A 116,233-nucleotide genomic window follows, 5' to 3' on the forward strand; every position below is an offset into this window, starting at 1 on the left:
CAAAACCTGCAGACAAATCTGTACTATCATTTCATAGCTAACAGCTATGAATGAATGAACTATTTGAATCATACTACAAGTGCTGCCACAGCAGGGATAACTTTGTGGAAGAAAAGTAATTCATTGTTTTACTTGCAAGTATTTTATTGAAGACAGAACAAGAGACAACTAGGAAATAATATACTGGAAGTTCTGTTTCTTAAAGTTCCTGCAAGTATTGATCAAAGCCACGCATTTTAAGCTAGGGCTATCTTAAATTTCATTGCTAGTTTTCTTCACTGGGTGATACTAGATGTACAAATTCAGTTGATGAGTTCATCACACAATAAACTTTAAAAAAACACCTCTAGTTCATTTTAAAGGCACAGTTAGTTAAAAATGTCAAGTTTCCATCACATGAAGTGTTGATGAGAGATGAAATCTTGAGTGTATATTTGTTACAATTACATTAGTGCATACAAAATCTTTTAAAACCTTGTCAGTCAAATGGTTCACTGAACTCCTGAGAAACTTTAGTGAGGATGTGGCAGGTGAAGAATAATTCTCATTATAAATGCTGACAGTTATTTACTGCTTGTATGACAGAGGGTGACAGCAAATATCTGAAACAACTTTTGAACTCTCATGCAGAACCCTGCTTCTTGCTAGCTGCAACTAGCAATGGGCTAGTTGTAAACCTGGTTAACACCTGGATTAAAAAAAGTGGTACTTACTGGATCCTCCAATTAAAGAGACAAGAGAAAGCCACCAATTGAAAGGCAGATCATGGCATTTCTGCATAGAGGCTATTTAGACAGGAAACAGGACTGGATTGGGAAGAACCTGGAAGTGAAGAACAGCCTGGAAACAGGGGAGACCTATAGCAACATTACCTAAGGACTGGCCAGGCATCTTGGCCAGTGACCCCCCTAAGCCTGCATGCAACATGCAAGCAGCTATGTGCCATAAAACCAACACCTTCCTGCTAATCTTCCCCAGACAAGCAGTGATCTCCCCAGTGAAAGGTTAAGATAGAATGGATACAACTCTGCAAAATTGGGTATTGCAGCCCAATCTTACACCCAGAAAGATTAACAAATAAATCTGTACATGATACAGCCAAAGAAGGAAGTGACAATTATCATTGGTTAAAGCTGAAGATGAAATATGAACAAAATCCACAAAAAAGAAAAACATCTGAGCAGTTAACTTTAAATTAGCTCATGTAATTTTTCCACCAGGACATCCAAAGAAGTATACTGTAACTTCTTGATATCCTCTGGATGCAGCTTCCAGACAGCCAACATCAGGTTCCACCTTCCATTTGAGTTACTTGAACTTCTTATAAATAATTCCTTGCAAGTTTCCCCAAGGGTCATGTTTAAATAGTGTTCAGCTAATTCTAGTCAAAGAGAGCTCAGAAGACTGCCTAGTCAAGTTTCAGTACCTACTATCAGTAGTTGAATACATTTCTGTCCTTTCAGATGTTTCTTTGGTAGCAAACAGATTGACTGCTATTAGTTGAGCGGACTTAATTGTATTTGCAGCTTATGATCAAGCTACAACATCAGACATTCTTCCAGGCTGCCACATAAACATGTATATTATTGGAGTAGTTGGCACAGAATGCTTGTTAAAATACTTCTGTTTTGTTTGTTCCTGTAAGAGTCCAAACATCAGTTCCCTGTGTTCATGCATTAACTAAGCAACTCACCTAAGACTTCTTGAAATACTGAAACTGAATTAAAATTCAGAAGTTCCTGAGACCCTGCTGTTCTGAAATACTGCAGGAAGAGGCAGACTGTTTTTGAAATAACTGAAGAGAAACCTGTCAGTTTTAAGGGTTTGCAAACAAGTGAGCCGGACATTATATTAATAATTCCCCTACATTTAAATAGTTATTTAACAATTAGCCTTATAAAAAGATTACCTAAGTTACATCTCCATGTGCTTGCATGGACTATAATTTCCCTCAGGTAGCATTACAAGTTTAAAAACCTGTACTTGTAAACATTTTCTCTTTCAGAGTTTGTCAAAGGATATCTGAAGTTATTTTTCAGCCTTAGAAATATAGCTCAATACCTATATAGCTAAAATAACATTACTTTACAAAGACAACATGAATGACAAAAATATTTATGAACTGTGTTTATATAAACATATTGGCTTGTAAACAAGTTGACAACATTTACATTAAATATTGAAAGAAAACTTCAAACTAGACGATTTGCATTTAAGAGAAAAATAAGTTAAAAATTAATCACATCTTAATTATTCCATTGGTTATTACTGAGTCAGGCACCTGGCAGTTTCAGAACTGAACTGTACTAAAACACTGCAACAATGCTGAATATTGTCATTTACACTAATGATTTCCTTTGATAGAGCCAAAGCCACCTCATAGTTACCTGAGGATTCCCATGGTAACTCAGTGGGGATAACAGTATGAAAAGGACTGATTCTTCACAGACTGGGAACTCACCACTTAAGCAGATGTTTTTGGCATACTTCAAGGACAGTCTCTTGTTAGCTATAGTTTTTACATGGGAATCCCAGAAATGCCAGCAAAACTAATGCAAAAGTTAAGTCACATCCTTCTGAAAGTGTAAACCTCATCCAAATCTCTTGCAATGTTTACACTAGCTGTTTTGCAGGATTTTAGCTAGTTTTATGAGCTTGAATAAAAAAAAAGTCCTGTAAGTTAGGCATGAAAGTATTTAAGAAACCCTAAGCTAACAGAAGCATAATGAATTATGAAAGTTACAATAGTTCATCAAATTATACATCAGAAAGTTACATATATCTGTTTAATCATAAAACAATATTTTCTATATATTATTCAAACCCAGCTTCAGTATTTGTTCTGATATTACAGTGATACTCAAAGTTTAATTCAGTTTTTTTACCCCTTTAGATGAGTACACTTATTTCCTCTATTTTTACAGGTGCAAGGATGCTTATTTGGATACCAGTTCCACATGGGTACGACTTTCAACATAACTTTAAATTAGCCTTTTGCCTTCAAGATGGAAAAATGTATCAACGGTAATAAACAGACAGTTCATCATCACTCATGTCTGAATCATCTTCATCCACTTCACCTTCAATGACTGATTTCTTGCCTTTGCAGCATGAAACAATTAATCCAATTAAAAAGACCTGCAAATTTAAAATATGTAGTAGAAGTTATTATTATTCAATTAAGGGGCATACAAGGTCAATATATGTAAAACTGAATGGCAGTATGGTGATGCAAATGATTCAGTGATATCTACTGTAAATTATCCAACTTGATTCAGCAATTTCTATAATCAAAGTACTTACCGCAATGAATGCCCAGTTCCCAAAGTAATAGGCAGCACTGAAGAACCAAAATTTATGAAGAAAGAGGTACGTCCGAGTAACAATACACTGATCTAAAAGGAAAGCAGGTAGTACTGATTAACATAGAACAAATAGAAATCAGCTAATTCTAATTTATAGGGTAATAATTCAACAGTTTTGGAGAGTATTCAGCTCTGAAGAACAACTATACTCCGTTGTCCATGAGTGCTGGTCAGTTTGTAAGAACCACCTTTTAGAAGCACAGGAGCAGGCAATTCACTGTGTCGTAAGTCAAGCAAGCAGGGTGGAAGACCAGCTTGGCTGAACAGGGAACCCCTCTTGGAGCTCAAGAGGAAGAAGAAATTGTATGATCTCTGGAAGCAAGGTCAGGCTCTGCAGGAAGATTACAAAGCTGCGGTTCATATATGCAGGAAGAAGACACAGAAGGCCAAAGCTCAATTAGAGTTGAAACTGGCCAGTGTTGTGTCAGACAAGGGCTTTTTTGAGTATGTTAATAGCAAGAAGAGGTCTAAAGAAAACATTAGACCAATACTTGTTGAAGATAGTCATCTGACTAACAGGGATGAAGAAAAAGCAGGGGCATTCAATGCTTTTTTTTTGCCTCAGTCTTTGGTAATACTGATAGACCTTGGGCTGCCCAGTCCCCTGTGTTGGGAGGACCATGAGTGTGGGAACAGTGACTTTCTCTTTGTGGACATTGAAATTGTAAGGGACCAGATGTATCAGCTGAACATTCACAAGTCCATGAGGCCTGATGGGATTCATCCCAGAGTACTGAAGGAGCTAGTGGATGTTACAGCAGGACCCCCCTCTATCATCTGCCAAAGATCTTGGGAGTCTGGGGAGGTCCCTGCTGACTGGAAGCTAGCCAATGTTATTCCAATCTACAAAAAGGGTGTGAGGGAAGACCCAGGGAACTACAGACCTGTTAGTCTAACCTCAGTTCCTGGAAAAATCACAGAAAAGATTATACTGCATACTATTGAAAGGCATTTAAATAATAATGCAGTGATCAGGCACAGTCGACATGGGTTCACAAAAGGAAAGCTCTGTTTAACTAATTTGATATCCTTCTATGATAAGGTCACCTGCCTAGTGGATGAAGGGAAGGTGGTGGATGTAGTTTTTCTGGATTTTAGTAAGGCTTTTGATACTGTCCCTCACAGCACCCTTCTGGACAAGTTGTCCAGCTGTGGGATAAGCAGGTTCAGGATGCACCGGATGAAGAACTGGCTGAAGGGCAGAGCTCAAAGGGTTGTAGTGAATGGGGCTACACCTGGCTGGTGAACAGTCACCAGTGTTCCTCAGGGTTCAGTTCTAGGGCCAGTCCTGTGCAATATATTTATCAATGATCTGGATGCAGGAGTTGAATGCACCATTAGCAAGTTTGCTGATGAACTGGGAGATGCTGTTGACTCTCTCGAGGGACAAGAGGCCTTGCAGAGGGATCTAGATAGATTGGAGCATTGGGCAATCATTAATGGGATGAAATTTAACAAGACCAAATGCCAGATTCTGCACCTAGGATGGAGTAACACTGGGCACGAGTATAAATTGGGAGAGGAGAACAGCCCTGCAGAAAGGGATCTAGGGGAGCTGCTTGCCAGCAGGCTCAATGAGTCAGCAGCATGCCCTGGAAGCCAAGAAGGCAAACCGCTTCCTGGGGTGCATCAAACAGCATAACCCGCCGGTCAAAAGAGGTGATTATCCCGCTGTATTCAGTGTTAGTGCGGCCTCACCTTGAGTACTGTGTGCACTTCTGGGCCCCACAATTTAAGAAGGATGTGAAGGTTCTTGAATGTGTCCAGAAGAGGGCAACAAAGCTGGTGACAGGGCTGGAAGGCATGTCCTGTGAGGAGTGACTAAGGACTTTGGGCTTGTCTAGTTTGGGGAAAAGGAGGCTGAGGGGCAACCTCATTGCTCTCTACAGCCTCCTGAGGAGGGGAAGTGGAGAGGGAAGTGCTGATCTCTTCTCCCTGGTATCTAGTGATAGGATGCATGGCAATGGTTCAAAGCTGCACCAGGGGAGGTTTAGACTGGACATTAGGAAGCATTTCTTTACCAAGAGGGTGGCTAAACACTGGAACAGGCTTCCTAGAAGTGGTTGATGCCCTATGCCTGTCAGTGTTTAAGAGGCATTTAGACAATGTCCTTCATAACATGCTTTAACTTTTGGTCAGCCCTGAAGTGGTCAGGCAGTTGGACTAGATGATCATTGTAGGTCCCTTCCAACTGAAATAGTCTATTCTATATCAAATTTACTCTCCTCTACCAAAAAGGTATACAGTTGAACTAGATGAGGAATATTTGTTATTATGGTAGAGTGAATGTGAAAACAGGTGATGCTAAGCTAAGAGTTACACAGGTAACCCCATTACTATTGGGTACAATTTCTCCTACAAGTGTCAATTATTGCCTGTTCTGACACAGATCCTAATTACCCACCTCCCATTTTAGACAAACTGTAGCTATAAGAAGGAGATAAAAAGCAGCTTCTGTACTAAAAAACACTTCAGTACTTTGAAAAAATGTCTCTACCAGGATTGTATAAGTTTTGTAAAAATCGAAGTCAACTACAATGTTGAGTTGCGTAGGCAAAAAGCCCACCACATACTGGGCCTTTTGTGACCCAGACAGAGGGTTTATTTGTACCCTGACAGTACTGGTTAAATCTTACTCCCTGTCTAACACCATAAATATAGCCACATCTAAAAATACTTAGTATTCTTCTCCATTACAAAGTGGCAGATTTTAACAGAATTAAGAATCAAATTGTCAAGGCATTTAAGACTGCAGACAGCATAAAGGCTTGTATGGGACACTGAGCCTGTACAATTCAAGAGGTCATGTCAGAGGGCAGCCAGCAGGACATGTGAGCCAGCTGACAGAATCTCTTCAGTGCAAGGAGGGATACACTGAGTTCATGCTAACATATAACATGATCTCCTGTTTTTCTCATTTACTATGCTTCAAACCCCACCTAAAGCCCATTTCAGAGCAGAAATTGGTATCTAAACAATTTGAACACTAGAGAAAGCAAGCAACCCAGAATTGGCCTGTTTGTCCCTCAGTTCTGACCCCAGGTTTGGAAATACCCTCTAGGTGCAGCTGAAGTACAGAATTCCCACCTCCTAAAGCTGAGAGTGATATGCTGCTACTTATATAGTTTAACTTTTAGCAGCCATCTAGCAAGCTAACAAGCTGACAATCATCAGTTTCTGAAAGTAAGTATTTTATTTAAAGATTTAACTTCCACATTAGATAACTGCTGCTTTAACAATACCACATACTATAGCTCACTACTTCCTGGGGAGAGAAAACTTAGGAGTTAGGGATAGGTCTTTTTCAGGATGGTCTGCTGCTTGACCTTGCCGAGATGATCGCCCACAAACTAAATTGCTACAGTGTCTAGAATGAATGTATCTAAATAAACAAACAACTCCATTCCTTCAACAGTTCTCCAATGACTTAGTTGATAAAACTAATGGAACAATTTAAAATACTAAGTTAAATACTACTTTATGCAGCAGACTGATTTCTGGAATCTATTACACAGCATCAGCAGACAAAAAAGTTAAACTGGGATTTCACAACTACTAGACACAAGGGATACAACACACAACTAGGCACATTCTGCAGATAATTAAAGTGCAAAACAGCTTAATTAGAGAAAGCATGCTTCTCCACTAACACATACAGAATGAAAGCACAGGGAAGGAATTTGGCTGAACTAATCCTTCCTGGTTTTCCAGACTAGATCAGTTATGCAGTGAAAACTGTCCCACTTCCCCCTCCCTCATTAACACTAGTCAATAGTACTTACCCTACAAAAGAGGAAAAAAGATTGTAAAGTAGCACACCACTAATAACATTCCATGCTAGCATGACATGTCCACAGAAAAGGTGAAGTTTCCGATAAAGTAAGAAATGCCAGTAAAGTGAATATGCTTCATAATTGCAGATAGTACTGTCAACACCATCTGCAGCTCTCCAGCTGGTTACTTGAATTAAAAAACAGCTAAAAGACTTTCAGATGGCTCTCTATAGTAATTGGATTAAATAGATGATGGTAAATATTTTACAACAGTTTGACCTTGAGAAAACATTTCTATGGAATATGTCACAAGTTCAGCTAACTAAATTTTAGTTATTCTTTCTGAACTAAGATATTAGTAAATAGGCTGACATAACACGACATTTTTAGTCAACTTATTCATCCACATGACAATTTAGAATCAGTTATAATGAATAACATGAATTAAGGTAACTAGTTGTTATCCAGAATGATCATTGTTAATATTACTGACATAGCTTGATCATTTGGAACAAAAGTATACATGGAAAGCTAGCAAGCCTCCAATACATAACTGCCACCACTTTAAGAATAGAGCATATTATATAGCGCTGACCAAGCAAAGCGAAACAGCCAGGATTGAAGACAAAACAATTTTTTAAACAAAGGATAAGTGCTAATAGCCATGACTACCTGAAGAGTCAACTATCTTTTACTTCAAGTCCACTGATGAAGTTTTTCATTCTGGTGAATTAGAAAACCCTTAGGCTTAATGTACTAATATTTTCAAACAAAGGCTTCTTCGAGAAGTGAATTAGTTTAAGATGAATCACAAGGATAAATAAATCTGTTGATAAATAAATCTTAAAGCCTAAAAAGTCATTTCATGCACTGAAAACTCAAATTATGAGAACTTGTTTACAAATAATGCAGTCTGCCTTTTCTGCATCTGAAAATACAGTGAGCTTTCACAAAAGCATATAGAAGGAAATAGTTTTAGGGAGGAGTTACAAATTGTTGTGAACAATGTAATTTAAAAACACTGGCATTCTTTGGGAGTCAATACTGAGGTGCACACTTGTTGGAGTAAAGGTGCTTGCAGGCGTGTCTTACTGCTGCCTCTGCTAGCTAGCGGGGGCCTACAAAATACAGGGCAAAATTCTTCCTAGACCTGCACAACAAAAGGACAACAGGTGACAGTTTCAGCAAGAAATATTCCTATTAGATAATAGGAGAAGCTTCACCATCAGCATAGTTAAACATTGAAGCAGGCTACCCAAAGAGGTTTCACAATCTACATCTGTGGAGACACTCACAAGTGGATGGACCTGAGCAACCTGCTCTCCTTGACCCTGCTGGGGGGTTGGACCAGACCACCTCTTGAGGTCCTGTGTGTGATCAAAATCATTACAATTCACATGACACAAAGGTAGATAGAGACAACACAGGTAGATCTAATACTAAACATGGTATTTTGGATAGAAAACCCAATCTGAGAATGTCATCCACAGACAGATGAAGTTTACATGCCTAATTTCCAGCAGAACCTAATTTTGCTTAAAATACACTCAAAACTACTTCTAAAGAAAAGTCTGCAGCTTTACTGTGCTAGAATGCATAAACACTGCATATTCCAAATCCTAAAAGCACTGAAGGCATGGCTTCAGGTATCCAAGAACATGTAGTGTTTCATATGCTGCCAATCATTCAAAAGCTGTGTTGCAAAAAGCAGCTGCTGCTTGCAGTCCAACTTTCAACTTAACTTCAAGAAAGGGTTTGATATGTTTCTAAACTTAAATTATACATCAGGTTCCAAGAGGTTTGAGATTTCACCTGGGAAAGTGTAGTTAAGGGGACACTTGCATTTCTTCCTTACAGGCATTACTTATGGGCCTGCATTTGGCCTGTGCCCCTACTCACAGTTTAATCTAACTTGGATAGGAACATTTCTATGGGATGATCATTAATGCACATCTCTGGTACCTCAAATACAGCAGCACTTCAACAGCTGTGACACCTTAAGCACATTCTTTCTAGGCTTTTGTTGATTTCCAGATGTTATTTCTCATTGTGCTACAAAGATACGATGACACACCTATTTTACTATGTACTGCCATTCCTGTATGCTTCACTTGGGTTACATGACTTAAGACAAGCAGCACGTTATATCACAGAATGAACATTTCTACAGGCCACATCAGTTCTACATTACAATAAAACGAGTCAACTGCCTCTAAATTGTTTTTAAAGATGCTCACATTTTCTTACTATGGCTTTCCTGCAAAGCTAAAATGCATTTTGACAAATAGAGTAAACTAGAGCAAGAACAGTTGGCTTTGGATGCTGTAACCTGTGAAACACAGCTGGATAGACCACTCCTAAACACATTCTAAAATGTTATCTGGCACCTGCAAGTAGTATCAATATTAATGTTTTTCTCTGCCACAGTCTGAGTATTTTAAACAACGTGAGAAAAACACTAGGATTCCTATGAACTGAGCAGGTACAGGGCATAGATTTCAGGCTTGAAAAAGGCCTCAGAGAAACATGCCTTTACTTACCAGAAACTAAGCAACAGCAGAAGATGAAGCAGCCTTTGGATTATTTTACTTGAAAGATCTATGATAGCAAATGTTTTACTGGATGGTAGAATGATTCCGATAGGTATGCCCCTTAAGCAACTCACTAAGGTAAACTAAGGGCTCTGACAAAATCTTGTTATAATGGCAACATTTTCTTTGCAGCAATATATGTAATGCTTTCGCAAACTTCAAAATAAAAGGAACTTAATTGGATATCTCATCTTGGAGAAGAAAAGTGTGTTGTAACTCAGACCAGTTATGAAAGACTAAGGAAGTGTGTAAGACCCATAGATTGGCTACATGTGGCTATAGAGTACACAAAATAAGTCCTATTATTTAATTTTGTCTTGCAATTCAACATTTCGCTAGTAAAGTCATGCAAACAGTTATAGTCAATTCATAGTAATCAAACTGACCAAAAAAGTAACTTTGCCTTTGCCTGTACAAAGAAACTGCACAAGTTAATGGCTCACAAAAAACCATGACACTTCAACTAGGTAAGAAACCAAGTGACACCTAATGTAAGACCCATAAGCTGTATTCATCACTGCATAATGACTACTTAATTTCTCTCAAGAAGCAGCAACACTTCCACTTCCAGCATAAATACTCATTGAATGATCAGAATCCCTTTTGACCATTGGAGGGAAGGAGTGCTACAGTACTGTAAGCAATCCTGAGATGTGTACTGATTTTCCCATTTATTAATAAAAATTCAGACACAAAATAGTGGAAATAAGCAGCAAGTAATAAAATTCAGAAAGAAACACTCTGCTAAAGATTGAAACCTTGAGACAGGACATAGACTTGTTTCTGGTTCTGGCTTTGGTCACAGCCCAAAGTGTTCAGATGGACAAGACAAAGGAAGCTTCAGGAATCTCCAGATATTAGCAGGTATATCAAAAGTTTTGTAATTATATGTTTCCCCTTTGATCTTGTACCTATCATCTTGCAACTTAACAGCTTCATCCATATTTCTTTAAGTGTAAAGGTCACTCCAGGACTTCCAATGTCTGCAGAAGTTTAAGATTGTATTTCACATACCACTCTCACAGGTTTCTCTGGAAACAGATTCATGGAGTGGCAGTAACAGCTGCCCCCAGCCATGAACACAGTATTTCTTTTCTTGTTGGCTAAACAGGGAAAAAAATGACTATGTTCTTAGTTGCCTGTTACTCAGCAGTTTCTACAAAAGTGGGGTTTTTTCATATTATTTGAGCACATGCCCACTTGTTCCATATTCTTTTCTGCTGTGATATATATACACACACAAAATTAATACTAGCTTCATTCAGCTGTTGAGCTGGTCTTTGCACTTCACAATCCAGCCCCTCTGCTGCTGCTTCTCTGGTTTCACTAGCTAAAAAATCAACCTGCTATACAAAGCTTTTACAACTTTTCGTTTGTGGCATCCCATACCAGTTCTCTCCCTCAGCTAACTTTTTCCAGAAATTGCTTAAACCTTCAAGTTGTCACTCTTTCAGCTTTCACAATAATGCAAGTATTACAGAGCTTCCCCATCGCTTGCCTCAAGGTTAACTTTGCAACAAATTTACACCTTTGATCCCTTATCAGACTGAAAAGCATGTTGGAAAACATACTACTGGAATTGCTTCATTCACATATAACAAGGATCTAAAAACATTTCCCAACTGGTTGTATGTAGCTACAATATCTCCCAATTTAAAGAGATGTGAATCACTAAGCTTCCAACATTTCAAGCTGAGAGCAAGCTGAGAGCCAAGTACTACAGTGCACTACAGAAGCATAAGTATCAAATCACTCAGATGTTAAACAATAGTTTGCAGCTATCTACAATCTTTTTAAATATAGGTCTAACATACAAGCACAAAAAGCTGCCTGCTTTTTCATCCCAGTTGTTTTTGGTCTGGGTTTTTTTGCTTAGCTGGAAGTGTTAGTGAGATGGCACCTAAGAGACCTCTCAAAACCAGAAGTCTAGCTGGATGAAGTCAAGTCCAAAAACCTACCTATTCAACAAGAGCTGCTCAGTAGGTTTGGAATCAAATCCTGCCAAAGCAAAAGATTTAGCAGGCTAAGGAGGAGCCAGGAACTTGGAAACCATGGACTAATGAGGAACCTGGAAAAACTATTTGGGACAAGCTATCATTTAGAAAGCAAACTGCTTTTTTCAGTGACTCAAGCTACGGGTAAGTTGCATTTGATACCTCATATTGCATATCTGCAAATCAAACCCAGCCTGATATAAACCTAGACAGACAGAAAAGGATGTAATCAATGTGAATCAGTCTGGTTTTGTAACAAAAAAGTCAGATCTGATTTTGTAACAAAAGTTACAAGTCTGGATGACCAATAGCTATTTGCAGTTCATTAACTATTGCAGCAGTCATACAACTTCCTGATGATAATTACACACTATGAATATTTACATTAAATAGCTCAAGAACCTCCAAGTCCCTTCAGTGCTAGCAGGACTTCATAGCATAAGGAGGCTTCCAGTAAGATCCTCCAAAATTTTGTGCTGAAAAGAGAAGAAAAGTCACTAGTCAACAAAGTTTCTGAAAGCTAAATAATGAGAACAAAGTCCTATTGAGCAATCTGGGTCTCCTAACCATTTTTTCCAACAGTCAAATTTAAACAAAGTGGTATGTATGAACAGGAAATGTGGTATTTAGTTGGAGAAAAAGGGTACTAGATCTTACAAACAAGCAAGCACAAACAAGCTTCAGCTAAACATAGGCAAGAGTTCTCACCACTTCCCTCTATACATTCAAAGAGCCTATCAGTCCTCTCTTTGCCATTTTAGATTTGGAGTTCATCCTAGCACAGCTATGGCATTACAATGGAAAATTGCATCCAGCTATAAGGTTTCTATTTTAGTTTGGTTACAGAGAATCTGAGGGGGTGCCAAGATTTGCATGTATTAACAGACTAGAGAAAAACCATTCAATGAGATTCAAAGAGCTAAACCTGTTAATCTAATTTTTCATAAGTTTAAAGGATGACAGTTTTTGTTTACTAAATACCTTCAAGTAAAGGAAATACTAATGCTACAAGGCCATGTGTATAGTGAAAAGGTACAGCATTAACCAATGACTAAAATCTGAAGCCATGCTAATTCCAAACAGAGGTACTGTCCTTTTTCTACAGGGAAGCAATAAACCATTGGATCTACCCGCAGAGGGAAAAAGTGTTCTCTTTCTGTTGAAACTAGGTACCTTTTGAAACACTAGATACAATTTAGGTTAATTACAAACACTGGCCAGATGTATTTGTACACAAGCCATATAATTGCTATTTCTTGCCTTTAAACCACTGACTTCAAATTTGAAGTTCTGCAAGAGATGTTTTCTAAGTCTCCCTTGAACATCTTATTTTTAAGTAACTAAAGGCAACAATTCTTATTTTAAAGACATAGCTATTGATAAACTTTGAAGGCAATACCCTAGGGATGAACATGGATGCAAGATTCCAGAAGGCAAGCAATCAATGGACAGCATAACCTGTCATTTTCATTCTAATCAAAACACTTTCCATTAGCTACCTACCACACTTTCCAGCATCACCTTGGTACAAGCTTTAACTTTCAAGGAGAAGTCTAAACTAGTGTAACTACATTACACCACTTGACCTTCAATGTTAACTTCTTTTCTGTCATGTCCTTTCTACTTGCCTCATACTGTCTTTAGCTTACCACTTAAGAAGGATGTCTGTCCTGTGTGAGAAGGATTCATTGTTTTCTTCATCCTGAGATCATGCTACATGGAAGAGAATTTGCAGGATGGGGAGAAAGATATTTTAACAGATTTATCTTGACCTCTTAATATCCTTACACAGAGTACCTCATATTCCGTCCTTAGACAGAAGTATTTATAGCCAGCTAACACTCAAAGAAGCATTTGACTAAGTAGGGCAACTTTCAGTGCTGGAATGCCTTACTTATTCTCTGTAGAACAAAACCAGTTATGAATATCATTAAAGAGTCAAACTGAAAGGACCCAATGCCAAATTCTTTTAAATAAGAAGTTGGATGCAAATTAGTGATGTTCTCATTAATAATGCTCTGAAAACAATGGCTTCCTTCCCATCCTTTCCCATCTTCTGCCTCCTTCAGATACATGATTTGTGATACAATTGACTAATCCAGTCAGGTTTCTCTCACAGTTCAGACAGGATTTGCCCAGTCCAATATCATTCATCCAACCTAGCTGCAGAATGTGTCCTAGGCAATGAAAGAGACCATCTTCATGAACTGATCCTTTCTAATTCTATTGGGCAAGCCATATTTGAAGATGGACAGGAAACATCTGTATGCAGCTTCACCAGCTGTAGTTACAGGCTGCTGTCTAAGTTTTCTGCATGGCTGTTCTTGAGCATGTTGCGTAGTAAATTCATCAGCTGTTTGTACCAAGATAGAAAGATGATTTGATTACCCCAGCAGAAGCAGCTCCCAACATTTCATTTTAAATATTTCCAATACCTGTTGTAATTCGTGTTTCTCAGTGATGAAAAGATTTGGTAGCATTGCTATTTATAGAGACCAAATATGATGCCTTCTTTTGGTAAGAGAACTGCCTTTATTAAAAGGCATTTTGTAGACAAAGTGTTGATAGGTTTCTTACTCAAAGGGGTTCTTACACTGGGTTCATTACTTCCTTTTAAGAATGGATGCATACCCCTCTATCCTTTGTAAGGAGCTTCAACTCTTATTCCAAAGTACTGATAATATCAGAGCATCACTTTACTGTTGGGCTTAAATCCAACAGAAAATAGAACTAGGATGCTGATCCAAGAAAAGAATATGCAATTGCTTTACTGCTAAACTTTACTCGCCTTTGACACGGTTTCCCACAGCATTCTCCTGGAGAAACTGGCTGCTCATGGCTTGGACGGGTGTACTCTTCGCTGGGTTAAGAACTGGCTGGATGGCTGGGCCCAAAGACTGGTGGTGAATGGAGTTTACTCCAGTTGGCGGCAGGTCACAAGTGGTGTTCCCCAGGGCTCTGTGTTGGGGCCAGTTCTGTTAATATATTTATCAGTTATCTGGATGAGGGGATCAAGTGCACCCTCAGTAAGTTTGCAGATGACACCAAGTTGTGCGGGAGTGTTGATCTGCTTGAGGGTAGGAAGGTTCTACAGAGGGACCTGGACAGGCTGGATCGATGGGCCGAGGTCAATTGTATGAGGTTCAACAAGGCTGAGTGCCAGGTCCTGCACTTGGGCCACAGCAACCCCATGCAACGCTACAGGCTTGGGGCAGAGTGCCTGGAAAGCTGCCTGGCAGAAAAGGACCTGGGGGTCTTGGTTGACAGCCACCTGAATGTGAGCCAGCAGTGTGCCCAGGTGGCCAAGAAAGCCAATGGCATCCTGGCTTGTATCAACAATAGTGTGGCCAGCAGGACTAGGGAAGTGATCATGCCCCTGTACTCGGCACGGGTGAGGCTGCACCTCGACTACTGTGTTCAGTTTTGGGCCCCTCACTACAAGACAGACATTGAGGTGCTGGAGCGTGTCCAGAGAAGGGCAACAAAACTGGTGAAGGGTCTAGAGCACAAGTCTGATGGGGAGCAGCTGAGGGAACTGGGGTTGTTTAGCCTGGAGAAAAGGAGGCTGAGGGGAGACCTTATTGTTCTCTACAACTACCTGAAAGGAGGTTGTAGAGAGGTGGGTGTCAGTCTCTTCTCCCAGGCAACAAGTGATAGGACAAGAGGAAATGGCCTCAAGTTGCACCAGGGGAGGTTTAGACTGGATATTAGGAAATTTTACTTCACTGAAAGGGTTATGAAGCATTGGAACAGGCTGCCCAGGGAAGTGGTTGAGTCCCCATCCCTGGAAGTATTTAAAAGATGTTTGGATGAGGTGCTTAGGGACACGGTATAGTGGTGATCTTGGTAGTGTTAGGTTTACGGTTGGACTTGATCTTAAAGGTCTTTTCCAACCTATACGATTCTGTGATTCTGTAAACTCCTTTTAACATTTTGTAGTGTTTAGTAAATGCAGCCTCTTCTCTCTCCAGTTATGATCTCTTTGTGGGAGAAGAGGGGTAGTTCAGAGCAACTCATATCTGTCCACAGTGGTGGGGTGCAAAAAAGAGTGTAGGAATTGATGTTTCTTCAACTGCGCATCCATTAACAAAATACTGCAGAAAGATTTACGGCACTCTTAGCTATTCATACTATTTACAGCTGCCAAACAGGGCTTTCTGCAGTCAAACACATACTATTGTGCTTATTTATATTGAGTTCTCATGATTATAGAGGACTTTAGTAGTGTTATAGGTATAAGTACTGAAAAAGTATATTCAGGGTAAAGGTAAGGTCATTCAGTAAAATAACCAGAAAATAGATAAAATCCATGCTAAAATCCTCATTTAGGCTCTTTGTGAAACATTTCAACTTTGCAAATTAATTCATTTAAAACCACCATTTGGGAGTGGTGACCTATGGTCATAAAATACTCAATACAAAATTACTAATACTGAAGGTTCTGAGCAACTTGCTTGTGCTTTCACTTTGCATGCCTCCTGGATTTCTCTGAAGGAGAAACAAATATGCTCCTGTTTTGGCATTCATATCTGGGGTTCCTTTCCAGCTTGAACATCTACATCTAATCTTTATTCAGGCTAAAATAAAGCCTGAGGTCTTGCACTTGTTGATTTCCAGCTGACAAGAGTCCTACAAGAAGGCACAGATGTAATTAGCACAGTAAGTCCTGCTCAGTTCAAAGCCTTAGAAATGGAGATAACCTTTTTTCTTCCCACTTCACATGCAGTTGGAGTCAGCACAGGTCTATGCAAGAGGCCCAGGAGATAGACTGTACCCAGCATTTAGCAGGCCTTCGGTAAGGCTCATTTCCCCAGTTAAGGAAATGAAAGAATCCAAGTCAAGGGGGATTCATAGCATGTTCTGCACTTAAAGTGAATGATGCTTAAAAAACCCAACTTTCATGGTTTTCTGGTCTAGAAAGAGGCAGAGAGTGTTTATCAGATCTCATAATTAAGGTTGGGAAAAGTCTTGTATACAGGCTTGCAACTGAGTCATTGCTCATTTACATTAAGTCTCATTAACCCGTTTAGCTAAACCTATACCAAGTTTTCAATGCATTAGTCCAGCTGCAAGAGTCTTAATCACATAACTGAACTCCTTTGCTTGACCTTATGCTCAACTGAACTGGGGACCCAACAGTTCAGTGGGCACTAGTCCTTAAAAACAATGATCACATGAGGTCTTTGCCTGACCGTACCAAACACTGAAAACTAATGCTTGCTTTGTCTACAACAAATATATTAAATTTGCTGCTCCAAAAGACCATTTAAAAAGCTTTTAAAAAGTCTATGTTAACCAGAACAAGACTTTTGTGTAAGATGTTTAAATGTAACTAAGAAAAGGTACTTTGAGTTACAAGATGTAGCCTGCTCTATTACTTTTGGGCTTCTGTTCTGGTTCATGTAGTTATACTATCATGGTCTCTGGCATTCAGTATAAAGCAGATTCACCTCCTGCATACTAGGAGTAAATACAGACAAGCTTTGCTGCAGGAAAGCAGACAATACAATGCTAAAATGCCATGAATTATGTATTTAACCATAAATAGTTAAGAGTGTGGTTTTTATAAGATTGTATTTTAACTGCCTTATGTTTCTTCAGAAAGTGTAATTGTCCTTTTCATCAAGTCAAACACAGGTTTGAAACATATATAGAAAACACTGCCCATTAAAGCCTGAAGTTTTAACAATATTGAAGTTACTGAGAGTATTAGTTGCTACAACAAGATCAGATCAGGTCTCTTCTACCATCTCAGAAAGAAAAAAATATCCTTAGAGTAAGTAGAGATCGTATATACAACATCTGAGTATTCAATAAAACAGAGCAGATTGCTATAAGCTTATCTATCAGCACAGCCATTAAAAGGTCATAGTTTGTTTTATGTTTAAGGAAAAGCACCTGCTGAATTAATTCGTTTTAAATAAAACAAAATAAAGTAAGTGCTGAGAAGACAGATCAGTATTTGCATTTAGTTGCAGTTCAGTGGTTTAGGATAAAATCATAGTACCAGAGAAGTTAATAAAAAAAATACAAGTGCTTGGCCAACCTTTATCTTAACTTGACGTTAGTTGCATCTATTTTTGCTCTGTGTCTAGTATCCTTAAAAACAGGATAAATTGTATTTAAAAATCTAGTTCCTACCTTCAAAATAAATTTCACTTGTCAGTATATTCTATCTGATCACGGAGCAGCATCTACAACATTTATTTTCATTACTTTTCATTACCAGGTATTAAAAGTGGCAGGTATTCCAAGGCAAGCATTACATTTCCACTTTCTACAATTGACTGGATGAAACAGTGAATAAAGTGTTTTCATTAATGCAGCTTTAAGTTTTAAGCATCACAAAATAAACTTTTCTTTCATTTATAAAAACACTTTAATGGCCTGACTGTATTTGTAGTTAATAGAACTCCACTATAGCCTTTTGATCACATTAACCTTCACATTTAAGAAATATCCATCCATCTTCTACTTACACTAGGCTAGCATAGGACAGCATATCAATACCTTCTCTGTCTCTTTCCTATTAAGAAATGAGAACATGACTCAGATACCCAGCGCAACAACACATTAATGATGGCAAACCAAAGCCATCATTTACACAGGCTGACTCTTGTGTTCAACACATCAGAACACTAGTTTTAAGCATCAGCTATATTGTTTCCATTGATCAAAGCAAATTAGGAAAAAAATCATGCAAAGTATTCAAAGTACTCAAAAATATCACCAAGCATAGGTGGGATTTAGGAAGTTTATTTCAGTCCAACCCCAGTTCCTACAATTAAGCAACAAAGTCTGAGGAAATCAGACTATTTGAATTTCTCCCAGAAAAGTCAAGACTAATGAGCTTATCGATGCCAGTGAGTATATTCTTCTCCCAGCAAATACTAGCCAAGCCAAGAAGCTGTTTACAAGAAACAAAGATCTGTACAACCTGCTCAAAGTGATGTCATTTTGAAAGATGACAGATTTTGCTCTTCTAAACTCTGCCACAGAACAGTTTCTATTTTTAATCACAAAAAATATGGCAGCTTAAATATGAATTGAATAATTACATTTGTCAAAATATCAAAACACTTAAAAGTGCATTAAGTCTAAAAATAGCCATCAAAAATAAGTGTGGCTAAATAATTTACCTGAAGTATGGAGAAGACAGAAGAAAAATCAATCCCCCTTGGAAAATTACATGAACCACCAGGAATAAGACTAACACCTACATACTAAATTTGAAGATAAGTTCAAATACAAGGGGACCACCTTGCAAAAGAGACCACAGCCTCACAGATCGGCAACAACTAACTAATGGTCCAGTTATCTCCACTAGAACAAAAATTGTTTAAAATTAAATATTATCTTTCCCAGTAACATAAGTAGGAAGAAAACCTGAGGAGCTGCTAAGATCTTCTAGAAGCGTAGTCAGAATTCAGTAGTTACAGACTACTGATAAGATGAGAATACAGGACAACTATTTATCTTTTCTACCAATTAACAAACACTGTCAAGCCTTTCTATAAGTATATAAATGCATATATAATTCAACTCCTTTTTATACAGAGGAGCTGAAAGTTTGCCAGAGTGAGAACAATTGAGAGCTTCAGCCTGAAAAAATCTGGAACATTTTAAAGGCCATAAATCTTTTGCTGAGATCAATTTTTTAAACAAGACACCAAAGCAATCAATAAAATTGATGGTGACCTTAAACAGCAGTATTGGTATTGCAATGGCTAGTGCAATTCAAACTGCAAAAAATGTTTGTATGCAGAGGGAAAGGAAGGGGAAAGGCAGCATTGTAAAAAAACAAATCCAGCATGATTTAGATTAGCTTGTTTTTTTAATGAAATCAGGCTAAAACTCATTCCCAGTTTTACCCAACTTTTATTTAATCTTTATTCCTCTATGAAATGTTACCCTTCTCAAAAAAATTCAACAGTAAGGTCTGCATAGATGGGAAGTCAAGGAAAGCTCCACAATTAGCCATCTGCTTGCTAGTCACTATTCACAGCTCCAGAATATCCACAATACATCTTCTGCCCAAATAACTGGTCAAAAAGGGATGGTTAACACAGATGAGCAAGAGGTGTTATACTGGGTGTTATAGGGAATAATAAATTAAGAGTAAGAGGATTACAGGAAAATAGCTTAACATGCCAAGTTACACTGGTATTGTTGCTCATGGAACTGCTCATATTCACATCTTAATAAAAATTGCAGAATTCTCTTATCTGTAAAGTTGCACTGAGAAATTCAGAACTTAGCTTTCCTGAGTACATTGTGAAATTTAATAGAATACTTCTCTGTATGTTTGTATGATGAACATATACACTGAAGTGACACTTCAGATGCTAAACTATTCACCAGCTAGGGTTTATTTTTAAGGTCTTCTACATACATGTTAAAGCAAGTGGAAGATTTTAAAGTTAACTGGAATGCATTGTTACACATGGTTTCTACTAAAAATAGTCATTTTTGCAAATGAATTAAATAAGCTGTAGCCAAGCTGTTTTCTGGGTATAGCTATACATCAAAGCTTCATATTAGACCAAAGCAAGTTAAAGCCATGAAGAGACTGAGCTGCTTATTGCAGCTGAGCATGCACATGCAACATAGGAAATACAAGAAAAATTAATCTATCTTACCTTCAGGTGCATCTGCATCACAGTCTTTAGATACAAATGTTGTCACATTCCTTGGCTGGCCATCAGTTGTCTTATTACTCTGTGTTATAAGTAAAGAAAATTAGTACACTAGTCTACCAGCAATGGCCTTCCATACACAATGATAGTCCCTGAAAGAAACATCTCCCAGTAAATTAATTTTATAAAAAAAGACTGACAAACCTCTTATAATATTCAAAATTATTAAGATTGTTTTTGAACAGTATATGCAGAGTAAGCTGTAAGTGGCACAACATGAACATTTTAATATGCTTTCATTTAGTAAAAATTAATAGCTTGTGTTCTTTTTGAAGACTCATGAAAAATAAAAACTTCTTCTCTGAAATTAAATGTTTTAACTGTGCATAAAATGATTTTGGAGTTTGACTCTGGTGATGAAGATATCATGGAAGTGTTAGGCTTGCATGATGATACCGAATACAGTTTACTTCTGGTCTAAAAGCCAGATGATAGTATCCAATATACTTAGGTAGCCAGAGTGGAGGAAGACAAATTATGCTGAAGTGAACTATTGAAAACCTAGATATTCCTGTTTAAATGTCTCAAATCTTCACAAAACTGACCCTTTCAGAGACCACATGAGCTCTTATGTACCACACTTACTTTTGAATAATCAGTGAATAATTTTAGCAAAGTCCAATGCAAATCCTTTGTACTACATTGATTTCTCTATAGACTAACTCACTTCAAAGGGTCTCACATCTATTGTACTTACTTTCACCCCCATGACTTCCTAAACAGGAAGCTCTCTAAAGAAATCAGTAAGGGTCAACACCTTTTCTCCTTCAGGCTGAAGAAAACATGTCCCTTAAAACCTACCAGAAATCGGTACAGACTGGCACACAAAACTAAATGATTCTCTTGACAACTTAATTGACAGAGTTTATCAATATTAAGTAAATTCAGCTTCCACTCCAAACATTCAAGAAAAAACAATGAAGTGTCTACCCTAAAAAGCATCAGTTTGTATGAACAGTTAACTTAATTTCATGCAAACACATGGAAGCGTGGAGATCACTACTGCTTAGAAGAAACTGATCCAAAATGAGTATGATTAGGCACAGGAACCAGAAATTAAAGTGGAACCAAAAGTAAGAGGACAATGTGTAGATAGAAACAATAGAATAAGAACAGAAGAATGAAATTTCAATTACTCAGTGTACATTTAGCAGTGGTCCAGCTCCAGGAGGTATTCCAGCTGGCTGTCACCACTACAGCTTACACTGCTCATAGAGAGTGCTTCTTTCAAAAGAACAGCATTATACATTGTACAATTACACAGGGGCATACAAAAAGCACAGAACAATCAGAATCTTGCCGTTTCAAAATTTTGTCTTCCTTATCTTTATTCATTTTCATTTTAAAGTAGTACGAATTTAAAATACAACGTGCAACAATAGCTAGACCTGGGGGTTTCCTTTGATAACATCTATGCTTTTTTTCCAGGTCTGATATCATTCTTGTTCTCCATGAACACTCCTGTAATTTAAGACTTCTGACATATCTGGATTCAACTCTAAATGCTTTCCACAAACTCAAGGCACTGGGGTTTACCTTCAAGTCATAAAACCAGCCTCTCTTTCCCTAGCAATCCTTTCTTTCCTCCTGCACAAGGCAAAACCTTGTAAAGGTCCACTGAAAGTTTCCTACCTTTTCACAAAACAGACATGGAAAAAAATGAAATTTATTCCAAAACAGAGATACAAAGTAAAGCATTTCATGGTATTAACCCTTCCTAATAAAAGTTAGGAGCCACATTTGCCATGCTAAGAGGAACGGTAATCTCATCAGCTGAACAGAATCTTCATTTTTACATAGCTAGGATTTCTAACATTCAAATTTTAAGATTCTTTAATATATAAGTAGCACTACACAAAGCAAATACAGAAGTATTAAAAAAGCAAAAGTAGTCTCATACAAAGCTAACTCACACAGAAAATTAAGTTGGAAGTTATTACTTGTATTAAAGGATTAACTAAAAACTAACAATATTTATGGTAAGACTCAGCAAGAGTTCAGTATCACTTCATCCAGTGCAAGAAATTAAAGAGAAAACCCCCACACCTTTGCCAGCACAAAATTGGTTTCCACATACTAGAACTCTTCCAAGCAGGTCCCTGAACAGGCCAAAACCTGCTCTCCTGAGTCCAGGGTTGTGATCCTACTATTTGCCCTGTTCTCTCCTCTTCAGATCCTGAACTTTCACCATCTCACTTGGCTCACTGCAGCCAAGACTGCCCTTGATCACTTCTTCCTTGTTTTCAGCACAAAGTCCAAGACAGCATCTCCCTACTTCAGCTCCTCAATTGCCTGTGTCAGGAAGTTGTCATCAGTGCACTCCAGAAGCCTCCTGGATTGCTTGTGCTTGATCAACTGTGTTGCTTTTCCAGCAGATACCTGGGTGGCTCAAGCCTCCTATGAGGACCAGGGACTGTGAACATGAAGTTACTTACAGGCGTCTTATGGGATCATCTGCTACTTCCTCCTGATCAGGCAGCCTGTAGCAGACAATATCACTCATGCTGATCTGCCCTCTAATCCTAACCGATAAGCACTTAGCTGGCTTATCCATCCCAAGGCAAAATTCTACACATTCCCACTGCTCTCTCACATAAAGGTCAACTCTCCCTACTGGCCATCCCAGCCTGTCTCTCAGAGCCCACACCTATCCATGGCAACATTCCAGTTGTGTGAGCTATTTACCACATCTCTAATCCCAGTGAGACTGTAGATCTGCAACTGCATGCAAACTCCTCCTTTGTTTCCCCTGCTGCGTGCATTAGTATTCAGGCACTTCAGAGGCACCCGAGTTGTGCTGATTTCCCAGAAAAGGTTGAGACCTTTGCTTTTAATGCTGTCATCTCAGCACTTTTGTATTAGCAGAGAGCCCCTTTTGCTCTGCAGGGCATGGAGAAAATGACTGGACATGGAAAGATGCATAAGTGACAGCAGAGATATGTCTACAGAACAATTCCTCAAAATAATTTACTTCGCATTACGCAGTAGAGCAGTCAAGTCTCAGACATTTTTAGTATGAGCATTGTCAGAGTAACTCTAGTGTTCCAGTTACCACATCCAGTCCAAAGCTGAAAGCAGGATGTCTCAAGGACAAAGCAGGAGACAAAACCAAGTACAGTAACTCAGTATGTGTGCTTCAAGAGCTGACATTTTGGACACTTAAGGAAATAGCAAGCTACCATATAAAAGGTTAGGTTACAGCCTGTTACACTTACATAATTTGCTCCTGCTTATGTTCAAGATCAAGAACTTAAAGATCTGTTTGTGCACTTGGCCATCTAAGGGATACTTCTGGATTTCTGCTGATGACAACGGAGACACTCAGTGTCCTGCAGCTTAGCTCCACTCCCCTGAATTATCTATGTGAAGGCTGAGGAAGGAAAGTGACTGCTGCTGCTCTGGCCCTCAACCAGGGAAAAGTATCAGTGTCACCTATGGCAAATGCTGGCCTTTTAATTCCTGTCTGGACCAGTCAAATCTTACAGGTCCACCAGGTAGGAACACCAGCAAGCAGCAGTCAGTCTTTCAGATAAATGGAAAAAACTTGGCCTCATTGAATAGAAATAGAAGTTACACTTCAAGTATGGGCAAAGTTACATTTTTCCTACAAAGCAGAGATGAAGGCCTGGACAGAACTCTACCTTTGTGAAAGGCTATGAAAACACTCATGGCTGTTTAGCAGATGTTGCAAAGGTTGTCTTAAGAGATGAAACCAAGCATTCCTTAGTGTTTGAAGAGCTATGAAAATTGACCAAAGCCCTACACTGGGCCTGAGTTGGTAAGGGCACTCTATCCAAGAGAAACTTAACAGAAGTTTCCTACAGATATCATAACTGAAGACACTTTCAATTAACTGGGGACACATGCTTTGAACATCCCAATGGTCAAAGAGTTAAATCAAGTAGCCCAGGTCTAGCTAACGTTAATTGCTTCACAAGACCTCCATTTCTCTACACAGATTCAATTATCAGGAAAAGTCAACAGCACTTCAAAGTAAGTCTTGTCAAGAGTAACAGCCTCCAAAGGAAACAGTTCAAGATTCAAACAGGACTCTAACCTGTCTAATGCATCACTAGATATTTTGGTTACAGATTAGTTTGACAGGTTACTAGATTGGGAATTACTGTAGAGAAAAGAAAAGGGGGGGAAGTGCTCCTCCTACACACTGTCTTTCTGTGAGCCATCAGATTGACATACATGTTTATCAGCCCAATCATCCACTAAGCTGACTTGGAATATTGCTTCTTTATGACTTGGTTCTGTGCAGTGTTGGTTACCAGTGGTGTTACTTTAAATGATGAAATTGACTGTTGTGTGTGAGAAATGAAAATCTAGACTGTCCAAGCAAACTGGTGCACACAACTTCAATCATCAGGAAGCTTGCCATATGCACAAAGTATATGTCCCTTGCCCAGTTCCTGTGTATGTTCCTGGCCACTCCTCGGTTCCATAACAACCAATTCATAACTCTTAAGAACCTCCTCATTGGTAACATCCACAGAAAAAATCTGTTGGTCCTCTTCATTTCTGGAAACCATCTCTCCATTTCAAAATACAAAAGCTTAGCATCCAGTTATCAGGGTAGTCATACACAAAAAATATCTGGTACATTCTGAAAGATTCTTTGAGAGGATGTTGTCCAAAACCCTTGTATTTACTTGGTATGCCAGAGAGGTCCAGATGTAATTTACCAGCATACTCTTTATGCTTCATGTTATTTTAACAATAAAAACAGTTTCTACCCAAGTTACTTTATACACTTTAAACACAGCTCTTTGAAATGGGACCTAAGAAGCTAAAGACCCAGGCTGGCTATCTTTACCATAACATTTTTTTTAATCCTTTAAATTAAAAGCTGTAGCTCTACTCAACCATTCCAGCTAATCCTTCTTGCAGTGCTGACCAGGATTGTATTTCAATAGCTGTTTGAATGACATAAGCACTTCCCTACTGCTATGCTCCATTCTCTTGGCCCTTTTCATTACAAACTACGTATCTATGTTCAGATACTATTTGTCATAACAAACACTTGCAGGTCAGCTGTTTAAGTCCCAATGCCCCTGCCCCCCTCAATATACACACATCTTATTTTACTGAAACATTATCATTTTACTCAAACCAAAACAAACTGCTAGCTACAGCCTTTATTATTTGCTTTCTCTTCAATCTTCCATGTTACCTGCAAGCTTTATCATAAAGCATTCTTTTCTCAGGTCACTGAAAGGCCTAAAGACTAGCTTGGTAGGATCCTTAATGAAATTGTCCTTCCCACCCTTCCACCCACAATGGTTCTGCATTGTAGAGACATACAATCAGTCTACAATATTAAAACAACCAAACAAACAAACCGCCTTTTGCAGGGACTTAAGCTCATAACTAATTCAGATACAGCTATATGATGTTCTAGGCTACATACACAGTAAGTAAATCATGCCAGGAGTTCTACGTAAACTCACCACAGAAGCAAATCGCTTTCCTAAACTGATTTTCAGCTTAGTTTCTTGCTGTTACTACCCTAATTCTGACAAGTTGAGTCAATTTATAGATGCCTAAGCATGTTTATTTTGTATTAGTTATATCTAGCATAAAATCTAATAAAAATGCATTAAACTTCCTAAGTATCAAATATTCAAATCCCCTACAGTGATTCTGTTATTGTGCTTGAACTGATGTAAGGATGACCAGCTTCCCATTACCAGACACAATTTAGATGTCAAGATAGCAGAAAAGTAGCATTTATTGAATGCTTCACTTCCTGCAGTGACAATTCTACCACATCCAAGCAGCACATTTAAGTTGAACAGGTTCCTCTTCTCTAGCATGTTTAACACTACTTCAATTTCTCCTTCTAATCCTTTTGCTCAAAGTATTCTTTGTCTATTCTGTTTAAAGTGAAAGAATTGACAGTGATAAGTTACACATTTTACTAAACATTTTCAGTCGAAGAAGGTTGGTGGGTGATTGTTTTTTTTAAAGCAATGTGTTCTCCTCCCAGAGGCACAGCCTTCTGGAAAACTAACAGAAGTATTCCAAATGCTCAAAGCAGCACCCAATTACTTCAGTCTCATTTAAGTCCCTTCTCCCATCCACTCTGGTGCAATTGTTTTCTTTGTGAAACTTATACTTGAACCCCAAACAGCACACCAAGAAATCTGGACTTCATTGTGCCTGAACATGAGCAACCAGTTCATTATCGGGTTAGTTGTCTACATTTGCAAGATCAGATCTAACAAAGCCTACCCCTGTAGGATACCAGATCTTGGTAAACAGCTGTCCATAAAACCCCTCAAGATGCTTATGATGTGTAACTCTGAACTTCCCCATAAATATACAGGCCTCCACTCAAACTAAGATGAAATACAAGAATTAAAGCCTTCAGGTACAGAAGATGAAAGATTTAAAAAACAAAACCCTGAAGTGCAGAAAAGTGCAATAACAAAAGCAGAGACTGATGTTAACTACTTAATTCTGTAGATTATTTTATAGAACAAGAACTGCAATGAGTTTCACTAAGTTGGACAGTCCAAAGTGTCCGAAGTGTGATCAGTCAGCACATATTCAGCTTCATTCTGATTATCTTCTCCTGTACCAAGTTGTCTTTTTGATTTCTCACAAAATATGCACATAAAAACTATCAACTGCAGAACAACAAAATTGCTTTCAGTCTACAGGCAGCCTTACACACTAAAACTAACCCTCATTGCAGTCACTCAACAACCTAAGCATACCCAGTACAAAATCCAGTGGAAGCTACCAGCTAAGTAGTAAAGCAACATTCAACGTTTTACACTGTCTGAAGATGATCTAGGAATTAAGTTGTGTTATATATAGTACAACCAGTTTCTGGTTTGTGTATTATATCAAGAGACCTACTAGTAGTTAAAAAACCTGGCTACAAAAGAGTCTTCAAAACTGAGAATGGGCCTGGCTTTAAAAATCACTGTAAACAGTACATTTTTGATACAGAAGGCAAGATCTTTTTTTTCTTTTTAAGAATAACTATTACATCTCACCTGTACCAGGTATTTTTGGCTTCCATACATTACATACTGAGGGGCAAGACTGTAGATCATATAACTTGTATGAAGAACTATCAATAGAAGTATCATACAGAGAAACAAGAGGGCTTGAGGTCGAGTTTTTCCTCGTCTGATTTTATAAAGCTAAAAACAGAAAACATACAAATATTAACATAATGAATTTTTTTTTTCTGAAGACATTTAAAATCCTCTTGAATTCAAGTAACAGCTTTAATTCTAATAACAGAAGTGGGAGGCTGCTAAAATTATCCTCTGGCAACTTAATTCCAATGACTCAAAGCAGGTTTTCAGGTGTATTTACCTAAATTTCAAAGCACAGCTATTTAACCAAAGTAGTTGTTGCTTGTATTAATTACCCAGAACATTTATAAACCAGCATTTATTAGCAAGATTTAAATGATGTTGCCTATCACTGATAACAAACTGTGCCTTGGTTTGTCAAAGAATATTGTGTCCTTCAGTCAAGGTTAGGTGTCATCTATCGCTACACCTCTAATCAGATCTAGAAACAGAGGAGAGAGTATTCTCAGGCTCTGAGAAAACTTGCATGCCATATGGTGGCATCTTTTCCACTTTACACTGCGGAGAACAATATAAGCCCTCCTTGTTACCCTGTAGATACCACTCTATTCTGTAATCCCCAAAGGCTCAACCCGAGTACCATATTAGGGTAAAGAAGCTGGCAGCTGAGGGGTAAACGATGGAAGACAAAACCAACATCCAAACTCACAACTCACTGCAAGGACTCAGGGTCACTGTTCACAAGTTTGGGGTGTCACCACATGAAGTGGTGACAGTATTAAACAGAAAGTAAGCACAGAAACAGGGAAATATTTAACCAAGCATGATAGGCATGAATGGCATACTGTTGAATACAAAGTTGCTTTTTCCAATACAGTAATATATTATTTGCATCCTACTTAGATATGCCATATCATTACTGTACTGTTTTATCTCTTATCAAGCTAGATAAACTTGCTTGCCATCTAAAAGGCAAGTCAAGCACGACTGACTGCATGTACATTTCAGATTTTGATCATAAAATTCACTAATACTTCCAGTATATCGGAATCCTATGGCTTTCACTCAGAAAAGTCAGAAGCCAAAGTGCCACTGATTAAACACTTCAGTCAGCTGACTGTATTGCTTAGACTAAAACATCAGTTTATCTGATAACTTAGCAAAATGGAACACCTTTCTAAAGCAGTGAAGATTGTACAATAGGCTTCTAAAACTCATTAGACATACAGACAATGCTATTTGCAACACCCAGTATTTATGAAGCAGTACATAAATAATGACTTTAAATATATTGAATATCACATATGTTAAACATCTTAAGAGTTTAGTTTATAATAGTAAGTCATATTTACCCTTATCCAGAAGAACCATATACCCATATTTCGAATCCCTGCCATTGAAGTGAAGATAAAATACATAACAATAGTTGTAATAAGAATATAATCAAGTGGAAACACCTAAAAACAAACACACATACAGTTAAAAAGACAAGAAAACATTCAAACTAGAAAACAAGCTCTTCCCCCACTTAAAGCTAAATAAGTAGAAACTACTTATAGCATCTGAGGTAGTAAGAGTCCTTCCATTTAAAAGTTTTACACAGCTGGCTCCAAATAGAGCTAATACAGCTTGCTGCTAATAGAGCTTATACAATTAGTTTGGGAAAGCAACTGAGCATTCTTCTTAATTCAAAACTTGCCTTAATTTTGAAGTGTTACACATTTTTAGGCCAAGAAATACTTAATTCTGTTCTGAGAATACATTTAAAAGAAAGTCCACAGTGGCAACAACCATTTTAGGACTGTATAGGCATTCTATTTGTGAATATTTCCGAACATATTTACAGACAAAAACTTGATTTTTACATTTACATTAATAACAGCTTGAGATAATACTGCTGCTGAACATTACTTTTCTCAGTAAACTGCAAGCTTAGGTGTTCAATAATTTTAGAAACCACAGGGAAGCAATGCATTGTGCCAACCCATTATACCAAGAATGTGGAAAGAACTCAAATAGGGGAGAGTAAAGCACTAGCTTACGTTAAGGCTTTTATTTTTCTTAGCGTACCCATGACTGATTGCCAGATTTGTATGTGGCCTTGTTGCCTTCCAACCCTACTGAAGTTAATAGATGTTTGTTCTTATGTAGGGTTTGTTTCAAAGACTAATGCATTACTATAACATATATAACTGCAGAGAGTGTAATATATCTTTCAAGGTGCAATAAATGTATTAAAAAGCAAAAAAGTGCATTCACTTCACTTAAGGGGTATAACCTATCAAGTACACAAGCAACTAGAATGTAAGTAGGGCATGGGAGAAAATTGCTTTTATTCTGTGCATGACAACTACAAGTGATGTCATTCTTCATTGCCACTATGTTCTCATCAGATAAGAGTTAGTTTCAAGCACCACCTTCCTCCAGCAACTGGCTTCCATCCACCCAAGATTTTCATATCAGTATCTAATAACTACAAGATTAACAAGGAAGTTGCCTTGCTTTTACAGAACACACATTTAGACAATTTTGTTTTAATGAATTAGTTGGGGGGAAGTGTAGTTTGCCTGCTGACAGCTTACCAGAAAACAGAAAGGAGCATCCTTACATATGTATATCACCAATTTTTTACTTACTGTTTGAAGAACAGGTAACAGCATATTCAATGGATTGGTCAGATTAGTTCCTAAAATTATAAATCCCGAGTCGAAGCCAGCTGAATGCAGAGCTTTGTCCAAACTGCAGTAATTAAGAAAAATTGGGTAAGTACTATGGTTCTCCCAGAGCTTTGTCTTCAGTTTAATTTAAAAGGGCAGCTAAAAAAAGCTGAACTAAGCCCAGACACTGACAGCTTTTTCATATCTATAGACACATGCTTTGTTTTACCACACTCATTGCACTTGTCCTTTGAAAAGGTATATTGATTTCTGCATCTCCTTGGCATTTTAGCTTTTTCTTAGTTTGGGTCATAGAGCTTATTGGCCCAGTCTAAAAAATTAAAAATGCCAACATTTGAGACCTCCGGTTAGTGTCAATCTTCATTGAAATCCATCACATTTGCAGCTGTCTATATTGCTTTCAACACCATGAAAGAATTACAATGTAATGCACATCAGAATGATTATACATGTCATTTACTGCAATAATTTAAGCACCTGTTACCCAGCCCAAGAAGTACCTACATGCATTAAGATTTATTCAAGCAATCAGAATACTTCTGTAGCCAGAATTAAACTTCCTTAATATATATGCTTAATTTCTCTGCTGAATCAGAACTGTTTTCAGCAGCATACAGTCAATCAAGCTGAACCATGTCCTTTTTTCAATCTGTTCTAGCACATTTTGCTCAGTTTCAAGATATACTATTATAATGATAAACGCAGCTCTAGTTACAGAAATGTAGCATAGAAGGGAAGTGGGCTGACTCTTGAAGCAAGCCACCCCTGATTTTAGTGTTAGAGCAGAAACTATGTAGTTTAAGTGGTTAAGAAAAATGATGAAATGTACTTACTTTGACAGGAACAGAGAGACAGTGAAGAGCAGCGCCACGATGATGAAAAACACTCCCCACACAATCTAGAAATAATATTTATTACAATTAAACTGAAAGTGCTTGCAGTTGATACAAAAAGTGAAGACTTGTCTAAGTTTCAATAAAGGACTAATGATCTTGGACCACCTCAGAGCTCAAACACACTTGAAACAGTAACTTTTTGGTAAATACTTGAGAGCACTGCTAACAAAATATTTACTCTGTTAAACAGGGTTTATGTCAAGCATTTAAAAAGTTGATCATCCAGGATGAGAACCACCTCTTCGCCTGGTGGATACGCTAAGCTCAGAATCAAGCGTTGAAGTACATCATGCTATATAGTGCAATATGGAAGTCTACCCATAAGTTAAAAGTGTCATTAAGAACACAGATGAGGTGTTATATTAAATGAACACAGCAGTTAGCAGAATACACAACCTGTACTTGCTATATTATATGGAAAACCTTAACTATATACATGCATTTGGGTTTAATTAAGGGAAATTGTTTCCCTTGGCCACCACACCTCTGTGCTCACCTTCCAATAGGAGGCAACCTGTGCACAGCTTACAAGGAACATCTCACCTTTCCCAAGTGAAAGCTCCCTTCTGTAGCACTACTCAGAAATGCCCAGTGACTAAATCACTTGGAGGGAGTGATGTAAAACTCCAGTAACAAAGCCCATATCCCAGGTCTGCTTTTTTCTTGCTTCTGCCTGCAAGTGCTCTCAGTTACTCATCAGTATTGAGTATTTCAAAGCAATTTTCAAGGTTCAAGTTACAGAAATCATCAACTTTACAAAGTATTTTGACTCAAAGGTTTAAGTCACCTAGAAATTTAACTTTGAAGTGATGCGAAGACTTGAGAATGGACTAGAAAAAGAAAAGATGCTTATAAATACCAAGGTAGTAGGAAAAATACTTGAGTTTCAAGGAAATCTAGGTAAGTGCTACTTAAATACTATTATTCTAAAACACTATCTATCCACAAGTGATTAAAATAAGGTAAGTTTACTACAACCACATCACAACTGCCCAATAAAGGCCTCTCTTCCAGAGAATGTCCTAGAAGAGCTTCCATACCCCTTTAGCTGCACTAGGGGAGTCATTTGCCCCACAATCTTCCTTTGGAGTGCATACCCTATTCAAGAATTTGAAACCAAAAGAGTGTAACAGCTGCAGTTATTTATTCAGCAAGTCATAAGCATAGATAAGTACAGGTAAAAATTTTTTAAGGACCACTACAATAATCAGATACTGCTATTGTTTTTAAAATCAGCTATACCAGGCTTTTTTGGTAAGCTTTTGCACACTAATACGGAACAGCCTGACATACAAAATGAGAACAGAATTTCTTGGCTAAGCCAAGGTGGCATATGAAACACTAAACTAAGTTTACCAGGAGTATATGAAGATTTTGTAGACCAACCATATCAGCAGTTAAGCTGGGTTTGTGCATTCAGATTTTTCAGGTTTTAAGGGCTAGATTAAAATAAGCAAACAGCTTAAGCTAGACGATTTAGTCCCTGAATATAGTCAAAGTACAAAAAGTTTGAGTTTAAACAGGAAGAATTCAGGCAATTTAGCAGTAAGTTCAAAGAACTGAAAGTAATATTCTGATACCCGCACATTGTTTTCCTCGTTCCCGTCATTTTTATCCTTAGAGGAAGAAGCCACCTTCTTTCAAACGTGGCTTCATTTTTTTCAGTTCTTCTATGAATGAATGGTCTGAATAAAGTAGATTCAAAGAAATAAGGTTGTTCCTTAAGATCTTAATTAAAACACAGGAAAGTGTTTTTATTATGCCTACCAAATACAGCACTCAAGCCAGGGATGTCATTCTCCAAGCTGTCCTCAACAAGAACACCTCCTATTTTTTTTCCTAGGCTACAAGCCAGTTCAGGAAGTAATTCTCCACTTTGGCAGGTTTTCTCCCTCACAATCTTTTATTTGGGGGGGTTAGGGGATGGTGCACAAAAGTGAGCCCAGATAACAAACCCATTCAGTTACAGCTCCAACAGGTTCACTGCATTTTTCTAGAAACCCTAGTCACGGAATATGGTCAGATAAGCATGCTGAACTTCCCAAAACAAGAATGTTTTCAGATTGCTAGACCTGAGACAACCTAGACAGATTTATATCCAAATTCTATATGCAGGAACACAATGCATGTCTTCCACATGAATGAGGGAGTTTCACAGTTTAAATTATTTTATTAACCTTAAAACTTGGCACACAGCCATCATGAAAAAGGTTAAGAACTTTATTACAGCTGCTCGATATTCAGAGTTACAATGCTATTATTGTTCATTAAATTCTGAAGATAAGCTTCCATCTGTAATCTCAAACACAGTATTAGAACATTGCTTATAAAACAACTCAAATTATGTAGGCCTTACTAGGTATAGATTTAGATACTAATATCAAGGTAAGTATTAACTTGCACATTTCCACATATTTAAGTGTACTAAGATTTTACCTCTCCACAGCAAACTCCCACTAGGCATTAGCCATACAGGAAATAGATGTTTAAAAATAATTAAGAACGAGAGTCTGAAGCTTGCATTACTTCATTACCTTCTACCAACTATGGCCAGTAGACAAGTATCTGTATCTCCTCTGGAACATGTCTGTCTTCTGAAGTGGTGCATAACACTTACAAGTAGATAAGTGGTTGAAAAAGCACTCCTTTTCCCATTTTAACCTCAACTCCAGTCCCATTAAATATGAGATTGAAAAGGCTAATATTAGAGACCTTCATTCTACCTTACTTCATCCTGTATTTCCACAGTGCTATTAAGACTACTGAACCATAAATGATTTGCAATTAACATCAACCTACATTTACACAATTTCAGAGCATCAGTTGACTTAGGCCTTCCACAGAAGGGATCCTTGTGTTATTACCTAGATTTTCCTCATACCTCAACTGATTACAGACCAATCAATGCCTCATTTCTAGTCTATTAACCAGCACTTGGCCAACAATTAAGAGAATACCAACACTCAGACTAGTGCTTGCAACTTACACAGTCCAGCTGAGCCCTAGTATCAACCTGACTTAAAATTAAAAGCATGCTTCCAGTTGGGTATCATTTAGTATCTGGGTAAGGGAAAAAAGTACTTCCTTTCCTTCCCCCCCCGCATAAAGCTTAGGATAGGCTAGAAAAACATTGCAGCAGGAGCTATACGCTCACTGTTGCTTTTTACTTGTCATCTATAGCAAAGGACAAATCTGTCATCCACAATCTTACTGGGACACTACTGTACTGCTGTTTACTAGCTTTAAACCAACTAGCATAGCTTCAAAGATTCTAGGTACACTTAGCCATGAAAATTTACAAAATAATTTTGCTTTGTGTCACAGCATAAATGAGAAGGAATCCAAGCCCCTGAAAACATGAGTACATGTTCAACTTCAAAGGACAAAGGACAGCACTTAATCAAAACCTCTTCTTCTCATAGCAGCACCATTTATCAACTGATGCTGAAAAGCTTTTAGTGCTACAACAGGTGAAAACGAAAAGCCTGTGTTTCAGCCAAACAACACACAGAGGAATTTAGTAAGGTCATTACACACACAAAAAAGAAAGCAACCCTTGATCTATATTAAGAGAAGTCTAACTTTCAATGCAAGACAATCTTATTTCCTAGTCCTTTTGAAAGCAGTACCTCGCTGCAACCATACATCAAGCCATGTTACCTCCTCCACTGCAATCAGTTTGAACTGCTCCATTGCCAGGCCACTTCCTCATATCCCTCAGCTACAAGACACAGACCCCATACCCACCTGTACTCAATCATTTGCTATAGAACAGGTTTTAGAGCTGCTGCCTTGCACTTACACCACTTTGATCACCTCTAAGTGTCTGCTTGGGTTTTCTAATCTATAATCTGTTGTACAAGCTAGTATACATACAAGGAACCGCCAAAAAAACAGTGAACCATGTTTTTATGAAAGACTGCAGATACTACAAAAACAAGGAGTTGAAATAATACCTACCAATACAATTTACACTGCTACCTGAAGTGAGCTCCTTTAGCATCTTAACAGAAAGCCTCTACACAGGCAAGTAAGGAAGCAGCTAAAGCAGAAGACAGTTAAGAACTGATTTACTTAAAACCTTGTTTTACATTTGAACATACGGGATTAAAAGACATGGCTAAGCACAGCTAAGCAAAAACCAAGACAAATGTAAATATAGGCATTTCTCAATAGTAAAAATGGAAGCATGCTACTTCTGGGTCATAGTGGAAAGTTGAATTGCATTTCAGTTTATTAAGTCAGGCCAAATAATTTAGAAATACTCAATGGATTAGTGCATTCTTCCACTGCTACCGCACACAATCAAGTCACAAGCTGGTAAGTTTTTTCTGACATTATTCATGTTCTGCTTACATCGTTTTCCCTGGTACCTCCCTTCAACTTCCTAAATGTTCCCCTGACCCTTGCATCATCCTTGTTTGAGTTATTCAGAGAGCTCTTTGCATCCTATCCCTGCTCCCAGTCAAGCTAAGTTGTTTCATCTATGGATAATTCCAAGGTGTTACTAAGATAATAATGGAATTTAGGACTTTATTTATTCTGAGCAGGAATGACCACGTGATCCACAAACTTAGGTGGTACTTCTTTAAAAAGCCTCAAAATTAAATTCCAAAAATTGTTAATATTCACCCCTCCAAAAAGCTAAAAGATACTCACCTACCCAATTGTTTCCTACAGTGGTACTCATGTACCAACAAAAAAAATAAACTGTGAATCTGCTTAGGACAGCTATTCCATGACTTTGAACCAACATTGAAGCAACACAAAAATTTAAAGGGGCACTCATCCTCTCAGGGCTGGTATCCATTAACAAGAGTAAAGAAAACCGGCGGCACATTATTGAACAGTTATACTGACCAAGAAGCAAAACTGGATTCCTTATGGGAAACACTTACTATTTGTATTGGGTTCACATGGCAAGGTTTTGGCAGTAGGGCACTGTAGGGGTGTCCTCTCAGAGGAGGGGCCAGAGGCTGCCCTGTGCTAGTCACAGCCATTTCCAGTTGGCTCCAACTGACCCACTGCTGGCCAAAGCTGAGCCCAGCAGCCAAGCTGGTGGCCTCTCTGGAAAAACATATCTAAGAAAGGGGTAAATATCAGACAGTAGAGAGGAGAGAGGAAAAGTGAGAAACAGCCCTGTAGACACCAAGGTCAGAGAAGGAGGAGGTGCTACTCCAGGCAATGGAGCCCACTAAGACGGCCATGCTGGAGCAGATAACCCCACTCAGCCCATGGAGGACCCCACACCAGAACAAGTGGATATTTTCTGAAGGAAGCTGCAGCCTATAGAGATCCCACATGCTGAAGCAGGTTCTTCTGACAGGAACTACAGCCTATGGAGTAGACCCGTGCTGGAACAGGGACAAAGTGTAAGGAAGAAGCAGCAGCTTCTCTGCTGTTGCAGCAGAGACTAACTCTGAGGTGTCATGGACTGATGGCAACTCCCTATTCTCCATCTCCACTGTGCCACTCCAGAGTCTGGACTAAAGGAGTGAAGTTGAGCCTGGGAAAGAGCAGGGGTGGGCAGGAAGGTGTTTTAAATGGTCTTTATTTTTTACTATTCAAATCAATTTTAATTGGCAATTTTCCTCAACCCTGTTTTGCCCATGATAGTAACTGGTAAGTGATTGCCCTGTCTATTTCAACCCACACATTCTTCCATCTTATTTCTTCCCCCATGCTGTTGATGGGGAGTGAGAAAGCAGCTGGGTGGGCATTTGGCAGCCAGCCAAGTCAGCCCACCGCACTATTGCATGACATGACCTACTTTCCAGGAAGTTTCAGGTAACCTGTCAAACATGGGTTAAAAGTGTTTTAGATGAAGCAAAACACTTAATACTAAGTTCTCACTATGTAAACTTAGGACATAAAATATTCACACCTCTTGCTTGTCATGCTCCCAACCTCCCTGATGTAGAAGATGCAGCTGTGAATGCAGGAAGAAAGCCTGTCAGTTTAGCCACACCACCTCTGAGGGAACTAAACTGACTCCTGACAGCACCTACAGTCTGCACTAACACTCTGCCAGCATGACTATTATTCAAGCAATTGCCTACAGTTTCCTGTCTTTCAGCTCTCATCAGAGAAGGGGGGGAGGAAATCAAACACCCATTAAAAAAAAAAAGGAATACTCTAGCCCTCCATCCTCAAGACAGCATGAACTGTACCTATGCTTCTCTGAAAGCCTTCAGCAGAGACTGACACATCTATACAGAGTCCTCATTATCCTTAAGATTAGATAGGAGAACAGTTTCTCTCTCCCTTGCTAGAGTTCAAGTGTACCACTCTCCATTTATCAAGAGAACAGTTCCCTTTGTAGTAGCCTCCATATACTTCAACTGATGTCAATGCCTTTAAGTCCCCACTTAAGCTAAGCCAGTGTGCTCTGTTTACACAAGTCTCAATCTTCAAAATGGAGCACTTAATTTTCTTATATTACTCAACTTAGGCATCTCTTCAGTTGTTTCACAACTGTTTTGAAGTATCCCATGAAAACCTGATGCCATACTCCCAACTTACCACTGTTTAGTAGATTTCCATGTTTCACAACCTATAGTCTTGTTCATATATTGATCAAACATAACTATGTGCTCTAGAGTTTTTTTCCCTGAACAGTTTTTATACCTATCCCTAGAGCACACAACATTTCTCTTGCTGCTGAGAGTATCAGATGAAAGTATGAGAAACCATAATAAAGAAAGGAGAAGCAGTAGATTTGCTATCTACAGGAAAGGTTACATTTTGTAGAAAGAAATTAGACTAGTTTGACATTACCTGACAACCCCATGCCGACCATTACTCATTTCCTTGGGATCTTCTTGATGTGTTAATTTTTCAGTTTAGTCAAAAGCAACAGCTTCATCTTTGAGTTTGATTTAGCTTTGAGTAAAACAATTGTTTTCAAAATTTACTTTATGTCAAAGAAAGCTTACTCTTCAGAGAAAAAAGTTTTCGCTTTGTTTAACAACAAATCACATGCTAATAGATATTTTGCTGTAACAAAACAATTAAAGCAAGAACATAGGAGGACACTAGGCAAAGACAATATTATTATAGAAGTCTGAATGTAGACACTAAGTTAACACTGTAAAAGACCTCCAAGGCTAAGTGCTATTCCTTAACATGTTATTCTGTTGTGTCAGTGCCAGTAAGAGTCTGCAACTCCCATAAACCTGACCATCCCAAACAAAGCAGAAATAGCATTCTCCATATCTAGTACTTGCCTCACAACAAATAGAATTTCTCTTGAAGTCTGAGAAATGGCCACAGTCTTGAACAATAATATACAAGTTGCACTAAAGATAGAAGTGTTGTAAAGCAATAAGCAAAGCTCCAATATATTTTCTGCACTTCTACATTGATCAGAAGTATTATATATGGATATTAAAAGATTTACTTGTTTTCATGAAAGCCACTAATTGAATGACTGACAAGTTATATATGTGCAAAGACAACTCAAATGCTATTAAATGTAACAGTAAAACAGTCCTGTAACAGTTAAGAAGTTATGGATATTATCACCTTCACAGGACAGCTCAAGGAAAAGTCAAAGTAAACAAGTTTTGTAACATGCTTCATAGCACAATCCTATGAAAATAGGGTGAAATAGAGTGAAAATTTGTCAGGAAGTTATCTACCTGCAACTCCCCTTTAGTCTGCGATTCTTAAGTCAACAATTCACAGTTACTGAGAGAATAAAAAGCATTCAAACCACAAGAACAAAGAGACACTGGAATACCATCCTGACCATAAGTGATAATCTTTAAGTAACTAATGATATTGTACACTATCTCATGAGAACACAATGAACTATTAAAGTCCTACAGACAATAGATATGGCCAATGCAATTCTCAAATTTCAGGTTAATGTGAAGAGTTAGAGAAACTACACAAGCTATTTTGAATCAAAGGAAGCACCCAAACTGTTAAAGTGAATAGTTAGGGATATTTGTCCTTTAAATGAAAGGGCTAAGTCTAGATTTCTAATGTATCATAGAAAGATAACTCCACTAAAAATTTCACACTGAAAGCTTTTGTTCAACTGCAATTTCAGCCCATTTCCATTGGTACTCAGCATTAACAGTAGCAATGACATTAGAGGAAATTGCTTATAGTCCCCCCCCAGCTTTTCAAAAGTGCAACCTACAGTTCAAAGTAATGCTAAAATTTCTTCCTACATCTAGCTGGCAAAAAATACTTTATACAGCAATACTGTTCCATGAAAGTACTGTTTTTTTAAAACCAGGTATCTACTAAAATCAAAGTCCTAAGATCAAAAAGAGACCAAGATCAAAGCTTTGCCCCAGTAACAGTCTCCTTTGCACTGGTTAAGTATCAAGACATAAGTTCTATGCAGCTAGCTTACTACTGATCAAGTAATTACTGGCAAGATGCTCATTCCAAATGCATATATTCTCAAAGTATCTCTCACTTCTGCTGGCTACATGTAATTTAGATTAGCCTAAGCTACCTGACAACTATAGAATTCTTCCTTCTCTTCTTCCCATTTTCACATGCCTGAAAGATAAGATACTCAGATTTTCTATGGCAGTGGCACTATAGTAGATTGGCACTATAGTAGGTCAGCTAGGAGTTGCTCCTTTTCAATCTTAATCATATTTTAGGAAAAGTAAAAGGTTTTCCAAGAGCTCAAACAGAGCTTGCTATAGGGCTGTCATTGTGTAGTATAATAGTAATTAAAAAAATAAGCAGTTGATATTCAGGATGGTAATTGATAAACTTGACCTACGATTTATATGGGAAGAAAAAAGCTGGAAGTTATTCCAATTTAAGTCTCAAAAAGTAAGAAAAAGTTTTACCTTTAGAGGTCGGATAGCTTCACAGAACTTTGTCCACCAGCTTTTCTCAATAGACTCCAGATGCCTCTCTCTTCTTCGAAGTGTCCTTAGCCTCTCTTCTAGTTGTCGTACAGTCCGTCTATCCCTTGATGACAGAGGTCGACCATCTCTGCACTGGTTACCAAAAAATAGTGCAAGAAATGAAGGGACATTGAATCAAGAAAATAGACTTGACACCTAGCTTAAGTGAGTTACAACAACTCTAATGACTTTGTGGTATTTAATTCACACTGTTTCTATGCATAGCAATAGGATGAAGTGCAAGAGTCAAGCTGCAACAAGGGGAATTCCTATTAGGTGGTAGAGAACACTCTTCACAATGAGGATGTTCAAAAATTTTAACAGGGTGGACAGTCTCCATGGCAAGAAATGCTTAAAATGCTCAGATGTGATCTGAATAACCTGATCTAACCTGAAAGGGATCCTTGCTTTGTGTAGAGGGTTGAACCTGATGACTTTGAGGTCCCTTCCAATCAAATTCCATGACTAAGCCAATATATTAAGCTTGTCATCTGTATTTTCTTTCCAGCATTCCACTACAGATACTCAGCTACGTTTCTTGTACTTGCAAGAGCAAGATGACTTGCTGTTCCAAAAATTAACCTTACATAAATTCAAACAAGAGGCACCATTACCCCAAGAATTACTTGAGTGTACCAGATAATTGTTTGTTTGATGATTATGTTTTAAGAGTGTACTTTAATTCTGAGCCTCTAAATACTGAGCAGGCACCACTGCACGCTGTTGTAAATTGAGTAGCACATCCTTAAATCTCAGTTACACACTAATAAGCAAAAGCGACAAAATAGCCATTAGGTAGCTGAACCAAAATTGTTTCTAACATTGATGCTACTGTATAACAAACTGATCCTTATGTAAAAAAAGATTTATAGTTTTAGTACATCTCATACTATATATTTTTAAATTTTGAAATACCCTATTCCATTTTTTTCTTATTTAAAAGCCTTCCTGCAAATAGTGAAACACTTTGTACCCAGTGAAGTGAAAGTTAATCTACTCTAGATAAATTTCTCAAAAAGGTTACAAGACTAAGACCACATCCTAGGCACATGTAACACTTAAATTGGAGGTCACAATGTACTTTTAACAGGCAGACATATTCTCCATACCCTGTATAGTACCTCAGTGACTTGATAAAGAGTTTTTGAAAACAGTCCAAGCTCCCAAGCTGCAAGTCCAAGCTTCAATTGTTTAAGACTAATGAAATAAAGCTACCAGGTGTACTAATAGCAGAAGACCATACTACATAGTGAATCTTTTCATTAGATTAAGTAGCATTCTTTCATACTTCTAGTTTTCACTGTATATTACTCTCAGTAACACTCACTTCCTTCATGACTTCATGCAAATGTAACTGAGTAACTAAGATTTCAATTAGACTGAGGCAGAATCCTGACCATAATCTAGAAACCAAGGAAAATTAGTTTATACTAATTGTCACATTAAGATATAGACATAAAGACTTTCTACTTTTTGATCCTATTTGTTAGCTAGATCAAACAAGATCAGTTGCTTACAAACTCTCATAATCTAACATAGTCTTCTGTAATAAGTAATGCTTCATTTTTCAGGGGTTTCTCATTTTTCTCATATTGATTTCAGTAATACAGATGCCTTTGTTGTAGTAGTACTCTGTACAAAACCAAGACTTTACAATTTAAACTGGGGGAGACTACTTTTTAGGTTTCATTATGCAACAAGATTTCTAGAACACTGAAGGTGCCCACACTGTGTAGAGATAGTCAAGTATCAAGGGAAGACTGTTGGAACTGTTTCAACACTACTGAGGTCTACTATCACAGAGCACACAACAGCACAGATGGACTGCCAGGATGAAAGCAATACATCTTAACACCCCTTCCCCCCCATTCAGGGCTGCAAAAACACTGGTCAAACCATTATCTGAAATAGGCTGGGAAAAGGGTGGGAGATTATCCCTAGCATCTTGTATGTAAAGGAGAAATCTTATCGTCCTTTAGCTTGCACTCTCAGGTTGTTAAAAGCGTCCTGCTTACATTAGGCACAGCATTTCAGGGAGCTGCAAAGCCATCATGGGTTTACAAATGGTGTTAACATCCTAGGGATGTTTAGGATTCAGAACAGAGATTTCCATATGTATGCTTTTCATAAAGAAGTGATTTATAACAGCAAGGTACATTAACTGGGAAGCAAGAATATCTGGGGCTGTTATTTATTCATAAAGATGATTAATAGTTTGATGAATCTAACTCATGACAGCTCCATGTGGCAAGTACCCAGTGTTGATAACTACATTGAGTAAGTATCAACAAATTGGATGCCATATCTGGTAGCAGACTGAGGTTAATACTTTTAACTTCTACAAAGTATCTCTTCCATATATCCAAGCAGGACTGGAGAAGTTCAAGTTCAGCTCATCAGCACCATTATTAGCTAGACAGAAATAACTACTGCTGCAGGACTGATAAAGAAAACCTGATGACTACTACACAAGTGACCACATTTGTTTCCAAATAACTCAAATGAAAGCTAGTCACTTCTGACTTATTATTCTTTCTGGAACAAAACAATCCCTACAGCATGACCATAAACTAGTAAGCAAGCAAGAAAAAAAATTCATTAAGAAAGTGAGAACAGTGAAGACCATACCTTTGATTTAATTCTTAATAAATGTTGCTCCACTTCTTCAATATCTTCAGTGTTCTCTAAACGTTCATAAGCCGCACTGGTTGTTCCCTTAATCAAGTTTAGAGGCAAAGCTGACATACCATAAGCCTAAAGTAAAAAGGAAACATACATACTCAAATTTTCTGCCATACATTTTAATCTGATAAGGTTGCTGTATGTTGTAGCTATAAGGTAACACTGCTGGTTTTTTCCCCCCCCACCCTCCTTCTACAGACTCTAAGGCAATCAGTTCTTTTCCTTTTTTTGAGCAAAACAAACATGCTACACAGATTCCAGCGTCCCGCATTATTCCAACAGTACTTAAGTGTCTCATGATTGCTGAGACAACAGCATGGGTTAAGACTTCATATAAGCACAGCCCACTGATGATTTATCAAGCTAGCCCTTGGGGTTGGGTTGGTTTTTTTTGTCAAATCATTTAGCTTCCCAAAACCTTAACTTTCCCACTTTAGTTCATAATCAAAACATTGTGTAATACAGGAATTTCTAGGTATTGAACTTAAGTAGTTTTATAAGCAAAGTATACACAATTTCTTTGTAGCCAGTAGTCTTCAACTTACTTTTAAAATGAAATTATGTAGAAAGCACCTGATTTACTAAAAAGAAATTCTGCAGTAAAAAGACACAGCAGAAGCCAGCTGAACCCTAAACTCAGTTACATTCCAAGACTGCTTAGATACCCATTCATATTCATAAATTTTGTTGGCATTTACTCCTAATTATAAATCCTATACTATTCAAAATGTTTGCCAGCTTCTACATCAACACTATGCCCAGATTTTTTCAGTGCAAAGTCTGTAAGCTTTCCACTAACATAAGAAACAGATATTTGAGGCAAGGTAAACAAGAAGAAAATGCCACTATTTCCTCTCTGCTACCCTATGAGTCTTATAGATCTAGGCCAAAGTCAGAAGTTTCTCCAAGCAGTTTAGAGACATTAGCCATAAGCTTTTTATTTGTTTTACTGTGGGTGGGAGGCTGTTGGTGATAGGTTGTTCTTGGTGCAGAGCTCAGCAGGAAGGTTTTTCTTTTCTTTCTCTTAATCACAATAATAAAAAACTACATCTGTTAAGAGTGCTTGATATCTGAATATTTGCTAACTTCAGAAATGAACAGTGTTCTAGATTTTCACAGGAATACCACTCCTTCCTTCAAGCACAGCTTTACCTTTCATACTGAGAACAGATTTAACACAAATGCTAGTGTGTTATAAATGTCACCACGCATGCTGTCAGATCACATGAGCTTTCTGTACACAAGACTTGTTTTGACCTGCTTAAGAACCTACTTAGACATACTAATGTCTAATGCATTGTACTCAAAGCAAGACACTGTCCATTTTTTTGGGTGTATTTTTCAACAAGCTGTATACCCTGCTACCAACACCCAATTCTAAGCCTGTTTAACAAAGGGGTCTTATTTACTATTATTGTAGCTCAAAACCACATTAGCTATTTAAATTAATAACCATTTCCATATAAATACCTGACACTGAGCCCACAAACTTCAGTTTCACTCTACAAGCAACAATATCCCATAATTTGAAGAAACATTCCTCCAAGTATTAGGCTATTAAAGCATGAAACAGAAGTTCAGCAGTCTGACAGCCTTGTTCACTTACAGTGGAATTAGGCTTCTTACGTTCAGAGTGACAATTACCAGTGAATTGTTGGAACAGTGTCAGTTAAGTTCAACAAGCAGACAGCATATGTGTCTCAACAGACTTCAAACCCAAGGAAACAGTGGTACCTGTTAAATCACTTCAGAGCATTTAAGTAAGTGTAGGAGAAAAGTAGTTTCCTTCAAATATTTCTTGAAATATATATTAGCAAAGAACACATTCAGCCAGATCTTTGACAACTTGCACTACATGACTTTTTCTGGGTAGCTATAAAGTATTAGAGTTGGTCTTACCATAGACTCCTACAGAATCAGGCAGGCTATTAGCTATCTGCTCAGCATTTCAGGACTTCACAGCTGACAGCCTCATTTGTCACCCAAAAATACAGCTAAAAAAAGTATTTGCAGCACTGTTTACAGACTGTTCCAAGTAAAGTTTAACTCTTTTTTTTTTAGCCAAAAGGTGACTGGCAATTTCAGTCCCTATGTTAGAGCTTTTTGCTGTAAAAGCTATACTAGGAAAAGTCATCTCTTACCACAGGCTAGTGATGGCAACAAAATTTCATGCTTTCCAGACATTCTAGAAGTTCTGTTTTGAACACAGCTATATAACCACAGAAAGGCCTACCTACAAGATTAAATATTTTAGATAAGGAAAAGAATTTGACTTGAGCTGGACTTTACAACTCTGTCCATAGATGTGGCTCAGTTCTTCCTTTGGAGTATCTCCTTTGAAGCATTAAGCTGCTTCGCTATTTACAGGAGCTAAAAAGCAGTCTCCCCCAATCCTCTTCTGTAGGCTGAAGAAAGAATTCCTTCAACCGTTCTTTATAGGTTGCTTTCTCCAACTCTCTAGTCATTTTCACAAGCCTCTACTGGAGCCTCTACAGTCTTCCAGTTTCTTAAACTAGGGGACCAAAACCAGACACAGTATTCCCAGGTGTGGCTTTGGAAGGGCCAAGTACAGTGGAATAATCATGTCCCTTAATCTACTGGCTATGCTCTTGCTGATGCAAGCCCAGGATACTGTTTGCCTTTCTGCTACAGGGCACATTGCTGGCTCATGCTCAGCTTGCTGTCCCCTAGGACTTCCAGGTCCTTTTCAGCAGAGCCATCCCCCAGCCAGTCAGACGCCAGCATGAACTGTTGCTTGGAATTAATCCATTCCAAGAGAAGGCCTTAACATCTGCTAAACCTGATGCCATTCTTGTTGGCTCAATCTTCCCACCTGTCAATGTCTCTATGGTGGCTCCTCATTCTGTTGAATCTACTTCTCCTAGTTTGATATCATTGTCAAACTTGATGATTATATACTCAACCCCATCATCCAGATCATTTATGAAGACTGAATAGTGTTGGGCCCATATTGACCCTGAAAAGCTCACTCAGGTCTAGCTGCTAGTAGCCTAACTCCAGAATTTACATGAAAGTATAAACACCATTCTATTTCATAACTAGAATGCAGGTTGCAATCTAACCAAGGCCGCTCTGTGGAACCCAAAACATTTCCAGCCAGAGCCAAAGACATTCAGTATGTAGAAACACATATAATAATGAGAGATTGCTATGACAGTATGCCTACACAATTTTACAAACCTAAGCTTAGAAGCAATTTGATTTCATCATTAAGCAGAGGCTTCCACCTGTTCTTCAAACAGCTACCATCAACTAACAGATATCAAGTATTTACTCAGAAATAGTTAAGGAATAAAATTCAGAGTTCTAAACCTTCTAAATCTAAGCTTCTACAAAGCAAACTGCAACTCTTAAAGTGATGCATTGTTTTGCTGTTTCTGCAGATGTGAATTTCATACTTGAACGTCAAGCTTGCTCTAGTGATAAAGGCAGCCTAAGTTCCTTCCCTGAATACAAAAGATGCTAATAGCAAGATGATTATCCAAGTAAGCCTCCCATCAGTAGGGGAAAAAGCCACATAGGTCCTTCAAGACATCAATATACAAAATGAAGGACAGAAAGATGAGTCACCTGACATAATGTATCACAGGTCTGAAGAGAAACTGTATTAGCTCAGTTTCAGGGCTGCATTTCCCTTCAGGCTGATGTAGAAGTTCAAGGCTGCCCTGAACAAAGTTTTAATCCCCTAGGTTAGTGCTAGTGTTCAATTATTCATAGACTATTATGTTGGGCATCTGCAACTCAACAAGCAAGCAACGTATCAAAGATAGGACAGAAAAACCAAAGCTGTAGACTAAAGCCAGGGGAGGGCTCAGTCCTGAAACAACTTGTTGGATCAAAGTTTGGAATATTACTAAAAACACATCAGAAGAACCTTTAAAGTAGTTAAGACAAGTTAGTTTATATACATGAATTTTGATAAAAGTAATTAAGTCTTGACATACTTACATCACTGAAACAACAGTTTCCAGGACTTATTTTTAGATAACCTTTGCCTAGAAGTGTTAAGTCAGAGAAGAAGCACTGCCCTGAAGAGTAACAACAGTCATCCAAGTGTAATAAGCAATTACAGCATACATGGCTGTTTTTTCCACATAGGTTCTTCAAAATGAACTGAATCTAGCACTAAACACTAACTGTTCAGGCTGGTATCTGATAATACATGCTGCAAGGTTAGGTCTTTAAAGTCTCAGGCTGTTATCTCTGCTGTTACTGAATGCCTGATCAGCTTCATTGAAACCCCATTTTACAGTAGAAAAAATTAAATCTAAATTTATAGTTAAAACAACTTATTTTAGAGAACATTCCCTTCCCAAATCCCCACAAGTGATCAATATAAGAGATCACCCCCTATCAGTTACCTTAAGGGCTGGAAAGTCAAACCCTGAGAGCTCACTACCTAGTAAGTACAAGTCAAAGGCATCATCCATGAGCAGCTGTCTCATTCCGATTTGAGAGTCTGCCCACAGACAATAGAGAATCTATGGATGGATGAAATTCATATTTATACTTCATAGATGACCTGAAGTACGTGGCCTTCTGCTCTAAAGGAGAAGAGAAAAAAACAGAACAACTTAAGCAAAGCAACAGAAAACCCTGCTTACCTATCCTATAAAAAGAACAGTCTAAACAAAACTCTTAAGACTTCTTCCTTATTTGTTTTTCACAGAAGTGGTAGCTAGGCCTGAGACAGGAATTTGCAAAGAAATCTGTCATCAGTAAAGCAGGAGCCTGTAATTCACATGACAGCAACAATTAGTTCAATACTATTTATGCAGTATCAGTAGGCATTGAAGAACAGTAAGCAGCATACTCTAGCTGTTCTCTAAGCATGCTGTTGAGCCCAAATATACTCTGTGCTCCAGACAGAGCACTGAAATACCTCAGTAGAGATTACACAAGCATTGCTTCCAGTTTGCTTAATCTTCACTTCCCCTGTGTCCCTTTCCTTCCCATCCTGTCTGCAGCAGATCCAGCTATTCTTCTGCCACTCCACAGTTAAGATTTAGAAGGAAGAGTTGCTGTTCTGATCCTTTGGTCTCTTGCAGACTCAGCATCTTACAACACTTTAGACTTGCCAAACTCACATAGTTCATGGCTAGATAAGGGAATAGTCTTTCTTATTAGTTGCCTGGCATGTTAATAGTCACTCATAAGCAGAAGATAGAAAACAAGTGAAGTTGAGACAAGTTGTAAAATCAAGTTTTACAGAAGTTGCAGCAAGCAACTACATCAGGGATAAGCCCTGGAGTATTAAAAAGATACAGAGAGGTTTTCCACTGTGAACTATAACCGCTAGCTTAACATCTTTAAATTGCACAAGCTACCGAAGAGTTCCACTGAAAAGGGTGTATTAAGGTGGGAACACCTAATAATCCACCAGATCAGCCATAAACACACAGATCAGTCATGAGGAGCACAGAAAAAAACCGCATTGAAATTAATATAGCAAATGCCTTTAGGAAAGAGTTCAATGAGTTAAAACTAACTTTAACCTCCTCCTGCAGAAAGCCTGAAGCCGTCAGGCATTATAGTTTAACTGAAGTTGATTATGTTTCACTTTCTACATCTGCTATGTTCAGCTAATAAGATAAGGTCTAACGATTAACTTGTGGCCAAACAGGATAATCTCTCCTTGTCAGAGATCAAACAGAACAGACAAGTTGTTTCTGATCAGTTTGGTACACAACAAGCACTGTAACTGAAGGTAGTTTACCAACTTTTTCTGGTTAAAGATATTTAAGAATTAAACTCGTGACTTCAAGAAATTATCAGAAAGTACTTGTGTAGCATAGCAGAAAGATTCCCCATTCCATTTATTTTTAGAGGTCCATATATCAAGCAGATGTGGCTTTTAAGTGCTATCACTGAGATGTTTTAAAAGGTGTATATATAATCTTGTGCAAAAAGTGAAGAAATTAATACTGACAAACATTTCTTGCATAGCACTGCCCTCTAGTGAAGTCACATGAAACAGCCAAATTAAAAGAAAAGAGAGAACTATTACATCACTATATAAAAGGCATACGAAGAAATGCTCACAACTTTGAATATTTGTATATTTAAACTCCTGTTTTCTTACAACAGCTTGTTTCAAGACTTCACCTGAAAGTATGACTATGAAAGACAAACTGTTCAATTCTACCAACTAGACTGTGATCAAAAATGCATCTGCTCAACAGATAAACTCTAGTTTAGGATATGCAGTGCTTTAAAGAAATACAAGTCAAATACAAGTTAGTTTGTTTCAATATGAATGTCCCACAAAAAAAATTTCAAGAATACTTTTGTATAGATGGGACTTTCTGTATTCACAGCCTAATTAGCTTTTTATTTAAATTATGTTAAGCATGAGGGAAGTCACATTATGATACCTTTTATCCCTCATAGCAATTGATATAGTTCAGTTGCCTATACTGAATGCTATTTCATATGGATTCAATGCACCCTTATCAGCATTGCTTCTGACAGAGCAGGTAAGCTAGTCCAATTAAGCAGTCTCAAGTGTGGTGCACTTTTATATGTCCTACCAATACAGGCAACGGTTCTGAGCTTGTGTAAGAGGAACTAGGACTCTACCTTTCTTGAAACTGTACCTTTCTTCTCTGTGCACCTAGACTGCACAGTTTTCTTCAAAAGTGATCTGAGTCTACAAGTCAGTCATCTGCTTTCTCACATTAAAGAAATCTGTCTCTATCTTTGGCTCGCTACACATACTACCATTCTAAAGATAAAAACTGGAATTCAAGAATCTTGTTTCCAGAACACCACTAAGCATGGCAAACACTGACAGTGGTTCACACATCCTCCCTAAGTTGTGAAGAGTAAAGGAGAAAGCCTCCTAAATGCTTCTTAAGATGGTAGACCATCTCATGGACAGTTGGTTTTGGTTTTTTGTTTTGTTTGTTTTTTTTTTTTTAAAAAAAAAGCTCATGCCATACAGCTTGGAAAGTCATTCAATGTGTTAACTAGTGAAATCTCAGTTCTTTCATGGGAAGTTTTAGTACCCAATCTTCAGTTGCTATAAGAGCACATAAATTTAATAACATTGCTGTAAAAAAAATCTCAAAGCATGGAATAGACTGACCAAACTGAACTGCCATGTTCAGTATGGCATTTCTTGCACGATCTGTTGTACATAACTTGAACAGTGCATTGAGTACTTGTTTATCCATTTCTCTAACATTCATCACTACAGTATCTTGCTACACATTCACCTTCAATTTTCATACTAATGTTTTCTCTCCACCATAGAGATTCAAAGATTGTCTTGCTTATTTGTCAATGTTTAAGTGGACAAAAAAATGCAGTCAAGGTTTGTAAGATGCAGAAACCAAGTATGACAGCCTCTACACTACAGTTGTTCTACTATGCACAGTGAACTTGTGCTTGCTGGACATATCTGTAAAAATGTTAACTGACTCAGTTGTAATACTGAACGTAACTATTTTGCCCAGTTGCCATCTTCTGCATTGTTCCATCAGGCTTAGAAGAGCATTAACCACCAAAAGATTAACCACCTTTCAAGCTGCAACTCTAAAGTCTCAAAAGTACAAAACTATCATTGATCCAGCAGTTTAATATCTACAGTTCTCCAAGAGCGTAGTAGGAATCAGGCTGTTAAAACAAAGAACACTCAAATCAGTTTGCTATTTCAGTTATTTACTGCTTCATGGAGAAGTGAACATAATCAAGTTAACTACATTTCTTTTATATTTAAGTATTGACATTGAAGTGATTAAGTGGTAACGATGATGAATGCTACTAACTTTTGGATTTCTCAATAACTGATGTCTACTTAAAAGAAAGTCAGTAGTATACAAGTACTTTTAAGGTTAGACAGATTATAAAAGGTTAAGCTTTTTGGCTGTTAAGAAAAGTAAGTCAACTGCAAGAAAAGTAAATCATACTATGGACAAAAATTAGGTGTGAAAAGGTAGTTAAATTTGTCAGTAGACAAACTAAGCTTTGTAACATTCCTTCTTTCAGGATGGAGGAAAAAGGATCACTTTACAATTTCATAAGAAATAGAGTAATGCTTATTAAATGTTTTGGGAAAATTAGAGCCAATTATAATCATCCTCCAAGGACATGCTAAATGAGATGCACAAGATCACTCAAGAATTAATCTGCCTATCATTGTGTGAGTAATATGTTATTCTGCCTTGAATTCAAATAGCAATCTGGAGCTGACAACTATTGTATTAATACCTAAGGCAATGTAAAACCATTTCAATGGAAAACACATTAATGAAAGAATAGATGCAAACTACATCATCTGTGAAACTGTTTCAAACAAAGCACTGCAGCCCTAATTTATCATTTTCTTGTTATATTCCACGTTTATAGACATGGAAAGCTGTCAGTATAAATCACCAAGGTCATGGATTCGCAGAGCCCCCTTGAGGATCACTTGTTCACATTTCTTACAAACACAATTTTAAATATCAAGTGCTGTATTTCAGTATTATGCATTACATAATGCCAAAAAAGTAGACTTCGTGTTATTAAAGCTTTAAAACAGGAAAGCAGCTACCAATCCAAGATTATGTTGAAAATTGAGCCATACCAAGAAATAAGTTTAAACAATGTTATTCATTTAAACATTGCATGTACATGAGAAAAGTGACATCTATGTTTATGCTCTTGTCAGTAATAACGTATCAATTGTGAACATTTGTAAACTTCATCTACACTTTTGATAAACCACTAATTTATTATTTCCCTTTAAAAAGTTAAAAATTCAGAATACATATCTTCCCTAGCTGCATCTTTGTCTCCCCTTCCCAGTCTTCCAAAGCATCAATTAATGTCAAGAAAAGACTATTCTGCAGTGTATTCAGCAAGGAAATGCAACATGAAGTGTGAGTTTTATTATATTCTAGAAGACCATGCTAATAAGGATCAGCTCAAAGTTAGTCACAAGAAACATAACTGCAGCTTCCGTGGCTAAAAAATACTTTTTTTACATTCATTTGCAAAAGCATGCAAGTTTGCGTCTTGTATAACCAAATTTTTAAAGTTACAAAGTGACAGAAAGAGTAATTTGTATTGCTTAGATTAAAAGTATTAAATGTTCAGGAGTTTTTTTTCCCCCCAGAACAGGCATATTGTCCTTTCCACTTACACAAGGAGCTTCTGAAAACTGACACCTATCAAGCTATTTAAAAGTTATTACTATCCTCTGACATAGAATAGTCTTACAAGAGTTAGTAGTTACTAAAACATAGAATTACCTACTTATCTGAAGATATTGCATACTGTTTTTCAACAAAGTGCCCACTGTACTTTTTTGAACATTAGTTGTACTGAGGTGAATAAATAACAGTAAGGATCTCTAATAAATCATTTTCTCACAAAACAACTGAGAGAACAAAAAGTTGTCCAACATGAGTTAAATGAGGTTATAATAGTAAAACCAGTGTTGTGGAATTAAATTAATCCAATAAAGAACCAATCTTATTGTCAATCACTGTCCCCTCGAGCTTTTCATAGGCTAGAGCCAAGCTTAAACAGAGAAGACCTCTCACACCATAAGGTACAACACAGTAAGTGCCACCCATCAGTACCACTACTAAATCCTGCAGGTCCACATAGCAGACAGACTGCAGAACCCCTGAGGCTGGAAGGGACCTCTGGAGGTCCTCTGGTCTAACACCTCTGCTCAAGCAGGGTCACCTAGAGCTGCTTGCTCAGGACTGTGTCCATATGGCTCTGAATATCTCCAAGGAGGGAAACTCCACAGTCTCTGAGCAACCTGTTCCAGTTGATCAGTCACCCTCCCAGTGAAAAAGTTTCCTGATGTCCAGAGGAAACCTCCTGTGTTTCAGTTTGTGCCCTTTGCCTTTGGCCCTGTCACTGGGCACCACTGAAAAAAGCCTGGCTCCATACCCTTTGCACTTTCCCTTCAGATATTTGTACACATTGATATGATTTCCCCTGAGCCTTCCTCTTCTCTAGGCTAAACAGTGCTAGCTCTCAGCCTTTCCTCATAGGAGGAAAGTCCCTTAATCATCTTTGTGGCCCTTCACTGGGCCCCTTCCTGTAGGTCCATATCACTCTTGCACTGAGGAGCCCAGCACTGGACACAGCACTCCAGGTGTGTCCTCACCAGTGCTGAGCAGAGGGGAAGGATCACCTCCAACAACCTGCTGGCAATACTCCTAATGCAACCCAGGATACCATTAGTCTTCTTTGCAGCAAGGGTATGTTGCTGGCTCATGGTTAACTCCGTGTCCACCAGGATCCTCAAGTCCTTCTCTTCAAAGATGCTTTCCTGCTGGGTGGTCCCCTGCATATATTGGTGCCTGGGTTTGTTTCTCTGCAGCTGTGGGACTTTGCACGTCCTCTTGCTGAACTTCACAAGATTCCTGTCAGCTCATTTCTCCAGCCTGTCAAGGTCCCTCTGGATGGCAGCACAACCCTCTGGAGTATCAGCCACTCCTCCCAGTTTTGTGTCACCTGCAAGCTTGCCAAGGGTACACTCTGCCCAATCATCCCAGTCATTAATGAAGATATTGAAGAGGATTGCACCCAGTATTGACCTCTGGCATATGTCACTGAGGTACACTAAAACTAACCCAAATAAGGGACAAGCTCAAACAACTTTATTTCACACAACAGCCAAAACCACACAACAGAAACCAATGAGAAACAGGGGTAAACCGAAACCAATCAACACTGGGATAACATTTAACACATAACAGGTTCAAGGGGTCAGTCGGGGTATTGTTACTACACATCAATACACACAAGAATGATGATCCACAGTGGGCACACGCACTCACTCACCAAGGGGGAAACTCTCTCTCTCGCAGGTACCCAGAAGATACAATCACTCACCCAGGGCAGGGGGGTGGGGGTCAGGGCTCACTCAAGGATACATCCAGGAGAAATCACTCAAAGGAGGTTGAGGGCACTCAGTCCTGGAAAGTTTCCTCAAGTGGCATCCCAGCCCACAGGGAGAGGTCCCAAACACAGGCCCACTGCTCCAAGAAGACCACACTCAAAGGGGGTCTCCAGCAGTGCCCCATTTATACCCTGGGTCGGATCAGAGCTGTGGTCATAATTGGCTCAGAGAAGCTTCTAGACCACCAAGGTACCTCACTGGCTGTGGACCCTGTCTGGTGACCAAGGAGTCCCATGCCTCTCCTGCTCCCCTCTGCTGAGGGGTGTATGTGCAGAGCACAAAAGGCAGGAAATTCAGCTGGCAATCACCATGCCAAAAGCCCCCCAACCTTTATCAGAAAGAGGGGGGGGGGGTGAAGCATACCCATCACAGCATACACCACTAATGACTGGTCTCCAACTTCATGCCAGACTTCATGCCACTGATCACCATCTGCTGGGCCCAGCCATTCAGCTGGTTTTCAATCCACCTCACTGTCTTCTCATCCAGCCCATACTTCATAAGCCTTTCTATGAGGATCTTATGGGAGACCCTCAATGTGGGCTAGGTTTGGCTTCCCAATGGGAATTTGGAAAATGCACATCTCTGACAAGGGATGTTAGCATGTTGTAATATAGTGTGTCAAGAGCTGAAGGCTGAAGTGGGAAGCATTACTCTGAAAACAATTTAGTTCAAAAGTGTTCTTCACAATACAACTTTTGAAGCTTCAAGAGTTAAGTGCTATGCATATATGTCCATAAACTTGCTTTCAGAATTTTGATTTACTTTTTAAAAAATGGTACTGTGGCAATATGAATAAGGTATAGAAACAGTACTCACCTGAACTGTTGTTATACTCTATTTCAAACAAATAATGCTGTTAAAACAGTAGTATTCTGCTTTACCACACATCTAATTGATTTTTTTTTTGGTCCTAACCTGTAAGTTTGCTACATTCCTTAAAAAGTCTTAAATTTTTTGAAAATTTAGACCATTCAGTTCTGTGCCCACCTCCTGTTGAAACAAGCACCTTAGGAAGAAAAACTGCTCATTGGAATGGCTATAGTAAAAAACCAGAAACAGAGCTAATTAAACAAAAGTTTATAGGGCAAGTGTAAGACAATTTACAGTTATGGTCTTTTTAATAAGGCAAGATACTTGTCAAATACAACTAAGACGTCTGCTCTAGCTTACCCTTATACACTACCTTCAAAATGTTTAGCCTTGTGCTAGACACATTTCATCTCCCTTTGCAATCAAGTGTTAGAGAAGCTCTGTTTTTCCTATAGAAGGCTTACACTACTGAAAAAGGCTCAGACTCGAGAACCACACAGCCCGCAGCCAGACACTGTTATAGGTCCAGATTAGCCACAGTCGCCACATTCTGCACGACTGTCCCAAATGTCATCACATGGAAAACTAAACAGAACAAGCCAATTTCTTTTCCACTTAAAGTATGGAGTTAAGATCCTCTCTCTAAACATTCCTTTTACTCCTCCTCAGTCATCTTCCTTGCATCTAATTTCTATTCTTATTTGAATGACATGGTGTTAAGAAGTGCCATAAAATATTTAATTTGCTCCTTTATTCAAATATTAGCTCTTGAATCCTGAAGATACTTCATAGCAAGCATAAAATTGAATTCAAACCTGATTCTTACAATAACTCTTGCTTTTAACCAAGAGCATCTGCAAAAACATACACCATTTTCTGTATTAAGTCATCACTGAAACTAGTTTTGAGGAAGTCCTGACCTTCCCTGGGAGAAGCAACTTTAACATTAACTCCTTAAGCTGGTAATTTCTGTTAGTACCCTCCCAGTGATTAGTACCCTCCCTTCAGGAATGAGATGCTTTCAGGTTCAATATGTATTATTAATCCCTCCCCAAATTCATAACTAGTATTTCACAGAAATTGAGGACCTCAGGAATTTTTCATACCAAATAAGTTTTATTTCTTTAGCATCTTCAGCTTTAACAGTGTATTTCATGGTACCCTATTCAGAAGTTAGGGAGAAACTCACAACTCAACAGCTAAATTCCGCACTTTCCCCTCAAACTATGAGAAAAGCTCTTCTCCATATGTATCACTAGGTCAAATTTAGTGAACTGATTTTGATGTTTGAAGCCACAGAAAATGAAAACCAGCAAGCTAATATAATGGCAACCACAAACTGTAGTATTATCTACTTTTCTATCATACTCAGTAACACAAGTCCTCAGTTGTCAGCAACCCTGGTCCAGCACAATGCTTCCATTTGTGTTGTCCCCCATCTGCCCTCTCCCCCCCAAAAAAACCCCCATACCAAATGTTACAATATTGTGAGTCTGATAAGTCTGTTCTTTGTTGCACTGAATAGCTTACCATGTACTTCAGAGTAATACATTAAATCAATCTGGGCCTTGAGAGGCCCAGAAAACTGGATTGATGCTGACGGTACTCCTTAAAAAATAGATTTTAACTAGGTTAGTCATTGGGGTAAATTTGTTAGTTCTATAATTTAAATTGTAGCCATTTACAATCTAAAGACCACCATCCCCCCACATCCTTCCTCCTGTGGAAGAAGCAGAATATACTTTCATAGAGAAAGCCTAGGAGCATACACATGCAGAAGTAAGCTTTTGCTCTCAGTATCTATCCAAATTCAAGGCTGCCTGCTGCCAGTGCCAAAGCCTCTTTTTCCCAACTTCTCACAGTATTGTATGTTACCACAATGCAGAAGTGCAATTTTAGAACAGCCATAATCTGCTTTGTGTGGCCTTCAGTGTGAAGAATTAGTACTGTTAATATACATTTGACTAATTGTAGTATGGATAAATTTTGAGCAACTTAAATAGAATCACTTGATTCATCTGTTTCATGGTACTCTTCCACAAATAAGATTTTGAAATCAGTCAACTGCAGTCAGTGCAGGCACAGCATTCCTATTTACTTTTAGTATTAGTGTTAAATTAGTAGGCATTCAATTTAAAACTATTCTTAATTAGGTATGAAAGTATTCGCTAACATACCATTTATTACAATACACCTTCTTTAGATGTTCATTTAGAATAGATTTTTTCTTTAGAGTAAAAAGGTGAATATGAATATACAGAAGACCAGGTACACCTGTTCTTAGCTTCCCTTTAACAATACAATTGCAACACTGGCAATGGAACAGGCTGAGGATATTCAGAAGTCAGGGGAACATCAAAAAAATTCAGTTATATCTGCACTACAAATCCTCAACTCTTAACTAGTATAAACCAAGGATCTGAGATCACCTCTGTTCAGAGACAAGGGAACTCAGATACTACACATTGTGTCCCCATCTATTCTCTCTACCCTTTTTTCCATCATCTGCTAAGCATTTGCAGAAAATTCTGAAGTAGGTGTCTTTGTTCTTGTGTTCACCCTTATATAAAGGTATTCTCATTGTGCTCAAAAAAAAACCCACTGATTATCAAACAGTGGTTTGATGACTAAGTACAAAGGCCTCCCACCTTTAGAAACTGGGACAAACAATTTGATAGGCATGCAGAAGGCTGGCTGAAAAACACAGGAGCCTAACTACTTACTTGTCAGATATCTAAAGTCACAGGCAAGAAGTATTACAGACAATGCCTCACAGACTTGCCTGCACAGTAATGCCTTTGTCTTATTTAGAGGTGATTTTTTTTTTTTAAGACTAACACAGCAAAAAAATCCACAGCGTAAAGAAGTGGAAAGTTACAAAGAGAAAAATAGTTACTCTTTCCAGAATCATGCTCCTCCTGGAAGCATGGCATGGAAGGAGTGGAATAAACCAAACCAGTAGAGACTGAGAGGCTATACTCTGGACCAACCTCTCCCTGAGGCTTAGGGAAGTGTGACAGCCCAGGAACTTTTCACTACTGAAGTAACTTCTGCATTAAGTCATACCACTGGGAAAGGCCCAGCCCACAATATAAACTGGAATGCAGGTACATGGCATCCACATGCTGTCGAGGTCACACTCACAATTCACTCTTCAGACCATGGGAACAGCACTGCTCATGCTGTCATAGGTAGAAATTGCTTACATATGGAAGCCTGACCTTCACTGGCAGTGGGCAAAGTGTTATGAAAGCACTAGAGCATAAACTAAAAGTCTATTCCTGCTCCAACTTTGAGAACACAGACCTTCTAATAAGTGGTTTTCACTGTCCGTGACATGTTTGTACCTTAGACCAGCTATGTATCAAAGCCAGCTCACTGTTTCAGCCTAAGATTCTACGATCGCCTGCAAACAATAACAAAAACTGCTCTCCTATTAGGTGTGGACAACAAACACCTCCTGTGTGAGCTCATCCCTAAAACTTCTGTGAAATATCTCCTCTATTTCTCCCACCCTGCCTTAACACCTACTGTAAGAACAGAAGGGACAGTTTCAGAAGGATCAAATACAGCAGTTAAAACCGAAGTAAATAGTAATTCCATGCTCCAGGCATTTGCATGGACAGCTCAGATGAAGTTTTCAAAGCAACAAATTAGCCTAAAAAATCTTAAGGCATTCAGAGAAGACTATTCTAGTTCTCATGCTTGGTATTTCACCTCATTTACCACCCAGTATCTGTACAAGTCCTAAATAAAGTAAGACTAAGCCAACAACATTGAGGACAGGTATTGCCTTCATCTGAGAAACCACACAGAAAACACAGCATGCTGAAGTTATTGAACATTAAATGGAAGTCACATATTTCCAGGGTCAACTAGTTTTGAGGACAGAAGCTTATTGTGATACTCAGCTGAATGGTGCCTACAACCAATCTGTGCTGAAAAATAAGTAGGGAAATAACATTGGAAATAGGGAATATTAGTAATAAATCAAGAACTTCTAAACAGTACTTTAAAAACATTGTTTACATTTCACTCAGCAATAAATTTGTGCAAAATAAAACATAATCTTGCATTTTAAATGCTTATAGATGTTTACTAACAGTTATAAAAACCATACTTAGGTAGCTGTTTGAAAAAAAAACACTGAGGATATTCTCCCAGCTAATGAGTTTGTTCTTAATGTTAGTCTCATGGAGGTTAAAAAACACACTACATGTTCAATTACATTACTGCAGAGCACAAGAGATTAATCTTTCCTTCTATAATTAAGGGAAACAAATTTAAAAGCTGACACGTTATTACAGGCTAAACGAAGGTCTGGATCTTTTTTGACCAGCACATGATCTAGATGTCAGCAATATGGCCTGAACTATTTAGTGATCCGTGTCAGTCAGAAAAGACTTAAAGTAATAAAATTTATTATTTGGGTGAAGTTAAACCACTTAATCAATGGGGCTGAGAGCAATTCAGCTCACTTGAGATACCTACTAGCTGATCCACAAATTGCTCTCCTACCAACTGCAGAGCCTGATGACCATCGAGCTGTCAGTGTTCTGACACTTACATCTAAGAACCTGTACTGAATTGCCTCCCATAATCCTGCTGTAACTTACACCAGCTGAAGTCACTAGTATAAAGATACAGAAAATCATTACCTATGCTTGTTTCTCAATTTAGATTTAAGAGTCTAAAGGTAGTATTTAGCAGGTTCTTTAGCCCTTTACCCAGTTATGACTAAAACACTCTTCTCTTTCTTACATCCTTGTTCTATAATAACTTTATCCATTTATCCTTTGCCTGACAACAAGCTATCAGAAAACATCTCCTTGGCTAGCAATGCTTCAAAATAACTTATTGCATGAGCTATTGTTACAGAGCCACTTAGAATTCACCAGCAAAGCAACATGGGGACAACTTTACTATGTTAGAGCCAGGCTGCAATGGAAGAGAAAGTTATTTTAGCAAGAACATGAACTTAAAGATAAAACCCATCAGGAAAACAGTGACTTCTAAGAATTTTTAGAGCTTTGTCTGCAGTTATCATAAGCTTTAAAGCTTCATCTTTGTTGCAAAATTTTACCTTGATGGCAAGTTAATACATGTAGCATTACAAAGAAGCTGATTATTCAGTGACAGAAGAAATAGAACAGATTGGAAAAGCAAGGGACCACATGAACATCAGATGTTGGCCAAAGCTAATAAATTAAAATGGTTCCTTTCTTTGCACATAAAAGCAAGAGTCAAGCAGTTGAACCAACACAGCCTTAATCATATGATTTACAATCAGTTACAGAATGAACACTTTGGAATCCTTCTAAGCTACAGAAAGAACTGCAGTAGTTTAGTTGCATGCCTAGGACTAACAAGAATATTCCCAAGGCTTTAGAAAACAAGCCTCTAAACACTTTCAAACTCTACTTGCTTTTAACTTTAGCTATTCTTGATTTAAGGCACATATCACAGAAGATGCTGCAGATTCTTCATACCTAAAACTGAATCCTGAAATGCATAGATGTTTACCCTTACTCAAATTCTAGCAATACAGAACTGTGAAGCAATGCTCTTAAAAACATTGCTTTTTCATTTATTGAATGAAGAATAGCCTTTTACAAAAAGGGACAGTTATGATGGAGAACATTTTGCATACTTGTTTGCAAAGCAAGTTGTTCTGCCAGACTTTTTGTGGTAAAGCTCTGTAAAGATAAAAACATCAATGTAGAAGAGTTATAGTAAAGGTCATATTCAGTATTATAGACTGACCAGACCAAGTCTAGGTTACGCCATAGTTCAATTAATTAAAAAAAGCAATATTTAGTTCTCTGCTGCTGGACAGAGAAAGAGACAGAGGCTTAAAAACAGGAGGAGCCAGTGAACGTGTGTTACAAGCGATAAGGAATAATGTGACCTCCCCTTGCAGAAACACATTGAAATTAAGTCTGATCTGTGCTCAAGTACTGAAAGAGTAGTTCTTAAACTTGCAGTAAAAATGTTATTCCTCTCATTCCAAGAACTTAGTAGTGTTTCAAATCATGAAAATCCAGAGCTAGAAGACACTGTTGAAGCTATTTAGCATGATAGTTTTCCATACAGGTATAGCCCATGATAACTACAACTATCATGAACATAAAGAGCTGAAAAATTTGCATAACAACTTACTGTGTAAGTGATAGCTGCCAACATTCCAATCACAGTCAAGGAACTAATGGAAAATGACAGAGCAGTCAAGCCATCTGCAAAAAAAAGAAAAGCCTGTTGAAAATTCCTACAGTAGAGGTATAAGAACATTTCCTCCTGAATGGGTTTCCTGAAGATATTTAAGTTCATTAGATTCAAGAAAAAAAAAATCAAGACATAGCTACCAGCCATAACAACTCAGGTGAAAACTTCACCTAGCACAGGTTTGTCAGCAGTAGATCCTCCTCCAATACTGCAAGAAGCAGGACAGCCATCCCACCTTTGCTACAACATCACAGATGTTGTATTCAGTCAAATGGTTGAAATAGCCACTAATGAACTTGCTCCCATAGCTGCCTAATGCCTCTTCAAGAATTACTTCTGGCCTCCACAGCATGCTGTGGTAATTTTCACCATTTACACATGCATTCTTGATGGTTCCTTTGTTTTGTTTGTTATCACCTGATTTCTCATAATAAAGCACTATCCAGAGAATCAGGCAAGCATGGATCCTTAAAACAACTAAACAAGCCAGATTGCAGACCTCAGCTTCACTCAGACCACACACATCCAGATGTACAGACTGGAAAAAGGTCAGGGAACTAAGGAGTTACTGCAGGTTTACTATCACTCTAGAAATGAAAAGGGATGGTAGGAGAAAAGTGTTACCAAACTCATCCCCAAAGGCATCAAACTTCCTGAATCCTCCTGCATTATTTTCCCAACAACCCCGTCCCTAACCTCCCTGTACAGGACACAACATGCCAAGCTTTTTTGGTTAAATAGTAGCATGGAAACCTATAGCAGCTATTATAGAAATTAACTTTAAGCAATCAATTTCATGTTTGCACCCAGTCATGATAACTGAGCTACTCTTTAGTGTTCTGCCCCATGTCCTCCCCTCCCCTCTCGTTAATTCAATAATTTAGAACACAATAACTTTTATTCCTATTTGCACAGAATTATTAGCCAGTTTCCATTCTTTTTTCCTGAACATAGCGTCAGGCATTCACAAACTGAGAAGTCCTGTTATAGTTATCCTCTATGAGAAGCTGCATCTTTCTTCTGACCAACCCTACAGGCCTCCTTCCAGAAATGCCAAAAAAATAATAGAACAGCACAACCAAATCCAACTTCACAGCTCAAATCTTTCCTTTGGTATTTTTGCTAGATAATACCAAACAACTTTCCCAAAGCTAACAGCAACATGTTCATAAGTTTCAAATACTACAGCTATGTTTAAAACTGAAAAGAGAACCCCAGCACTATTCCCCCCTTTAGTACTTGTGAAAATTTTACCTATGTTCTGAAGTTTGGGGGGAAAGAGAACCCCACACATAAGTGACTCCCATTTCTAACATATCACGCAATGTACTTAAACACCATATTTGATGATCCTCCTGTACATGTATTTGAAACCAACATTTAATATCCATTTAAAAAGTTTAAACTATGTTCAAAGGAACATTAAGAAACTAACTGGCTGAAAAATTGATAATTGTATACCAGAAGTATATTACCAGGCTCTGCCTCAGTGGATGAGTTTGCATTCCTTTTATAATCCCACTACGAACTGAATGGACATAGAACAAACATCCCAAATTAAGATCTTTGTAATTCTTGGGTTAACTGCACAAAGACAAAGGAAAAGAATAAGCTAATATAAAAACAGGACAACAGGTACAAGTAAAGACAACAGACAAAAGTTTTGTCCTCATTTCTCCAGCATGTGGAACATGAAAGAACCTTTTGCAACAGTACTGACTGGGGACTTGCTGGCTGTGGAGTAGCTCTACAAAAACCCTGGGGGGTCTTGGCAGACAGCAAGCTGAAGATAAGCCAGCAGCGTGCCCTGGCAGCACGGAAGTCCAACAGCATCCTGGGCTGTATCAACAGGAGCATGCCCATCTATTAAGGGAAGGGACCACACAGGGAATACCACAACCAGCTTTGAGGCTCCCACTACAGGCAAGATCAGTAAATCTGAGTGAGTTAAGGAGAGAGCTAAGTTCAGAGTTTGGAGCACATGCTGTGCAGAGAAGTTGAGGGAGCCAAGCTTGTTCAGACTGGAACAGAGACAGCTTTGGAGAGACCTAATATTGCCTGCCTGCTTAAAGAGCTAGAGCCCAGGCTCTTCAGTGGTGCATAGTAGTTGAGTGAGACAATGGGTGACTGTGTATATCCATACTAGATAAGAGGCGAAATTGTTTTCCCCACTATGAGATGGAGTCTCCATCCTTAGGGGTTTTTCAAGAGCTAGCTGATAAAGCCCTGAGCAACCTGGTCTGACCTTATGGCTTCCTTCTTCGTGCAGGAGATTGGACTAGATGACCTGAGGTCTCTTCAGTCTGAACTATCCTATAAAATTAAAAGTCACAAGAGAATGCTGGTAGAGTCAGAAATCAAAACCAGACTTCCACATCCCATTCCAGCATCTTAATGATTAAACCTTCCTAGAAATAAACCGTAGCTCTACTATACTTTCATAGCAAGTACATGTACAGAGCTGAATATTTGACAGCCATATTGACATAGCCTAGAAAAATTAGCTTACAACTCAGCTCATCCACTGTTACTACCTGTATAAACAGTTTAAGAAGCATTTTATTCTATGCTGTCATTTAGAATCTTTGTGAACCAAGAGAAACACAAACAAGCAGACAGCCAAAAGTATGAAAAAGCTACAGACTTGTCCTCCCTATCTCCTATGCCTGCAAGCACAGCTTACAGCACAGCGTGTATTATGATGAAAGACTCTGCAAGGAGATGTCAAAGGCAACAAGAAGGGCTTGGTGACCCTGGTGACACAGGACATGAAGTCTGAGGTACTGAATGCCGCCTTTGACTCAGTCTTCACTAGCAAGACTTCAGGAAACCCAGGCCCAAAAGACCAGGGGGAAAGGCTGGAAGGAAGATGTACCATTGGTGGAAGAGGATCAGGTTAGAGAATACTTAAGCAAACTGGACATACAAAGTTGATGGGCCCTGAAGGGGTACACCAAGTGCTGACAGAGCTGGCAAATGTCATTGCAGGGAATGTTTAGTCAGTGCAAAATTCCTAGAATCATGCAGAATATGGACTTGACCGAGGCTCATAGCATTATATTCTAAAACATTCACACAGAAGCCAATGCTCTGATAAATAGCAAGAATGAGGTGCAAATATTAGAGTACTTATGCATTTGGATTAACATTTGTTAGATAACCTTTAGTTACCATTTGTCTGGATGCATTTTGAAAGTGACATCAGGTCTGTCTTGCTCACCTATAAAACACTTTCTTCACACCTTTGCTCTGAAAACACACTCTGGCTAAATACATGAACTGCAGAAGCTAAAGGTTAAATACAACTTCATGGAGTTTGGTCTTCACAATAGTTCTTTATAGCCCTAGCATAAACAAGTATAACAAATGCAAACAAAACAATTTTAGAAAAGGTCAATACTAGGAGGACAAAGGGAAAAAAAAATCATAACACCCATAGGATTTTCTTGTCTAAACAAAGCCACTTATGAAATAGTCTCATTCTTACAGTGAACAGCAGTGTCACATTTAATTAGGTAAGCACTCAAACTGTCATATGACAAGATACACACTCACCATACTGAAGTTCACTGATTTTCAGTGAACTTAAATTCACTCAGTTCAGTGATTGAAGTTCACTGATTTTAAAAGCTGTGTTAAGTGAAGACTCCATGGAAGAAAGTACCTTCCCCTCCTCACCGTTAATATCATAGGACACAACATTGGAATCCTTACTGTCAAGTGGGGACTGTACTGAAAGCAGACACTGCCAGTGTCTCCCCTCTGTACTTTGAAGACAGTTCTGATTTTTTTTTTGTCTGAACAAAGGGAAAAATCTTACTGCAAAGATTTAATGTAGGGGAGCAGTTAGAAAACTGTCACCAAGAAGGTTAGTTTTCTTGTTCAGTCAGTGATGAATATGCCAAAGTAAGTTAGTAGCATCTTATGCAAAGCTCAGAACAAATCTCAAACTTACGACTACTTCCAAATTCTTCAAACAGGAGCTTCACTTTCTCCCACTCTGTGGAATTCTTCTTGTTGGGAATATCCAAAGGGACAAAAGCACTGTAATAAAGCAAAAAAATTAATCTCATTTACCCAAATTAGTCAAATATCAAAAGAATTCTACTTCCAGGTTAATAGAAATCCATTTATTCCTGAAAAAAATTGTATGATGTTAGGTTTAAAAAATTCTGAAGGCAATGTTTCATTTTATTCACATTCCCCTCAAATGCTGTATTTAGATCAGCAGAGCACATGTGTGAGTGTGTGAGAGTCAGGTCTGAGGTCAATGAACAAGTGATTATCTATTTACCAGTACTAACAGAGGTAAGGGCCCTACACTCAAGCGTCATTAAAAGATGTATTAATCTGACTTACTAGCCTGGTTTGACTCCTGTGCAGAGGAGCAAAAAGAATTTAAACATTGGATTTATAAGAGAATTTGTCTCACACTTCTAGAAGCTAGAATAACACAATTAATGATTCCCACACCAAGTATTAAAGTTTAAATGGACATGTTTATCTTCCATTATTACAACTAAAATAATGGATCTGCTGCATTCCATTCCTTGTTCTGTAGTTGGCCCAGAGAACTGAACTGCAGAGAAGTTGATTAAATATTTTTGACCTTCCAATAAGCAGAGACTAGCAAAGAGTGCTCAGAAGAATGTCAGGTAGAACAGTCCCCTAGCTGAAAGCCTCCTGCTGTCAGTCTCCCCATCTAAAGTCAAATAATAAGAGTAACTCTTCAGCATGTCCATAGACAAAACAGCTAGTTTTGTAACAGCTGGAAAACCAGTACCTCCATACCAATCTGAAACCATTGCTTCCAGACATAAAACAGAATGCCTACAAGTCACAAGGAAGTCAGATTTGGAGGGAAACTTTAGGTAAAGAATGTGAGAACGCAAACCAAAGTCCATAAAGAATGCTCACAAGTATCTTTTGGACTTTTGTAAGAAAGAGTACATAATTAGATCCCTGCTTCAAGTCCTAATAAACAAATATGCATCTTCCAGAAGTATGCCTCAAACTTCAAGTACAGAACATAAGCATGTGTTTCAAAGATTAGTGCTAAACTGTGTGCACTTATAGTCACATCAAAACCAAACTGGTATGCTGCAAACGAAGTTAAAATTAACACTTAAAATCTTAACTTTTAAAAAATGTTTGATTTTTAGGTTCTTGACTGTGCAAGAGGTAGATTAAGGCTAGCATTTACTTAAGTTGATGCATGCTTGCTGACTTTTGATTTTGCCTGGATGCTATTTAGGGAAAGAATTACTACTAGAGGCAGATACAAGAACAAAAAATCTAGACACAGGTATTATAAAACAAAGTTCAGTAAAATTTCTACTTATAAGAGATAGCAACACAAATAACTGCAGTTTATTTGCTAAAAAGGGTTAAAATAGGAGACTCTGGGAAACTAAGTGAGCTCAAAGCCTTTTATTTTAGCATCAGTAGGAATTTATGTGGACCACATGCAGTGAACAAGTGAGATGGAAGAACATCTTAGGATATTTATAACTTGCTTGCCTTTCTCTCCCTCCAAGAGCCATAGGGTTAGGGTTTTTTTTGCTGAGGCTACCTACAACCAGCATGTCAAAGGACACTAATCAGATCAGAAGCCACAGTACCCATTATACACTCTCCAATTAGTACTCAGCTAAATCTTGATTGAAGGAGATGGGCATCTGATTCTGCTCCTGCTCAAGTTCCATGCACCAGAAAGGAATGCAGGAGCTATAAATTCACACGCTTTAGTCCCAAGCAAACAGGAATCTTATTTCCCCTCCTGAACAGGGTCCCTCAACTAGTAGCAAACTAGCCAGAAGGCTAACTAGCCCACTTGAACAAACTTCTGGCCTCTAGCTTAACAGGCCACAAGAAGAACAAAACAGAGTTAGCATGCCTAGCCATCTACAGACCTGCATCCAGTCCACACTCCCAAAGGATCTCTAAAACACAACCCATCCATTGCACCAGCACAGCACACAGCAGTTTAGGCCTATTCTTCATGCATGCTAAGCAAGAAGAAATTTGACAAGAGTCTTGGCTATTTTATGTTGATTAAATGGTTAACACAGCCTGAGGGTTATAGTAGCCATCAACAGAATGAGAAGTTTCCATGCTGAATAACTCATTTCACCTGTCATCACTATGATGCAATACAAGTCAGTCCATTGACAGTGAGTGAATAGAGTGCAAGTGCCAGTGCAGGGTTTTACAGGTGTAGCTGAGAGTTCAGTTAAAGCAAGCAAACAGAGCAACTCAACTGTGATGCGATATCTTACACTTGGAGTTCTGGACACAAATTAAATTATTAACTGCAGTAATTTTAAGAATAGAAGCAAACTGCTATGCTGTTTAAAACATCCTGGGAATATTTTGATTAAGATCTAGATCAATATCTAGGCTGCAGAACAAGGAAAGTAAATGCAAGACAAGAAGTTTAAAACTGTTAACTTTTGGCAGGGCTAATAACACAGGTGTAGATGAGTCAAGTTTGATCCTTAAATCAAAGAGTGCCATTAACTGTCATCCTTAAGAAAATAATTTCTAACACACTAGCTTTAAACTCATTTCCTTAAAGTGAGTTCTGCTATAATATAATTTGTGTAATTATTTATAGGCTAATTAAACATATATTCATAGCTTTTTAAGAGCAAGTGGTTCTAGAAAATTTAAGGTAACCAGTTTACTTTCAAACACTGACCATCAGGGAAACATTCCGTTTAGAACCAACCATTCATTAGCCTCAAAAGCAAATATTTTAGTTCAAACCAGACTGCTGTATAAGGGTGCTTTTATGTAGATTGTAGTATCTCAAGCCCCTTGGCTCCAGCACATGACATTTAGATTAAATAAACTATATTAAAGGAAAGTAGATAATTTCTAAGAAGGGAAAGGCATTACAAGTAAATATTAGTTCTGAGTATCCCAGTATAAATTTGTCCTATACGTTGCTTTTAATGATACTCAGCATCAAGTTATTTGTGTGCAGAGCATTTAAGTGATTAGACATGCAGATTTTTGCCACAGCAAGCAGCTTTGTAACAGACAACTAGAGTAAGAGGTACAAATACTACTCCTGCTAACAATTAGACAATGGAATCCTGCTCATTGAGCTGTGTTATCAACAGAAAAAACCTCCAAGATCATCTGGCACAAAACAGATTGTTTCCCAAAATAGTCACATAGATCTCTAATGGACCAAGGTAAACATCCAGGTAAGAATAAGAGATTCTTAAATTTCAAGCTTAATCCAGCTTTTATGGTTTCTTTTAGGACTGCTGACCAGGAAAGAGGTAGGGACTCCTTGTGTAGACCTATCTTTAAAACAGGTCAATAAATAGCTTGGTTCCTTTAACTACACAGATTACTTGCTAAATCAACCAGAACAGAGGTTGTCTTGATATGAGACACTAGTCATGTAAGCACAAGACAGACTATTTGCTAGGCACTTAACAGGAAATATTACAACCCCTCTTGCTCTTGTAACCTGTATGCATGAGTATTCTAGTCTATTACGCCTAGCCTCCTAAAATTAAATCTAGTACATAAAATTCCTGTGTTTTAATGTTGGTCTGATCCTGACCACCAGTGAGAAAAATTGCCTGCTACTGTCAGGTATAGGCAGTACTGCAAGACTGGTCGCCACCACCACTTACAGTTGAACCCCTCATGTAGAAGCTTCAGCTCCAACACTTATCTGTTTCCTATCATAGTGGTACTTCTGAAGCTGCTCTTTGCCCTTGCTGTGCAGACAGTTGACTAACTGCAAGACAGATAACTTCTCCGTAACAAACATGCACATAAACACTGAGACACCTGGGGTTTTTTTTATATATAACTATACTGGAACCAAAGTTCACAGTTTTCTTCAGCACAATCACTTTATTTGCTTCCTAAACTGAGCTGTTCAGTCTTGTAGTTTCCCTTAAAGGAGACAGACAAGAATTATATTCTTCTGCAGCAGCATCTTAAATAGCAAGGATGCTTTTCCATTCTGAGGGTATTAGGATGATGCTACTATTTAATCATTACCAACTTAAAAGAAAGCAAGCAACCTCATACATACAATAGCAGAAAAATTGTTCCAGTTAGAACCCAGAAATACCAAAATCCCTATCAGTGTCTAAAGGAGTCCTGCCTCCCTGCAACAGATACTCCTGCTGCTTAGATCAGTGGGTTTCAAGTCTGTACCTATGGAGAAGCACTGTTCAGTAACTAACTTAGTCCCAGGCCAAGTACTACACCTGGTTTGCAAGTCAATCTCACCATCATATGGCCCATCTCATATGGTCTAGTTAGAGGAGATCATGGAAGCTGCTGTAATTTACAAGTTGTGAAGACTTTAAAGAACAAGCCTAAGAGCACAGAGGACAATTAGGAAGTCAAGAACCAAGTTCCATCTTACTGGAAGAGAGGAACATGCTTACAGCTACTGAGGATTCAGCTGACACCTACTAGAGATACTGCAAAATTTTCTAAACTGGATATACTATACAGTATAAAATATGTATGCCTATGGTGTGAGCCAACAGTCAGAGAAGCAGCTTTTGTCAGAAGCTTTAGTAATATTTCTAGACCATGATTAAGCTAGCTCAAACTCCTTTAGTCTCTCATAATAGCAAATACGTTACCTTTAATTGAAAGGACAACAGACTTCTTAGAAGTGTACCTTAAGTGTTTATCAAAACTTAACCATTACTACAATAAGGTGGTACACAATTAGAAGCATTAATTTCACTCTAGTTTCTGCTTCACACTCTAGTACTTCGATATGGATAATTTTAACATACATTTTGTAAGTTTTACCAACTTCATTGCTGCTGTCAAAATGCTAAAAAGCTTATGACACAGCATACCTTAGAAACTAATATTGGTGTGCATGTCATGCTTAATTGAGATCTTCAATTGAATTTGTAATACTTCTTGGAGTTTCAGAATAACAGCACTTGCTGCAAACAAGTTACCCACTTCAGTAATGTCTGCCTTTCAAACAAATGCCAGCAAAAACTTTATCATAGAAGGCACAACTGTGTCAAGTGTAATCCTACACTATACTTATGCTCTTCACAGAACACTTCTATTTAGGAAAGTACTAAGCACATAACACCAACTCATATTCGTAAAAGCTGTTCTGGGATGTCCATGAAAGCATTTCATAGAGGCAGAAAAACAGGAAGAGCACAAATATTTTACTCCCTGTTGTACACTGACATATCAATACAGTTGTAAATGTCATAGCGATCACGTCCTTGATTGATGTTCATACTGCACAGTCAGAACTTGGAAGCACAAGTATCTCCACAATTAAGAAAACTGTTTTAGCTTGCAGTTAAACTCTTACTTTTCAGGTACCTAATTCTCAGGATATTTAAGTCCTATTAGAGATTAAGCTAGATATTCATTATATGGATTGAGTGCACCATAATCTACATTTTTAATCTTGCACAGAACAAAGTTCTGTTTGGGATTCTGTTTTGTATATCTCCTGTTAATGTTGAACACAAATACTTACCCAATTAAGAGAAGAACTGCACAAATTGTGATGAATCCCAGAGTATATTTGAGTGCAGTTTTAACCTGCTGTATATTAAAGAGAAAGTTAATATATTAACATCAAATAAATCCAAAGGGATTTGTCCAATAAGTTATGGCAAAGCATACTTAGCATAACAGGTATTCTATAAAAGGACCTCCACAGAAAACATGAGTAGTTTTAGATACAAGTCAGAAGTATACATTCTTGAAGAGTCTCATAGCTTGAACTATGAACAATGACATTGAATTATGCTTCCATCATAAACTATGCACTTGAGCAGCTGTGGCCAGAAGTCAGGGTACATTCATTCAATGCAAATATACTCAAAGAAAATTCTTATTATCAATGCTTTATATTATAGCTATGATTAGAAGTCTTTTTTCTCATATTAAGGTTACAATTGAATAGAGGGGAAAGTGATTATGACCAATGATTAAAAGATTCTTTAAGAAAAGTATTTTCATTTGAGAAGTTAGCACCTTACTGGCACAAATTTATTGTATTCCCTGGAATGTCACAAGTCAAAAATCTTCAGTGCATTACAAAAATAGCCAAGTGCTAGCTTCAGGTAAGTTACTACTGCCTACTTCAAGAAAAAAATGCAAACGCTACAAGAAGGAAGGTACTCAAATTAAGTCTCTGTCTGAATCAGTATAATCTTCCCGCCTTCTACTTTTAAACCTGTTCATACATGTTTTCTTTTCTAAGGAAAATCTCATGTAAGAAATTTTAACTTTTCTGTATATGAAATCAGGCTTAAAGGAATTTGCAAGAAGCTTAAAGAATTCGTGGCAATACAGATGTTAATTACTTATCTCACTAAAGTTTCATTTCATGTGAGACCACAGTGCTTAGAGTAAACTATGTCAAACTGTTACTGAGCTGCCTCTTAAAAAGAGTATTTCAAAGGAACTGTAGTAATAGATTTAGAAATGCTATTAACATAGTAGTACTCAAGTTAGACAATCATTCTTGCTTTCATTTTTGCCTGTATTCATTTGTCTTCACTGCTTGGTGCATTTGCTAGGGTGAACTTACTGAGCATGTGTTGCCATCATCTTCTTCCTTCTCCTCATAATAGAAATAGACAAAGGGAATCCACAGAAAGACGCAGAACAGTATGATGGAGTACAGAGCTAGGAGAAAGAATTTAATTAAGTGAAGAGATAAAGTTACATTGGCACTTCATTTACTGCATAGTAATTCAAAAGAAAGAATCAAACATTAGTTTCCTCTCATTCTAGCTCTTACTAATTTCAAGCATTGAAAAGTTAATAAAATTTACTAGCCAGCATATGAACTATTACTTTTTTGTAAACTCCAAAGGACTTACAGAATTAACCCTTTCAGACTAAGGATTTTAGATCCACCTTCAATTCAGCAATGATAAAAAGACTAAAAGTAATCATCTGCATACAGGAGATATACAGGACTAGCACACTGGGGAAGAGGTAGCACGGAGGATAGTGAATAAAAGCAAGCTATGCCACCTAATAACAGAAGTTGTTCATAGAAGAGGTATATAAAAGAATAACAAATTCAAAACTATTTTGATCACTGGACTCCATTTCAGGAGATGGTCTACTATTAATGTAAGTACATTATAGATGGAAGGCATGGTTCTGTTATTGATGACCTCAATTCACAAAATAGAACAAGCCGTAGCAATATAGTATCATTGCTTAACATACCTTTTTTAAAGGAGGGACTAATTGGAGATTGCGACAGACATTTATCTGAGTAGCCACTAAATCAAAACAGTCATACTGTCATATTACTTTGATGCACAGGTGATCTTAACAGACTTTAAACCAGCTAGTTTAACATAAGTGAAGGGTTAAACTAACACAAGTCTTCACAAATACTAACTGGCAAGTCTGAAGACATTAAGAAAGCTAGTGAAAATCAATTGGACTGATTAGCCAAGTGACATGAAGGGAGGAGACCAGTTTCAGATCAAGAATTTCAAGGTTAAGTCTTTGGCCCTCTGTATTGTAAGAAGTTACATCCTTTTTAGGACATCATTATTTAGCAAAATCCTTCAATACTTCAAAATATCTTGTACTACGAACATTTCAGAAGTCTATTAGGAAACTAAAAACTGTCAAGCAGTATATTACAGTATTTGCACCCCACAAGAAAGGTATCCTAGAATAGTTAACCAAGCCCTCAAAAATGTTTTGAGTACCACACAACCAAGACTGCCTGTGCAAGCACAAAATCACCCCTTTTGAGTAGGTAAGTAAAGATACCCAGGACCAAACAAATCCTGTGATCTTTGGCTATTTTTAATCTTTGCCTCATTTTGCATAACTAATTAGTGCCTTCCCACCACTGACCAATATAATCATCCCTAACTTGTTTGTGGCCTCTCATCTTAGCTAGTGCACTCCTTACAAGTATCCATGTGCTTCAAAGAAATCTACTTCACATTTCTACTGAAGGTAGAGCAGAAGCCAAATAAAGTACCAACACCTAGAACCTAAATATGAATGAGAAATTATTTCTAAACAGAATTCATTCTTTGGAAAAATATTTCAAGGTGTTAGAATTATCTACTGTTTAGAGTGCTGAGTTAGTATGGCAGTGTAACAAACTGAACAAGTTCTTGGTTCAGTCAAACTTTCTCACATTTGCCCAGAGCATAAAATTCAGGGCTCTAAGGCACCTTAAAACTTCAAACTCTGAGATGTAGCATTCTTTGAGTACTGCTCTAGAAGGTCTAACTGCTTCAATATTGTGAATGCTTTCAGAAATCAAGCCTCTCTAAAATCTAAAATCTGCTTTTTTTTTTAGACTAGTCCTAAACCCACATTGCACTGTACCAGAAAATTAGGCAAAATTAGGCAATCAAAGATCAGAATAATCAGCCCATAGAGGTCGCTGCAAGCACAGAAAACATCCTTGCTTCCAAGTTTTACTATATTAACTTCAGCATACCTTACTCATAGGAGGTACACCCATAGCTCATTAGATAATGGGACTGATCCATGTTTCTTCCAAGGGGATAAAGGAAGAGATACCTCAGATTCAAGAGAATATCTATGAACTGTGTGAAATAAGGCTACCATTTACCACTACACCAATCAAACATTGGTACTACCTAAATGCTGTTGCTGCAGTAACTTAATTCCATTTTAAGATAACAGGTCAGGCTTCTGACACTAAACTTAGCTTTTTGAATTTAAGCTGCTGGTGTTCAGTTACCAAATACCTAGCTAATCTATATCTTGAATTTGTTTTATCATCATATTATAAAACTATAAATCCTTTCCTTTCTAAAAACTGTTTCCTGACACTATCCTATAGTTCTTCATACTAGTGTCCAGTTTAAGTTTTTCTGATCTGCAACAGTGTATTAGCAATGGACTACTCTCAATGGCTACACTTATCAGAACTTTTTGTTGAATTGTCTTATTTAACTGGATTGAGGCTGTTGAATTGATGTATAGTTTGTCCAGCCTTCACCAGGTTTTGAAAAAGCCATTCATAGTACAAGCATCTGAACAGCACACAGTAAGTCAAGTAAGCAAAGTTTTCAACTCTGTTCAAGAAACACTACCAAAAATATTATTTTTACATACTGCTATTAACATCACTGTCTTCAGCTTTTAAAGGACTGTCACAAGTGTTTGGCAACTGACTGTCAAAAAGTTTTGGAAATATATCTTATTATCCTTAAGTCATCCGTTCCAAGCTTCCAGGCTAAGTGCTGCCTCTCACCTCATGTGGTGAATTAACAAGCTTAAACCATTGCAGTAAAGCTTAAGTCAGAGGCAATTCTATAAAACAAAACCTTTACAGAAGTTGTAACAGTTTAATATCATGACCATGTGAACACCTAGAGGAGTTTGTGTGCCAAATAAGTGGCTGAATTTAAGTATTTTTACATACCAGATCTGACTTCCACAGTAAAGGTAGTCAGAAAAACAACTATACTAGTTCCCCAAACCCATCATTCCAGTAATACGTTGCAATATGCAAAGACTTCATGTAAAACCAAAGACACATCAAAACAAAGTGTTTTCAGTAAGAATTAACTTCTATTGAACTAGGCATTGTTACCAACAGTTCTATTCCAATTTCTTCAAACTCATTTGCTTTTCCACATCCAATGGCTCACAGGTAAACAATATTTAGGATATCATTTGCATTTTGGAGTATTTAAATCAAGTTCAGATGCAAGTCTAAGCAGCTCTAAATAGAATACTGCATAAAGCTCGTGACATTCTCCCTAAGTTTCATACCTTTGAAGTTAACATCTATAAGCTTCTCGTCATTGTCAGTGTAAACAAAGCAAATTACTATCCAGATTAGCCTTACCAAAAGGTTAAATAACTGTACTTTCTGTGAAGTCATAATTAATCCAATCCCCAAGTTCTTGCCAGGAATTTATCAAATTAAAAAAATCCACACTGGTTTAACAATATATCTTGTCAGCAGGAAAACAATACGTAAGAGTTTAGCCTAGATTTTTTGCAACTCAATGTAGTATTGTGTTGAATCCTCTAGAAAATGGAGTAAAGCAGGGCATGATGAAGGATCAAACCTTTTAAAGGTCCCACTAAGCCCTCTTATGTCAAGCCAGCTCCTTAGTAATTTGAAGCTAAATATTACCCACCTCCTTTTGTATACTCTTCCCTCAACTATCAAGCCAAAATGCTTCAACTCACTGAAAGCTTACTTGGTAGCAATTGAGCTATTTTTCAGAAATTACTTGAGTAGCCAAAATCAACTCTGAAGCAAAGTAAAGTCAGTCAAGTATTAGAAAGTGACTCAACTTCTTGAAGAGAGCAAGAGGTAGCTTCTGGTCTTTATTTTGACAAGTCAAGCCACATCTGACCAAAGATATATTTATTTTCAAATTAGCAAGATAAGGTAAAAAAGTTAGTTTCAGATACTGTTAAACTAATTAAAACTTACCTAAGAGCTGATTAGCAAGCTACAAGAAATACCTACCTAGCCAGTCCCACACTATCTATAGAAGCATGTTAAAAATATTGACTCCCATGATTTAGTCTCATTCCAGATCATATCAAATTAATACCTTTCACATAGAACTCCATCAGCTCAAGCCCTACACCTTCTTAAAAAAAGACCATATTGGATATTAAACTAGTGGAGGAATCTAATAAGCTATATTTCTGCAAGCCTTTGCTAATAAAAGATCCTTCCATTTCTGCAATTCTCAATACAAATTTGTAAAAACATAACAATTCTGTAAAAATCAGTGCGGAATGCAAAAGTGGAGTTAGACCAATGGTTCATCAAGCCCAGTACTGTCCTCTCAATGGTGGCACAAGGAGGAGATCTTTAGATAACTCATGTGAGCCTGGTCACTTCCTGCAGTTTCAGCCTTTGGGACTCCCAGACAGCCATCACTGGAGCATCCTGGCCTATTCCCTTTTCCTACTCAAAATTCCCTTTTCCTACAGTACACTTAGAGCAGTAGTTAAGTTTAACTGGATATTTAAGACTCATCTGATATTGCTTTGCCAGTTATTTCTGTGGAAAAGCTTTCAATTTTCACCCTCATCTAAGAAATATTATGTCAGATTTTTCTTTACCACATTTGGCTTGGTCTTTAGCTAAACTAAATCCCTCAAGCTGAAACTCAGTATGTGAAGTATACCACAAGAGTTGCTTCTAGATTCAAGTCCTCTACCCCACGATCCATTCTTGACTCTTAAGGCATAGGCAAAAGCTACACTACAGAGCTAGATCGTTTTTCCAAGTTAAAGACTAAATACATGGTTTTTACCTGTGAGTTCAACACTGCATAAGTGTAGTAAAATATTTAGACATAACCATTTACTTCTAACCATAAGCACCTGAGAAGCAGACTATAAAGCACATCAGCATTCCACACCAATAACAAAGAAAAACAGGAATCTTATTTACTTGACCACAGCAGTCATATCTGATCCAAGGAAGGGTCCCACTTCCCCCTCTCCACCATCCACCTGTCATATTAAAAGTCATCTTTGCACCAGCTCCAGTGTTTGCTAGACCTTGTGCTGGGTCACCTTAACTTGTCACACTGGTAGAAGAGTGCCACAAATCTAGTGATCTTGCAGCACAGGTGGCCAACAGCACCTTGGGCTGCATTAGGAAGTCTGTCACCACCAGACAGAGGAAGGTAATTATTCCCCTTGATTCAATATGGTCTCACCAGCACTTCAGAACTGGAGTGCCATGTTCAGTTCTAGGCTCCCCAGTACAAGACACACACATACTGGAGAGTCCAGCAAAGAGCAACAATGATTAAGGGCTTGAGCATGAGAGAGCTGGGACTGTTCAGCCTGGAGAACAGAAGGCTTTGGGAGGGATCTTACCCATGTGGATAAATACTTGTGTGGGACTGAAGACTGTGGCAGACTTCTCAGTGGTGCCCAGGGAAAGGATAAAAAGAGAACAAGCCCAAACTGAAATATAGGAATTACCATTTAAACAAGAAGTTTTATTCTGCCTGCAGTCAGAAACTGGAACAGGCCAGGCTACTCAAAGACATAGTAGAGTCTCCATTCTTGGAGATATTCAGAATCCAACTGGAGACTGGCATAAATGAGCTGCTGTGAATAGGGAGTATATTGAACTAGATTACTTCCAGAGTTCCCTTTCCAACCTCAGCACTTCTATGAGTCAAAGTGAATTTCTACCAATTTTGAAATTTGGGTTTGCACCCCACAAGCATCCACCAAATGCCAACAATGGCTCAAGCAGGGCAGAAAAAACACACACTAGCATGCTGCTGGAAACAGGACCCCTTCTAGCACAAACAGTGCACTTCCATTTCAAGAGAGCATCTAGCTTTAATACTTACGTGATACTTCTCACACTATTTAAGCTATTGACTACAAAAATTGAGCCAAGTTAATTCCAGGTGCAGCTAAAGCTTTGTTCCTGCCAACTCAATTGCAGAAGTCAGCAGACCTGTAGAGCTGTAATAGTTCTCCTTGGGGGTTCTTCAGTAACAACCCTGGGAAATCCCTGAGTACAGACTGATACCTTCAGGCAGCCTGTCAGGTAGTCACCTCCACCTAAAATGAGGTGGAATCAACTTCAGTTGCAGTTTTCTGTCCCACAGACATTATTTGACGCTATTAAACACTCACAATTCCTTCAAATTTATGCTTTACTAGAAGAACTGAACTTCTCAGCCAATGCTGACTTGTAACAGATGTTTTGTATTAAAAACCTTAAGGTCTAATAGCATACTCTGTATCAACTCTGAGTTGCATACACAACAAGATTCAGCATGAGACTCATTCCAGAATTTTCCATCCATCATGAATGCTCTGCTAGCACTTAGCCCTTAAGTTCACCTTAAATGTGCTCTCTAGAAGTTATGGGCTTTCAATGCATTTCAAGACAAGATTTAATATTACAACTTGAGGGTAACTTCACATGTAGCAACATAAACTCCAACTTACACTTACTGTTGCAACAGCTCTGCTATTTGCTCTGTTGAAAAACCTTGTTACCATAGTAATTTTATAGGACTGTAACACAGAAAAAAAGAGAACTTAAAAGCAGCTTTGCATTTGGTTTTCCCAAGCAAAATAATGCCAAGACAGATGTTTTTCTTCATCCATCAGGTGAAGTCTTAAAACTGCCTGTGAGAATTTTTTAATTAGAACAGAAAATTAAGTTTATAGCTCACATAGTTAAAGCAGTAAAACATTGTTCTTCCTATTATACTACAAAGGAAGCTTTAAAAGATTTGGCAAGGTTCCTATCAACAAGACAGGAGACTGATCATCTGGTTTTTTAATTTTATTTTTCAGAATTTATGAAAAAGGAAAAGCAGCACCTTTCATCAGCTCATTCAAGTTAGTTACCCAAGGGCAAGCATCTAATTGGCTGTTGGTCTGCCCACTAAGAGAGCTGTTTATTCCCTGGAAAGCTCACCTTCAAACTCAAAGGTCTTGCAGCAGCAGCCAGTCAACAAAGTGACAAAGATACTCCCTTCCCCCTAAGTCCCCTGTGACCTTGTGGCATGACAGACTGTCTCAGCTTTCATTACTGCACTTCTGTGGACTTTAGTTTTAAATCAGGGACTACTCTTTGCTCTGATTCAGATACAACCCAGATCAGATCAACTTCTGATACAACCCAGAAAAATGTTTTGAAACATAAGTTTGAAGCACTACCACTAGAAGAGTGCTTCACTGCATAGCCAGTACAACAATGGTTCCTGCCACAGAGTCTAAGCAGTCTTCCGCAAGAATTCCTTGGTAAGGTTTGTTTTAAAGATGTTTCTCAGAGCAATTCTTATCTCAAGTCAAAATGACTCATCTTCTGCTGTTTTGCACCATATCAATACAAAAACACCTTAACTATGAGAAAGTTGGACCTGGTAGTAGTCTTCAAGTAAATTATAGCAATGGTCCCTTAATTATGTTTTGACTTTTTTTCTTCCTAGTAGTATGCAAAAGCAACTAGGAACAACACTAGGAACAACAAATAGCAAAATGCAGTAGGGAGAAGGAACCAAAATATCTTCAAGAACTGGGAAGATTTCAAGGAGAGTATCTGAGATCAATATAGTGCCTCAAATCCCTTTGAGAGACTACAGGAAGCTGAAGAATATTATATGATCAGAAGTCTCTTCCACCACACACAACTTCTGCTCTTCCAGATGATATCATATACTGGTGCATTGCATAACATCAATACTACTAAGTTGCTTAAAACAATGCTTTGTTATACACTCCCACACTTCCCCTGTTGAGAAGTTACAAGCTACTTCAGAAAACCTAAGATGAGTGTTTCTTCCCAAATATATTATTCTCACATCTAATAAAAAAATTCTTAAAACAATTTTTCATCAAGACCACAAAAACAGACATCTTGTTTTTCCCAGTGAAACTTAAGGAATACAAAACAGTAGTGAATTTCAAGTCATCATCAGACACTTGCTTAAAGCAGGGCAGTTAAAGCAGTTCACTACACTGTCAATACTGTAACAGACTTCCAATTTATGTGACAACATATTGCTTCTCAAAAATCACACTTATTAGGAGAGCATTTCTATAGACCTAACTCCACAATATTTGTCAAGTATAGCTATGCAAGTCTTCCACAGTATTTAGTATGTCTTCTCCTAGGACCAGACCATGAAAACATGTAGCTGCATTTGACTTGCACCTACTAATTCCCAGAAGCCCAAATCATTGTGTCAATGAATCAGTATCAAACACTTGCAGTAAGCAGACAAAACTCTGTGCAAAAACCATCCAAGTTATATCAAGTACTGTTTTGGATAAAACCTTACTCAATAACTTTAACCTAGGAACTACCATACAATAACTATTGCTGACTTAAGAAAATACTTCTACTTAAGAAAAAAAGAAATGGAAAATCAGAAGTTTAGCATAGACTTTAAAGCACACCCAAAGAGATCCTCATAGAATTTAGCAGACAGTCCTTGCCACACTATAGCTGGGAGACAACACATGCAGGTCAAGAGATCTCGGTCTACCTCACAGGAAGACTGGGATCTACCAATGGCATCCTTTCACCATTCACAAAACTTTATCAAAGGACACTGAACATCAAGCCAACTCCAACGGGTAGGATTTACTTACTAGAGGAAGAGCTACAGAACACAGCTCCAGGTTACTGTCAATTGTTTCAGCCTGATTCTTTCTGGTACAGAGTAAACTGCTGTTGGACAGCTTCCAATTATAACCCTTTCTGAAAAGGGTTTTCCTTCCAAACACAAGCTGACATGCTGTTTTAGAGCATCTGCCAACCACTGATCATTCTTCAATCACTCAAGTACTGGCAGACACATTCTACTACAACTGCTTTTATGAGAAGTAACACATTAAGCCACTATAGCTTCAAAGCAATCAGTACACTGGTTTCTTAAGTAAAGCTTTTAACACTACTGAAGTCCCACTTCAAGATACAGTTATTTCAAGCTTCATTCTGAAAGTTACCTCATTCATCATTCTACCAGTACAAAGCCATTCTACTTTTCTATCAGTCTAGCCAAGAAACTAGCTGGGTATGAGAGAGAGAACATTGTGGGGACTAACAACTTTGTAAAAAGAAAAAAGCTTTTCTACATTTAGTGACAGCTTTCTTAGTAAATTGCAATACAGGTAGTAATCCTTAATATTCTAAAACATCAGTTAACCACAGCCTCCCAATTCTTGCTACAATTAGAAGTGACTTGGATTGAAGGGCAGTGACCTAAGTGTACCAATTATTCATACTATAAGTTGCCAGTATAGCTACAGGAGGCAAGTAAGATCTACATAGTTATCACTGCATTTTCAGGAGAGAGAAGAAAGTACTGGTATTCATGTCCTTAAGTACAAAAGGAGATTTCAGTTTTGCTCATCCTGTTTTTTTTTTAAAATAAAACACATGCCAAGACCAAGTACTTTTATAAGAGGATACGAGTAGAAAGAAATGGAATAGTATTACAAGACTGGAAGAGTTGTTTAACGTATTCCTTCTCAGCTTTCATGTCACTATGCTGTGCAGCAGCAGCAGGGGACTAGACCTAATGATGCAGGAGAGGCATCAAGTTGTGTTTTTATATAGGAATGATGGAGACTTCTGAAAAATGTTACCTATTACTGTTCAATGTAGCTCCAGTTACAAAAAATGTGCATCAATTCCTCAAATTAAGATCAGAAAATAAAAATACTTTTAAAACCATCTTTAAATCTCTACCACCATCTGGAGGATATACTACAAAATAAAATATCAGACCTACAATATTTCAAGTAGACCTGTCCAGATAGGCCAAAAACAAAAGCAGTTTGAGGTTTAAGTTCAAATCTATTCCAAAAATTAGTTCAGAATTTACCAAGAGACATCTTGCTTTAAAAATAGACTCAGTTAGCCCAAAATATCATATGGAAATTCATTCATCAGTCTCACAAATCTACAGAAAATGGTCCACAGAAGAGTTTGAAGACTGTTCCACATTAGTTGTGAAATGCTTGGGCTGTTAAACAAGACTTTAGCAACCTAACAAGAGCAGAAAGCAAATACAAAGCAATTCCACTGTTCTATAGTGAAGAATCTTTGTTGAAGATAAACTAGTATTTAAAAAGTTCCTTTTTGAAAAGAGAGAAGTTTCTTACTACTTGTGGCTTTAGGCTTCACTCAGCATGAAACTGCACATTCTAGTTTCTGTCACTATCACTGGCAGGCAATAAGTATTCTATAACTAAACAAAAAAGTCCATTATTTACAACCAATTATTTTCCAATCTAAAAAATTATATTCAAAAGAACCAACCTTTGGTCTTCCAAGAGAAAAAACTTCAAGTCTTAGGAAATGTGACCAAAAGCAGGCAACTACCTCTGAGTTCATATCATTGACTGAGGCAGGCATTCCACTCTGTGATAAGCATCACTTTTCTATAGCTACCTCTTAGATATATTCATTAGTAGTAGAACTTTTCATAAGTTTCATAAGGACAACTAAAATAAACTGATCTAAAATTACACAAAGGTTTGGTGAACAGTTATTTTATTAGAGTTTCAGTTAATTTCTTCCTTCTGTTTTGTTTCAGATTACTACTCTTGAATCAACTCCTTCATGCTCCTTTACATTATCTCTTACTTTGAATATGGTAGTTGCTCAATCTGAACACTTAAAACACAAGTGTTACACCAACAGTTGCACGAACTTAATACACAGTAGGCAAGTTTCACACTGCTGCATATGTTAAGTGCCACAAGTTATAGCAAAACCATGCATTCCCTTAATGGGCCTCTAAATACATGCACAGAAAACATGTTAACAGTAGATTACAACAGAAGCCATTAGCCTTTTTATGGGTTGGCCTTCAGTATATTTGCATTTTTAGGGGGCTCTGGAATGTAAAAAAATTCACTGAAGGGCACCAAGTATAAGACTATGTTTAACTAAAAAGGGATAATCTAGTATGACCCTTAAAAGCTTCATGCCTTCCCTTAAAGGTCCTATTAATTGAAAAAAAAAGTTAGATGTTTAATACTTACTGTAGTATCCATAAAGTACAGTATCTTCAATTTGTCTTGAAACATTAGCATCAGCCCAGTCCTAGTAATAAAGGATAGAAGCATTTAACATCAAATGAAATAAAACAACACTTCATTCAATAGCATTCTTACAGAACTGAAAAAACTGCTCATATCAAATGCCTAAGGAAAAGCATTAAGCACCCAGTTTGAGATTTTAAATGTTGGAATTTAAGTTAGAGCTAATTCACCTAACGAAGTGTGCTGCATTTCAGGGGACAGACACTGCAGTAGTATCTCCACTGCTTATACTCACTTTGGCTGTTAGCTTCATACTTAAAGCTCTATTGGGTTTTTTTCAGATTAAAAATCTTTAGTTACTATACATTATACTGTCAACACACAATTGAAATAAAATTATTAGTGAATATTATTTTTAGCAGCAGCATACAATTTACTTTTGTATTTAAGTGGCATTCTAAATATCTATTTTAGAGACTGATTTTTGTTTTTACATATCAGACAATGCAGCTACTAAGTTTGAAGCTCAATCTGAACAGTTTTTCAACATGGTTTGTAAGAGACAACTGGAGGTATGGTTATTTGCAGTTCTAGCCCTTTTTTTTTTCTCGACTCTGAGCACTGCAGTAGACTCTAAGCTTCAAAGTCAAGTCCTTGCAGGGACAAAGCTGTCCTCTGGATGAGTTTTCTACAAAACTCAACATATGATAGGCATGGAAGCAGCATGGTACCTTAGAAAAGACTGCACAGACAGCTAAGCTGTTTGAGTTGCCCAGCCCAGTAGATGGATGCATTGAATGTAATTTTATAATTGGACACATTTACATCTGCTTTGCAACTCTTCAGAAAATATGCATATGCAAAGCATTAATAGAGGGACCCAATCAAGTCAAGGATCCACTCATTTAAGTCAATACCTCTCAAAAAAACCCCAAACATTAGTTTTATATCAGTAAGGCTGACACTGGGAATATCTAAATGAGCAGCCCCAAAGTCCCACTTGAGGTTGATATCCACAGTACTGAATTTCAGTCACAGAAATGGCACCACAAAGTAGAATTTGGGAACACCTAGAAAGAAAAGTCAGATTAAGATAAAAACGTTTTCTAGACACAAATCAATAGAAAGGGCAGAGTCAAATTTGATAAGCAGAGTTTGCTTTGTTAGGACTTCAAATTAGGAAGAAAAATTAATTCTGTACAGACGGCCCTTTCTAAGGTATCAAAGATCTTTTTTCAGGCACGTAATTCTAGATATGAATAGTATATAAAGACCCATGTTCTTCTGAGAATCTCTACAGTACTTCACTTCCTGTTACTACTGTATTCAACAACACTATAAGAGAATCACTCATTAAAGAACCTAAATACATAGAGAAATAGATATAAAAATGCTACTTCTAAAAAATTACTGGCTACAGAGTGCTAGCAAAGGTGCAAATGACTGGGCATACAGGAATACGCATAGGACAGTTTCATAAAGGGAATATTTTACAGACCAGAAAGAACAACAAGCAGTTTTGGCAACTCAAGGGTGTTGTGCTAATTCCCACAGTACCTTGATAACAGGGCCTCTTAAGGCTGTCATAGAATGGTTTGGGTTGGGAAGGACTTTTACAGGTCAGCTATTCTAACCCCCCCTGCCATGGGCAGGGACACCTTCCACTAGATCAGGTTGCTCAAAGCCCCATCCAACCTGACCTTGAACACTTCCAGTGATGAGGCATCCACAACTCGTCTGCGTAACCTGTTCCAGAGTCTCACCACCCTCAACTTAAAGAAAAAATTTATGTGCAATCTAAACCTACCCTCTTTCAGTTTAAAACCATTGTCCCTTGTCCTGTCACTACAGGCCTTGGTCAAAAGTGTTTCTCCATCTTTCTTATAAGCCCCCTTTAAGTACTGAAAGGCTGTAATAAGGTCTTCCTGAAGCCTTCTCTTCTCTAGGCTGAACAACCCCAACTCTCAGCCTTTCTTCATAGGAGAGATGTTGCAGCCCTCTGATCATTTTTGTGGCCCTGCTCTAACAGTTCCATGTCTTGTACTGTGGGCCACAGAGCTGGACGCATTATGCAGTGCACACCATGCACACAGCATTTCTATCACAGAATAGCTATGACTAAAACTTATATATACAGGTGCAGCAGTACTTCAACATAAGAATGGCAAATAGCTTTTTATTATGCTCAGTTGTAGCTTACAACCTTTTAGTTATCCACCCAGCCATCATCTCATTTTTCAGAAGTATGAGCCTTTAGTTTGACCAAGACTTGAATTACATGAATATTCAAGTTGCTTCAGAAAATAGTACCCTAAACCAGGTATTAGAAAAAAGTTATTGGATTACTTGATACTATGCACACTAGCAGAGCTTAGACACTAACTGTATGTCAGTCTTGAGTTTCTGGCCTAAGCACTGAAGCTCTTTACATAACACCAAAGGGCAGACTGTTTTCCTGACATTCCTATCCAAAAAGTCTCATGCTGATCAAGAAGCCATAATTCTTAACAGAAATTTGTAGAGTAATACATTTCAAATCTTACCACAGAACTGCAAGAGACTCATCCATGCATGTTAGGATTTAGATCCTACAACTCCCCAAATGTAACAGCATTGATATCCCTTATTTGAACACAAGCAAAAGTTGATTTTATTTTTTTTTTGTTTTAGAACTGCATTACTCAGTCCTGGGGAACTGTTCACAGAACAGAAGCGAAAAATACAACTCTAGCTACAGTGGTAACTGCACCCAGCCAGAGCGCTGAAGTCAAGTTCTTGCCCACATCCCTTTTTTCTTCTCCTCGAGAGGAACTTCTGGTTTAAGGAAGCTGAATGTTTTGTACCATGATCATTAGCAGCCAAACTCAAGGACTGAATCCAGGTCCAAGCCTGCCTGTTCAGCTTAAACATATTCCAGAATTGTTCAAGTCTTGTGGGATCTGAAGTCTTGTCTTGTTCAAGTCTTGTGTAGTCAAGATCAAGAAAGTTGTTATCCAGAAGCAAAATTCTTCAAAAGCTAACAATTTGAGACATACCAACATTATTGAATTGGTGAGAAAAGAAAAGATCCAGGACTGTCAAAGCTCCTTTCAGTTTCTATGCATAGGCTTTTTTCAAACTGCTAAGATCAAGCCCTTTCAGTTGTAAAGATGCATGCACTAATACAGAGCATATGAAAAAATGCAAGTGAGCTTACTCCTTAAAAACTGCACACAATAAGATTTAAAGAAGTTTAACACTTGTTTTATAAGTTCTCTCAGAACTGCCTAAACTCTCATGGAATATGGCCTTGACGACATACCACAAACACTTCATTTTTCTGTTATCTTAGAAAGTCAGCACCACCTTCCTTCATGTTACTATATTAAGACTTCCAGTAGGCCACTTTACATTAAGCTTTTAAAGTTCACTGTCTGAAATAAATTAGATAATCATCCAACTGGAATTTGAGTAGCAAAGTATACATGCATTTTGTCATCTAATCAGCAAAAAGACAGGATGAAAAAATATTTTAGCAGAAGGGACAGAAGCAACACCTTAAGTTAAGTGTCTGTCAGGTACACAATAAGCCCAATCTTTGAAGACTGTCAGGCTCAAGTCCAACAGCATTTCAGCTGAAAAATTTCTAGGTATTTGTATAAAAATACACCACAAAAGAATTTGATCATTGTAAGTTAATACACACAAAAAATATTAAAGTGTTTAAATTGTGTTAAATAGTGTTAAAAAATAAGGAAATGCATTGCTTTAGTTATGCCTAAGGGAAAAGCAAGACTGAACTGAACAGGTGGCACTCTATTTCCAAGTATTTGAAAAAGGTCTCTCCTATGAGCAATGGTGACATTTAAAACCCACACCAACCAAGAATAAGAAAAGCAACAGTAAGACCCAAAGTTTAACTGGCACCGCCACTTTACAGGAAGAGGTAGCTAGTAATTGAAATACAGCAGGGCTTAGCTGCCAAAAATCTGCTTCTCTTCCAACTCCAGAAAAGCATTAACATTTATAGCAGGATACAAATGTAGAACTTTAAAACGTTGTAATTGCTTTTCATTTTGTTGCTCAAATTAAGCAATGTGCAGGGCCAGAGTAATATACTAGGAAACTTACATTACAGCATATTAAAGTATTGAGATGTTATCTTACATTAAAAGATGTAAAGATGCAAAGATGTGCGCATTTCACCATTGTGTGTATGTGCCTGAACTTATAAACTTTGCATTACTCTGGACAAGAAGAATCTGTAATGCAAGCCAATTTAATAGTATATCATATCTATTATGTCAGCTTGCAGTCAGCTGCTGAAGCCCCACATTTACACAAACTAAGGAGGTAAAAATCCTTATTCTTACTGGCAAATTATCCATATGCACACACCATCAGCCACTCAAAAACAGTCACCAGTTCATCTGAGCCATTTCAAAAGGTAGTGACAGCAGCGCTGCCTTGTCAAAAGCAAGAACCACTGCTACCTAGTGAGTGTCAGAGCTCTGACATTATCAGCAGCAGTGCTGATCTATCAAGTTGATAGGTATATGAATTTACTGGACAAGCACATCCAGGACTCAGTTGAGAACTCATCTGGACAGTCTCAGATCTAGTCTGTTTTCTCCATCCATCATGGCCCAAGCTTACAATATATACAGCAAATACCTTAGAAGCACAATAGATTAGGAAGGTGAGAATTCACTACTGCCTTCAACAGCAGTTTAAGATGTGAAAACATGACCACAAATTCTCTTAAGATCTGCAGAATTCAGGCACTCTGCACTGTTCTGCTGTACTTCATTCTGTTCCATGAGGATAGCAAGCATACATGATATCACCTTTAAAATACCTGTAACAGTGCATTGTATTGATAAATAAGGGAATCACAAATTGCAAGGATATGTGCAACAAGTATGATAGCCTACATTAAGCCATCACTCTTAAGTATTCCTTAACACAAGCCATGTTGAAGCATTCAGGAAATTTAAATACAGTTACAAGTGTAAAAAAGTAAATAGATTAGTAAAATGTTGCTAGGTAAATAAGGATATAATAAAGGCAGTTTAAGACACTTCCAGTTTACCTAAATGCTAAAAACAAAGCAAAGCTTCCTCAAAAGATTCATTTTATAATTACATTCATAGAAAATCAGTTATGAAGAACACTTGCTTCCCCCAGTAATCATTGAGCAGAGTCTTCCTTCTCCCAGCTACTGTGTCCAGCTAGTGACTTATGTTAACATATTTCAGCAGAACAGTACTATTCAAACTGTACAGATAACTTCCCCAAATGAAAGCAGTACAAGCTAATGTGACATTTTTGACCTTACCCACTTTTTGGTCAGGGAATGGCCATGAATTTCATTCTTTTGTCCCTGTTAAAGGGCACATGTCTACTGTCACTGCTGGACCCTGCAAGAATTTCATGAGTACCCAGTGAAGATAGCTCCCATTCTCTGCAAATGTACCTTAATAGAGCTTAAAGTGGTATAACATTCCAGGTTTCAGTATTTGTGATGTTTCATCAAGTGTAGACAAAGCCATCATTCTGCTGAGTAGCCTCTCCCAAAGCTTAGCCAACAAAAGGAAGATACAATACCAAAGACTGGAGAGTGGGTCATAGCATGGTTAGATATAAAGAAATTTCATATCCAGGTCTCAGATCTTCCAGTCTGTTATCTCCAAAATGGGAGAGAGCCAGGATTTTAACTGACAGGTGGAGAGTAACATCCAGAAACATGCATATCTCAGCCACATCTAGCTACCATAAATATTTAGGCCAAGTATTGTTACTTCACAAGTAGTAATTCCTACTCAGGACAGAAAGCATGGTCTCAGTTGATAATGATTTCTCAGCTAATGCCTTTCTAGAATAAAAAAAATAAGACTTTTCTAGTGGTTCTCTATTCTGAGCAGCTACATAATGAGTTTCCCCCAAGACACAGAAAATTAATAGAATGGTCTGCAAAAAGGATCTCCTATTAAACAGATGCTACTCCTTGAATCATGAAGGAGACAACTGGCTTTTAACAGCTCAGGCAAATACCCAAGGTTTGTGAGATGTTCAGTCTAACCAAACTGAAGAAATGCCACTGGCTTTTAGCTTCATATATAGCAATAATCCATACATTTCAAAAAGAAAAGTTCTCATCACCTCCCCTGCCTTCTGCTGCATCAACAATAGAATAAAAAAGACAGCGTGGTGATAATGTCCTTGTTTCAAGCAGTCTTCCTGCTGCAAGACAGCATCAGCTATGTTTTAAATATTTATGACACTTGTAGGTCAGACCCAGAAGTCTTGGGTTCTAGCAGCAATCTTAAGTCTTTTAGCTAGGGTGAGGTTTTCTGTTCCTAAGTACTTGTTATAAATCAAACAAGCTTTCAGATCAAACAGATCAGATCTAACTAGATGTATTTGAAGTCCATTGCACAAACTAAAACACTGTCAATGCAAACAGCCAAAACCTTCAAGATAAAAGCAGTGCTGGTGAATATTATCACAACTTTGCTTACAAGGTAATACTCAAGTTCTTTTGATTAGTACTAGAACTAAAAGCCTGCTTTCCTACTTAACAGCACTATGAATCAAAGTAATCCCAGCCTCCAGCAAACATGTTGTTGCAATTAATTCTATTGTACATAGGAATAAGACCACCCAAGTCCATGCACCACTGCTCCTTTCCTAAAGGACTACACAATTACTCCGCAAAACCAAAACTGCTCAATTCACTCACTATAAAAGCTTAAAGATAATATTGGATAAGTCTCATAAGATATGGTGAGAGACACCAACAGGTACCAAATGCCACAAGCCACTTGTTTATAGTAAAGAATAACTTGTCTTAACTGAAAGGTGTATGAACAGTACATTAAGTTTAACAGTCCTGTCGAAATGGACAAAACCTCAAGGTTAACACTAGCTCACCAAGGTATAATATATGGCCCTTGTCAAGGAAGACACCTCAGAACATATGATGGAAGAGGGCTACAGAACACTGCCTTCAGTGAATTCACCCAGAAAGCAGCATCATTTTGACAGCCTTCAGAGAAGGGTAATCTGCCTGGGTACTACACTTCAGACAATTAAGCCAATCCTTATAGCCAGGACACATACCTTCACTTGCCACTGAATACACAATTGACAATGAGAACTTTGAACCATCAGACTATGCCTTCAATTTAGCCTTTGCTATTAGTATAACATGCTTCTCCCCAAGTTTGTTCACAGAAAAACCTCAAGAATATCTCCAAGTTGATAGTAGGGTCAGATGCATTAAAAATTAACTGAAAGTACACATATAGTACCTCTTCCTTGTAAGTTGAGCATCCTTGACTTCCTCATCTCTCTAACACTGATACTGAGAATTATAGTTGGGAGGTAGAGGGAAAGAGTATGTACAGCAAAAAAGATTGTTTACCTAGGATCTGGATAACTGCCACTACTCTTTTGGCATAAGCTCTGAAATCATCCACTTGGAAGGTTTTCTGATGAACTGATAAATTATCTACAGAGAATATTATCCACATCTGCTACCTGGATCTGCCTCAAAAATTCACTGAGAAGGATAATCTAGTGAAGACTTAACTTACTCTGGCCATCCAAAACAAAGGATTCTTGCCAGAGTCATAGTCCTTCAGACCCCAGCATCAGCTATAGGGTCTTGGAGGTGCTGGGTTTGAAAAAATGGTCCAGAGGAAGGGCAGTAGTCTCTTGGAAATATTCTGAACCCAATCCAGTGTGTCCTACTTGTGAAGCAGTAGCCGAAAAGAAGCACATGTTACCCAGGACAGTGTTAAAAGCTTTAACAATTCATTAATATCTCACGTTAAGATGCTGTCAACCTCCTAACTTGACATTACTCCTAAACTGAAATTACCAAATCAATGAAGCTGTGTGTTTAGGTACAGGTTTGTATGTTCTGACTGACTTCAGATCCACTCAACTTTCAGGAAGGCCACATTAATATTTCTATATCACAATTTCAACACTTGCATTGGATCAAATGTACTAATATCAGAAGATCTCATGCTATTGCTGCAAAGCTAGAAACTCATTCAGCTGAGCCTTAAAAGAGAAGGAAGAATTCTTCTGCAAGGCAGTATGGAGCAATTTTATTTCAACAGGCTATCAGCAGCATCTACAAACATTAGAAACTAAGCAGGACCAAGAAGCCTCAAAAGCATAGGCAAAGGTACTTCAAAGAAATAAAGCTTTACTACAAGCATGAAAGCTTGCTTTCAGATACAATTTTTAAACAGGATCTACCCACTCCATCATATCACAGCATGTGGCCATTAATAAAGAAATCTAGCTCAAAAAGGACAGTATTTTCAGTACAGTAATTTTCCTTCTATTAATCATACTTCCTTAAATAAGACTGTAGTGACTGCATGACCACATTTGGCCTCCTATTCTCACAGGTTGGCTTCTCAAATCAGGGAATGCATACATTAACAAAATAGGTCTCCTTTGCAACAGGAAATTCTGCTTAGTCCCCAGCAGATGTGCATTTTTCAGCTGGGCCTAGTTACATCATTGTTATTTCTCTAGCTAGTCAGGCTCAATACATTTCTTAATACTCTATTATTCTCATTGAGCTGCTAGTATCACAACATATCAGAGGTCTCTTCCATCTTCTATATCCATTTTAATTCTGAATAAACAAGGTCTGAAGACACAAACTTTTAACAATTACATCGAACAATAGCTTAATTTATTCTGTATTACCACTGAGCAATACACAACAAAAAAACCAAATCACATCACAGCTCAATTCTAAAGGTTTCTTATGACTTGCATTTACATTAGCACCAGCCAAAAGGCAGTGTATTGACTGCAAGCTAGTTCTGAAGCGTTATCAAGGATCTGGCAGGACCTAGGTTTTCCTTTGGAAGTAGGGCTGGAAGGGAATAGAGTCTTTTAAGTCTAGCATGCAGGCATTTACCATCTGCCCACTCTCTCATTTGCTTCAGGATCATCTCTTACTATAGATCCAGGTAGGCTCCAAACCAAACTAAGTTGTTACTCAAATTATTAATATGCTCCCGTGTGACCCATTTCTAATGGCAGCGTCCTCACAAAGACACTGGGTCACTACCTTCAAGAACCCTCCTTGAAAATGAAAGAGGCCAACGCTCTAAGCATTAGGAAGAACTCTTACTTACAGTAACACTTAGAACAGACTACGGCAAGTACTCATCTCATTAAGAGCTCTTTTTGCACACCAACCCCCTACAGTTTAAGTTTATAAAAACAATAGTTCAGTTAAGGCAGTATCAGCCAAGAAGAGATACTACTGTATTCCCCTCCAAGAGTTTTTCCACCTTCCCTTCTTTAAAAACAAAAGTGCTTATTAACTCAGGCTCTACGTTATAGGTAGATTAATACAGTAAATCTTTACAAGTCTTAATGTTTCAGTACCAGAATAAGAAAATGCTGGCAAAAGAGACAATCAAAGTAATCTTAAACTGGAAATGGGCAATACAGCCTGTTTTTGAACAAAGAGGCAACAAATTCCATTCTACAGTTCCCCATTATGATATTCTAAAAAGCAACATTTAAGAGATTTATTTATATCTTCAGGATGGTATACACACTCCTTTTAGCACCACAGCAGGAATAAGCATTTGGAAATGAGTAGAATATCAAAAATAAACAGAAGTGAAAACTGAAATCCAGTCCCAATAACAAGCAGAGCTCAGTATTGTATTCACAGTACTAGTTCCCAGCTTTCCAAAAAACTCAGGCACTAGAACAGATATTAGCATTGGTTTTAAACACTTTGACAACCCAAGAACATCCTCTTTCAACACAAGCGCTTCTTTTGAAGAAGCAATTAGCATTTTTAAAAGTCCATACCTTAAAAGTACCATTTTGATTTTTCATATATGAAACCAAAAAGATGTCCACTGGTAGTAGTGCTGATGAGATAAGAGCAACTGCCAACGCAAAGATAGCCGTTATGGTAGAAATCACTTCACTTTCCCGCCGACTCTGATACTTGCGCACATAAACCCAGCAGAAAATTAGAATAGCCTGAAATACACAGGGAAAGATAGTTAAGAGTTGCGCAATAAGGATGTCAGAAAGCAGGTACTGAAGTTAGACCTTGTATCTTGGCATTGACGACTGGCATGGCATCAACACACTTTTTACCTGAGCTCTATGCATCAGCATAGGTGACTAAGTCACCACACACAATTCACTCTTTGTACCTCACCTAAGAAGGGCTTGAGCAACAAGAACAGCACTCACACACGAAACAGGCTAAAACAGACAAGCAGCGCTGATCACCCAGGCAGGAAGGCAGGACAGCCCCGCACCCGCAGCTCTGGGCTCTGCTATGCCCTGCGGTGCCCTACAGCACCACCGCCGTCACCGCCGAGGCACCGCCAGGAGCTGCAGGGACGCGCTCGCTGCCGGGGCAGGCCGGGGGGGGCCAGGCCGAGCGAGGAAGCCAGGCGGGAAGCCCGGAGCTGGAACAGCGAGGGGCCGAGGACAGAGGAGCAGCCGGCCCGGCCGGGGCTAGCGGAGGGGAAGGCGGGGATCCTACCGGCCCTGGGGAGGGGAAGGGGTGCGTGACTGGGGCAGCCGCGCGGGCCGGCCCAGCCCCGGCCGCGGGAGAGCCGCCTACTCACCAGCAGCGCCAGGCCGAAAAGGCACCATCCCGTCAGCAGCTCAGAGGCGGCCGCCGCCATCTTCGCTTCCGTCAGCAACGGCATACCCGCCCCCGTGAGGCGGGGACTTTTAACGGGGCGGGCACACGTCACCATGGGGACCGTACCTAACAACCGCCGGGCGCGCCGCGGAGTGTGACGTCATGTGCCTGTGACAGTGACAGCTTTCGCTTTAGTTAGCAGCTGGCGGCTGCTGTCCCGGTCTGGCATGTCCCGCTATCGGCGCAGCAAGCAGCAGTGAGGGGCTGGTAGCCAGGGGCTCGCCACGCAGGGACTGTCCGCCGCGTTAGTTTGTGACACGAGAGAGGCGCGGCCGGGGGGGAAAAGGTGACGAGAGCCCCTCCCACAGCCGTCGGGGGGACAGGGACGGGCGGAGCGTGAGCCCCGGCGAGGGGCCGCTGCCGGGTGCGGCCGGGTGTCCTCACCCCTGCTCCCGCATTTGTCTGTCCTTCCCCGCCCGGGGGCGGGGGGCAGAGGCAGGGCAACGCTCGGTCCGTGGGGACTCCTGCTTAACGGGCAGCGGGAGAGGAACAAGGGGGTGTGGGGAAAGATAAGAGATGCACTAAGGGGTATCGAGCACTTTCAATGTTTTTATTGTTGCTTTTCTCTGCAGAAGTACCTAAAATATTTTCCTACGTCACGTACAGCTTCCTAAAGGAGCCTGGCAGGTGTGCAGGCTTTGTTAGCGTTTCGCACCCGTGCGGACAAACGTGGAAAGGTTTTCGCGGGGCGGGGGGGGACAGCGTGTGCCGGCGGCGGTGCGCACGAGCTCGGCGGGCCGGAGCCATGAGGGCGGGAACAGGCGGAGCCTCGTCCGGTGGGTGCGAGGGCAGTGCGGGCCGTGCTCGCGAGGCAGGTCCGGCTTGCGGCCGAAGGGGCCCGGTGGCTGCGGTGGGCGGCGAGGGGGTGGGGGGAGGCTCGCACCCTGGTGCTTTTGCCCCGGGCTTGACTTTACTGACACGGCGCTGAGGAGCGAAGGGCGGGGCGGGGAGGGTGTCGCGGGCAGGCTCGTACCGTCGAGGGCGGTAGGCGGCCTCACCTTGGAGCGAACCCCGCCTCTGGGAGGCTTTCAAGGGGTGTGAGGTGCCCGTGAGTTGAGCGGCAGGTGCTGGGGGAGGCTCGGAGCCTACCGAGAGGGGACGTGAGGCGGCGGTGCCGGGCCGCCGGAGCCTGTGAGGGCGGTGGGGGACGGGAGCAGCGTGGCGGCATACGCGAGCTCGGGGCGGGATCGTGGTCTCGCGAGAAGCCTCGCCTCAGAGCGGGGGGCGCTAACGGCCGGTGCGAGGGCGGCCTGGGGGAGGGAGTGGGCGTGGGGTTAGGTGGTGCTCAGGGGAGCTTGTAGCCTTGAGAGTCTGGATTTGGTGGCATGGGGCGTGGGAGAGGCTCACCTTAAAGGTGCTTGTCTTAGTCTTTAACTTGCTGTGAGTGCTTCATGCAGGTCAGGTCCAAAGGACTCTGCAGGAGTGCCCGAGGGGGTAGATTGGGAGCCTTGTTGCGGAGCACGGACTGCTGTGCTGCGTTTCTGTTTGCTGTGCAGGTGGCTCAGGGGTGAAAATGTGCACGAACATTTGTTAGTTCATCAGTCTCAGTACAAGGGGCTCACGGACTTGCAGGAAAGGACCTGCACAAGGGGTGGCCACATTCTCATCCTGAAGCAGTAGATACCTTTGCTATATTTCCATTTGCTGTGAGAGCAAGAGTACTCATGAACCAAGTAAGAGGTTGAGATTCAGGCCATTTTGTAGCCTTAGGAGAAGAGACCTTTTGGGGCAGGAGGGGCTTGGCCCTGGAGTGGCAAGCTTCCAGTTGCTGTGAGGCCAGTGTGGGTGACAGGAGCTTGTGGTGGCAGCAGTGCTCGTGAACTAAGTGTGAGGTCAGGTGAGAGGTGGGACTTCTCGTGGGCTCATAGCCTTGAGAGAAGGGGTCTGTTGGTGAAGGGGTTGCGAGAGCCTCACCCCAGACTTTTTTTTTTTTGCCTTTGCTGAGCCTTAATTTATTATGAGGGCTATATATGAGACAGTAGGATGTGGTGGTGCTTGTGAGCTATAACTAGGGCATGCAAGGTGTGTGCTCAGGTGGACTCGTTCTCTCAGGGAAGGTGTCTGGCGGTGTGTGTGGTGGCACAGCTTTGCCATGAAGTGGCTGACATCCTTGCTGGGCTTCAGTTTCCTGTGAAGTGTTGTGATGGCACTCACATGCATGGGGTGGTTGGGGGTGGTAGGAGTTCAGATGGGCTTGCAGCTTTGCAAGAAGGGACCTGTGTTTGGGAGGACAGGAGAATTGGAAGCTTCCCCTCAGAGCAGTGGACACATGCTGTACTTCTCTGTTGTCAGGGCAGTGTGGAGGGCACTGGCATGTGGCAGCATTCATGAACCAAGCGATAATGGAGTTGAGGAGGGTTCTGGAGAACTTGTAAACCTTGTCGGTAGGTACCTGCAGGGGGTGTGTTGGCTGCTGGAGGGAAATGTTGCTTGCAGGGGCAAATACCTGTACCATGTGTTAACTTACTGTGAGAGCAGTGCAGGTGGAAGCAGAGTGCAGCGGTTATTCACAAGCTGGTCATGGGTGCAGTTTTTAGGTGAGCTTGTAGCATTGCAAGAAAGGGCCTGCTGCTGGATAAGTGGTGGTGTTTGGGAGGTTCATTCTGGAGGGGCAGATGCTTGTACTGGGTTTCCGTTCGGTGTGTGGGCACAGGTAGCAGGCAGGTGACTGTGCAGTGGCTGTGGTGCTCATGAGCCATGTGAAAGACAGTTCATGGCAATCCAGGTGGGCTCGTAGTCTGATGAGAAGAGCAGCAGATAGTATATAACTACAATTAGTTATAGGTCAGTAAGCAGATAACTGTATTGTGTAAGTCGTCTTAGATTTTTTTTGTATATATTACTATTAATGTATATGTATTATCTCCACCACAGAAAATATTTCCCTGGATGTCATTACTATTAAATATGTATGTTATAATTCAAAATTGCCCTAGAACGCATGAAGAATTAAAAACTTAAAGAACAGCATTAAAAATAAACTATTCCCAAGTGGGAAGGGAAGTAATTTGCCCTTGGAGTATATAAAGATTTTATGTTTTGTACAGCACTGCATACCTTTATCAATAAAATATTGAAATACCAAACATCAGAGACTGATAACTAGTTAAGAATTAAGGTTGCTGTTAAAAAAAAAAAAAAAGAAATGCTATAGCTATATCCCACCACAAATCTTTTTGTTTTGACTGAAATGGTTACATAAATATTTAACTTGTTTTAGTAAATAAGCCATAAGAGTAACTTCAGCACGATCAAAAAATCTTTCCATTCTAAACAGTTAAGAGTTTATGTAGTTTAACAAACAGTAAAAAAAAAAAAAAAAAAACCCAAAATGATATATTTCCCACTAACAGAAAAATACAATCTTTGAGTCTTTTGTTAAAATCTTCCTATATTTTTGCAGTAAATTTTGAAGAAATTGGCATCACTCTGTCAGATCCACTCCTATTTGGTAACTATGGTTGCTAACCTAGTCTTAATTGGGTAACAGGCAAGGGTTTAAAGGTTTCAGTGAAAAATTTTTCATGTCCCTGTGTGTAAAATTATTACTGTAATTCATAGTTTAAAGGAAGAACTTCAGGTTTTGTTGGAATGGAAGTAATGGTTTTATGTACAGTGTAGGCAAAATGGAAGTTCAATGCCATGTTACTACTAGCTATCTGAACACTTTTTCTTTATTCCCTAAAATTCAGAGTTTATAAATTCAAAGCATTTTATCCCTTATTTAATAAAATCAGCAGATCTTTATCTGAAGAATGATCTACAAACAGAATTCAGAGGATCAACTTCAATTTTTTTACTATTGGGTGGGACACTGCAGGTGTTAAGTACATGCAAAAATGTAAAAAACCCCACAGTTTAATAGCAAAGTTATTATTTTTTTAATTATTCAAATAGTGACCTTTCTCCTGTGCCTTATGCCAACATAAGTCCTATAAACCTCAGTCTTAAAAATGGTGTTCAGCTGATGTGTTGACTTTTGTGATATCTTTTGGAGACAGAAATTTCATCCCTTGTTTAGTATTCCTGAGGAACCTAAGACTAAAATTTTTCATGGCTCTATTCACACAGTTCTGTCTGTAAGAGGGTGCTCACAGATAAATTTGAGGTCAGATTTCTGAGTATTCACAATGTCTATTGACAGGGCCACCCTTGAGGATACGTTGGTTAGACATTTCTTGGCATACCAGGGCTATGTTTGTCTTTCACAGTCACAGTAGACAACTTCTAAGACAGCTACTCTTTGGAGTGCCCCAAGTCTACCTGCACTTTACTCAATTGTGGTGTTATATCATGGGGTGAAAATGAGCAACCACACAACAAAACTCCGTGAGGCACATTGGTCATTAAGACTAATTAATGAGAGACCATGGTTCAAGAAATAAGAGAGGAGGCAATTGGTCACCAGAAGAAACATCTCCACTCCACACAAGTAGAAGAGGAGGCCAGAAGAACAGGTGTATTTTTTGCACAGAGTTACTGCTTGAGAGAAGGTTGGGGGTTGTGGTATGGGCTAGCCAGTGAAGTGGCCTCATTGATACCAAAGTTACTGATCACCTCACAGCTGAAAGATAGTGTGGTGCCATGTGAGTGCTTGGGATCCTCATGATTAGTAGATCTAGTCTTGGCTGCAGTGGTGTACACCAGTGCTGTGTGTCCAACAGCCAGGTTAAGCTAGCATGGCTTATAAGATGAGCCTAGTAGTTGTCCCTGTGGTGCTGTTCTCCCCTATGCTCCAGTAGTGGGTGTGCCTCTTTTCCTGTCTAGACTCAGAGATTTGTCTTGTCCTCTTTCACGCTGCTTTGCTCTTGCAACTAAAAGCTTGTCATCAAGATGCCACAATGTGCAGCAACATCAGTGAATGCGCTAAAGAGTGGCAGTGGATAGAAGTACTTGTGTAGGGCATCGTGTGTGGGGTCACAGGGTGAGAACAGTACAAGAAGTGGGCCTGTACAAAAAGTGAAATGATTTCTGAAAAGGTTTTGTTGTACATGTTTGTAGCTAGGGTTGATAACTGCAAGCCAATAATTGACTCTTTAAAAATTCTCATTGCACATACTAAGAAAAAAAAATTAGGTTTTTTTACAGATCATTGAGAGAATGTGTGAATGAAAATAGAATGAGTGAGTCTGAAGAGAATGCTGTTACCGTATTCCTCAAAAAAACGTGACATGCATTGTGGCGGTAGCAGTCGTAGTGTGGAGAAATAAAGAATTATATCAGTGGCTTTCCCTAAATACCATCCTCACTTTCCCAGGCAAGACAGTTGCACAGTGCCAAAAAAAAGAACTGCAAAAATTTTGTGTTATAAAGAAAATAAATTTTAAAATAATGTTTAAATTTATATTGTTTATAAAATAAAATCTTTAGATAAAGAGAACTATTATAGTAATTCTTATAGTGTAGTGAGAAATAAGTCCAAACTATGAAAAATGTCTTAAATGCTACTTAAAAGTAAATTCCACAAGCTTGTTATTCATAAAGTATTCATGTGGTAAAAAGACAGAGAAAGAAGAGGAGTGATATTGTAGAAATTAAAGTATATGAAACAAGATACAGTCTTCATTTTGACCAGGACAAGGGATTAGTATCATACTTGAACTAGATAGTGTACATACCAACAGGGAGCAGGTGCGCCTTCTCGCTTGACTGAGCTGCTTTTGTCACCACTTGATAATCCCACAAGTTTCAAGGGGGCTGAAAGCATCTGGGCTAATGGCAATGCCGTATTTTAAAATTCTCTGTTTAACTTTACTTTTTCTATATTTTTTTTTCTCGTTAGAAGAGAAGGTAGTGAAACTGGGCTTAGCAGTATTTGACAGAACATGTCATGGTCTTATACTTGAAGGTGTAATTATTCTTTGTGTTATGTGGCTTAGAATCCAGTAAAACCAGTAAGCCCTATGGCACAGAACGCACTGGACCTGGTACTGTGCAAGTATGTGCAATTAACCATTGGCAATAATAACAAATTGGTTTGGTTTGGTTTTTTTTTTTTTAAGTCCTTAAACTTGTGTGAAGAAAATTGACTAACTTCTTGAAATTTCTTCTGTTTGATTTAATGCTGTAGTTCATTTGCCATTACTGCAGACCAAACTAGGTTTCTGAGTTTGGTTTGTCATACTGTATTATGTCAATGGAGGCATCTTTCCTTCCATCACTGTACTTCAGTGCTTACTTAGCCTTATTTAACCAGTAGCATAGCTTTGGTTTTCTTCTTAAACACTATTAAGAGTTAATTTGCGTTCTACGAATAAGACTTTCCACTGTATCATGCATAGCAAAAAAAAAAAAAAAAAGGGACAGAACTGGAATCTGTCAGTCTGCATGATAATTAACAAGTATTTTAGAAGGCATTCACAAAATTAACTTGGACATTATTTATCGCTAGGTTAACAGAGAACATCATGATGCGTCCTTTATGTCTTTGCTCCTTGTATTGTTTCCTTATCCTAAAATGTTACCTTGTTTCAAGCTCCTCAGTCATGCTGATGTCTTCGGAGTACTTGGTGCACTCTATCATTCCTTTTCACTGAGAGAAACCTCATTTTCCCTTTAAACCTTATTCAGTATCAGTAGTTTGTACTGTTGTGTCAGTGGCTCAACATTTACATGAAAAATAGGGAAAAGGCATAGTTTTATGAACCTCATGAAAATTCCAGTTTGACCTTAAATTGTTTTAAGTCAGCTCAGTTCTTATTTTGGGTAAGCGTATGGAAGAGAACAGTTTTCAGAAGAAGTAATGATGTCACACTGAGGAAAAACAAATGGTCCCATTGGGTTGGGAAACAGGTTTTCTCAATATTTAGTGGAATTTAGGGAAGGCGTATATGAAGCAGGTAAGCATACAGTGGTGTTCCTCCCAGCATACCCATCAGCACTGGCAGGCTGTTCTTCAGGGAACCCAAATCAAAGGTTGAATCATCATTTTTGGAAGCTAAAGATAGGCTTTCTGTGCCCTCAATTTGTCAAATCACTTTTTGTGTCTATTTATCATGTCATTGTTAACAATGCTTTAATAATAAATTCCACAAAATAATTTATATAAATCAAATTGTATAATTGATATACATAATATTTGATGTACTTAAAATGGATCATTGTCCTAGGCAAAGCCCAGTCTCTACAACAGGGGAGTTTCTAACACACAAAGAAAAACCTGCATAGTTTGGGACTAGTAAATTCTTCATGAAAGCACAGAACTGTCACAAGGTGGAGAGGAATAGCTAATCTGTGTGTTAAGATGTGTGTGTCTTTTATTGCTGTGGTAGTAGTGTAGTAGGGGAAAAGGGGGGGGGGGTTGGTGGTGTTTTTTTTTAAATTTGGAACAGACATCCTCTCTTAAAAGGTTGCGACATACTAAATAAGAATAAATAGTTGAGTTTGAAATTTAGAATTAATCTATGGAAGAATTTAGAGTGGTTGTTCTTTTAATACATAACTAACAACTGCATAATAATGTTTACAGTTACGGAGGTTCTTTTCTCTTCTGTTCCTTGGTTTGTTTACTTCAACAAAAACAGAATTTTAAAAAAGGAGTCTGAGGGCAGGGGAGGTGATTCATTTCTCCAGACATGAGTGAGACAGAGAGTGTAGGTCAGTAACATTTTATTTAATGAGGGCTGTAAAAATGATTAGGAGCCTTCAAGGTCAATTTATTTCTAAAATGTTGGGGTTTTTTTTTTCAAAAAAGCAATAATTAAAAGCTGTTCTGTATGTAAATTACACTTCTGTATGAGCTGATAAGAATGAAAACAATGTGAACTTCCACAATAGAAATGTGTGAACATTCCCACAACAAAAATCAGTGTGAACTGCTGTATTCCCCTGAAGCTTTCTGCCTGATGTTTTCAGTCAGAATAAAAAGAGATTTCCCCAGTATTCTTCTCATGGTACTTGTCAAATAATAAGCTGACTGCTTGATCATATTAGAACATCCAAAGTACTGTTTTCTGCATATTTGTCCTAAATTATTAGAGATACTTCTAGTCTTCTGTACATGGGAAAACTGCAACCAAGGCATAAACTTGGAAGGAACGTGTTTGGAGATTTTCCCAGGATGGACTGAGGAAACCAGATGGAGAGTAAGCAAAAGAATAGATTGAATTCTGACCCCCTGAATTTAATGGCAAAGCTGCCTGTAAGTTTAGCTTTTGCCAAAATAAAACTTCAGAGGTAGTCAAAAAGGCAAATAATGACAGTAATAGGAAGGGGATAGACAACCAAGTTGTCATTACACTTCATGAACAGTGAGCTGTTTTGACATCCATATCAAAAAGAGATACAGAATTTGAGATAGTTTAGAGGAGGACGAACATGAACAAAGTAAGGAATAGCTTCTGTGCACAGAAAAAAGTAAATAATTTGGAATTGCCACCTTGCAAAAGATGATACTCAAGGAGAAATGATAGAATTTTAAAAATTCTGACTGGCGTGAGGAACAGTGAATAGGGAACAATTAGTCGTGCAAAGAAAATTGGGCACAAAATAGATTAGCAAGCAGCAGAGTTAGAAAGGGACTGCTTCATACAATTTAAAAAATAGATATCCTTACCTTAGGATAATTTGAATACCAAGAATATGCATATGTTAAAAATTAATAGAGAAATTAATGGATGGAGAGGTCTGTCAAGCAGTATTAAGCACTCTGATAGAGAAGCAACCTCCAGCTAGGAAGGTCCCTAAGCAGGGGAGTGGCAGAAACGGGCAGGATTTGCAAGGGAAGCTTTTTCAGCTTTCCATATTTTCCAAAGAGTTTGCATTTGGCACTGAAAGGTCAATATAGGAAGCTGCACCGTCTTTCAATCATTCCAGTTACTATCTTTCAGTTAGTCCAGCTCAGTATACCTGTTCTTAGGATGTCAACAAAGGCTAGGTTTTTGATCATTTCATACAGTTAGAGGGTAATCTTCATGATAAACCTGGCTCAGGTGAATTTCTCCTGGCTCAGAAGACTGATTCAAAGCCATTTACATTATTTAAACCTAGCATATGGACTGCATAAAGATTCCTGAACATTAAGGGCTGTCTAGCAGCACAGGAGAGGTGATTTTATATTATAGTGAATGGTTGAGCCTCATCTCTAACCAACAAAATAGGCCTTAAACCCATACCCAGGAGCATGGAAGTTCCCTTTTGTTTCAAAATTAGAAAAAAGGTAGGCTTAATGCTTCCATGTGAAAAGAAAGAGTTGATTAATCTAATTTCCTCAATTCAAGAAATACATGGATAAACTGGAGTGAGTTCGGGGGGGGGTCACCAGGACGGCTGGGTCTGGAGCGCTTGCTTTGTGAGAGAGGTGAGGAAGCTGGGCTTGTTCAGCCTGGGGAAGGAGGTGGCTTTGGGGGCCCTAACAGCAGGCTGGCAGGGGGGTTGTCTAGGCGATAGAGTCAGTGGTGCCTGGTAGGAGCAGAGACAGCAGACATAAATTGAAATAGGAGGATCTGACTGGATATATGGAAGAAAAAAAAAGTGTAAGGATAATTAAGCAGTGGAGCAGATAGCCCAGATAGGTTTTGTAACCTCCATTCTTGGAGGCTTACAAGACTTGACTGATAAAATCTTGAGCAATTTGGCCTGAATTCACTGTGACCCTGCTTTGAACAGGAGGTTGGACAAGATAGGTCCCAAGAGTCACTTCCCACCTGAATGAGTCGGTGATTAATGCCACTCACACGGCAGCTGTGTTTACATAGAAGATAGCATTTTGGAGAATGCAAAGGAAATCATTATTCTCAGCAGTTGCACCAGGAATTGAATAGTAGGGCAGTAACACAAAGCAATGTCACAGAGATGAGGAATGGCATGAGATTATGGCTGCTGACTTTGAAATGTTGTCATTTAGGCCTTTTTGATCAGTAGTGGCATAGCAGCAGTTACATCTGTAGTTTTGACTTCCCAGAAAAGCAAATTATTTTACTTTCTGCTATTTCTATCCTTTCTTAAATGTATGATCTTTAACTATGTGGATCATGTGTCACTTGGTTGTTGGTGAATATGGATACAACCAAATACTGATCCCTTTGCCTGTATCCTGAGACAAAAAATGTTTAAAAATACAGAGTCAAAAGACACTCAGTATATGCAAACAGTGCAGAGCCAAGCCTGTGTATGTACATAGCAAGGAGCAATCTCAGAGTCTTTATTCAGTATTGAAAGTTTTGGTGTGTATAATATTTATTTTACAAGACCCAAAGGAATGCTAGGGCTTCAGGCTACTACTAAGACTTAATGTTCCCTGTCTCCAGTAATAGAAACAGCAGAGATGGGTACATGATATAGTAACACTTTTTCTTCTGTGGTGTTGACAAGGATTTAGTTTAACATATTTTTCCTGTTTCATTTATTTTCTGTGTGTGAACTGCTTTTCTCTTTGGGTTGCAGCAGAATAGTCGTTAGAGTAGTGGGGGAAAAAACACAGAGGGTAATTATAGAGGAGAAGTCATGTCGAAACCATTTTGTAATGGGTGATTCAAATAATTTTTCATTAATTAATAATGACAAAACACTGCCATCTTAGATGTAAAAACCCAGTTGAAGTGGCAGGAGTCGTCTGTCTTGGCGATTGGCATTTCGGGGCGTTTTCCTCTCTGACCCACCAGAGGGCTCCCATGGCGTAGCTCTCCAAAGTCGTTTCCATGCCTGATGCAGTCAGTAGGAACTTTGCCAAAGATCTCAGTAGAAGCCAAATCTTCAAGTCCTTACCTTGAGAAATTTCTGATTTCCACAGAAGTTTTAGCATAGCAAGAACTTCAGGAGCTGGTTTGTAATATATGAGGTATTTTTGTAGTTAGGTATGTATCAACTTTAAAGTAAATCCAGTTTTTCTAAACTAAAATGGGTTGTTCAAAATGTTAATCTTTGTCTGTCAAGCTCTGTCACTATTGATGGCACCATTGCTTTCCAAACATTCAAGCCTATAATTCAATGCTGTCATAAAAATTTCCATTTCTGTCGATAAGCACAACTAGAGCATACCAAAATTTTGCTATTTCTTCACTATTATATATTCAAGAATGAATCCTTTTCTATTATTGTATGACTAACTTATCTAAAACATTCTTTCCTGTATTTGCAACTGTAGCATTTCTGTTCTGAACTCTGAACTTCGTAATTCAAAAAGAGATGGAAAATCATATTATATCTGGTCTTGTTGATCTTTTCACCTTCATATTCCAGTCTCTGCTGGTCTCTTATTTGTTGCATGACAGACTAGCTAGTAAAAGTTTGTACAATCCTGTCTCTCTTCTATGTACTGACAGACCTCAGTGTCTGTTCTCATTCCTTTATTCCAGCAACCATTTTGTTTTGTCATTGAAGTACTCAGCTCATTTGCCAGAATCTGTCCCCTTTTTGACACAGCCTATTAAAATATGGAATATTCTTCACAAGCCAGTCCACAGAGCCTTCATTCATGTCTTAAAATACCCCTTACTACTAATTTTTGGTTTAATACCTAAAGTGCCATGCAACCAGTTAATAGCCATGAAAGTGATGATTTCTGAAATTTTTTTTCTACTATTTATTTATAGCTCCCTTTTACAGAAACAGTTAGTACATATTTGTATTAGTGTAGTTCTCATTTATCTTCTTTTATTAATCATATATTTTACATTGTGTTTTAATTTGATTAAAAACTCTTCTGTAGTGAAATTGTTTTTTTGCTTCTTACCACACAAGGTCTTCAACACGGTAATACAGTACATGCTAGTAATTTAATGTTTTATCTAATAAGCAAATGCAAAACAAGTTCTACTGTTTTGGATTATTAAATCTTGAGATCCTTTCTAACATTTACTAAAAAGTGATAAAGATAGTATTTTTTGGTGCGAAATACTAGAAATGTGCAGATTTTGTGTAAAATGATGCAAGGCAGGTATTCACTTAAATAATTACATACTTGTACTTATTTTGTGTGTGTGTTTGCTTTTATATTAGAAATAAACTTTCCACTCCTGTTTCTTCACTGTGTTATCATTTGCTTTCTTATAGTCACCAAAGAAAAAAGGACCATGAGAAATTTTGCTCTGTTTAAGTAACTGTTTGCTATAATGCACTCAATATCGCCAAAGTTTTAACCAGAGGACAGAGGCAGTGCACAAAAGAATCAGGTGCACAGGTCATACCTGTCTGTAGAGGCGAAGCACATCAAGACATTTCACAAAGCACATTTTCAGTCACTTGGAGAAGAAAAACTCTGGTGGGAATCTGGTATGAAGAACAGTTCAAAATATGTACCCAGATGAGTTGATAGCCAAATTGTTGTTTGTTCCATGTTGGCTACCTAAAAGATGTAGAGCAAATACAGTCTGCAAAGAATTTGCTTTCTGTGCCAGTATACTTGTTATTACAGGAGGTTATTTTATGGCATGGAACTGGTGGTTGATCAGCATGGAGAAGAGAAGTCTTCAGGTTGCCTAATAGCAGCCTTCCAACACATAGGAGGAGGTCATGAAAAAAGATGAAGCCGAGCTGTTCGGAGGTACATGATGAGAAGATGACAGTGGGCACAAGTGGAAATGAGAGAGGTTCTGACTGGATACGAGGAGAAACCTCTTCACCATGAGGACAGGGGAGCAGATTGCCTGCAGAGGTTGTAGTCTCCCTCCTTGGAGGCTTTCAGGACCTGGCTTGCTGCAGCTACACTACTATTTTGGTAACACACCATACCAGTACTCTTTACACTGGTAAAGTAATTGTCATAGATGTTGCTTAAATTGCTCCGTCCCTTACCTGGTTTCATCAGTTGTTTATTTTCAGTTTGTTTGTTATACTGTGTATCAGTTCAACTTTATCATGTTCGGGCATAGTCTCCACTGTGTGGACTCTGTATATTACTGGTCATCTAGCAGGTGTGTATGTTTTTACCTTGTTTTCTACAGCATCAACTTATACTTGGTAATCTTTCAGAAATTAGTTCAGTTTTATTTTTATGCACTTTTAAATAGCATATTCAGTGTGTGATATTTTCTAGCATTTTATAGGTTTTTTAAAAAACATTTTCCAATGTGTGAACATTATGATTTTTACTACATTCACCATCATCTTTGCTCAAGTGCAGTTTTACGCTGATCACCTTTGAAGCCCTAGCCGTTGCAGATTATATTAGACAGGTTTTATTCCATTTGGATTTTAGTTTTGCTGAATTTTGGCATCATTCAAACAAATAACACGCTACACCAATGTGTTGAAAATATAAGCACTTTCTTTAAACACACCTGACATCCATAGGATAGACTTAAATAAATCTAAAGCATTAATTTTTGTTGTTACTAGCTATTTTCTCCTTCACAGCAAGGGCTCTATAGATACATCTATACTGGTTTTTGAGGGCCTCCATGTTACTGCCATTAGAATCAGAGTCTTTCTGTACATAAAGCAGGTCTGCAAGCATGGCCTTGGTACACCTTGTATGAGAGAGAGCAAGTCTGAATGATACTAATGACTGATCAAGTAGTTTTTGAAATATAAGCAGTTAGAAGTTAGGTGAGGTGTTGCTAAGCAACTTCAAAACTTGTTTCAGTCCTACTTCTCCCATTCCAGTTTTCCAGTTTTCAAAAAAATAATGTTCTTGCATGTACTTGGAATATTCCCTTAAAATTTGAGATTGCTCAGCTGGCTTGCTGCAAAACTATCACATTACCTCTAGATAAACATCATTAAACTGAGCAGAGGGCTTTTCTTTCCTCGGCTGGAAAACATTATGAATAGCTTGCTGTTGACATGAAAATGATTGAGTAGGAAATAATTATATGTCCATTTTTGTAGGGTGGTTTAGATTGCCCAGGAAATAGGTGATACACTGAAATCAAATGTAAGGTTACACTTGCAGGAGCAAATGCTGCAAGGCTAAGCTTACTGAGCGGTACACAGCATTTTGGAAAGCTGTAACTCTTAAAGAGAGGCAATGGTAGCTTCATGCACGCTGTTGGGCCAAAGCCCAACTAGAACTTAGTCTGGCTACTGCTGTAAAAGACAATAAAAAATGTTTCTATAAATACATCAGCAACAAAAGGAAGCCTAAGGAGAATCTCCATCCTTTATTGGATGTGGGGGGAAACATAGTGACAAAAGATGAGGAGAAGGCTGAGTTACTTAATGCCTTCTTTGCCTCAGTCTTTAATAGTAAGACCAGTTGTTCTCTGGGTACCCAGCCCCCTGAGCTGGAAGACAGGGACAGGGAGCAGAATGAAGCCCCATAATCCAAGGGAAAATGGTTAGCGACCCACTACACTACTTAGACACACACAGGTCTATGGGTCCGGATGGGATCCACCCAAGGGTACTGAGGGAGCTGGCAGAAGTGCTCACCAAGCCACTTTCAATCCTTTATCAGCAGTCCTGGCTAACCGGGGAGGTCCCAGTTGACGAGGTTAGCAAATGTGATGCCCATCTATAAGAAGGGCCAGAAGGAGGATCCAGGGAACTACAGGCCTGTCAGTCTGACCTCGGTGCTGGGGAAGGTTATGGAGCAGATGATGTTGAGTGCCATCACGTGGCACGTACAGAATAAGCAGGTGATCAGGCCCAGTCAGCATGGGTTTATGAAAGGCAGGTCCTGCTTGACTAACCTGATCTCCTTCTATGACAAGGTGACCTGCTTAGTGGATGAGGGAAAGGCTGTGGATGTTGTCCACCTAGACTTTAGTAAAGCCTTTGACACAGTTTCCCACAGCATTCTCCTGGAGAAACTGGCTGCTCATGGCTTGGACGAGTGTAAAAACTGGCTGGATGGCCAGGCCCAAAGAGTTGTGGTGAATGGAGTTTACTCCAGTTGGCGGCCGGTCACAAGTGGTGTTCCCCAGGGCTCAGTATTGGGGCCAGTTCTGTTTAATATCTTTATCAATGATCTGGATGAAGGGATGGAGTGCACCCTCAGTAAGTTTGCAGATGACACCAAGTTGGGCAGGAGTGTTGGTCTGCTGGAGGGTAGGAAGGTTCTACACAGGGATCTGGGCAGGCTGGATCGATGGGCCGAGGCCAATTGTACAAGATTCAACAAGGCTAGGTACCGGGTCCTGCACTTGAGTCACAGCAACCCCATGCAATGCTACAGGCTTGGGGAAGGGTGGCTGGAAAGCTGCCTGGCAGAAAAGGACCTGGGGGTGTTGGTTGACAGCCACCTGAATATGAGCCAGCAGTGTGCCCAGGTGGCCAAGAAGGCCAATGGCATCCTGGCTTGTGTCAGAAATAGCGTGGCCAGCAGGACTAGGGAAGTGATCGTCCCCCTGTACTCGGCACTGGTGAGGCCACACCTCGACTACTGTGTTCAGTTTTGGGCCCCTCACTACAAGAGAGACATTGAGGTGCTGGAGTGTGTCCAGAGAAGGGCAACAAAGCTGGTGAAGGGTCTAGAGCACAAGTCTTATGAGGAGCAGCTGAGGTGGTCAAGCATTGGAAGAGGCTGCCCAGGGAAGTGGTTGAGTCCTCATCCCTGGAGGTATTTAAAAGACGTGTAGATGTGGTGCTTAGGGACATGGTTTAGTGGTGGACTTGGAAGTGCTAGGTTAATGGTTGGACTTGATGATCTTAAAGGTCTTTTCCAACCTAAATGATTCCGTGATTCTATGATTCTAAAAAAGGTGGGGCTCAACAGAAAGAAATACTAAGTAGCAGTAACGTAGCTCTGTTACTACTTTGTATGGTATTGATGGTATAACTATGCCATTATGTTAGCTTCTAACATCCAAGCATTCTGCTTTCTCATTGATGTCAGTGAGCAGGAATGGTTCCTGAAAACAAATTCAAAACAAACAAACAAACAAACAAACCACCACAAACCCGCACTGCTTTGTAGTGAAAACAGATAAAACAAAACAAAAGCTCCTTGATCCATCTTTGTTATTCAGGAGAAAAGTTGAGGATAGCCTAAGTTTGTACATGGAAATAAGACTTCTGATACCATAAGGCTATTTAACAGATAAAGGCATATCATAATCCAAAGGCTGAAGCCTGAAGCTAGATAAATTGAGAAAAACAAGGCACATGGGGGAAAAAAAAAAAAATCGCATAAATATGGTTATATATGCAACTGTTAGCCTAGGTATGTGGTAGAATCTTTATCATTTCATATATTTTAAACTAGATAATCTATTTTTCAAAAACAGAAGGTATAGCTCGCCTATAAATTGGGAATTAGTCAGAAATGACTGAATAGCATTTTATGGTCTAGATTATGAAAGAAATCAGGCAAAATAGTTGTGACTGGTATTATGACATCAGGAAGGAAAGAAGCTCCCAAGAAAGGACCCTCTGCTTTCCCCTGAGGGAGAACAGAGTCTTCTCTGGAACTAGTTTAGTGTGCCTAGGTGGAAAACATCTTCTCTGGACATGTTCCTGGACAGCTGGCTCTAGGTGGCCCTGTTTGAGTAGACGGGTTGGACCAGATGATGTCCAGAGGTCCCTTCCAACCTCAGCCATTCTATGAGAAGCTCCAACAGTATCAGGCTGGAACAGGGAGAGAAAAACAAGCAAGAAGCATGAAGCTATAGTCAAGGAAGGCTTCTTGCAGCAAAGATAAGATCCTAGCCCAAGTCTCAAGTGATGATAGGAAAAGACTTTTTGAGAGACCTGGTGGACTCTGAAACATAAGTAGCAACTGAAAGCTGCAAGATTTTGAGGAGAGTGGGATGGAAAGACTTATCCTGCAAAGGTATAGTGGACGGTGAGTAGATATGTTTTCAAACCTTTTTATTTAAACTGTTTCACTTAATAGAGCTGAGCTACTTCCATTTAAAGAGTTGCTTTGTTAAAGCTTCTCTAAGTCTCCTTTTAGGTATGAAAAACCTTTTAATTTGATAAATTCCAGAGTAACATGCAGGTAGCTCCACTTCAAGAACTTGGTTGACATGCAGTCAGGTGCAGAGATCATGGCCTTGAAAACACAGTGACAATAACAAAGCCTCATTCAAAACGTGCTGAAAAAAGGGCGTTTCCTCTTGTCGGCAAGCGTTTCCTCTTGTTAATTTGTTTTTTTCATGTCATTTAGCTATCTTTCTGTTACAGCTGGAAAAACATGTCATTTAATCTGTAAGGTAGCTGACTAGATCACCAGTGGTCTGTCTGGCCATCCCAGATCAGGAACTCCAGCAACCACTGCAGGAGAGGAGGATAAAGAATCTACACACAGTGAGGGCTGGAAAGGGATGAGAAAGCAAAACAGAGGGAAGAACCTCAACCATACTAAAAAAACATACTGTATTAACTGCAGCATACTGTTACGGTCTCTATTATAATCCAGATGAGAAGCTAGCGAAATCTCAGCTTCTAAATAATATTTTTTCCAGTCTCTGGCTCACAAAATTTTGTCGTCTTTGTTATTGTTCAAGTTACGCTGTTACTACTAAATACAGCACAACCTAAGATCCACAAAAGCCTTTCTGGCAAGCACTATCGTTCTGGTATATTTGTTTCTTAATTGTCTTCTCCCTGAGGATGACAGGAAGTGTTGGTAATACTTTCTGTTTAGAGTGAAATCCTGGCTTGATAGAAGTCTCCAATACTGCTAGCTCACAGCAACAGCAACTAAAGAGAGGTCATAGAATCCAGGTGTGAAATTCTGGCCCAGCTGAAGTTTATAGCAAAGCATACGCTGACTTCAGCAAAGCCAAAATTTCAGTCTAAATAAAATAACTTGCCAACACTTCCTGTGATCTGCAGAAAGACAGAAGCATTTTACTTGCACTAACTTTCTAGTTCTCTTTCGTTCATTCCTTAGTGAGAGCCTAGAGTGGAGTTATATAGTAGTGGTCTCCCACAGGCAACAGGGGAGAGAACAACCCTGTGCTAAGAAAGCAAATCTGAAAGCAGAGGACAAGGTCATTAATGGAATTGGTATTAGTCATGTAGGAGAAAGTTTATTTCCGAAGAAGCAGTAAGAAAAGGAATGACAAAAATTCATTTCTAGATAAGGATTATTGAAGATGTTTAAAAATGTTTCTGTTTTTAAGTTAACCATAGTGACTTCTTTTTGTTTTCAGTGTTACTTAATTAGAAATGAAGTTGATGAAGCTATTTTCAGGGGGTTTTCTCATTGTATTATTTTAATAGTGACATGTATTTATTTTATTTTCATTTTTCTTGTGTTGTGGTGTTCTTGTTCTTAATGTTGATAGGTTTTCAGTAAATCTTTGTTGAAGGCACTTCTCAACTGTCTGAAACATATGAAGACATTTTAATAAGTATTTTAACTTCAGAGAAAAGAAGGTAACTACTACTGAAATATGGGGGGAGAGGGGGAAATTATGGCTTGATTCTGTATTTCTTAGGCATCAAAAGCATACCCCTTGGCTACATCAGAAAAGTAAGATCAAATCCTTAATTCACTCTCATATATAGTCTTTGTTTAATGTCCATGCCCACTTACACATGTGGAATGAACTGTATAATGATATTTCACTGTTATCTCGATTTATTGTTAAATGGAAAAACTTAGAGGACTCTAAAATTGATAACATCTAAAAAAGAACTGCCTTGCATGATAATCTATGCTGAAAGAGATTAAGTGAATCTGATTTCATCAAGATTAGCTTGTGATTCTTTAACAAAAAGATGAAAAGGAATCCAGCCCAATCCATTTGGCTACTCTATGTCAAAGGATACCCTAGTATCTTAATTTTAGCTTCTGTTTCTTTCATTTTATCTTATTGTCTCAGCTCCTGACTGTCATAACGATAAATAGTTCAAAGACAGAGTAGAAATAAATCACTAAATTAATTTGATGTTTTATTTTTTAGATATTGTATCTTATATAGATGAGCAGTGATGGCCTCCCATGGGCTAAATATCCAAGAATCTTTCCTGTCTCCTGCCCCTTTTCCATGTCTGGGTTTCCTTGCCTTGTCTCTCCAGTCTAGGGACAAACTGTCACCATGCAAGCAAGGCAAATGATTGCAGAGTTTGGTGGGACAGTGTGTTTGAACTCAACGTAATGGCAATGGCATAGACTGAGAAGTATTTAAAACTTCTGAACCAACTTATGACGTGAAGGAAAATACAGGAAGGTGGGGTTCTGAGCAGTTACGACCACCTGTCTATACTCTCTGAGTCCATCTAGAATATAAGTGGAGAAGTCTCTTCTACAAATTTTAAAATTTATCTTTAATATTCTGATAAAATCACAGGAGTGGAAGTCGTCCCCTGAAAATACTACCTAAAATTTTATCATCTCTTAGATGATAAAATTAGATTATATTTAAAAAGGATGCGCACACCTTTACTGTAGGCCAGGGTAAGTTTGTGTTAATAAAACTGTTGAGGACAGCTGCTCTGAATGTAAATGGAAGGGGTTTACATGGATGTAACTGAAAATTCTTACTTAATCATGTCTACTACAGGCAATGCTTGGGGAATATTCATTAAGTTCTCTGTACGCAGAATTTGACTCATTTAATTAAAAATGCAGACTCTCATTGGTTTAAGCCAGTCCAATTTACTTTGTGAACAATTTATGTAATTGTAAAAATGTGTTGCAGTAGTGTAGCTCATTTCTGTAGTTAATTTTTAGCCATAAAAAGAATATAAATATTTCTAAGTTTATAAGAGTACCTTATCTAAAGGTATCTAAAAGCTGTACTAGTCCTACTAAACAAGTTTAAATAAACTTCTTGGATGTCCACAGATTCTATGAAACCTTTAACCAAGCACACATTCAGTTCAGAAACTTAGCTATCAGGTGAAGTTAGGAATACTGTCACTCTAAAATCAAGGAAGAGAGACACTTGCAGAGAACAGTTAATCCCAGATCTGGATTTCCCAAGGTAAATTACACCCTTAATTTAGACATCTCAGGTGCCTCACGTAACGTGACTTGCATTCAGGTTTCACCACAGTTGCTGTTTGGTTACATCTGCAGACAGGAACATAACTCAGTTCCATGATTCCCTTGGCCTAAACTAACTGATACTGCTTAAAGCTGGATTTAAACTCATGTTTAAATTACTTTTGGTTTCTTAACTCTGTGGTCTTCACACTGCAGAAACACGCCAAATCAAGTGAGTCTGTGTAGTCCTTTGTCCTCCCATAACTGCAGAAGTGCGTTTGGACGTGGACAGCTTCTTCCTCAGGGCACTGGGAACATTCCTCCAGCAGTTTGCCATGCTGTACCACAGGCAGCCGTGGTATACACTCAGACATGCCACGATTTATGTAGTAAAGCTCAGTACTAGGGAGGACTCTGAAGAAGGCTTGCCAGCTTCGTCGTTTGGAACTAGGCTGGTCTAATTTGGCATTCAAACCTAGGTCCTGATTGCAAGAAACACTTCTGTGGGGAAGATAAACCCTGTGTGAAGACAGATGTGTGCCTGATGCAAGCTCTTGTTTTCTGTTATGTATTCTTCTACTTACAGGCATTCTGTGGTTAGGTTTTTTGTTTGTTGGGTTGGTTTTTTGTTTGTTTTTTTTACTCCTGTCAACAGGCTTAGTTTATTCAGTTTCAGCCTTTTCTCTAATTTTATTCTCCAGGAGTCAAATCCTCTGTTGAAGTAAATTTTAAAGTTCCCTAAAGATCAGTGAAGTATCTGTAACATATGAACGGTTCCTTAAAGAAATAACCTCTGTTCTAAGTTCTGGGAAGTGGAACAATATTGCAACAGGAGAGACAAGCTCAATGTTGCTGATAAATGTCCGAGCAAGTCGATCCTAAAACAGTTTGTGAGTTTTTAGACTTTTTTTTTTTTTTCCCAAGAACCTGGTCTTGTAGTTTTAGTACATGAACCAAAGTTACTTCTTCCCAAATAGGTTTGAAGGCACATCAAGCTATAATTATTCATACTGCAAATATTTGGATGAACACAATTTTATTACACAAAATTATGGATCTTCATGAAAAGTGTCTTCCTCCTCATGCACAAACATGACCTAAGTTTGTATTCTTCTCTGAATACAGCCTGATAACCTCTCAGCAATGTAGTTACCTTCAGTAAAATGTGTATTTTTGGCCTAAGGTCATCTTCCTACCGTAAGTTTTCCGATTAAGTACAGTCTTTACTATGTATCTATGTCAGGTACTACTACTCTGATAATTATAGATTATATCTGCTGATTTAAACATGAACTCTAAATGCATTTGAATAATTTTGCATGCGAAAATATAGCCTCACTAAATCGTTGCAGGATGCCACTTTAAGTTGTTAAAACGTAGTTGGTTCCAGCACTAATAATTGGTTCCAGTACAATTAGTCAATGACTAATTGGCAAGATTAAGCTAAGTACTCAGTTAAAATAACCAACAGGATATATCTGGATTCCACTTATCAGGAAAGGGAAGAAACCAGAGCAGTTCCTAGCTACTCCAAGCTTCATCAAAATGGCATGTTCATGCTAAATTGCTTGGCCTTGCTCCAAAATTAAATTCATCCATCGTGTCCAAACCACATTTGACGTGCCAAAAATAAACAATTTAGAGATTGATGCAAATGTTACGCTTGATACACTACACAGCTACATTTGTTTTAAGAACCTTCCATTTATTTAAATGCTGGCCTTTCTAGGAGCTAGTGTTTGATTTTGCATTCCTAGAAAACAGTAAAATTTATTTGAATTGCAGTGTATAAAGATACAAGTAGTCATGCAAACACAGTCTGATAGATTCTTCCTTTCAACTGTCATTTTCTGTTAGTGCACAAATTCCTCAGCTCCCAAAAATACATATATACACAGGGTGACGTAAGATGTTGACTTGCAATATGTATAGGTCAGTTTGCTGTTTTAAAGGGCATGTAACAGCTAGATTTTTTTTTTGCATGTACTTCTCTCTCACTTCTAGCTGCAGCCTTTAGATGCTATTGAATTCAGAGTTCTTTTACATCTGAGATCATGACTAAATAGCTCTAGGCAGACATCTAGCTTACATAAATCTGTAAAATTACTGACTTAAAAGCATAATGTTGGTTAAATCCTGAGAATATTTACTCCTAGATGACAGGCAAATAAAGTATGTGGAGATACAGATTAAATACGCACTTAATTTGACTTCCCAGATTATTGTGCCTATTTATTCAGCAATAAATATGAATAAAATACTTGTCATTTTATTATTTCATTTTCATGTTGCTTGACAGTATTGAAATTGAGCATTAAAATAACATAATGGTAAATAGCTCTGCATGAACTCAGAATCCTGGATGTGATAATATAATTGTAGCTACTATGTTGATAAAACTGATAGTCGCATGTATCAGTTAGTCTTGCATAGGCAAATTTATAGAAGTTACTTTCTGAAAATTTGAAACTCTTCTTAAGTGGACCTACAGGTGGTTTATTTATTATTGTAGTATTCTGTTTTTAAATAAAATTTGGGCAAATTAGCTGCATAGAAAGGACACAACAGTAGGAGACACTGGCTAATACTGAGACTTGTAAATTCTCAGACATTATTTGTTACAATTTCAAATGGAATTTTAGCTGACATTTCTTGGACTATCTATGCTTTGTCTTCCTGAAGTTTAAAAAAACAAGCATAGAATATTCAGCCTTTTGATCTAGACTGAAGTTGCCCTTTAAACCTGAAGGGCTTATACAGCCTAGTCTATTTGTTGGATCTTAAACTTTGCTGATAGCTTTCCTTTGCTCTTCACCTTCCTTTTTCTAATATTTGCATTATATAAATTCAAAATTAACATATTTCAGTGCTTTATAGATGTTTTCAGATGCCATGTAGGATTTTAGCATATTCATACAGGATTATTGGGCAAACATCTGTAATTGCCAGCACAGCTGCATAAAACCTACCTTTCATGTTTTCATTATGTGTAATGACTTTTAAAGACATATGGGTACTTCAGTCTAAAACAAGCCAGATGATGTGCTTTGACTTGGTTTAGAAAATCACCTTTCAGCTTTTCTCATCCCTAATCAGCTGTTTGACCACTTACTTTTTTTCTTGTACAATACGAAAGCCACCAAAAGGCACGTTATTTCCTGTGTTACGGGTAGGATGGATTCTGTATGAAAGAAAGAAAAGAAAGAAAAACAATGGTAAATGTTCAGAATTTTTTCTTCATTGTGTATTTCTTTGTGTGGTTCATGAAACAATAGAACATGTGGCAAGCTGTTTGTAGTACGGCAGTATGGTTATATACATGCATTTATCTATCCATAGGAAGACAAAGTAAAGTATGCCTTTTAATAGATTAAGGACATACACATTTTGACACTATTAATCTTAGCATTGTTCCTCTAAGCCTGGACTGGACTGATGTTTTACTGAATTCTACAAATCCAGCACTCTTTCAGGTTTGAATAACTTAACTGAATTTTGGTACTAACACTTTAAAGAGTAGTATATGCACAGAAATGTATTTTTCTGGAATAGTAATGAATACTTTACAAATCATATGATACAGCTGTTGACATGTTTGCAACTGGTAAATATAAGCAGTATATTAAGACATTGATTTATTTACCTTGAAATGTATATA

At 38.5% G+C, this 116,233-nt stretch overlaps 1 protein-coding gene across 3 annotated transcripts; it reads right to left on the reverse strand.

Annotated features, from left to right (window-relative positions):
* Positions 1–1,866: 1,866 nt before the first annotated feature.
* Positions 1,867–92,810, reverse strand: LMBRD1 (LMBR1 domain containing 1). Of its 3 annotated transcripts, XM_072857824.1 has the most exons (16): positions 92,737–92,810; positions 91,958–92,134; positions 82,112–82,172; positions 71,157–71,254; positions 70,095–70,162; positions 64,539–64,627; positions 60,521–60,594; positions 42,565–42,690; positions 39,877–40,029; positions 30,992–31,056; positions 30,117–30,219; positions 28,833–28,937; positions 27,433–27,582; positions 20,363–20,441; positions 3,304–3,395; positions 1,869–3,138 (listed from the first exon to the last, which is right to left on the reverse strand). In XM_072857824.1, the coding sequence occupies exons 1-16, from the start codon at positions 92,794–92,796 to the stop codon at positions 3,019–3,021; spliced, it is 1,620 nt and encodes a 539-aa protein (XP_072713925.1). In that variant the 5' UTR covers positions 92,797–92,810; the 3' UTR covers positions 1,869–3,018. The 3 variants fall into 3 exon arrangements, with proteins under 3 accessions (XP_072713928.1, XP_072713925.1, XP_072713927.1); XM_072857827.1 differs by lacking the exons at positions 70,095–70,162; positions 92,737–92,810 and adding an exon at positions 92,354–92,563 and having other exon boundaries at positions 1,867–3,138; XM_072857826.1 differs by lacking the exons at positions 1,869–3,138; positions 3,304–3,395 and adding an exon at positions 14,575–14,698.
* Between the last annotated feature and the right edge of the window lie 23,423 nt (positions 92,811–116,233).

Source organism: Ciconia boyciana, chromosome 3 (genome assembly GCF_034638445.1).
Source record: "Ciconia boyciana chromosome 3, ASM3463844v1, whole genome shotgun sequence".
Lineage (NCBI taxonomy): Eukaryota > Metazoa > Chordata > Aves > Ciconiiformes > Ciconiidae > Ciconia > Ciconia boyciana.

Excerpts from the sequence above, each read along its gene's own strand:
- LMBRD1 (XM_072857824.1), bottom strand. The coding sequence starts at position 92,796 with ATGGCGGCGGCCGCCTCTGAGCTGCTGACGGGATGGTGCCTTTTCGGC. Across the intron at positions 42,691-60,520 it reads TGGCAGCTATCACTTACACA|GCTTATGGTATGTCAGCTTT; the intron begins GTAAGTTGTTAT and ends TTTTTACTTTAG. Across the intron at positions 40,030-42,564 it reads TATTAAGAATTAAATCAAAG|TGCAGAGATGGTCGACCTCT; the intron begins GTATGGTCTTCA and ends TTTGGTAACCAG.